At 40.4% G+C, this 144179-nt stretch overlaps 9 protein-coding genes across 15 annotated transcripts in view; 5 read left to right on the top strand and 4 right to left on the bottom strand.

Annotated features, from left to right (window-relative positions):
- Nucleotides 1-10326: 10326 nt before the first annotated feature.
- Nucleotides 10327-31134, bottom strand: LOC148336850 (SMAD family member 6-like). Its single transcript, XM_088296182.1, has 4 exons — nt 29852-31134; nt 28555-28608; nt 27783-27842; nt 10327-11236 (listed from the first exon to the last, which is right to left on the bottom strand). Exons 1-4 carry the CDS (start codon nt 30504-30506, stop codon nt 10617-10619), a joined length of 1389 nt encoding a protein of 462 aa, XP_088152308.1. The 5' UTR covers nt 30507-31134; the 3' UTR covers nt 10327-10616.
- A 13512-nt stretch (nt 31135-44646) lies between these two features.
- Nucleotides 44647-46687, bottom strand: tmem208 (transmembrane protein 208). Its single transcript, XM_088296648.1, has 6 exons — nt 46501-46687; nt 46017-46112; nt 45803-45862; nt 45593-45729; nt 45222-45306; nt 44647-45086 (listed from the first exon to the last, which is right to left on the bottom strand). Exons 1-6 carry the CDS (start codon nt 46504-46506, stop codon nt 44949-44951), a joined length of 522 nt encoding a protein of 173 aa, XP_088152774.1. The 5' UTR covers nt 46507-46687; the 3' UTR covers nt 44647-44948.
- Nucleotides 46688-47009: 322 nt separating this feature from the next.
- On the top strand, nt 47010-53248 carry slc39a1 (solute carrier family 39 member 1). The gene is made up of 4 exons (XM_088297216.1): nt 47010-47290; nt 47834-47964; nt 48290-48589; nt 52040-53248. The coding sequence occupies exons 1-4, from the start codon at nt 47176-47178 to the stop codon at nt 52391-52393; spliced, it is 900 nt and encodes a 299-aa protein (XP_088153342.1). The 5' UTR covers nt 47010-47175; the 3' UTR covers nt 52394-53248.
- Nucleotides 53249-55006: 1758 nt separating this feature from the next.
- On the top strand, nt 55007-63692 carry LOC148336847 (retinaldehyde-binding protein 1-like). The gene is made up of 9 exons (XM_088296273.1): nt 55007-55096; nt 57631-57793; nt 57930-57968; nt 59120-59248; nt 59314-59518; nt 62389-62567; nt 62697-62855; nt 62932-63042; nt 63125-63692. The coding sequence occupies exons 3-9, from the start codon at nt 57960-57962 to the stop codon at nt 63269-63271; spliced, it is 939 nt and encodes a 312-aa protein (XP_088152399.1). The 5' UTR covers nt 55007-55096; nt 57631-57793; nt 57930-57959; the 3' UTR covers nt 63272-63692.
- A 137-nt stretch (nt 63693-63829) lies between these two features.
- On the bottom strand, nt 63830-76928 carry LOC148336846 (monoacylglycerol lipase ABHD2). Its single transcript, XM_088296272.1, has 11 exons — nt 76698-76928; nt 75706-75788; nt 74683-74898; nt 73091-73266; nt 72158-72325; nt 71890-72073; nt 71198-71290; nt 70795-70896; nt 70047-70116; nt 69891-69975; nt 63830-66656 (listed from the first exon to the last, which is right to left on the bottom strand). The coding sequence occupies exons 3-11, from the start codon at nt 74889-74891 to the stop codon at nt 66448-66450; spliced, it is 1296 nt and encodes a 431-aa protein (XP_088152398.1). The 5' UTR covers nt 74892-74898; nt 75706-75788; nt 76698-76928; the 3' UTR covers nt 63830-66447.
- Nucleotides 76929-78285: 1357 nt separating this feature from the next.
- Nucleotides 78286-87636, top strand: LOC148336845 (lactadherin-like). Of its 2 annotated transcripts, none has more exons than XM_088297095.1 (10): nt 78286-78526; nt 80992-81117; nt 81195-81326; nt 83439-83552; nt 84154-84335; nt 84433-84588; nt 84684-84828; nt 86127-86311; nt 86396-86551; nt 86635-87636. In XM_088297095.1, exons 1-10 carry the CDS (start codon nt 78451-78453, stop codon nt 86776-86778), a joined length of 1416 nt encoding a protein of 471 aa, XP_088153221.1. In that variant the 5' UTR covers nt 78286-78450; the 3' UTR covers nt 86779-87636. The 2 variants fall into 2 exon arrangements, with proteins under 2 accessions (XP_088153221.1, XP_088153220.1); XM_088297094.1 differs by having other exon boundaries at nt 78291-78526; nt 86109-86311.
- Nucleotides 87637-88723: 1087 nt separating this feature from the next.
- LOC148336844 (nucleobindin-2-like) lies at nt 88724-95622 on the top strand. 2 transcript variants are annotated; one of them, XM_088295884.1, is made up of 13 exons: nt 88724-88871; nt 89159-89299; nt 90322-90429; nt 90789-90921; nt 91000-91103; nt 91442-91627; nt 92060-92150; nt 92218-92276; nt 92342-92434; nt 92582-92671; nt 92749-92919; nt 94182-94242; nt 94327-95622. In XM_088295884.1, the coding sequence occupies exons 1-13, from the start codon at nt 88776-88778 to the stop codon at nt 94542-94544; spliced, it is 1551 nt and encodes a 516-aa protein (XP_088152010.1). In that variant the 5' UTR covers nt 88724-88775; the 3' UTR covers nt 94545-95622. The 2 variants fall into 2 exon arrangements, with proteins under 2 accessions (XP_088152010.1, XP_088152011.1); XM_088295885.1 differs by having other exon boundaries at nt 88776-89059.
- Nucleotides 95623-95748: 126 nt separating this feature from the next.
- On the bottom strand, nt 95749-106328 carry LOC148336843 (caprin-1-like). 5 transcript variants are annotated; one of them, XM_088295882.1, is made up of 17 exons: nt 106117-106328; nt 105259-105393; nt 104608-104670; nt 104423-104509; nt 103030-103271; nt 102815-102897; nt 102295-102453; nt 102173-102225; nt 101992-102075; nt 101743-101904; nt 101343-101451; nt 100889-100950; nt 97389-97493; nt 97009-97162; nt 96718-96924; nt 96405-96514; nt 95749-96295 (listed from the first exon to the last, which is right to left on the bottom strand). In XM_088295882.1, exons 2-17 carry the CDS (start codon nt 105391-105393, stop codon nt 96209-96211), a joined length of 1902 nt encoding a protein of 633 aa, XP_088152008.1. In that variant the 5' UTR covers nt 106117-106328; the 3' UTR covers nt 95749-96208. The 5 variants fall into 5 exon arrangements, with proteins under 5 accessions (XP_088152008.1, XP_088152006.1, XP_088152004.1 ...); XM_088295880.1 differs by having other exon boundaries at nt 96718-96906; nt 106117-106260; XM_088295878.1 differs by having other exon boundaries at nt 102173-102222; nt 106117-106260.
- A 31437-nt stretch (nt 106329-137765) lies between these two features.
- The window catches only part of LOC148336842 (homeobox protein aristaless-like 4), an 18739-nt gene continuing 12325 nt past the window's right edge, over nt 137766-144179 (top strand). Inside the window, exon 1 of the mRNA XM_088296419.1 lies at nt 137766-138230. Within this exon, the coding sequence (XP_088152545.1) occupies nt 137888-138230 (343 nt within the window). The 5' untranslated portion in view covers nt 137766-137887. The remainder of the gene's footprint in view (nt 138231-144179) is intronic.

Genomic DNA, 144179 nt, shown 5'->3' with positions numbered 1-144179 from the left:
CTCTCTGTGTAATTGCCTCTTACTCAGCTCAGCAGCAGCTTGCATAAATGTACCTCACACATCAAGTCGGGAGTAATTAATTGACACAAGAATAGCTCGAAAAGGGGCACTGGATCACGTTCAGATTTTTATTTTATATTTATTTATGATCTTTCACTTGTATATCGCCTTTCCAGCTATTAAGGCCCTCAAAGCGCTTCACACTGCTGTCACAATCACCTTCTGATGACATACATATCACGAGCATGTAAATCTTGGTGTCGAATGAGTGCAGTTTTTAGATATCATCAGTAATGTTCGTTGAGTGATTCGTACAAATAGAGTCCAGTTCCTCTGGTGACGTCACACCAAATTATGTGGATGAGGGAGGTGGGAGTGTCCGTATAAGACAGCAAAATGAGGCGTCCAGCAGTATTGATAACATTGAAAATACAAATTAGATTAATTTTCCTGATCAAAAAATGCATAATAACAGTTTTTGAGTGGGAAAAATGGGTCGCTGTGGCCACAAGGGTATCCTGGTCACTCTGTTGTTGCATAGTAACAAGACAGCAGCCGAGTCATAACCCTTGTTGCCCGTGGGTTCTGTCTGTGTGACTCTGCTGATGTGGGTGGAGCAAACACAAACATGTGAGTCATAGCGCAGGTAAGTCACCATGCTTCACTTACTCTCACTTGAGTGGTGACTCACGTGGAACAACAATCCTTGTGATAACCTCTTTTCCAGACTGTGACTTACTCTGAAATCGTAGCTTATCCTGTATTTAGCTTTGGGACATCACCACCATGACTTAACTCGTGAATCACCCAAAAATGACTGCTGGTAATGCCCTGTGAGAGCAAATTTCCTGTTGTTAGCATACGTGCCTAATCTCATTGATAGCAGACAGGATATTGAGTTGAAGTCACTGAGTTGGAGATGTAAAGGGAAGCTGCATGGAGGTCGGTGTCTCATGTGAGACATCATTTTATATCATTTGACAAATGCACATGCTCCATTGCAGCATTCAAATCCACTGGGGGGTGATGACTCACGTGGGATTTCCAAATCCGATGAGCATCGTAGCATTTTGCAATAATCATGTGCAGATGTGCATGATCGAGTTTGGCTGATCATTCAAGAGATGGCAGAGCTCAAAACAAGCACAGGCCATGTTTCATGCAGCAAGCAAAATCAAGCAAAATACACATTTTGTTGATGTTAAGCTTGTCGGGCTGACACCAGACAAAACTTTATACCAAAGCACTAATCTAATGCTAGGAGTTTAACCAACAATCGTCCCTTAACTAAAATATGAACTGAATAAAAAGTGCCAAGGCTTTTTGTCGAATAACGCAAAAACAATGTGAATTGAGCAGCTCACCGGACAATAAAAAAATGCAGTACGATGGCGACAGGCGAGTTGTCGTTCTGTGAGTGCCGAACAAATGCATTTTCATTGTTAGGGCGTTGCTTCAGTTCTAATTGACTCTCGGACGTTTGTGTAAAAAAAAACAAAAAAAAAACTACCCTGAGTATACTTAAAATTGATTTAAATTTTACAGGGTGAGACGAAATATGGTGATTTAAAAATTGTGATGCATGAGATAATTATAGATTACGATACATTCTCAATACGAGATCAAATATGGATTTTGCCACTGATGTCAAATTTTAAAGAAAATGTGAACTTTTTAAAAATGTTCATTTTCCCAGTTATTCTTATTAAAATGGTTCTTTTTAAAACATGGAATTGCACATTTTATTTATTCATTTAGCTATTTTAGAAGAAAGTTATGTGCGACTCTTTCACCAGTTACATATAAACGGTTATATACACATTTTTGTGTAATCACTGTATTGTAGTTCTGCTATTATTACTACTACCACTAGAATCTTAATAGTATTGTGATTTAAGATGCCGTTATTGGCTCCAAGTGGCGTTGTCATTACGCAAGTCACGTGCATGTGTACCTAACGTGCCGAGCGAGTTTATTCCGCTGTAATTACAGAAAGGTCGCCTTCGGTTCCAGTGAAAAACATGCAGAGAGTGGACTACCCTCTGGTGGGAAAAGCTCTGTACTGCAAGCCATGGAATTGCAACGTGATGAAGCTGCCATTCATTGGCCATATAAAGGGGTCTGAACACTATTAAATCATTATTACAATTTGCAGTCTGACAGGATGACAACTTCTGCGTCTTTGCAGGAATCAACAGATCACTAGTAGTTCTTATATCCTACCATAGAACTGCATACAAACCTTGCACATCAGTCTGTTTGCATTAGTCGCACTGAAAGAGACTCTAGTCTGGTTCACAGGCCATTGTTCTCCTGTGTTTCGGATACAATTCATTATCCCGCCAAGCTTTTCACATCCATCCTTGACATTATGCAAATACGGTCCATGGGTATCTTTTGTGCTGCTCCTGTGGGAGAAACACTATTGTTACTGCAATGGTTAACAAATTGCAGGTGTCAGCGAGAGTGACTGGAGATGATCAGAAGGTAGAAACGTGGACAAAGCAATAATGTTAGTGAATATTTAATTTGATAGAGCCACTGTAGCTTTGAAGCTAAATGCTAAAAAACTCAACTTTTTAATGGCTGCCTGGCTTTTAACTGTTCTAAATTACTGATACTTGTGAAACTTGATAGATATGATAAACTTCGATAACTCATAGCCCAGGGAAGTGTGGATCAGATGTCAGCCGTGTACATTTGCCAAAATCAAACATATGTATTACGTCTTGGGCTGTTTGCTTACTGAGTGATTTTGCAACTTAAAATCACACTGTTCAAAAGTGTTTTGTTTATTGTTAAATAGATAACTTGTTCAAATTCATTTAATCACTACTTATTACACACTGTTCACAGTAAGCACAGGTGAAAAATGTAACAGAAAGTGTAACTATCATCCTCTGTCTCCATGGTCAGTGGGAGATTATGACTTGCACGCAGAGAGATACCACAATTCCAGTTATATAGAATAGTTTCAAGCGTTCCCACCACTGAAATATTTATATTATTACATTTATGACAATGCATCTGGAGTCTAAGCAGTAAACGGCATAAAAAATAAAGACATGAATACTGAAAGATGTCCTATGAGGACACTCCACACCTGAACATTATTAAAATATGATATATATGTTTAATTCTGGCAACTTTTTTTTTCTAAATGCCATATGCTTTATAATGACAATATAATTGACTAGATTATATTGTGATTTACAATTATATTGTCTTGTCACCAAAACAATTGCCCCCAAAACAACTCTAGGTAGTAGTCTTGAACTAAAAAAAAAGGTGTTGAATTTATTCAATTTTATTTCATCAAGTGGTTGAACAAAATAAAAGCTTTCCAAATATATTTTTAATTGATATGCTAATCTGAAACTGTTCTGCAAAAAAGGCTTTCTGTACATTGGATTGTATAAGGTTTGTATAAGAGCTGTCAAAACACGAGCAGTTGTTTTTGTCAACAGAGGGCAGCAGGAATCCACCAGTGCAAAGAACACATTTTCATCTGTCCGTCATTGCAAGAATGTGTAATGTTTATAAACATATAAATTTAATTAGAATCAAATTGAAAGGGGTCATTTAAATGAAAGCATCCCAAATATTCAACATAAGAAATAAAATCTCTCATTGTTTGAAAGTGTTTTGACATGTCACGCCATCGACATTTATTTAAAAAGAAATAGAAATAGAAAATTCAACCCAGTGTTTGTTGAATATATCGTTTCCATTCCATGCTCATGCTGTAACTCTGTGACATAATGATAATGCAAATATGTATCTGGGGACAAAAAATACTGTTGATTTTTTTTTTATTTTATTTTTACTCAGCAATGTAGGTAAATTACTATAATTTAAATAATTTAAATAATTATAAATTACATATATATATATATATATAAAATTTAAATTAATTTATTTAATTTATAATTTGTCACTTAATAACAATGATGTGCTTCACTATGTAAAATAATAAATCATTAACAATAACAATCATCGTATTCAAGCATCATCCAGACTGATGCTTTACTCAAGATAAGACACATCTGAGACTCAAACACACCCAAATACTCTAAAATACAAATTACTGCAGAACTACAAGGCGTGCGCTGAATGCATTAATCGCTGGATCTTCGGCAATCATAATGTTGCCTTCAGGGCCCAGGCTAGTTCTGGCAATGCCAACATTGACGGGCAGACACAACATTTCTCACCTCTGCTTTGCTGACAGATTGATACAAAAGATTCCATGAGTGTCTTTGAAAACATACGAACATGTTAGCTACAGTAGAACATCAAATCAAAACTATTTTCAGAGTCCTATTAAACCATCTTCCTTTTTATAAGGGACCATGTTCTATTTTGGTTGTAATTAAACAATTTGCTTATTTTTGTATTGTCCCTCATCCGATGACCAAGCTGCTTCTAATGTTGTGACTGGTAAAAGTATATTCACTACAAAACATAACTTTCTCCTTTGGAACTACATTTTCTCCTTTGGAACTACAAACATAAAAACTGGGAACTACAAACATAAAAACTGGAATTAAATCTCCAAATCACAAATCAATTTGAACTGTGGAATAACATCAGTGTGGAATGATGAAATAAAAAGTGATAAAGAAGGCGCTGTGAGTCATTCAAGCAGTGAGCTCAGGTTGTCAGATTATAAATCGGCTTGGCCCTTTTTCATGGAAATAATTAGCTATCAAGGATGTAAGCCCAAAAGGCTTTATTTGTGGTCTCTGATTATATATGGTTTGTGTTTTATTTGAAGAGAGCAAAACGATAACCCATTAAAAAGTCTTCAGCGAAAAAAACATTGCACATATTTGTGCGGGTATTTTTACAGTCGCATAGCACAACCCACTGTTCTTAAACTGTATTTTGATTAAAGCCTGCAAAATGTTTTTCCTAATTTTCACCATGCCATAAGTGCAAGTGAGCTCTACGTGTGCCTACAGGTCTCCAAAGCAACATGCATAAGCTATTCTCAGTATGACCCAAACAGAATCAAATCAGCTCATTTCATTTGGAGAACCAAGCGAGGGTGGAGACTGCTATGGTCTCTCTACCAACAGTAGGAAACCTGAGCTGGGTCGGTGCTGCGCTGGAATTTACTGCCCTGGCATCTGCTGCAGCCAAAACCTCATTCTGGAAGTTTGGAAAGCAGAGTGGGGTGACAGCATTTCCTGCATCCATTTAGAGTCCCACAATATGGAAAACATTTAAACCTCCCCAAGAAGAAAAATCAGACGTCCTTTGGTTGCCTTTCCTGCTGAATGCAAGTCTACAAAGGCAACCTTTTTTATCTGTCAACAATAACAAATTGAAAACCCATCGGGGGTGTTATACGTGATCTGAGCATATTGTGAGCTGAATTACATGTATTTGTCTTATACTGTATCCAACGTACCTCAGATTTTATTATTTGAGTTTTCCAAAAAAAAAAAAAAACTCATGGATTTTGGAATCACCCAAAGATACTGAGCAGTGCCCCTTGACAATGATATACGCGTATGTTGGTTCTGACATGACGTGCGAAAAAGTCTCATGGATCCATGCCTGAATTTGGAGAGGAACTTAACTATTTTGGTTTGAAGTGAATTCCAGAGCCCCTCCTAGCAAAACTCCGACAATGGAATTCGCCCCAATGAGCCTGAATCGGAACCAGGAACTATGGAGACAATGGGAGATGGCATCTAATGTGGGTGGAGCATGCTGTGAAGTTTGATGATCAAGGGGGAACGAGTGCTCATTCATCACTTCTTGCAGTTTTAATTATTGTTGTGGTTCCAGTTCAAAGTGGTGGACAACTGCTGTTTCTTATATTTCTGCTGTTATTTCCCATGTGCTGTACATGTCTGACAATACTCATTTGTCCCCACAATTGAATACTCAAGATAACCCTCACATATTTTCTTAGATTCTAATGCCAAGTCAAATGTTGTAGCCTCCAATCTGAATTACACGAACAAACGACTAATCACGTATTTGTGTTTTTACATAAACCACACTTTTCACACTCATCTGTCTGCAGCACATCCTCTCCGAGGCCTCTCCTTGGCACAACGTCTGTTACATGTCACGCACAATGTCTCTTTGATAAAACCTTCGCCTCATGTTGTCAAACACATACAAGACAACATTTTTTGTCTTTGGCAAAAGCAAATGATGATTAGTGCATATACAGTCAAGTGGATCACGTATTCTCACGACATTCATAGAACTAGCACACCCCTGTACCTTTATAATGTCCCAATGGGACTTAATGAAACCTCATTTTTGGATTTATATTATATTTTACTTATGACTGGAATTAGTTGTTGATGCTCAACTGAATAGCAGTGCATCCAAAACGTACTGAGTGTACTGGACCTAATCTAACCAATTAAGAAGTGAAAAGGTTCCATTCTAAAGAAAATGTATTCTCTTGGAATGCCATGTCAGGTATATGCCAAGTATTCTTTAAAACATGGCAGAGCTAATCCAGCTATCTACCAGCACTGTTGCAGGTACCCTGCATGTGCAGAAGATCTTCAGGCGTTCTAAAGGGGTTAAAAAGGACTTGAGGAGTCTCTTGGCTGTTCTTCAAAAGCTGCTCCAGGCAGTATACTGGTCATGGCTGAAAGAGAAGAAGGCTGTCTCGAGCAATCGCCCCCCCCGCCCCTTCCTGTGTCTCTGTCTCCATATAATTACACTATGACTGACAGACATAGTGCTTAAAATTACAAAACAAAGACAGGCAGGAAAATAAACAGCACCCCAGCCACTTATTGGAAGGATGAGCATGCTCTGTTAATGTGGCAACCTTTGATGGTTAGCGCAGGTGAGGTTCAGTTTAAAGTCAAAACCATACAGATGACAATCGTTTTTATTTTCTTACATGGATGCATCGAGACAACTGCAAGCATCACAAGAACTGTTGGGCTTTTATTTTCCAGTGAGCATTCTTTCTTTCAGCTAATTGCCCTTTTCGGGTGATGTCATGCTTTTAATTGCACTTATAAAACTCACACTCAAGTCACACACTTTGAAATTGGATCAAGTGGCTCACTCTTTCCATTGGCTGGAGAATGCCTTAAATTTAAATAACACATTTAAACAATAATTCAATCAAACTTCTGACTTGATAGTAGAATAGATATAATAAAAAAAAGAAAGTGCTTACACAAGACAGAACAATTGGAACACCCCCCCCCATGTTTGCAATTCACCAAGTGTCGGTCACAGTTGTGCCATTTTCTGGAGGCTATGTCATGAGGCCGTTTGAATGTGTATACTTTTTATTGACGAAACTTTTTTTTTTATTCATTTAAATTTGGTTTTATTTGTGTCATTGTTGTAATGATGTTGATGTTATTAGAATGCATAAATCACCCAACTTTTGGATTTGATATTTTCAACATGATAGAAAGCCATAGGTAACGTCAACAGAGTTTTGTTATGTAATACACTTGTTTCTCTTTCTACATTTTCAAATTTGGAATTCACCCTTTATGGGAACACAAATCTCAGATTGTCGATGAGCTCAGAGAGAAGTTGTCTTCTCAGCAGATGGTTGTGAAAATTGTCTTCTGGGGTTAAACTCTATTCAGAGGCGCCAACATCCAACTGCAGTTATTTTTAAGTGAGCGCTGCCTTTTTTTTTGTGCTTCAAACTGAATGGCAACTCAAGTTGACACAGTAAACGTTTAAACTCACACATCATGGTTGTCAAGACATTTATTTCCTTGAGTGATTTTTGAAGACAGTATGCAGTCGTCTTAATTTTTGACTGTCATTTGATGTAATTGGAGGCTCTCCACGCCCCTTTGCTAAATGTGCGGCTAATAATTTATTTACAAAGTTGTGCGGTGTTTAACCAATGCATTTTTTTCGACCACATCAGGGCTTCACTATACACCACACAACATAGTTGTGTACATTCGGAATGACGTTTAAAATTGCGACGTATTATAGGATAAACATATTGCAAACTTGTAAATACTCAGTCTGCATCTCGCTGGGCAGTAAAACCCAAAATGCCTTTTATTGCCCATGTTGCATTCATTATCGCAGAGACAACAACATCATAGCCTGGACAGGAAAAAACGAGTTCTTGTCAAACTTGATCTCAACGACGTAACAATGGACTCAAGTCTGTTTTCATCCTCCTACAGTCTGCAGCTAGGAGATGAAAAATAAAACGCCATCATGTTATGATGCTTTATATTTACCGTGACACCAATAAAGGAAAAGAACGAAGTCATGACCTGTGATTGTGACCAAGAAGAAAGAAGACATCACATATTAAAGGGATGAGGCAAAAAGAAAAGTGAGTTCCACGGTAGATGAAACGTGGAATGCTTTGTACACCTCCTCTGAATCCTTCCATTGTATCCTAACCACTAATTGTAACCTTTGAGAAGACACTTGCCTCAAATATGCTTTGGAATGTTTTGGAAGAGCAGTTATACTTGGTTCTTCTGGGCATATACAAAAGCTATTATTACAGTATATACTATAAGATATAATACATGAATTAGAGTTTAAAATGACCGCCATAATGTAGTTTTTAAAGTCAATGTTCAATCTTACTGTAATGTGAGTCTATTTTTCTGACGGGGGAGCTCTGGATGATTTGTGGATCCTTCCTCACACTTCAGCTAAAAGTTAATCACAGCTTTGAGCAAGAAGCTTGCCGAGTGGCTCCAGAAAGTTTCTTTTTTACATCTTACATGGCATTTTCTTTGCCTTGCTCTTTGCTTTTCCCCGCTTACCTTAATGTACTAAATAATTGTATTGTTGAAAGACTAAAAAAGAATGCCGTAAACAGAACTCTCTCCCACCAAAATCAATTTGGGCCCCAAGTGCCCAACTGCGGTTTGTTGCGCAATCGCTCCGTAATGTGCTTTATTTTCTTACCACTGGCACTTTGACGCCTTTTCTTCTTTCCATTGCTGCTCCTTCCATTTGATGCCACGGAAATAGTTTGACTTCATTTGTGATTCATACAGATGTAATGACATTTTCAAAGGATTTAAAATGTGTCTCTGCAGTCAGTATTGTGAGATCTGTTGACGTGTTACAGCGCTGTGTCAGTAGTCGTAAGAGTCGTAACCTCAAAACAACAATCAATGTTATTTCATTATTAAGTTCTGTCCTATTATCATTCCCACTACAAGTCGGGAGCAAAGCGCTGTAAGTCTGTGCACATGAGTGGGGGTTTCTTTCTTTTGATATTTTGCATGACTTTGCACAGATAGAATTGTGCCTAATGGAGCATTTACACCGTTGTGAAACTTAGCAAGCCCCACCAATTGTAGCGGCATCCCTCAAGGCTTCTTGACATTGCGGAAATGAAAAATAGACTCACTAGGGTCCCTGCATGACATTGGCTGGTAAACTGCAAGATCTACCTTGCGGAAGATGTCGTCGACCACAGATGTGACATGAGCAATTGGAAACTGCATTGTACTCACGACTCATCCACCCCAATTCCCCCAAACCACCCCCAGTAGTCGTGCCGTATACAGTTATGGCAGTGCTATTAAGATGATTATGATTATAATTTGTTCAATTTCTACTATGATTCAGAGGGATTGCCCCACAATTTATTTTTTCATTTTATGAAGCTGGACTTTTTGTCGGCGTTCTAGAACTATATCGCACTACAGTTGGAGCCAGTGAGAAAACTTTTTTTCTGGAACAAAATACGCCAAAGTCTATCAGTGTCAATGGTGTTTTATAACGGTATTGAATCAACTATTTTTAATTTGTAAAGAAACAACAAATAGCAGAGCCACCCCAATTAAAAAGGTGGAGAACCTGCCTGCCTCACAATTGTGAGGTTCAGGCTTCCAATTTGGCTGCAGTATTCCTGTGTGACGTTTGCATGTTCTCCGCATCCTTGCGGGGGGGTTTGCTCCTGATGGTGCAGCTTCCTCCCACATTCACAAAGCATGCATGCCAGGATAATAGAACATTTTGAATTGGAATCAATATGAGTGTGAATGGTTGTTTTTCTACAGTTGTTGTACCGAACGATTCCATACACAAAGGGTACATAAACCCATGAGCACAACTTCTAGTCTGCCTACTAGTAGTGGTGACATACAAGTGAAATCCCATATACTGTATGAGGTTGTGCTAATGGGTTTACATACCCTGGTGACCAGTGCAGAGTGTACCCACGAGTCGGACAAACTCTAATTATAGTAAACAGTATGAGAAATGGCTGGATTTCGGAAGTGCTGTATGCCAATAAACCATTCTCTTGTGCTAATAATGCATCAAGCCCTTTCAGAAGAGGAGACCACAGATTATTTAATTTAATACAAATGCTTTATTGACGTGTGTATGGCATATTTTGAAATAGGGAAATTATGAAAACATAAAAACTGGATATCTTTACATTGGCAAAATGACGCTGAGAAATTCTGTAATGCATATATAAAGAATGAAAAGTGCATAGTCTTGATCCTTTTTGTTTTGTCCATATACACAAGACACTATACATAAATAGTTGCATTGTAAAATGACAAAATGGAGTATTTACATGATAATATATTTTATAAAATATAGAGGCTTTATATTAAATCTTGGTGGTTTACTGTTCGGATCCAGGATGGGTGCTATCTCTGGGTGTTAAGTAGCACCTCAAGCCAGCACGGGCAGGAAGTGATAAACTGTCTCGAGTAGCAGGGGCCCCACCCTTTAGCAAAACTAATACGAACACTATGGGGGTCCCAGGGCCCCTCCTGGCTTTCAGGCTTCACGCCATGCTCAGCCATCCAGTTGGAGCTCTCATAGTCAAATATCTTGAGGGAGAAGCCCGGCATCACCCTCTTGACGCTCAGCCCTCGAGCGCTAAGAAGGTCCAGAGTGGGCGAGTGGACGAACACCGGGTGCTGGCTGCGGTTGTACACCCACACGCCGTCCGGCTCACGGCTCAGCACAATGCCGTGGCCAATTTTACTGCGGATATGTTGGACGCTGCTGCTGTTCCCTCCATGGCTGGGATAGGCCGGAAGTACGGATGTGCCACGACGTCTGTGGTTGGCGTTGGTGTGGAGCTGGCTGAGGCAGAGGCCCGTGCCCTGAGGTAGGTCATAGAAGATGCTGAGCGTGGCTTCATAGGCTGGGTACAGGCGGCCCACACGTGTGCGTTGTTCCCAGTAAGCAACACTGCACCAGTGAGAACGATGTCCGCTGGAGGTCGAGGAGCCCAGGGAGCCCAGGGAGGTACAGGTCTCTGAGGGTGAGAAAAGAAGAACAAGAATTTATGTTACTGCATTATACAATTGTCAATGCAAATAGTATGTTCTCCCTGGAAATTGAGATCATTATTCACGGCGGCACTGGCTGACAGGGTCAGCATTCAGCTCACTTCCAGGACTCTCATGTTAATAAGCGGGCCGGATAATGGATGGATGGATCGGTACAGAAAGTGTGATTGGCCAAAAGGGTCAAAAAGGTTCGAAGGATCCAGGGAGACGCATTGAGGTAAATAACCACTAGAGGGAGATTTGGCATATTGTGGACTTGGAGAGCAAGCTGCACAGCCATTTTGCGCTGGGAGTCCCTGGCCATCTCTTTAATTCACTTGCAGTGAGCAAACTGTTATTTAGGCTCCAATAAACAAATCTATTCAGTCTATTTTGTGAGGTCTAAACATTTCACACTGAAGGCCCTTCTGCAAGTTCGGTCGCTATTATGCTATATGTGATCATATGCAATATTAATGATGACTAGATCGCTTCCTCTCTATATGAGAGGAAACATGCCCAAGGATTGTTTTGACACGTTGTGCTTTATGGTCTTCTGTATTCTTTGCTTTAAACCTTGTTCAGGAATGTTATGTATTGTCTTGATGTATAACCTAGACAGGATCTGATGTTACAGTTAAGGAAAAATAATTTCAAAAGAATGACACAAGGCGACATAACATCAGATGAGATACTTTATCTAACATGTTAGCATTTTTAGAATGCTTTGTAGTCTACTATCATCATATCACTAAAATTGGTAATCATTGATGGCAATATTTGGTGTACATTTGGCTATACTGTATTTGCCATACTTAGATTTTTTTCTTTTATTTGCCACCTTTGGTGTGTATTGAAAGACAGTCCACTTCCTCCATGGATGTCCTCCAACATCCCCCCTCCCCCTTCTCATCACTCCTTCACATCCTGCATTTGAGTGAAGGTGCAGGGCAGCAATGATGAGACGGGTGGGAAGCATTCAGCTCTCTGTCAACCTTGTGCAAGCCTGTGAACCCTTGAACCCCCCCCAAGCCCTCATGCTATCAGCTCACATTAACTCCCTCACAGAGTGATGCCATTATTTTTCTCCAGAGACTCAACTGACACAGAGGATTTAAAGACCCATGTGCCCACGGCCCCATTCCTGTCATATTCCACTGGAGCGCCTCCTCTTCTACCACCAGAAAGGCGACCCTTTTTTTTATATCAAAAGGATGCTTTTGGTTGAAACTAGCATTGAGATTAGGTGTCTATGTATGCAGCGGCCATATTAATTTGGGGGGCAGTGAGATGATAATGTGGCAGGGGAGGAGGAGGGAAATGTAGGAGAAGATATAAGCGTGTTTGTTTGTGCAAAATAAGCGCAAAATACAAGTGCACGCTACGTGATGAGGCAGCACCTCGCATATGCATGTGAAAATTAGGCTTAGTCATTCCAAACATAAACTATTATCACGCAAATATACACACTCACATACACACAAACACACAAAATTGCACATCTCATTTGAGCCCCACGTGTGTCATTAGTGAATTCCAGGCTGGCAACTCCTGCGGTCTGGAGTTTTTACAGCTCTCCAATCACACTCACGCACGCAAGGCATGCACACACAGACACACGTACGCACACATGACCCCCCCCCACACGCCCCCCCCCCACACACACACACAACACATGCTCACACCTGTCATAAGGTACCACAAACATGTCTGCGGAAACACGGCTTTACTTTATGAGCTCACAAGCATATTCTTTCCAAAAGGAGACATGAAGCAAACTTAGTACATCATGCGATGGGCTCAACTTTTTAACAGTTCAAGTTAGAGGGCACGGAAAAAGTCTGACTCTGAAGACATTTCTTTCTTTGGCAAGCCACAGGTTGTCAGGTCAAGTCCAGTTCTAGAAGTAAGGGAGACTGGGGCTTGTTGTCACATGGGTAAGTTGTCACATTGCAATTATCTTCTCCAGCTGAGGGCACATCTAAAAAGTGGAATACTAGTTTGCTTTCTTTAAAAGGTCAGGGTTCGTATTGTGACTGAGAACACATTGTACGTACAAATCCTAGCAATGATGCATGTGGACTTGTTATAGGAGAGATACAGTCGTCGTCAAATTTAAAGCTAACATTAAATTCGAGCTTCAGTTATTTTTGAATACGGTTTTTTAGCCCCAAAAATAGTTTTAGCCATAATGCACCACACAACCTGCAAATTATTTATTAGCAAACATGGTTGTTTGATGAAAAATGCCTCAGTCATTTCGGAGTGAGCAGTCATGTGACATAGGCAAAGAATTGGCCAATGAAAAAGGTGCCCCTGGCAAATCGTGTCACGGATGCCAGAATCACCATTTGGACAATGAGGCTGACTACTGGGGACATTTTTTGTTTGAGTGTTAATGAATCGATCTTCCAGTTGTTGCTGGAACATTTCAGGACCATTATATGTTTCTTCATGCTTTCGACCCGCGAGCCATGTGAACCACCCGCAGCGTCACTCGACCTCTGCTTCTTTCGCTTGTTCAAGAATGAAGCGTCATCGTTTGATGCACAGCAACTCGAGTGCTGACAACTTGCTTGGATGTGGATGATTTTATTTATTTATTTTTTGGTGAAAAGCTATCCTGTAGGGTTAATTGTTTCGTTTTGTCTATCGCTACTACTACTACTATACTCTCTCTGCTCTCACCAAGCTACTCCATAACGCCCACTACGACAAGTTCTCATTCTCTTCTTCTTCAACATGACTTGCTGCCACCTGCTTTCAGTCAGAAGCTGCGTGAGACCCTCCTGTACACCCTTGCATAAAAACAGAACGTAAGACGTATAATTACGTCTTCGGTAGGCGGGGAATACATTTCTGAAGACATATGTACATGCTTTCTGGATTAAATGAGTTAAATTAAAAAAGTTTAACATCAAGCCCTGGTCTCCCCTACATCGTTGTACTTAAGCGGTTCAATGGTTTGTCAGTATGCTGGTAGCCTCAAAGATGTTTTTTAATTGCGTGAAACATGCATGCACTCATACATTTTAGGCCCTGTAAAATGTGCACACGGATAACTTTGAAACCTATCATTTGCCCTATGGAGTATGTATTCATTGCCATTTGCACCACTTTCATCTAAAACCATGCAAATGCCGTTCTGGTCCTTCATTTCTACGAGAATGGGTCTCAGAGTAATTGTTAGTCTAAACACTTGACATGATCATTTGTGAGTGGAGGACATGCGTTCTGTGTAGGCATGTGTGAGTCCGTCCCAGCCCTATTGGACAAATAGCTGGCGTGAATGCGTGGATTGTTTCTCGCGACTTTGCCAGCTATTGGCCTGGCATGTGTTCTGCATCAGCCATTTTTCTAAATTGAGTTCTCAAAAACACAAAGAAGAACCATGTTTGCCTTTTATTTAAATGTACCCTAAAATAATGTCGTCACATTAATTTTCTGTCATTGAAAACGACACTTTTCTGTTGCTTGCAGTAGACTTCCTCATGAGATAAATAAATCAGCCACGGAAAATAAGAGAACAAATCAGTTCAACATGTAATGAAATACCACTTCACAAACAAAAAAAGAGCACACACTATCTCCAACTCACCACACCAGTGTGTTTAGAAGAGTCTTGAGTTGCTGTCATCCAAAAGTGTGTATTGTATGTTAAAATGTCGCAGTGTATAATAGGAAGTGAGATTTTTTTGGCAAAGGTTTGCACTCTGTAATTACTGCCGGGTTATTTCTTGATGGCGGATTCTTGTACGTCACTCACAAAAATGATCAAGTTATTGTCTTTTTCTTACCTCTTGCCTAATGGCAGGTAATTATGTCCATAAAAATAAGGAGAGTTTGGAAACAGAACACAGGCGCGCAATTATATTTAAAATAAACCGATGTCTCCACTTATTCTGTGACGCCAAAAGCAAAACACAAACAGGATCAATCATGAATGTGTAGGGCGGCATGTCGTGTTTAATGTTTCTGGCGAGATTCTTAGTGTCATCAGGCACAACTTGGCTTCTTAACAACTGAAGGTATCATGAACTTGTGTGAGAGTGCAGCAGCAGTGGGGAGTGTGTGGGAAACCAAGTTGTTCAATGGAATGTTTAAGACAGGTTAAAATGGGAGGTTATCAGTATGTTTATGTTTGGGCTGAGGAAGTGTGTATCTGGGAGATTGTGCGTGCCTGTGCGCATTCATCTGGATGCAAGGGCTGGCAGCAATTACAGAGTCCTGCAAGCATTTAAGCCAGCCAATCTTTAACTGCACTGTTTACCAATTAGATAAGTAACCTTTGTTGTGTCATTTCAAAAGCACTGTCTCTTAGTGCCAATCTCACTGTAAAACATTCACCGTCATGAGGTGTTTTTAAACAGTTTTTTTTAGCTTCCTCCCCAGAACCTGGGGCTTCTCACATATCTGGGAATATGTTACATGGTCAATGCATTCTACCTCATCATTTTGTTATAGCGCAGCGCCAGTATTTGCACAATGTTTTGATGTAGAGGCAGACAATTCAAAGCTACAGACAGAAGACTGATATCTTCATCAGACATCACAAATACATCTGGATCTCTTTAGAAATAATCAAATTTGCCTAACCACCACACGCAATTAGCACATTTTATAATTAATTTGGACTGCCTCTCGTCATCTCGCCGGCAAGTGTGTGCCTAACAGTGGGCCGGGTCTGCCGGGAGGATTGGCTTTCATGCTCTCTCCAGTGCGGCCAGCTGCTTGCTTCTACTCGTGGAAGTAGAGCCTCAGGTGTGGAAAAAAGTGAGCGCCCGTAAAGGCAATTAAATATTTTGAACTCCAGCGAATGGATGGCGACCAGTCCTGGGTGCACCCATGCCTTCCCGTGACCTTAGTGAGGATTAGCTGTGTAGAAAATGGGTGCATTTTTAACTCATGAATGCAACAGTTAACTGTGTGTATGTTGCAACATGGACATATCACCAAGCAAATACTGGTCAACCCTGTCAAGTTAAAGTTGGGCACAAGTGCAGTGTTTGTTCACTGAAACATTTTAAAACAATTAGTTCTTTATTTATTAATTAATTAATTAATAAAAATGAAAACAATTACTTGGTCCTTTAATATTATACTTGATAAACAGGCAGGCACTTATTTTCCATTATGTGTCCCCTATGAAGGATAGCGTTGTAGTCGTAGTTCAATAATACATTGTCTCATGTTCATTAAATCTGACTAAATATCATGTGTCGTCCCCTCCCTCATAGCAGCGCTCGGGCTACTGTGATGAATTTAAAAGTATAATAATGATAATGATAATAATAATAGTAATGTGTTGAATTATTCAATGATTCGGTGGATTTAATGCTTGCTCTTGTGCTATATATATGAATAAAATGAGATGACATCCATTTACACGTATGGGGAGTTAAAAAAAAATCTGTTTGACTGCGCTCCGAACAAATGAACCAGCGGTCAACCGACTGCGCTCAACTTAGACATGGTCCAAGCAGGCGTATAGTTTAGACGGCTTTGTGCCATGAAATTGTCAGATGTGACACGCGCATGTCAAAGACACACAAGCGCATCAAGGTTTTCGCCTGCATGGAAATCAGGACACGACACCATTCCCACATATTTCCCCAGATCTGAAACATTGTCTCCTTTAAATTCACAAGTTTCCCAGTCACAGCAAAGCAGACTTCCTGTAGCCAACCTCAACCTGCAGGAGAGCAGGAATACAGTTGGGACAAATTGGGGAAGTCGAAGGGTGAAGAACAAAAAAAAATGAGTGAAAAAGGGAACTGGAAAATAAAACAGAGAGAACCTGCCAAGCATAACCAGCATCCACGGGAAAAAATGAAGAGAGAAAGACTGTGAGAAACAGTGAGAATGAGGGAGACCCGTGTCTTTCATCCACTGCCAAGGATTAGATTCCCCTCCAGTTATTAGACTCTTCCACTGTGTTGAAAGAAGTGGATGGCTTTAGTCAGGGTGGGGGTGGAGTTTGCACAGGGGGAAAAAGATGAGAACTCGGCTACTATTGTCATTCACCGCTTGCATGTTTTGTTTCAACAGCCTCAGATTCCCCGAAAATCAGTGAATAAAAGAAAATTCAGAGAAGCGCAAGCATGTTTGCCCGGCTGGCAACGATTGCCGTTTTCTTTGTTTGGGACAACAAAAATTAAGCAGCGACTTCAACTCCAACACACCACAAATTCCGCTGGCGTCTCGACTATCTTTTCCATCAGTGGACTGTGTTATCACCAGACATTGGCTTCACAGTCGACCACAACGGGGCTGTTGCTAACAAACACGCGCACACACACTGCTCCCTCTCAGGTTTTCAATAGTGTGATCTTTTGATATTGCACTGTAAAAAAACCATGCTTCTTGTTTAACAACAGAACGCGTAATTATTTTTGTTTTAATCTTATTCCATTACTCCAGAGCTGCCCAACTTCTTAGAATCTGTGTATGCCAGTAGAATTCCACCGATGTGTGACTCTAGAAGAATTCTTCCAGAGGAAGAGAGAAAGTGACCAGTTTCCTGTATTTCTCTAAGTCGGGCCAAGGAATTTTTCAGGTATGACATACATCATTCATCCTGGTCGACTGGATGTCCAAACATTACATCATCCACCAAGAAGCTTTGGCTTAACAGTTGACAAAATCTACCGGTAATGTTGGACCAAGTTTCTGAGCCTTTATAGGGCACTCACTGAAGTATTTATTGTAATTTTGTTTTGGAATAAAACATTGCAGTTACTCCAAATTTCCTGACTTCTTTTCAGCCACTCAACTTTTTTTGTATTATGACATTATATATTCATATTTGGTCCATGTGAAGCGCTACATGTAGCCCTTAACACTTCATCAATTCCGACTGGGCAATATTTCTGTGACCGGTGTAAATCCTGCGCGGAGGCGGTTTCGAACTGACAGTTATTTCACAAGAGAGTGCAGAACGGCAGATCTGCAAAAGGGAGGACCATACAACTGTGGGAGTGGTCACAGTCGACTTAAAGACTTCAAGAGTCTGAGAAGTGGACACTCAGACCGCCACCATCCCCCATCATTTGCCCAGTGTGATAATTTAATATAAAATGATCATTCAGAGGGTTTGATGCTCACTGTTGATATATTTTTTTTCTAAATACATTGCCTTAGAGCAGCTGTCTACCCTCTGCCAGAGATGGTCTGAGCAGACGTAAGGTTTATGATGATGGGGAAATAGAGCACTTAGAGATGAAGTTAACAAAAATGGTTCTTTGCCCTCAAAGGACTAAATCAGATCGGCATATCAAAATAAACTGGATGAATGCCACAAATTAAGCGTGTTTAAATATATAACAAAGGTTGCGGTAATCTGTTTTATGTGTGCATATTAGACAAGTTCTCAGTTGACTTTGTTGCATTTTCCTTCAATAGTGTTTAATGTAATCACAGTTAATGTGTTATTAAACAGTAATAAAGCCTGAATAACCCCCATGAATCTGGTTAGATGTTTAAGGAAAACGCTCAGATGAAGCTTTGTAGCCAAATACATAAATTGATAAAGAGATATAAATTTGATAATGGGTAAAGTAGTCCATCTCATTGATTGATTATTTGAACAGAAATACAATGTGGCAGAGAGCAAAAGAGAAATAAGCTGGGGGCAGTCTTGATAGTTGCCTTGCCTCCATTCCAACACATTCCTGGACAGGCCCTCTTCCTTGACACTTCCTCCCCCGCTCAGCCAGTCATAGAGGTCAAGTTGACAAGTGTCTTATTGAGTGTCACATAGGCCGTCTATAGGGCCTTCACTCCTCACAACGTAATTACACACATTTGTGATGGAACACATCCACTTGTGCCACTGTGAGGAAGAAATTACGACTAATGTTTAATTAGGGGGAATTATCTGAGTATGAAATTCCAGCAGTGGATACTGTGGTCCGTAAACAGAATACACTGCATGCACAGAAAAGTCAAGAATTGTGAGCTTTGTATGACAAGTGAAATAACAACAGTGTCACGAAAAGCCTTGGGCCTTTATGACTGATCTCCAATGTAATGATGCCGATGTCAAAACGAAAGCTTGTTGTAAAGACATGTTGAAAGCACAACTTCTGAATATTGGACAAAAATGAACCGACTCAAGGTTGTGTCTCTCATGTGGCCTTCATGAAAATGAGACGATTCCGTGATGAATGCGTAAATATTGCTGACACACAAAAAAGGCCGCCACAGCTTGTGAAAACACGTTTTCAGTCAGTCCACATTGCGTCCACAGTCACAGCACTGGGTACACTGTCCTACATTTCATCAAGTCAGTGCCTTTCAACATCTGCAAAGAATCTTTAAGTTCAGCAGCATGGCAGGATTCCATTAAAAGCCAAATTGCGAGTTGGCAGAAACTCTGAGGGAACAAAGGAAAGCCACAGCCAGTCCTGTAATTTAAACCTTATTTTAAATTGTGAAGGTCTGACAACATGGACTAAGGCAGCGCATTGGAAAGACACAGAAAATGGTAGGACAAGCGAAACTCAATGGAATTACGAGTGTGTTCGAAAAAAACAAAAGGCAAGAAAAGACATACAATCGGTAGGTGGAGCTAACAAAAAGGAAGGCATAAAACGCATGAGGTAGTAAAATTGGAGGACACGTGATCGGATCTACTTTGTGATCTGACACAGTAAGGATGAGGACGAATCTTTCATTAGTCCTGCACTGAGTACATTTTGAATAATGACACAGCATCGGGAGTTGGAAAATGATTTCCCATTTTCAGTCACTTCACGTTCAAAAAGCTCCTGAACCTCTGACTAATTAATGAGAAAATGGAAAGCGGGTGCCAGTGATGCCGTTTTCGATTGTTGAGCTTGACTTGATAACTCAACATTTGTTGTGAAAGTCTGGAAATACACAGTAGTCTAAATTTCATTTTTAATTTCGGTCACACTGAGTTGCAGTGACAGCTCACGAGGATAAAATATTTTGAATAAACCAACCAAACACAGCACTGTGAGGACTTACAAAATATGATATCAATGATTGGATGTGTTTATCTTTATAAAGATAAGAAGGACTGACACTGTCTGAGTTATTGTACTGATAAAGAATATTTGGATTCTGATTCTTAAAAACAGCTCTCAGTATGATGCAGTCAAAATATCGCTTTGTAAAGGCAAAATTTTCTATTGTCTTGTGTTTGTGATCAGTAAACTTTGCAAGTGGTCATTATATTGTATTATATTATATTTAGGTCTTGTTTTTATGATGGATTTTTTTTGTCAATCCTACATGATCTTATTGCTGCTTTCAGGTCAAATTTCACCAACGCGCTGCAATCTAGATGTGAAAAATAGCAGAATCCCAATTGCATTGGCAAAACAAATAGCCTGCAAATGCGCGGGTTGGTGTCCTTAGAAGGTAGCGGTGAAAAAAGGGCCGTGATGGAAAATATTTGAGGAAATGGCAAACGGTTAATGAGCCAACCCTTGATGTAGAATTCCATAGCCTAATGTGCCTCAGTCAGTCAAAAGAGCGTGCCAACAAACAAGACGACTAAGACAACCCGTCCAAGCTTAGGCAGACACATTCAAGCTGGTCACAGCCGGGCTTATTATAGCTTTGGAATTTTAATTAGAGTTGGTTTTTATTTAACTTTGAGTTTTGTTTTTTCAATTGACTTAGTTTTAATTAGTTTTCAGGGCAGGTTTGTGAGTTTTTATTTGTTTAAATCTTTTCAAAAACACGTAGTTTTAGTTTTAGTTTTTATTTTAAAAATTGTTCAAGATTTAAAAAGAAAGACCATGCTATTGTGCAATAAAAATCCAACAAAAATATCTGAAATAAATGTTAACAGTCCACAGAATTTGAATTATGACAAGTGTCGTGCAAAGCGCTTCTAAGGTTCGATGCAGGCATGCAGGCATGCGCCCTTATTAGAATAAAGCCAGGATGCCTGGTTTGCCAAGTTGCCAACTTTTCAAGTTGATTTGTGGGATAATCCCTGTTGAGAAGTTTTTTATTCTATACTGTATTTTTTTTCATGTATGAAGCACAACATCAAGGCACTTTTCACAGAGCTTTGCATTTCGGGCTGAGATAAATGTCAAGAGCAGGGGAGCCAAAGCCACACCAAACTTTTTAGCTGACCCTTTTTATTGACCGCTTCTGCGACAAATATTAAGAGGACTACAACTCCCAAATGACTGTTTGACTTCTTCCTCTTCTGGGAAACGGTCGTGCCGTTAGTATCGAAAGAAATGCTTTTAAAATCAACCCCAAAAGCTTCCATTCTAAATAAATTGAGATGAAATTGAAGCACTTTTCTTTTCTACAATAGTTAGTTTCAGTTAGTATTTGTTTTTTAAAATCATTTTAATCTTTATTTTATTTCATTAATAAAACTTTTTTTTTTCAATTTTAGTTTTAGTTTTTTGTCTAGTAAAATAACCTCAGTCACTGCACAGTTTGGATGTCTATAATATAGTTGCACTATTTTTGCATCTGTCCTAATAATATCTCAGGAATTGATTTTTCCTGGATTTTGCAGTAGAATCTCATTTAATATTCATGTTCACTGTCTGATGTGGACTAGAGAATAACTGAGACCCCACAGAACGCTAACCAACGCTTGTCAAACAGTGTCGACTAACGTAGAACACTTTATTGTGTAAGCCCACTTCAACAGCACTCTCTTAAAACTGTCTCCCAAACTTCCAAGAATGTCGGCTCCTCTCTGTGTGTCTTAACTATCAACGGTGATATGTTCAAACATGTATCAAATGTCACTCTCCAGAGTCAGTCAGACCCCACCGGCCCCCCCTCCCGCCTCTTTTGCAGCGAGACCCTACTCCCCCTCACCTTTGCAACTTCCCAACATTCCTGGGCTTTGCCCCATCAGTCAAAGAGCCAATTCATGGGGTTTATGCTGCAGTGAGTGCAGACAGGGCTTAGAGACGTGATTGTTTGGCTGATACCTTGCTCAGCTTGCAAAAAGAAACCACCAAAATATGATGGTGGGGGGGTTGGAGAGGTGTGCTTTTTCTCTTTCTATAGTGCCACATGAGACCCGCCGGCCGCCTAGTTGTAGTCCCCAAATGGTTATTGCTTCACTGTATGGGTCCGATTTCCATTCCCAGTGCAATTCTAGTCTAACTGTGTTCAGGGGTGGAGTTTTCTTTCTTTGGGGATTTTGCTCGACTTTCACAGATATAAAATGCTATAACGCATCGTAGCAGCAGCCCTCATTGTGGTCGGGCAACACTTCGCCCAAGTACGCCGGCCTTGACATTGCGGAAGCAGAAATTGACTTGCTGGGGTCCGAGCATGACATTGGCAGGTAAATTGCAAGATTTCCCCTTGCAGACGATGCAGTCGGCCGTGCATGTGACGTGGGCAATTGGAACACCCAGCGTGGCATTGTGCACTAAATTCACTTGCCCTGGTACGAAAATGGAAATGTGCCTGGTTTTATCTACTTTCTGCGACCAAATGTGTTTGGGCCACCGCAACGCCCAGTGAAGCGCAACACGGAGCCAAACATGCGAGACTAGACTTGCCGTGGTAAGCCAAGCGTAATATGTTTTGGTTGGGTCAGCACAAGGATATCGTGACTCTGTACCAATGATACACAGACAGCCCGTTTAAAAATCCCCCAAAGTCATTCATTGTTCGGGAAAATATTCTCATCTCATCGTTTCGGTTCCTTAATCATCTATTTTGTGTTCATTTGTGTATTCATCATTTGAGTGGTCCAACCCAGATGGCTTGTGCATGGGCAGTGACGCCACAATGGAAACAGAGGGCCGACATCAGTCGGTGAATATAGTGTGTATACCAGGGTCAATGATAAAGTAAGTAGTGCCAAAGAAAATAGCGCCGCGTAGCGCACTGAACAGGCGCTTTTCCGTTAGCCTTCCTCCACACCGAGACAGCCTTCGGATATTCGTTTTCCCAATAGACTTTTTTGGAGCGACCTTTTCAGAACCATCTTGGATGTTCAGCTGGGGCCAAGCGAGGCCGTGTCGTCACTGTTATCTGATAAGCCAAAAGCAAAGCAGCAAGTAACTCCACCGCACATGACAATTTCCTGGTTTTAGACAAACCGAGTCACAAAAATACATAAGTACTGTTTGACAACAACGTTGAAGCATATTTACAATTTTGTTTGTACTAATTGATGCATTTTGGATGATTAATGGTAAAAAAAAAATTAAATAGCCAACGACGCATCGCTTACTTCGCTTGAACCGATCCATGGTACATATGAAATTGTACCTAAGGTTGTAAGGCACAAAATATGCTTGCTCTATACGTTGCATTTTTGTCTTGATGACAGATGGCTGTCTCGCTGTCTTAAACCCGGAACTTGATTATTCATCTTAATATGAAAGCCATTGATTGAATTTGTATTGTTATGCCTTGATGGGCATTTGTGCTGGACAGAATGCCTTTTTAATTTGTAGGGGGACAGTGACATAACAGCGAATGCTACTAATTAAAGTAAAACAATACATTGTCAGTTAATGTGCAAAGAAGAAAGCCAGTAGTAGTGCCATATAATGCCCGTGGACAGTGTAGTACAAGTACTAATGTTGGCAACTAACTAACAATTTGTAATAGACAAGATGGACACTGCAATATAAAAAGGGTACTGACTAAAGACTGACAACAGGAAAGAAATCAAGTAAGTGATCATCTATCCATTCATTTTCTATTCCGCATATCCTCACTTGCGTTGCAGGTGAGCTGGAGCCGATCCCAACTGACTTCAGGCGAGACACTCGCATTCACACCTACAGACAATGCAGCCCTCAATTAACCTGTGTAACATGTTTTGGAATGTGCGAGAAAGGCACAGTATCCACAAAAGACCCACACAAGCATGCCAACTCCCAATTTCTTAACACGGAAACTCCACACAAGGATGACACATTCTAACCTTTTGCTGTAAGACATTAGTGTGAAACATCCGTATAACAACTGACTAAATTCAAGTCAACTATATTTGTATAAATTTCCAATACCGTTTTGTATTGAAAGTCAGGCAACAACCAACTTCCATTTAACTCGTGCACGCATGTGCGTGAGTGCACGTCTGTTTGTCCTCCTAGACCGACTATTTGAACACACCGAAAAGATCTTATCACCAAGTCATGGCAGAAATTCCTTTCTGTCTCTCCCTGTCTCACGCACACACACACACACACACACACGCAAACGTGCACACACACAGGGACAATAAGAGCTGAATGATAAAAAATGATGGCGTCACATGAGGGATACAAGTTTATTAAAGTTTCCTTTTTAGATTTGTGCTGCGTGCTGTGGTTTAAAGGGAACATTAACTGATTGAATGATAAAAGAGGCCGGGACAAAGGTATGTAAGGACCACACCCTGCTGCTGCTTTTTAGTTCCAAACCTCAAGTAAATCACTGGTTTAAAGAAGATGCTGAAGCACATTTGTTGTGTAGAAAACATCGCAGGCTATTTCGTGAAAGACTCACAATAGATTCAAAGGAGACATCAAATGTTTTTTTTAAGTCGGCCTCTTCATTGAAAACATAACGTGTTCAGTTTCCTATGATCCAACCACCTGTATCGCCACGGGAGCATCTCATGAAGTGCCCAACAAAGCCGTCAACGAGAACAATATGCAGATCTGTTTGTTTCTTGTGTGTACTGCATAAGAGTTCCAGCTCTGGGCTCCACTAGGAGCGCTAGTGTCGTGCGGGGTGGGAGGCAGGGGGGCTGAGACCACACACAGGCGTGCTCTCACACAAACATGACACGCAGCATGTCTGTAAGGAAACTAATCTAGTTCTGCTCATGTCGCCAGGCACAATCAGTGGTGCCTCCTGTTGCGGTTCACCTTGAAAACAATGACCAAATCGCCACCTAAAGTCAGACTCACTCGCAACCGTTTCATTAAACTTCCTTCAAAAACATTGCTGTGTTTTGGTGTTTGTAATTCGGATCAGACATTAGGATTTTAGAATTTGAATCACTAAAGGTGAGGAGCAAAATGAGGAAAGCAATTGTGGTGTTGATTTTAGTTTGAAACATGCATGCTGACTTTTTACACAACTTAAACAGAAGAGTCACTTCTTAGTAGATGAATGACTAACCTCTAAAAATTCACACAGTTTAAATGATCAATAAAGTCTTTAAACACTCATAGTGGAGGATAGTGATTTACTAAAACCATCGTTCAAAATTCAAAACATGCTCCGCAAGAACATTAGAACCCAGACCTACAAGGCCACCGCTAATTTGGAAGATCAAATCAAAGCATCACAGATATTCCTGATGCTCTCAATTTCAGTGAACTATTGACATAAGACCATTTTGAACAACAATGAGCCATTCCAAACAGTGCTCATCTTTTTTATAGTTATTAAAAAAAGCATATCTATATATAGAAATAAAATCTGCGGGAAAAAATAGCAAAAATTTCAGAGAAAAAAAACATTCTCTGCAAATAAAACAAGATTAACATTGAATGTGAAAAGAGAACTATAAACATCTTGACTATGAAGAAATAATCCGTAATGAAGAACATCTCATATTTTGGGGGATTTTTTTTCACATTCATATACGATAGAGCGACTCGCACCCAACATGATTCACTATTTATGTTGACGTCTGCAAATAAATCCCAAACTGATTAATATCTTTTGCACTTTTCAAAAAAAAACACATTGTAGTCCAATAGATACAAATCAAATTCAAAATGGTAAGTGAGCACACTTATTTACATATTGAAGTGTAAAGTACAGCGACAGGCACTTGCTACCAACCAGCATAATGATCGCTGATGGCTAAACGTGTTTAACTCCTAAAACCTCCGAAAGTTTTTTTATTATTTGTTTAAAATGACTTACTCTAACCAGGATCCCACTACGCATTGTGGCCTAAGGAAGAATTCAGATTGATTATTGCGCAAATTGGTGTTGTACATAATAAATCCTTGATGCTAGGGATTAGCCGCATAGCAAAGCTAGCTAGTTAGCTGGGGAGACGGTCTTTTTGTTTGTTGCCACATGTGACGACAGAAGTGTTGATACACTGCTGAGATAGGCGCAATTGATTGATTGACATTTAATTAAAGATCATGAGTTGGATAACTAACTAACTCTTAGTGTTAAAATTATGAATTGTTGTTCATTTTTCCCACATATTTGAATCACCATGCAAACCACCACCAGTTCGTGGATATCCCTGACATATAACAATAATAATTGTGTTTTGGAATTGAAAACATGATTTTTGTTCAACAGCTTCACCATAATGATGTATTAACCATAACAGAAACCTCAAAATTATTTTGGTAATCAACTACACTGTTTATTTGGGGAGGTTGTGGGATAAACCTTGTATTGTTTGAGTGGGCACGCATCAAATGTGCCAGGTTTTACATTACATAGTCATCTATTTACGTACTCTGCAAATGTTTTTTTTTTTGTTTTATTTTTTTCAAAAGTTATGGAAACAGGGCTATATACGTAAAACATTGGGCAGTTCCCACTTATGTAGTCTACCATGACACCATAAGACATATATCGTGTTCAAAACCCCATAAAACCAGCGAGCTATGCAAGGGGTGGGAGTCTGACTTGATGATTTGAGGATCCCTCACAGCCCAGCAACAGGCGGCCTCCAACACTCGTGACAAGACAAGACAGTGATGAGTACATCAGCTGTACATCGGACATGTCTGGGATGCCGTGACGACATGACGCGCAGACTTCATAGGTGCCCATTCATCTTTCAGCACTTTTCACAACTAAGTCCAGACAGGCGTGATCGAGTGGTTTGTGGGATTTTTTTTTTAATACAACACGGACCTCTCTGGCTGTCCTCAACACTTAAACAAATAAAGCTCCAGTTTCATCATCTAGAGGGGGCTGTTTCCTGGCCAAGCGCAACCCTAAGCTGCCCCTTTCTACATATATGCACACAAATTCTACACCTAAGCCAGATCACAACCGCTAGGCTCCCCCGCCCCCAAAATACAAGTCTCTTTCCACTGCTCGATGGCTGAGAGGAATGGAGGGATTTGAGGGAAGAAAGAGGGGGATGGGTACTAGGAGAGGCAAAGGGGATTGGGTGTATGCGCCGGGATCTTATTGCAACTTCATCCCAGTGAAATATTTGGCTGTGGTGGAGAGGAAAAGAGAGATGGGGAAAGGGGGAGTGGAAGGCTACTTTTGCAGCATCAGGGTGGTGAGAGTCCCCAGACCCCCACAAAGTCCCCCATGCCTAACTGACAATAGATGCTTTATATTGCTGGCTTTGAGGTTATCTTAACAGCCTTCAAAAATAGGAAGGAGGGCACAACATTGCAACACCGTCATAACTTATCACTCCATGCAGATGTTCTGATAGGGGGGGGTGCGGCGGAACTGCATTTGCACATATACATCTCATACAAAAACACACAAATGCTCCTTACCGAGGATGCTTTCAAACTCGTTTACATGAGAGGTATACGCAAACACATTCAAGCTCACAGCTATGACAGGAACATGAATACTTGCAATTAAAACAACTGCAATGTACTCCACCTGTGTAGTCGGTCGGTGTGATCGGTGGCGGCGAAGTTTCAGTGTAAGACAGTATAGAGTCTGGAAAATGTTGAAACAAGGAAAGCATGTTACAAACTTGTGTAACTATTTGGATTAATAACAACAACTTCCCATTAAGTTTGTATTAATTAAACATTTTTTTAAGAAATAAGCACAGAACGTTCTGTGAAGTTACGCGCACTTGCAATACATTCAAAGTGTCTACACAGTATGAGTTCTGACTTGCTGACAAAGTTAAGGCAGGTCTTACTATTTATGTAACTCCTACTGACAAGGGTTAATTGAGATTGTTACGCAATTTGATGCACATTATAATTTCCACTCATCATTAAAGTTAATAGTTTGTCATTTCTTTTACAAAGTACATTGCACTGAAAGCAGGCGCTAATATTGTCTGAAATAAGCTGTCACTGTCGTAAATAATTTTTAACGACAATTTCCATCACTTCCAACTAAGCATTAGTTTAACATTGGACTAATATGAATCTTTTGGTTCACAACAAAAACAGAAAATCAGTTTTTTTTTAATCAATTCATCCACACAAGGGTCACTAGTTAAAGTTAGTAGTTTTGTACCTAGATTGTAGTTTCATACGCGTTTTAAAAACTCAGTGGAAACATCAAATTTGATATTTCAACCTGTAATTTAACTCGCAACCCATGATGTCAACCACAGAAGAGAATGTGTAAGGCTGCAAGACGACCATGCCTGTCATTTGGTGCTTTGCCGTGTGTCTGCTGCCAAACTCACCCAGTGGCTTGTGTTCATCCGAATGGGACACCGAATATGGGGGAGGAGGTGACTCTGGAACAAAACGCACCAACATTTAGAAAGTTGAAATGATCACTTGAAATACAAGTTGAGTTTTTTACTTCATGTGACAGTCAGCTTTGATCACCATACGCATATATGATATATATTATATAAAAGATTTTATCGGCTCTCTCAATTCACCGCACAGCTGACATGGAGTGTGCGGCCCCTTTAAGAGCGCAGGCAGTAATTGCCGAGTCCTCTGTCAGATACCCAGCGAGTCAGTCTGGCGCCAGCTCTATGCAAACTGTATATTATCGGCACTCCTTCACCTAAATAACAAGAGGACCTCCTTGTCAGAGGTAGACAGAAAGGGGGAGGAAAAAAAACAGAACCTCGTTGCAACTTGAGAACGACCTTCAATCGGATCATGTTGGCTGCAAGTTTTTGGGAGTCAATTTAAACAGTCTGTTACCGTTGTGTTTGCACGTCTGAAGGAATAAAATAATTAATGAAAGAGTTATAAAAAAATGTTGGAAAATTGTTGGCTGTGCTTGTTTCCTATGTCGCGTTAATGATTGATGGTGCATTCTGAAACATTGTCTTGGGACATTAAGAGGAAACAAAAACGGAGATACTAACAATATACATACAGCAATAGCAAAATGCTAGGAAATGAGGATTGAGCATTTATTCAGTAGCCTTGATATCCATCTTAAGATCTATGTACTGTGTGCATTTTGCGTTAACTAGTAAACAAACTCAGTTCAGTAGTAGACCAACTGAAACTTGTAATGCTTTTTATGCTACTTTTAATTTAATACTTAAATATAGACTTTTGGTTCTACAAGTAGAGTGCATAAGGCTCAAGTGGATCGCATGCCTTTTAGTTGGGCCTGCAGCATACTAGGGTTTTTTTGCGTATCAACAGGCCCAGTCAGACACTATTACATTTGTCTTAAATTGGATATCAAAGATATCGACTAAATGCTCAAACGGCTTTCCATAAGGGCGTGACGTCTAATGTCAAAATCTACTCCCATTGATGGCATACATCATTACATTTAGCTGTGAGGCTGACTTCAAGGTCCACCAACTGGGGTCTCAAAGGCACACCTCCCCAAAGTACTTGATGTTAGATAGATAGATAGAGAGAGAGAGAGAGGGGGGGGGAGATAGATAGATAGATAGATAGATAGATAGATAGATAGATAGATAGATAGATAGATAGATAGATAGATAGATAGATAGATAGATAGATAGATAGATAGATAGATGGTGGATGGATATTCACCTGGCCCACACAACCGGCTGTAGTGGTAAGGGTTGCAGCACACTTTTGCACCGTCTCCCCCAGCAAAACTTTGGCAGTGGTGCAGTACTTTGAGCCGGGCCGAGGGCGGCAGGTCGCTCCATCTGTACATCCGACCCAGGAGGTACTGAGGCGAGACGTGATGAGCCCCCAACCGCAGCTCAGTGCCGGGCATCATGACGCACTCGCTCGGCACCCCTCCTTTGGACTCCACAGCCTTCAGCAACGGATCCAGACTTCGCTCCGGCAGTCTTTTGAGAAATGCGTAGGCAATATTCACGAGGCCACACTCACAGGGGGGGCTGTTGTCTTTTTGGTGGACTGTATGGGGGTTCAGAGGTCCGAGATCCCACTTTCCAAACAAACAACAGGTCACCGTCCTGTCCGCCTCCTGTCCACTGCGCGAGCCTGTGCGGCCCGAGGCACCCCGGTCGTCGTCAGTCTGCTCCCCCTCCTCCCTCTCCCCGACCTCCACTGCGAGGTCCCCCCCGGCGCGTGTCACCGGACCCTGTTCCTTTGTGGGCAACCCGGAGCCGCACGGACATCGCCCCTCAGCTCGACCACTTCCATCGCTCTGGGTGAGCGCACGGCTTCTCCACAGTCGCCGTACGAGCCCGGAGCGTCTCGACCGGAACATACGACAACCTAGACCGTCCCGGATGAGTCACGTCGGTCCCGTCCGGCTCTCGGAGGGTGCCACATGGGTTTTTTGTTTTGTTTTGTTTTTTTAGATTCGGCGGCCGAGACGTGCGGATGGTGCACGGTGCGCCCAACGTGCGCAGCCCGGGGTGGACGTCCTCGGGCTCTCACGCAGCATTTGGAAGAGAGAGCCTTCACTTCGACATCACAGCTCCACGTGAAACACGTACACGTTGAACATTTAGCGACGAAACTCAATCGAACCTAAACTCAACCTCACATCCCGCACACAGTCCTCGAAACATAGTTCCAGGTCCACTATCACTATCAATCGACAGCATCTAAACAGCAACATGTGCAAGATTACGTCCAAGAGGCTGCCAGGAGTTTGCCTCCCGCTTTGGAAACTTCGCCATCCATATAAAAGCAACCGTCCATTCCGATGTAAATTCCGAGTAGACAGAGATCCCTTAACAATCCTGCTCCAAAAATCGAAGATAATGCAAAGCAGCACGCTGTTGTCCTTTTTTATTTTAGAATAGCCTCTGTTCTTTGAAACTGAGTTACAATCGTCACTCTCCAGCCCCCAGCAAGCAAGTCCTCCTCCAGCACACACACGCTCTCAAAACACACACATGCACTGGAGACACGCAGCGTCAAATCAGCCATAGCAACCGGAGTTTTGTTCCGGTTGTTTTTTCAGAATAAAAGTTACAACCTCCAAGGTGTCTTCAGGAAAAAATGACATGGAGCCCTTATTTCTGTCACATTATAATTCCCTTTGAGAGATTATAAAAATAAAAGAAAAAAAAGATCAGACTGGTGCTGATTTACTTAACATTCTTAATGTGCAAGGACCCCAAAAAGTCTCTATAGCCTACCTGACTCAGGGTGACAAATACTTTACATTTCGTAAAATAATTAGGTCTTAAACTAGTAATACGTGTGTAAAAGGTTTAGAAAAAATAAAATAAACAACCCTTGGCAAACTTCAGATTTTATGAGCCTTATTTTCATACCCAGCTAAAGTCTTGCAAAAGTGTGGTCAAACTGTGAGTATGGGTGGAGTTTTCTTCGGATATAGTCATAGAAGTACGCAGGTATGAATGGCGTTTGCGCTTATTTCCCGACCAATAGAAGCGTTTCCCTCCTCCCTTAAATTTAGTTTCCATCTTAGGTCTACATGGAGGAAACAGTCTCGCTGGAGCCCATGCAGGACGTTAGTGTGCCTAAAGTACATTTAAATTGAAGCTCTCCACTTGCGGATGATGTAAAGTGAAGTGTGAAGTGGCTACTTCAAGACCACTTTGACCCCCATTTGTGTGTCAGTGTGGGACCATCACCCCACTCAGCCACAGTTGTTGTTAGGTGGATATTTTTTAAATATATAATTACAATAATTCAGAGGGATCGAAGCATGCAGTTGCCATATTTCTGAATGAAACATGAAGACATTCACCGGACATTCACTCAGAATGTCTGCCTGAAGAATCGCATTACCACCACCTGCACCACAACTTAGCCCTGCATTTATCTGATCTACTTTCTTTTATCAAATTGTCAGGCTCGCCAGCACATCTATTAGAAAACTCCCTGGTTCGCCGGAATGCTCTGAAAGATGAAACATGGTCTGCCAAATTTCAAAACATGGTAAATTAGACTTGTCCCGGCATGAAAATTAAGTCAGTTTTTATGACATATTCGTAATCAATATTACAAAAATGAACATAAATAAATAAATAATAAACAAATGAATAAAAAAATGCTAGAGTAGTGGCTGCAGGTCCTCCAGCAGGTATTTCAGTTATACCTTAATTGGGCCAGATACTGGTGTCTAAATCTGTAAATGTGTGACAATACTGACAAACAAATCAACAAATAGAGTGAGTAAAACATTTCTGTCAATATATTCCTTTCATTTGACTCAAATTAATTTGTAAATCAGAATGCAGTGCCAAGCTAACGCAGTAACAAAACCATAATTATAGAAAATATTTGTATCTAAAGCACTAATAGGATATTAAAAATAATCAAATGGAAACAAACTAAAGTTAAGTTGTTACAACGTCGGGAATTTATGTGTTCCTGTCGAAACAGCATAGACTACATAATGTCGGTATTTTATTTTGTTGTCTCTCTCTCTCTCTCTCTCTCTCTCTCTCTCTCTCTCTCTCTCTCTCTCTCTCTCTCTCTCTCTCATTCCGTGGAGCTGTGGAGCCATTGGCTGATTCCCGTCATCTTGTGCCAGTCTAGACCCTTTGGCGGCGGGGAGACGCAGTGACCGGTTTCAAATTTCTCCACTCTTTAAAAGTCTTAATATCCGGCTTTGCTGGAAGGGGAAATAACATGGTGGTAATTGCAAGAACCAATTCAACAATGACCAAAGAGAAAATGTTGTTAAAATGTGGCAAACTCGTGACCAAAATATTAGAAACAACTTTGAGAAGACTATATGGTATAATATGCTGAGGGATTGTACATCAGCACTAAAACCAAAATACACACTTGTAAATTAAAGACAATTGTTAGATTGTGCAGGGGCACCTATACTGAACTGATTGAAGTGTTTATTATGTTTGATATGTTTCTGCACACTTGACACACATGGCTACAGCATATCTATAGCGTTAACCTTAAAAGAATTAAGCTTTTGTTTCCCGCCAATACTATCAAATAGATTATTAAAGTCCCTTTATTGTACGTCAAAATAGTCTGCTTCTCGTAATTAGACACACGGGGACCGATGACAGTTTACAATGGATAAGGCTTCTCGTCGTGCTTTTCTTCTGCGTGCGTGCCCTCGAATATGGCACCCGTAAACTCAGCATTGTGGGTAAAATGACATTAGTGAAAAAGCGTCAATAAAGAATTGACGGACAGGTATTGCCTCACAGAACCACAGAATGCATTAAAACAAAAAAATAAATAATTAAAACCTATCAAAATAGCAAGTGTATATGTCAATGAACACTTGTATATCAGTGAGTACTGACTTGGAGACACTGTGCCGAGGTTTTAGCCGTAGCATGATCGCTAATAAAAACCTATCGCAATGGCGTTGTCACTGTGTGTTGACAGTAGGTTTTATTACTATGATCTATGGGAAGGAGAGGGGAATTGGAATTCTGTGAGCCGTGAGCCAGTGAAGGCTTTTGGCAGCTGTCTTGGTGAGTTAAGTGTTCTAACTAGCTACAAGCCAAGTGGCTAATGTAAAGCAGCCATGTTAGCGCAATAAACATGTTCAATGGTGCAAAGTTTGGGATACCAATGTGATGTGTGATTATTGTGATGTGTTATTCAGGTATTTCACAAATCTTCTTGTTTTGTGTACATTTGAAATGAACGGGGACAGAATGGGAGGGTAAATGACAAGCTATTCGATTTCCCTATCAAATTAATGATATTTGATCAGTCTGGTAACATAACATAACATAACTTTCAATTTGACGTGGATGCCAGGAGAAGAAGAACAATTACATTTCCCAGTATTTTAAAGATAAAGATAAATATGTCCTTTATTAGTCCCACAATGGGGAAATTTTATTTTATTTTATTATTTTGGGGCCCAAGCCATAGTAATTTTTTTTTTCATTTTTTTTTTCTTAAAACAGGATACATGCATAGTTATAAGATCCATTGTAATTCTCATTCAGTGATTTATTTTGCATGTACCACAAGGGAGAGCCCGCGAATCACTCTCATTGACATTCACCAGTCTTATTTTTCCCCACAATTGGTCAGAACCAGTCCAAGGAGTACCCTGCCTCCAGAGGCGGTAAAAGTACTAATTTTCTGGACTTATCTCCTTTACTTCAAGTAAAGTACAATAGTGCTGGCTGTTAAACAAATAGTGTATATTGAATAGATTGGGATGCTGTAGACATGACATGAACTAGTGGTGAGAGGCATCCCCATTGGCATTATGCCAAAGGGTTCCTCTCTGCGTCACCATGGCTGATCCATTTATCTGCCTTTTATCTGTATTTTTTTCCGTAGGAAACATATTTAGAGTACTGTTGTTGTGCCCAGTCTGGCACAAAGTGCTGTCTGAATCTGCGCAGGGGCAGGCTAAACGATGGTATTTTTTGAGACTTGTGTATGCTTTGTGGTATGGGACATATAAAAAAGAGGGTTTTGCACCGTTGTGGGTGTGAACACAGCCAACTTAATTTGCCTCTAATTGAAGCAGCTCCTCTCAATCCATTTAAATGCTGCGAACACAATGTGCACATTCCTTGACAGATAGAGAAGTCTGTTCTACGGGGTCTAAAGCATAATGCCAAAGGGCCTATTAGAGAGCATAAAATTCCACATTATTCTGCCATTTATTTATTTATTAGTCAGTCTTATCTTTGCGGCATCCACAGACGAATCAGAGGCTCCGTCGGATAATCTATTTGTTAAAATTGAGGAAATGCATACATTTGAGAGCTGATCTGTTTGTCACTGTTGAAAAATGAGTTGAGCATCTCGATCAGGTTCGATTGGCATATGTTAAAGAAATACCTTTGGTACGAGCACTTCGGTTGTCGTTGTTAAATGCCCGATCATTGACGTATATCCTGAGGGAGTTTTTCCTTTCCAGCGACCTGGATTTCTTCCGTCCAACGGAGACTTGGACAGGTATTGGTGAGTGTAATGCTTTCATTGAATTGTTGGCACTTGACTGTGCCTTCTTGGACTCCCCAACAACTTCAGTTCATGGTGGAGAACAGTGAGTATTTAAAAAAAACAATTTTAAATGTAAACAGTGTATATTCTCCACATTAATCACAAGCTTCAAAGTCACTTTCTTCGAAGTAGGCTGGGCGTCCTTGGTCCTATTCGATGTCATTTACAAACCTCCAAAATACAACAAAGAATTTTTGAATGACTTTTCTAATCTTCTTGCTGAAATTAGGCTCAAGTATGGTCACATTTTCCTCATGGGGGATTTTAATATTTATGTTTGTTGTCCAGAAAAAAAAACATTGGCAAAAGACTCTTTAAGCTTAGACGACACTACGGCCTCACAGTGCAGAGGTCATGGGATATTTACAATGATTTTGAATGGACAAATTTTGATCCGTCCCTGTTGTGGAGGGGGTTATTGGGCATGGCCATGTGCCTTATTTCCAGGGGTCGTTTTTCAAAACAATATAATGATATAATAGAAAATACAAGCTAATGATTTTTGTGATTGAAAAATAAAATAAAACAAGTTGAGCTTGTTATTGAAAAACGGACCCTCCCGACTGGATGGTCCCTTTAATGTTGCTGGTCAGCAACCTTGTCATATTGCTGTGGCATGTTGGGTAGTGTGTGTGTGGGTGTGTGTGTGTCCGCGTGTCCTTTCGCCAGCAGACTCCAAATTTGCTCGAAGACGTGGGAGTCGTGTTGCAGTGACTGACAGACCGTATCATTGAAGGAGCAAGAAAGGGCAGTAGCGGGCTTTGCTGGGCACCTGTCCAAAATGTGTTTCCATCTGTAACTCAATCATATGTTGAGGGAGAGAGTAGTAAGGAGTGGTAAGGAAGTAAATTCATGTGTCATAACACTGTAAGTCCAGTATATATATTATATATATATATATATATATATATATATATATTTCCTTTATGCACTTCCACAAAGAATATGGAATAAAACAATCAAGATGTGACTGATGTATAAACTTCAAAGTGTGTGAATTGTGAGGCGTAACGGATTTGACTTAAAATTAATCTTCAGCCTCCTTGCAAATGACATACTATTAGCTAATCATATTTATGTCTGTTTATAATCCAATATTTGGATCCTTAGCAACAGAAAGAAGAAACAGATCTGAAGTCTTCAATCTTTGACTTGCGCCTTTGGCAAGTGGAACAAAGTAAATGTTCTGTGTTTACACTTTTCTGTTTCACACCAGATCTCGTGTTAACTTGTGCTAGTTTTCTCAGTGTTTGATTGTATCAGGCTGCAAATTAAGTGAAGCACCTGTCTGAAAATATTTATTGTCTTTATTTAGATGAGGAACAGAAACACTATCGTTAATTCAAAATTCTTAAAGGTGAAACAACGGTATTAGTCAATGGGCAAATCAGTGGACTGTTGGCAACCTAACAGAGGATGTTAGTTTTTCACTTAATGAAGACAAACAAAAAATATCTATGCTGGCAACATGATTTATAGGTTAAAAAGCGCTGTTATTTGACTAGTATGCTCCACCAATTTATTTCTTAGAAAACTGCCGCTGCCATAAACAATGCGTCTCTTCTGCATATGTTATGGCTGAGTTGCTTGATTTGTGTCCACTTTTCGTGAACCGACCCTTTAACGGAATCTTTCTCATTCCAGTCGCCCAACGAAAACATTGTTGCGTGAGTGGTAGTGATAAGGTGTGTGTGCGCGTGCGTGTGCGTGTGCGTGCGTGTGTGTGTGTGTTGAGTGTGGGAAGAGATGGGTGGGGTGTATAGAGGCTAGCAGGAGTGTAGACAGGGTGTCCAGCACCAAACCGCCTCCCAAAATAAACGCCGTCCTTGCGTCTCCATGTCTGTCCGGGGGCAGACCTGCAGGCTCCCCAGCACCCCAACGGCAGCAACGAGGAGTCTGGGCGCCACAGGAAGAGCATGTCATCATCTTCATCACTCCCCTAATGGCCCTCCTCAAGACCAGAGACATGACAGACTGTGTTGCTCCACCAAGGCGGCAGTTGACCCACACACGTACATATTATGCATACATAAACATGCACACACAAACACGCCCCGCCTCTTATAGGCGGGACTGGAAAGACTCAGAGGCCCTCTGAGGAAAACATGGAGGGGTGCTGGAGATAATGTCTTGCTAAAACTCTGGAGCTATGCAAGTCTGCCCTCTACAAAGGTTTCTAACAATGGGCAGATATTTAGCCTTGAATAGCCTCATTTTGAAAAATAGTTTTTGGACATTACCTTTAGTGGTCAGTGAGGGCAAGCGATGCCTTCTCTTCTCACCTAAACAATCAAAAGCACTGACCTACATGTACAACCTAATAGTTTTTTCATGACACTTCTCCCAACAGTCTATTCTCTTCATTTTGTGGAATTTTTCAAAATATTTCTTAATATAAAACTGAACCAAAACTTACAGAATGAATGGGTGGATTTATTGAAGTCAAGAAGAATAGTCGGATATTTGGTTGAAGCGTTTGTGGCGTTTTTGTCGCCCCCATGCGGCCGGATAATGTCAAACGTCAGTTTATGCACTCACCCGACACACTGCCAAAGTAAGCTTTTCATATGTATATATATTTGTGCTGTCAAGCGATTACATTTTTTAAGATAATTAGTCACAAAATAAATCCGTAGTTAATAGTGATTAATCACATTTTTCTACTACTATTTTTTGTTAAGCTTTTAACTGGTATTTACTTGTATAATATCTTGTAGTTAATGTAAAATGACCAAATCTGACGTGTATTTTGAATCAAATACTGTTCTGAAAGCTTTCTTTGATCCTTGAATACGATCTGAATGGAGACATCTTTACAGTAATTTTTCTTGGAAACAATTCTCAAAATGTATACAGTTGTAAGCACCACACTCTCTCTCTCTCTCTCTCTGTCTCGCTCTCTCTCTCTCTCTCTCTCTCTCTCTCTCTCTCTCTCTATATATATATATATATATATAAATATATATATATATATATATATAAATATATATATATATATATATATATATATATATATATATATATATATATATATATATATATATATAAATATATATATATATATATATATATATATATATATATATATATATATATATATATATATATACATACACACACACACACACACACACACACAATAAGACTCAAAATAATATCCCTGATTTGATATAATGTGAGTATAATTTGGAGTGCCGCCTCGCACGAGTGTGGTTGATTTATTGGTTGATTTATTTTCACTTCAGATTAAGCAAGCAGGTCAAGAAGACAAAGAACCCAACCTTTTTTTCCCCTCAACCTTTCCTTGTCAGGAGCTCTCAGTTGAGCACACGCCCATCTTCACTCGCTGGACTTGTGGCACCAGGGAGTATGCAATCTAGAGACTCACTCTGCACTCTCGCAGTTCAACTCCAATGCTCCACCAACACTTTCAACCTTCACTTAGACACCCTTTCAATGAATTTGCATGCATGCTTTTGAAAACCTCCATATTTATTTTTCTTCCTCCATCTTTGTGGATCTGACTCTCACGCTCACTGCATGGGGGCAAGGCGAGACGCTGGCTGCAGCAGTTTATTATTCCTTTCCTGGAAATTAAGTGTGGATGGAAGACTTTCATTACCATATTTGTCTAGTCCACGGTGGAAATCATTCTGATGATGTGTGACAATATGTGACAACGTGTCAAATAATGATACTAATGGACTAAATACAGATTACTGTTGAAAAACTGGTATGTCCTGAGAATTGTTGGACATGTTAGGTTTTAGTCTGCAATTGGAACACAAGTATGGTATAATTACTACGGTGCTTAAATAGGTCCTTGATGTGTTGTTAAGTTTCTATTCAAGGGTGAAAAGTAATCGCCTTTTTGAAATACATTATCTATTATTAATTATCATTATTTTCTTTTTTATGAGAAATGAGATGAAGCATTTCACACTTAAGATGGGTATTATTATTTAATTTAAAATTGGATACAGGCAACATGGTTTTTGACCATCTTGTGCATTTCATCGGAAACTCTTGTGAGATGCAAGACTTATAATTATTATTTAGCCCTTCAAGTTATTTTAAAGATTAAAGGCACTTGTTATTTTTATCAACCCCAGAGAAAAAGGTCATAGGGTGTTAAATTGGACCACGCCGTCCCATCCATCTGCGTGGAGGTGGGCATCTAGCCAGTCATGAAAAAAAGTCATAAAAAGTGGAAGGTGTTCCATCTTGCATGAAAATCAAATCAGAATTCATCTTGACCAGGTAAAAGTACTGTGGTCTACCTTTCTCCATTCATTTGTATAAAGAGAAAGAAAATCTCTGCATGACATTTATGCACTAACGTGGAACACATCGACATTTGCTGTTGTACCTACAAAGGCGCGGGACTTGAGACAGGAATTGTTATTTTGTAGCTGCCTGCGTCAAGATAATGAAAGAAGTTTGAATTTCAATCGACTATAAATCACTGTGATCCTCCTAAATACTGAACCACAAGGTCCGGTGTGTAAAGGTCATCATATTTGGATATGTAGTATGTTCACTTTCACAGTATTGTTTTTTGTTTGGAGTTCCATGTGGGGGAACAGTATCTAAGAAAACGAGGAAGGAAGCAGGATGAAAACAAAGGAAGAGGAAGGGAACCATGGTGTGATGGAGCCGGCCCCTCTAACAGATCTCAGGCAGCCTGGAGTCATGTGGACAGTCGCGCCACTGCCGCGAGTAATGGCTGTGGTCGCTCACGGGTGACCTTTTATTTATTTATTTGACTAAAAGACCAACAGTCAAGGGAATTTAAATGCTTAACCGTTTTGGGGGGGGGGATGAGGTGTCCTATGAACGAGTTGCTATGGCAACTTAACATCACTATGTCAACATCAGAAACGTGTTGAGCAGGTGCAACTCCCACTTATTTGCCTCTTCAGGAGTCAACAATAACACAATATTTTGTGCGTGTTAATTTGTCCTTCAATATATGGACAACCATTGCCACTCAAACCTAAAGTCAATTTAAGGCTATTATGAATTTCTACGCAATTTGAGAAGTACCGTTAATTGTCACTTCTGTCTCTATGAAATGGTATCTTTTGCACAGCAAAATTGCATTTTTGGTAAATGCTTATTGTACATATTGAAGTTACCTCCACACACAAATACAGGCCGAGTTGTTCACATCTTCCTTTTAAGGCGATGATGAGCAAACTGTGTGTGCTGCCAAGTCAGAAACTCTGAAGCTGCAGGAAGCAAGATTATCTGATTAAACTGGGAAGTAAACTGTGTCTTGATGTCATATTTTTTTTTTTCTTTAACGTATTACTCCAATCGTTCCGTGAAGAGTGTTTGGGTCAATGTGCTCCAGTGTGAAAACAAGGTTAAACTAGAGTAGGGCTTGCTTGATGAACTTGAAGAAGCCAACACCCACACACACAGCCAAACATCTCAGCTCTGATTCTGTTTACATAGAGGGGGCGAAATGTTGAAGGGAACACACTCTGCACAGCTTGTAATTGCTTGTGATTCTCTCCCCCCACTTCAAAGACAAGAATCGCAGCAGTTAATCGCAGCAGTTCAAAGGTCGAAGGCTCCAGCGTTGCCCGAATGCCCCCCAATTTCCTGTTATGTCTGCTGTGCCAGGTCTAAAGGGATCTCAAATGTGAAGGTCACTTTCTTTTAGGTTCAACAAGACAAAAGGCTCAGCTTAGTCAAGTACAGCGTTATTTCACATTATACGTTGAGGACCAACTGCAATAATAAACATATTGATAAACTGAGTCAAACTGACTAGATGGCAAAATATGAGACGCTCCTCCCTTCAGCTTATATATCTTATATACATACATACATATATATATATATATATATATATATATATATATATATGTATATATATATATATATATATATATATATATATATATATAGAGAGAGAGAGAGAGAGAGAGAGAGAGCAACAACTATAAAAACACTAGACAAATATATATATACTCAGTTAACTCAGTTTTATTTACTTCAAAAATAATTTGCATATCTTATAAAACCAAATTCAAGTGTGGTGCTTGTGGGCATTTTACATTAATTACAATATATTGTTCCATAAATACCTGTAAACTTCACAAAAAAATAATACTTGATAAATGTGATTAATTGCAATTAATTATGGAATTTATTGCGTTTAATTAGTTTAAAATGTAATTGTTTGATGGTACTAATATATATATATATATATATATATATATATATATATATATATATATATATATATATATATGTCGGTGATTTTAGTGGGGGCTGGGTAAACATGCGTGTGAGTTACCCAGGGCATAATTATACAGAAACCTGGTCCCTTTCACAGGCCACATGTGGGATTGGCCCTGACAACTGGATGCAGTGCTGCGCTCATTTTGGTTACTTTGTTTACAACCCTATAATAGAGAGCGTATAAGACCACAAGCCGGACACGAACAAAGCAAAAGGAGGCACCCTGGAAAATACACAATAGAAGAATAACATTTGCTAAAATTAGCTTATTCGAATGAGTATATGAAATAGATTAACTTGAGTTTTTGTCATTGTTGGTCCTTTTATTTTCTTGCAACGATTGACTTTCCAACCAAGTGGAAGGACTGTAACTGTAGGTAGTAGTTTGTTGAGTTAAACGGCTACATATGTAATTACAAGAGAAATCTGTAATTATATTGCGGATGGATCTGAGTTTCACCAGCCTACTGCCTCTGTTTGCATTAAGAGCGCAATCATGGACACACAAAGACACATTTAACAGGCTCTCAACTTACAAGCGTTGTCATCACCTCCACACAAATACATACGCATGCACAAGAGAGCGAGTGCACAGACAGTGTCGCCCTTGAGTTGTTCGGGGTTTTGTTTCCTTGCTCAACATCAACTCGAGAGTGGATGGAGTCAATTTGGTATCTGACTTTCGCTTCTTTCATGGTTCAAAGCGGGTCTCAAACAGACTCAACTATTGTCATGTCTCAAATGACTTCATGGTGTTGTCTTTAATTAGTCAAAAAAAAAAATTCACCCAGTAAAAATAAATTTCTCTCTCTCTCTCGCTCTCTCTATATATATCCATCCATCCATCCATCATCTGTACCGCTTCTCCTCACTAGGGTCACGGGGGGTGCTGAGCCTATCCCAGCTATCTTCGGGCAGTAGGCGGGGGACACCCTGAACTGGTTGCCAGCCAATTGCAGGGCACACAGAGACGAACAACCATCCGCACTCACGCTCATACCTAGGGGCAATTTAGAGTGTTCAATCGGCCTGCTATGCATGTTTTTCGAATGTGGGAGGAAACCGGAGAACCCGGAGGAAACCCACACAAGCACGGGGAGAACATGCAAACTCCACACAGGATGGCCGGAGCCGGGATTGAACCCACGCCCGATGCTGTCTCTCACTGTGAGGCCATCGTGCTAACCAGTCGGCCACCGTACTGCCTGCCTCTCTCTCTCTCTCTCTCTCTCTCTCTCTCTCTCTCTCACTCTCTCTCTCTCTCTCTCTCTCTCTCTCTCTCTCTCTCTCTCTCTCTCTCTCTCTCTCTCTCTCTCTCTCTCTCTCTCTCTCTCTCTCTCTCTCTCTCTCTCTCTCTCTCTCTCTCTCTCTCTCTCTCTCTCTCTTTCTCTCTCTCTCTCTCTCTCTCTCTCTCTCTCCTCTCTCTCTCTCTCTCTTCTCTCTCTCTCTATATATATATATATATATATATATATATACTGTACATGCAATCGAGCCAAAAAAAAATTATTCATACCCTGGCCAGATTTTGAAACATACAAGAAAAGTAGCCAAAAATATTTTTCATTATTTATATACATTTTGACCATCATGTTCAAAATGACTCATATCTACTCTCAATACACACACACATACACGGACAAAATTGTTGAAAGCCCACATTGGTCACAGAAAGAAATTGAATATAACAAAAGTAATCCATCCATCCATTATCTGAGCCGCCTCTCCTCACTCGGGTCGCGGGGGGTGCTGGAGCCTATCCCAGCTATCTTCGGGCAGTAGGCGGGGGACACCCTGAACTGGATGCCAGCCAATTGCACGGCACACAAAGATGAACAACCCCACGTGCTCACACTCACACCTAGGGCCAATTTAGAGTGTTCAATCAACCTAACATGCATGTTTTTGGAATGTGGGAGAAAACTGGAGTACCCGAAGAAAACACACATGGGCACGGGGAGATCACAAAGGAAGGCCGGCGCCGCAATTGAACCCTGCACTTATGAACTGTGAGACGGATGTGCTAAGCAGTCACCTACCATGCTGCTATCAAAAACAATGAAAAATAACAACACAATTATTTTAACAAAAAACTCATAAAACGGGCCTGGACAAAAATGAGTCGACAAAATAATTTGACCATAGGGACATGTTCAACCAAGTTGTGACCTCTAATTAGCATCACAGTCTTCAAACTTAACATAATCAGTCAGTCAGCCTATTTAAAGGGTGACAAGAAGTCACTGTTCTGTTCGGTGAAATGGTGTGGACCACTCTACACATGAACAAGAGGAAGCGAAGGAGGTTTGTTGTATGTTAGAGGTAAAGATTATAACCCCACCATTAGTCTGAAGTAGGGTTATTTTATCAAATTAAAATAAAATAACCAAAACTATAATTGAAAAAAACTAAAATAATAATATAAATAAATAAATAAAATAAAAAATAAAATAATTTCGAAAAACTAAAACTAACTGAGACTACATTTTACATTTACAAAACTAAGTTGTAGAGAAAAATTGCTTCGTTTTCATCTTAGGCAATTAATTTGATACACAAGCTTTTAGGGTTGATTGAAAACATTTCTTTCGATATTAACTGCACGACCATTTACCGGAAGAGCAGTAGGTCGAACACTCATGGGTGGTGTATATGGGTTGATATTTGTGCCACTAGAAACTGAATCTAAATACGTATTGTTGATTTTAATGTGAATTGCTCAACTAGAATATTTGAGTTGAAAACTGAATTATTGAATTGAAAAAGTACATTTGAATTATACAAATTGTATATTGTGTCATTAAAAATTACATTTTTCCATCAGATTTTCTTTGCTAGGAACTGTATCCCAATAAACTTGAAAATGAATTTAAGACTGTAAATTGCTTTTTTAATTCCTCAAAGAAAAGTGCACCTTAACTAAAATTTCAATATTGCATTCAATTCGCCGAGTAAAAATTCAAACCTCAGGACCTCCTCTAGGATGAGCAATGGAGTCCAGGTACACTTTGGCCAATCAGCACCTTAGTTTTGAAGGCAGTGAACTGCATCATTAGGTTTGCATTAGTATATAACCTAATGTCACTTGGATTGATGCTGGAACTTAACCAGCTGAGCTGAGGCAGGTACACCCTGGACTTTCGCAGGATATTAAAAAAAAACAAACAAAAAAAACCCATAAAAATTATGGATAGAATCACATTACAACAGCATGAGAATTGTCATATTTTTAATTAAAAAGAGAATCAATCATCCGTGCAACATAATATGACTTTAAACTTCGTCTGTATGCGTAGGATGTTTAAGTGCCACACATCATAATGATGCGCAGGTGCCAACTAGCCACTGACGCCCGTAAATGAGGTGTGATTGCATGCGGGAACAAAACAAACATGGAAATAACATGATAACAAGATCAGATTTGCGTTGAACAACAAAACGTCTTCCATGTAATAATTTAGGATTACAACAGATCCTGTGTATAAAAAAGTACTGCTTTGCTTGTTCTGCAGCATCAGAATCTCTTCATCTGTCGACGATCTTGTCTTCTTTGCCTCTTCTCATTCACTTCCTCCGGGGCTGATTGGCTCTCTGCAGAAAACCAGGGGCCCAGAATGTTCACCCAAAGCAGATGAGCGGCACGAGCCGGGGCCTGGCAAATAAACAACACGCCATTACGTTTCTTTTTAAAAGAAGAAATTGAATAAATGTGCATGGGATGACAGCAAAAATCTGAATTTTTTTTTTTTTTTTTATCTGAAGCCATTTTTATTACAGAAACTCTTACCAGCAACCACAGATACCAAAAATATGAAGAGATGCAGCTGAGCACTTGGACGAACACTGTGAGCAGGATAACGTCCTTCAGATGCCTGGTAGACAAAAAAAATAAAATAACACAAAAATACTTGATTGTCAGTAAAAAACAAAAATTATATTTATTACATTTGTGAGACCTTTTAAAAAATAGTATGCATGAATAAATTGTTTGGTGCCATCATGTCAAAACTGAGTGTAATTTCTTTGTCTTCATATTATTAACAGTGGGTGACTAATTTTAATGTATGACAAAATAGAATGATAACATACATCAAACATTGCCAGTACAGTTAATAAATGCTTTATGATTAGACAGTTTAATGTAGTGTGATCACTTACTCCGCCATTCCCTGCTCCATGTTTAAATCTATTCCTCCGTCAAGGAGACTTCCATCATCAGCAAACACTGGCTTGGCCATCGTAGACATGGAGCGGTAACTCCCAACATACACAGCAAGCGCAAATGCTAATAACATCTGTATGAAGAAACATACAGGTCAGACAGTAGTTTTCCCACAAATACACAGAACACTTAAATATAATACTCACCCATGTCCAAAATGTTGATGAATTGTAGAAGATCAAAAGATTTACAGCAACATATATGGCCTGTACAAGATTATTTACAGTTAGAAATTGGAGTTACACAATTGACAACAAAAGCTTGAAAAAGCTCATCATTACACTATGCATTCCACTGACATTTGACTATGAATGGACATCTTGCCACTTAATGTCACACAAAAACAAGACTCATGCTTACATTAGCTCCCAGAATGACTCTTGTATAGAACCTGAGAGTTGACTCATTCTCCTCGAAAATTTGCTTCTTTCCCTTCGTACCAACTTTTCCTTTGGGCTGTAAGAAAAGTGGGGGGGGGGGGATATCGGTTTCATTAATAACTTCATACAAGCATGTCATGTCATGAAATGAATCAGTGGTTTCAAATCACTTGGGTTTTACTTTTGACCTTTATTATATATTCCATTCATGTATGGAAGTCTTTTCAGTCATTGTTGAATTTTTGCAAAAAAGTCCTCATTTTCTACACAATATCACGTTAAGGTAAGATTTTAATCCACGATTAGAGTTATTTAAATATATAATGATATAATAACAACAATAGAGAACATAATTTGCGGACTCAATGCCAAAGTAAATTAACTTAAAAAATATTTGTGACATTTCACTTCGTGGTCATGAGTTTGTGGACGCCACAAAAAAGTGCATGCATGTGAAACCTCACCGCCATTAGATCTCAGAGAAATACTTGTGGTCGCTTCTACTACGTTTGTTACAACACGTTGTCCTCGAATCCACCTCCGCGACGGTTAAGGTCCTGCATCGAAAACTTGGAGACAAAATCGCTCCGTTGTTAATTCTTGTAACACATCAGCGTTCAATGCGTCTGACAGTACATTTCCGGCGCGTAAAATAAACGTCATCGCAGTTTTTTAAATCTCAAATTTGATGGAAGTGTACCCTCTGGTGGCCGTTTTACAATGGTTCTATGGTACAGTCGTGCCAACGGCGAACTTTTAAAACTAACTGTAATCACCATTTGGCGTATTATACATTATTACACACATATGTTTCCACCACTTTCCAAAGTTAGTTCATTACACGCAAGTGTAGATGACGTGGCAAAGTGGGAAATTCCACATTCAAAATGGCGCGGGCGTGCCGTATCTTGGCACTGGGTCAAAATGGTCAATGCGAACTTTATGAACTGTATATCTGTCTGTGGGGTTTTTTTTCTTTGGGGATGATTTTCGACCTTTGTCAGCCACCGTAGAAGGAGCGAGGTATCCACTGCTCATTTGTGTTTGTGTTGTCGAACAAGCCTTATGTAGGTCCACAACTTACTCGGTACTAGTTCTGTAGGTAGCGAGCCATTGTCTGACACTTAGACAGACACACGATGGAGTTTTTGCTTCAAGTGAAAATAGGGGCTCTGTTCGGTTTGTTGCTGCTCACTCTTTTTTTCGGCTTCATCCCCGCGCGAGTCACATGGTTCAGAAACACTAACGGGACAGGTAAGTGCCCTTATGGAATTCGAATTAAAAGTCCTGTTTATTTTCTTATGAATAGAGAATTACGTTGACCGAATTATATAATACCATAATTGCAATTAGAACTGTTTTGACAGACGGATAAAATGGGCGGAATTGCATTATTATTTTTATTAGTTTTTTTAAACCGGTGAAAAGTCACGTGTTCACGTCAGATTAATCGTCAGTGATTTTATCAACCGTGAACAAAGCATATTTGTGCTGGAAATTTGATGAGATTACTTTTAACACTGATTAATTAATAGCAGGGAACATAAAACTACGACTCTTTTCCTTTTTAAGATGAATGTTGAATTCAATACAATGGTATTAATGTGAATATAAATTCAATACAATGCTGCATATGCTGTAGCCCAAAGGGATACTATATGTCCACATATGCATAATGCAGCCCAAGGTGGGCACGACCCCCGCGATTAAAGGGACGGACAAAATCCCTCTGCTTTCCGCCCTTTTTAAAAACCTAGAATTGAGAGTTTTTTTTTATTTTTATCTTTGCATTCTTAGAGACTCATCGCACAGTTTTGAGTCTGATAAGCTGCTTTGCTGGTGGAGTCTTTCTGGCGGCATGTTTGCTGGATATCATCCCAGATTATCTGGAGGACATCAATACAGCCCTGCAATCCAACATGATTGAGGTAAATCTACCTGGTGCGGCAACTTTTCTCTAGCTCGCATTATTGTGATCAGTTAAGAGAATTACATATTTGATGGAGATTGGACTGTATGCTCTAATACTACTGTGGTTGTGCATTGATGTAATTCTCACAGCAGAATCATTTATTTCATATTACCGAATTAAAGTGAATTGAAGATTTGAAATTAGTCCAATAATTCATTAATTGTCCATAGGTGTGCATGTGATACAAAGGATTGGCTCATTTTGGTAGCAGTGATTTTCTTTTTTCCAACAAAATGTTGTGATATACCAGTGATTGATATCATCTTTTATGTGTCACACAGGTCAATTTCCCACTTCCTGAATTCATCATGGCTGCCGGTTTCTTCATGGTCCTCATATTGGAAAGGATTGTTCTGAACTGTCGAGAGATGGGTGGGACTGTGGATGAGAGGGCCCCACTTATACAGGACAACAGGAATGGCCACGGCCACGTGAGTCCAGATCTGGAGAGCAGCGGCCACCATGTCCATGTCGACTTTCAGGCGCACTCGCCATTTCGCTCTTTCATGCTCTTCCTCTCGTTGTCGCTCCACTCAGTTTTTGAGGGGCTCGCTATCGGCCTGCAGAACACTGACTCAAAGGTATGTAAAGAAGAATGCCATTAGTTGACATTGAGTTATCTCGAGGTTACAGATAGTACTGAATATTGAGCAAGATTAACTCAGATTTTGCTGTCTTGACTAACACTTATACTTGCATAGTACATAAGTGCCAGTGCTGTATTACAACGTATTGTCATACTGAGAAACAAACCATTAATATATTCACAGAAATTTGATAGATCTTTTGTGTATCATGAATTGGGACTAGTAAGTAGATATACCTTAAAGGGGAATTTCCAGCTTCTGGTCGGGTGCTTTGACAAGAAAGTAATATTGCGGTTATGAGACTTAAATCATGTCATGTGATCATGGGACCCTCAGTGCAGCCTCAACATTCTTTGGGTGTAGCTTCAAGACTTTTCACCTATAACCTTCATTGTTGTCATCATGGGCTCATGAGCAGAAATACATGTTTAGAGGAGATAGCTAGTGCTTGTTCTTTGCAACTTAAAACTGTTCCTGCCTTAGGATCAACATTTTTAGTGCACTCTGTTTCTTGTCTTGCTGATATCAGTTCATTTTGAGGCAGAGGCCATGTGTGATGCAAATGCACGACTGCATACATTTGTATACTGCGAGGTAGGGTTGTTTGACAACATTTCAATTACAAACCAATGACGGATAATTTTTAAGAAATACCTTTTAATTCCGACCTTAGGGAAAACAGTCACTCTGCAATAAAGATTTAAAGAAAATAAAGCACAAACAACTCACAAACAACTCTGAGTTCAGTTAAGTTGGAGTTAACTTTAATAAACAAACAAAAGTGAAAAATAAAATATAGGACTAAGAAAATAATACAATAAAATACATTTGCATTTATATAGCGCTTTTATATGGATACAGGTTCAACTATTAATCGTGAAGCATGACACTATAAAGTTGGAAATATGGCTGTTCATATGACGAAAAAATATTACAATATAACGGTTTCATATCAGCTGGTATTGATAAATACAGAATTCTTTTACCTATTCAAAATAAGAAAACTATGACATGGAACCATCCAGATGAAAAATGAAAAATTCCGTTCAAATCGCAATATGCAGTAACGTATTTTGCGGACTACCAGCGTCTACTTTTTTTTTTTTTACCAAACTTTGAACCCTGCGGCTTTTATTTATGGATTTTTACTGACGAGCGTCAAGCCATCAATAGATATTGTGTCCATTCTTGTCACATATAACCAATGAACTCTTCACAGTGTGTCACAGTCGTACGGTCTGTGAGGGGGAAGGGAAAGTGCCTGAGACTTGCTAAACACCTCCCCCAAGTTGTGATATTCAGGGGGAACCAAAGCAAGATCAGGGGGAGAAACAGGGCTAGAAGGATAGGATGTTGGAGATGCCGAACGCAAACAGTGTGCATGACAGAAAGTGCTCCAGCTAACTATGGATGAGGAAGTCCAGTCTATGTGCGGGTTATGAAGTTTTAACCAGGGTAGTCCAAGAAGAAGAAGGAGAAGAAATGATCAAAAACCTAATGAGCTCTTGATGGTTACCCGAAATGGTAAGAGAGAGTGAAACAGTCTGGTGTGTAACAGTACCTAGGTGGCTTCCATCGATGGCACTGATTGGCCATGGCGAGTCTAACGGGGACATGGAGAATTTAGCATTCGTAACAAATTCTTTGTCAATAAAATTTTCATCTGCCCCTGAATCAACCATCACTTTAAGTGAGACAGAGTAGTTGGGGGAGGAGACAGTGGCATGCAAGTTAATGCGACGAGGAGGTTCATTTGAGGTTCTAGTGTCACTCACCCTAAGGCGGCGTTCTGGGGTATCAAGAGGACCCCTGGGTACGAGTGAGCACTGATTGATGAAGTGCCCAGGCTTTCCACAGTAGAGACAAAGACCCTGCGCAAACCGCCGGGCGCGTTCCTCCTGGGAGAGGCGAGTTCTGCCGAGTTGCATTGGTTCTTCCCCGGCAGAAGCAGGCATCAAGGTGCTTGTGAAAGCTGGGTGATCCGTCGTGGACTTGCCGTGTGAGGGGAGTTAGGGTGGGCAGGTCTGGCACTCCGACGGCGTTCTCTGATGCGGTTGTCAATCAGAATCACTAAGGAGATTAATTGCTCGAGGGACTCAGGCTCATCCCGTGTAGACAGTTCGTCTTGAAGCTCTTCGGACAGTCCGCAAACGAAGGCTGTTCTCTGTCCTGCCTCATTCCATCCTGTTTCAGAGGCTAAAATCCTGAACTCTATGGCATATTCTGCAGCTGACTGCGAGCCCTGACGTAATGCCCATAGTCGTTTGCCTGAAGACTCATTACGGAAGGGCTGATCAAAGACTCTGCGCATCTACTCAGAAAAAGCAGAAAATGATCTCAATGTTTCTGACTTTGACTCCCACAAGGAATTGGCCCACTTCCCTGCTTTTCCCTGAAGCAAGTTAATGACATAGGCCAGCTTGGCGCGATCATCCAAAAAAGCGCTATGTTGTTGCTCAAAAACCAAGGAACAGTTTACTAGGAATTGGCCACAGGCTCCTACCTCTCCAGAATAATGTTCAGGTGGCGGAATGTTGGGTTCACGGTGAAAAGGCACCGCAGGAGTGGGTGATGACGGTAATGGTGGAGGCGCTGGACGTCATCTGGATGGTCAATGAGTTGACGGTGGTGGAGAGGTTCTGAATAGACTCCATAACCTCCCTCAGGATTTGGTCGTGTCGGCCGAGCTGTGCCCTCATGGTGGATTGGGTCCTCTGGGTCTGCTGGGTCCATGATGGTCAGTACGTGCTGTCACGTGAGGAGTGGGGTTTGGACCCAAAAGCAGACAGGAGACGGAGGTGGCGACGTAATAGACTTTATATACAAAATTCTAAGTAATAACAAGCAGGCCTGGATTCAGAACACATGGAAAATGGCTGACATCCTCACACGAAGAAAGCTTGACGTACTGACGATGTGTCTCTGAATAACTTGCTCTTAAATTCTCAAGGAATCAAGCCTATATGACATCATAAAAGACCAGAGCATAAAAGGACCTTAGCAACTGTGTAGCAACGGACACATTAAGGCATATCACAACACAGTGGACCAATCAAAGTGTACAAGTCTGTCCACGTATTGAATGCTTATCATTGTTTGCGTTTGCAACAACATGATTTACATCTGTGGGAGGAGCCAGCTTCCTTAAAGAGAGAAAGAGGGAGTGAGAGAGAGCATGACTCGAAGGTGACAAACAACGCTGAAGCGATGCATTTGAAGAAGCAGTTGGGAGCCAAAATAAGCATCTTTAATTGCGTTTAATTTGACCAAAGGGATAGAGTGTAATAAATACTGCCATTTTGCCTGGAAGTATGTTTTTCATTTAATTTCTTTTTTGTAATGACTATGAAAATAAATCTGTTATTTCGTTTAGTAAAATATGATGGAGGCTGGGAAAAATGCAATCAGTTTAAATGACTGAAAAACAAACATTTCACCCGCCAGGTGTTGGAAATCTGCATTGCCATACTGGTCCACAAGAGCATCATTGTGTTCAGCCTGTCGGTGAAGCTGGTCCAGAGCGCCGTTCGTCCCGCGTGGGTGGCGGCTTACATCGGGGTGTTTGCCGTTATGTCGCCTTTGGGCATCGCCATTGGCATCAGCGTGATTGAGGCCCAGCTGACGGCCGGAGCGCTCATCCAATGCATCCTGGAGGGCCTGGCGGCGGGGACCTTCATCTACATCACCTTCCTCGAGATCCTCCCGCATGAGCTCAACTCCCCCGGAAAGCAGCTACTCAAAGTGCTCTTCATCCTGCTGGGCTTCACCGTCATGGCCGCACTCACATTTTTGGGCTGAGAGCACGAGACGTTGAAGATTTTGGCTTTGTGTTTAGATTCGTTTTCTGTTCTAATTGTGCATTCACATTTATCTTCACGTTTCCGCTGCAGGTCCTTGACTTTTCATATCCGCCACTGGTGCATTTTTACGGGACCACATTAACAATGCTTGGTGTTTTAGACCTTTCAGTATACTTTTAATAATGTTTCATGAATGATTTGTAAATATAAGTTATTTTAGTTAAGAGTTTTATGTGAGCAGGGCCTGTTTAATTTCAAGTAAGTCAAGAGTGATTGAGGCGTTTCCAAACTGTCACTTATCACTGGAAAATATTTGGAACATGACTGACGAAACCACTGGAGATGTTTACCGTTTGTGTTTCATCCAATCATGTCAACTACATTTGTTTCTGTTTACGTTTTCTTCACTTGATTCAAACGAGAAGTTTGTTTCTCTACAAGTGCCTCCACTTTTGCACATGTACTGTACTCATTTTACAGGATTTTTTCCCTTTTGTTTGTCTTTGCTTCGTGTAGCATGCCACTGACCTCATGACATTTGATTTGTACTGATGTTTTACTGCACGGCCTTTAGCCCATTTGTGGTTTCTTTAGTATTTCGTTGCTCATATGATTGATAGCATGATTTGTTTTGTGAGCTTGCTTAAATGTAGGCACTCCTCCTGATGCCTTAAATATTGTAACCAAAAAAAGAGAAAACACAATCAAGTGAAAACGTGGGATTCTTTTTAATTTGTACTTATTTTCCCCCAATAAAGCCTCAGGATCAGAGGAAGACTAATGTACTAAACTAAATTGAACATGATATTTATAATCATATTGACTAAACTGTCATTTAATGAGTTTTAACATTGTCAAAAAATGAGAGCAAACAGCTTGTCCAATCATTAATAGTAATTAAAGGACAATCCTTTTTTCATTGGGAGCTACTACAAATTGCAACTTTTTATGATCAAATAAATTGTAACATATAACAAAGTTTAATTATTAAGCTTTTGTGATAGGAAATGTCCCCGTTCGCGTTGTGTTAAGTTCAACTCCTTTTGCAATTGAGGAACCTGCATTTCCATGAACTGGTTGTGTTTATTCCCTCATTCTGGATCTCATGTGACCAAGAACTGTGCCTGTCCAAGATTGTGAAATCCAACAAATGCATCGTGCTGCGGCCTGCAGTAAGTTCCTCATCTCGCCGTAAAGTCCTCTTGCCTCTCATAAATGATGTCAAATGTTATACAGCGCACTGTTGTTTAAAGAGTGTTTATAGTAGGTGCTTTTCTTTCACTTTTATCTCAGAGTGTGACCAACCACTTCTCTGTACACCCTCTGTAAGCAACATTGTGGCCTTTATATTGTGAAGTCATATAAATTGATTAATTACTATGTGTAATTATTAATCATTCTGTCTTCACTCTGACATCAGTTGACAATAAGAGACAAATGCTGGTTACTACGTCATTGTGCTTAAAAAAAGTTTATCGACAATAAAATCAATATTTCTTATGTGCCGCCATCTTGTGGATGTTCTTGTATATTACAAAGAGTGTATGAAAGTGCTATTTAGTCAATAACGTTTGTAAAGGATAGTTATAAAAATGTTAAATATTAAAATGTGTTCGTAATGTCGACTTACATTTTTAAAAAGTCCAGTTTTACGGACACTGGCTGGTATGTTCTGTATCTGTTCATTCTAATAATTGTGTTTATTACGTGGCCAGAGACATGGTATTGAGAGCCACACAAGCAACATACAGAATGTTTCATTTCAGTATGACAATTCCATACTACCTAACATTCAAGCATTCATCCATTCATGAATATTTCCTTTGCTCAAACTGTGGGCCATTGAGAATCACAAATGATTCCACATAAAAAAACAACAACAATTCCAATCAACTGTGATGTGTAAAACGTAAATCAAAAAAGAGCACAATGATTTTCAAATTATGTGGTATATTTTATTGTTGATGTGTGGGCCTGGCTCAGCTTCCCTCCGGACAGGTCGAGCGCAGATGTGGTTGCTCTTTGAAATGGCCTTTTGCTACTATCACCTCGAGTGCTCCACACCTAAATACTGGTCAAGCCTTTTGTCCTCCTGGGCAGTATCTCGTTTACATTGGAATTTCCAACACAAAGACTGGTCACTTCTTTCGTCTCCAATTCCCTCATAGTTATTTCAGAGAATTACTAAAATGTTCATAATAGTGGATATAAAAATACACTACACAGACAAGATATTTAATGTTAAAACGGATTAATTTGATGTTTTTGTTTGTTTGTTTGTTTTTGCAAATATTATTTCTGTAATATTAAAATGATTCCTGAAACACGTTCCCCAAATGGGGCCAGGAGAAAGAAAATGCTGGTAAAGTTGAGGAAAGCTAAAAAAAAAAAAAAAAAAATGACAGCTGTTTGGAGCATTCTACTGGTGAACAGGTGTCTTGATTGTATATAAAGGGAGCATCCCTCACAGCACAGGTGTCAACCTCCAGTCCTGGAGGGCCACTTTCCTGCATATTTTCCATCTCTCCGGTTGCAACACACCTGATTCAAATGAGCAGGATACTTATCAGGCTTCTCCAGAGCTTGCTGATGAGCTGATCATTTGCAGTGTTGCAGCCGCAAGCAATTGAAAGCATGCAGGAAAGCGGCCCTCCAGGACTGGAGTTTGACACCTGTGCCCTAAAGGTTCAGTAGTTCACACGTAAGGATGGGTGAGAACATTTGTCATAGTGCAGTTGGGAGGAATTTAGAAATTCCATCATCTATGGCCTGTAATACCATCGAGCGATTCAAGAAATCTATACTTGTAGGCAGCTAGGCTGAATAATTTTTTTTGAATACATGTAATCTTTATATCCTCGGTTGTCACTGCATTAAAACCCGAATTATTGTGTAAATAATATTGCCACATGGGCTCTGTAATGATTCAGAAAGTTGCGGTTAACACAGTCCGTCGTTACATCTATAAATTCAAGTTAAAACTCTTCCATGCAAAGTGGAAGCAATAAATTAACACCGGGAACCCGCACTGGTGCGATGGCTTCAAATTCAAAATCGGTGAATATCTGGGGGAAAGAAAATGCAACATGTTTGTAACTTTTAAGCTTCAATGGCGTGTATTCAGTTGAATATAATAGGTTTATAATGCATTTATTGGAACTGGGGTTTATAGACTCATCATGAAGACTTTGTATCGCCTTGCAAAAGGACATACCCTCAAAACTCTTGCCTGATGTTCTAAAGGCATTAATAACAGGCAAAAGGGGCTTATTCATGAGGATCTGCGAGTGAGAGGTTCTGTTGGAGAACAAAAGCCCAGAGTACAGTAAGTCGGCCAGCACAGAGGCCTCAGTGTGTGTGAAGGAGCCAGTGAAGCATCAAGCTCCGGTGCGAGATGGTGAGCGCTTCAAACAACTCATTAAGCTGCTCTCACACATCTTGGGACAGTCACGTTGTTTCCACGAAAGCATCACTCACATGCCTGAAACACCCCTGAACCAGTTTGCTTCTAACTCGTGTGTACATATGACATCACAGCATGTCAAAAAGCTTCCAAATGTTCAAAATTAGTGGACTGACTCATCATTATCCATTTCTAATTACAAAAGAATATTTTCTGCTGAAAGATGGATACAAGACAATTACGTAAGCGCATAACAAGCATTTAAACACAGTAACCTTTGTTTTATACTCTGCATGCTCTTTGTTTTGAAATTGATTGTTGTGAACAGTTATTAAGCAATTAAATGGCCATAGTGGATCAGTTATGGCTAATATGTGGTGGGCAACAACAACAAAAAAGTGCTCGCCACCAAAGGAATGTACAGAGAGGAATGTGCTATATCAAGTCGAGTGTGGTCTTTTCTCAGTCATACAAATAGGAGATCAAACCCCACATTCCACGTCACGCGATTTGCTCACGCTTGTATCCAGGTTCTTGTTCTTTCGGTCATGACCCACAGCTCGTGACCATCATCAGAAGGGGTCTCTTGAGCCATGCTTTGTCTGGACTCTCACTTAGCACCTGTTTGCCCGGGTGAGTCTGCCAGGGGCATAAATACCCTGGAAGACTTGGCTCCAAGATCATCGGGATGATGATGTCACTGCGACACGCATGTCGTTTCCACCACAGGGAGTTGACGAGCAAATACTAGCCACCCATCCATCCATTTTCTGTACCGCTTCTCCTCACTAGGGTTGCGGGAGGGTGTTGTAGCCTATCCCAGCTGTCTTTGGCCAGTAGGCAGGGTACATCCTGGACAGGTCGCCAGCCAATCGCAGGGCACATAAAAATGAACAACCACTCACGCTCACAAACACACCTGGGGCCAATTTAGAGTGTTCCAACAACCTGCCATCCATGTCATTGGAATGTGGAAGGTAACTGGAGGACCCAGAGAAAACGTAAACAGGCACGGGGAGAACATGCAAACGCCACTCAGGCCCCGAGCCAGAATTGAACCGTGGACCTCTGTGCTAACCAACCATCCACCTGTGCCGCCCTTACTAACAAATTATATAACCAATATAAATCAAGAAATAATTTACTTGTTGCATTAAATGTCAGTTGAATTTGTTTTCAAGTACTCTTTGATTTTTATGGAACAAATGATCAGATTTGACAGCTTAAACCTGTCCTTCTCAAATAGTATAGGGCCCCCTTGGGATCGTGCGTGTGACCCTGGGGAACCTCCTTATTGCCATACTATAATAATGCACAACCACGACGGTAGGCGACAGTGGCCATTACGTTTTTGTTAGTTTTTTGTTCTTTTTTCAGACAAATTGATATGTTTCGATTCTTTGCTGTTCCTGACTTGAAAAAATAATAGTAATAAAGTTATGCCTTGCTGTAACTTGTTCTATATTTCTTTCTTTTTTTGTTTTCTTTCATTTTAATAGGGATACGCAGAGGTCCACATTTGACAATTTTCGACAAATTTTACTTGATTTATTTATTTATTTTTTTTTATTTTCTAGGGTCGCGTAACAGAAAACATTTGGGAAACACTGGTTTAAATGCAAATTCAAAATGAACCATGCACGCTTCAACGCAAGGCAATCGAACCAGAAGACTTCTCTCGGCCAATTACTGGAGAAATGTATTAATGGGGAAAAAAACAATCTATGTCAATACAGTGAACATGCAATCATATCATTATTAAACTGGACTGTATAAGAAACGCTATGGTATAATTTAAAATGTTAATTAGATTGTTTTTCTCCCTGCCACAGAGTGACACTTGTCATCCAAGCTCCACCTTCATTTTGCACGATGCAAACGAGCCAAATGGTTGATGCCAAATGAGTGACGCCTCCTCCCCTTCGAGTCCACTTTCATCCAGTGGTCTTCTCATCTACAGTACCCCTCATATTCACCACACTCCACCTGCTGAAGGTAAGACTCACGTTGCTCACTAGATCTTAGTGCACACCTCTGAGATGAATTTTTTTTCACAATTGAATGATCTGTTTTTGTAGCATGTGAGACATCAACAGAACATAGCTAAAACACTCCTTTCCGTTCTCCACAGTGACACTTCTGTGAGATACCGCAAGCAAACATGGCCGCTGTAAGTACGATAAAAATACTGTGATATGTTTAAAGTGTTATTGTGACTGCTCTGGGATGGACCCTTAAGTTTTATTTTTAAGATGTGGCTTTGCAGGTCTTTTTTCTATAATCATGTGAAGCAGCTTAACCAGTCACTTAGTGTGCTTCGCTTGGGGTCCCCACGGGTTCACAAGCAAGCCTCGTACTTAAAGGGGAAGTCAAATCAAACATTTTCTTCAAAATAATGTGTTCTATGGCCCCTCCTAGTCTAAACACTACATTCTGATTAGTATTGCGTTGGTGGAATTTAAATTAAGCAGAGAAATCCGCCCATGTATTGGCTTCATCTCAGGGGGTTGCCGTTTAACCTTGTACTACTTGCTGTTCTCTGAAAAGTATATCACAGTGTTTAAGGGATCAATTAACAACCAATCCCGGCGCAAACCAACAAAACAGCCCAACTGTGATTGGTTGTTTTCTGAGCCCCAACTGAACCGCAACTCTGATGTCATTTTCAGTCGACAGCAAGAGTCAAAATGGCCGCCCCCTGAGATGAATAAAAATGAGTTTTCCGCTTACATCATATTCCACAAACGCAACATTAATCGCAATGCCGTGTTTAGACTAGTGGGGGCACATCGAACGTATTTTTTTTTTTAATTGTCCCCTTTAAGGTCGTTGTCTTAATGTTTTAATTACACAAAATGTGTGGCTACCATTATCTGCAAGACATAAGTAAAAATAAGTGTCAAGTCTTGACCTTCAAGTTTCAAGCAAGGCCAAAGCTTACTGCGGCAAAAATCCAGCAAGACCAGTCGAGTCTCTACTAGATTTCAGGAAAGTCATGCCAAGTTATTTGGTTTAAGCAAGTTAGTCAAGTTGTGAAATCTTTCTCAGTCACAATTTCCATAACGGTATTAACACATGTGCCACTTTGCACTCAGCATCAGCACTCCGGTTTGATAACTGGACAATTAATTTAGGTCACAATTACATCAGCATAAGTCAAATACCGCATCCAATAATGTTTCTTTCCAAACCAAAAATAACATCAATTGCAGATTTTCAAATGGAAACCGAAGTCATGTAGTTCAAGTCTAAGTCAAATTGAGTCTCATGGAGTATTGGAAGCTATTATTCATCAACGGAGCTGTCCGGTCTGTCACGCAGACTGGATCCTTCCGTGTGGTGTCAGAGGACGAGCAGGCCATGAGATCCAAGCTGGAGCATCTGACTGTGAAGGATCACGGTCCCGTCTTTGGGCCATGTCACAAAATGCCAGGACACACTGCTCAGAAGGTAATTAGCCAATGGGGAAGGGCACCTGACGTGGTGACTGTAAATCTTGTGCTACCACTGTTCAGGCTAAGGACGAGCTGAATGAGACCGAGGAGAGGCGAGCGTTGTCCCTCAAGCAACTGCGTGCCGTGATGAAGGAGAGGGCCGCCGAGGGAGATGACTTGGCCAATCTGGTGCTGGAGCGTTTCGGGGACAAGCCCGACGCACTGCTCTTGCGCTTCCTCCGAGCCCGCAAGTTTGGTGTGGTCAGGGCCCATGAACTCATGAAGGGTAACCAGCTTCAGCCTTGTCACGTATCATTATTTTAGCATTTGTCCACATTCCGTCGATATTTACTGATAGCTTCAATAATTGAGGGGGGATGCCTCTTTTGTGCTCCGGTTTAGCATGAATACTGCCCATCACTGAGAAAGGGAGCCGTGTGTTTGTTAATTGGAGGCTCCGGTGAGGCCCTGACAAAGACCTCCTTTGTGTCCAACTGGGACAGCAAGTTTATTTTACTTGTGAACTCATCGTGTACCGGTGGGAACTTCACAGCAGAGCACCATGAGCTACACTGGTTGTCTTGGTCAGTTTGACGTTATATGTAATCAATTTATTGATTGGTTGGTTGATGTGAGCAATACAGTGGATATAAAAAGTCTAACACACGTGTTAGAAATGCTCTTGTTCATGACAAGAACATGATGGATAATTTCAGAACTTTTGTTCCCTTTAACGTAAACTATAACTTTATTCGGGGAAAATGAACTGAAACCATTTTCGGGGAACAGTAAAATTAAATATATACAAATTAATGGCAAACACTGACTGTGTGACGAATATAGCCAACAAGCCTTCAAGAAATTTGACCTCAGCCAAAAATATTTATAACTGCCTGGATTGTGTTCAAATTGAACATAAACCACGCATTCCAAAACAGTTTCATATTATTCAAACACATTTTACAATATTACTCTTAAAATTAAATCCATCATCCATTATGTGTTCCGCTTCTCCTCACGAGGCTGCTGGAGCCTATCCCTGCTATCTTCGGGCAGTCGGCGGCGTACACACTGAACTGGTTGCCAGCCAATCGTGTGGCACACAAAGACAGACTCGCACTCATACCTCGGGGCAATTTAGAATGTCCACTCAACCTGCTATGCATGTTTTTGGAATGTGGGAGGAAACCGGAGTACCCGGAGGAAACCCATGCAGGCACGGGGGGAACATGCAAACTCCACACAGGAAGGCCAGAGCTGGAATCCAACCCACGACCTCAGCACTGTGAGGCCATCGTGCTAACCCGTCATACACCGTGCTGCCTTAAAATGAAATGTCTTAGTTTATTAAGTTTTTTAAAATAACACACGCAAAATTTATACATACGACAAAGACTCTCAGACAGTGACAACCCAGACTCAACTTAGCCCCTCCATGACATACAAATCTGGGCTTTCAGTCGATCACTTCAACATGCGGTACTTTCCTATTTAGACAAGGCTTTAGTGCCAACTAGTGGCCTCTCAAGAAACAGCACCAAAAACGCAAATAGGGGAATTTGTTAATTGTGAACGCCAAATGTGTGTACAGGATTACCGTGTTCGTTACGTCTGTGCTGCAAGGGCGGGGTGGAAAGACACACAGTAATAGTCTCATATTAGGAATCACTGCAGTGGACAGCAAAAAAGAAAAAAAAAGCCCCCACCCCCTGTTTTGTCTGGTGCTTGATCATGTGAGACTCAGTTGGTTTCTTTTAAACATGAGAAGCGTTCTAGACCAGAGTTATAATAATATAGGATATTCCATTCTAGTTAGTTTTTAGTGTGTCTTGACTTTAAATTAGTTTTGGACCGTGTCGGTTAGTTCTTATTTTTTCAAAAATGCTTTGTTTTAGTTGAGCTTTAATGTTAGTTTTGCAGGGTCAATAATATCGCAACTCAACTCATCTTTTTCGTAGTGCTTTCACAACAGGGAATGTTTGCCCAGTGCAAAATGAAAAAAAAAAGGTCAAGTAACATATGTACGATTCCCACATTAGTGTTTGAGCTTCCTCCTTATTGTAATATCAAAATAAATGGATTTTAAATAGATGCCAAAAATCTCATGTCTGAAACTAAGTGGCAAAGGCGAAAACGACAATCATAGTTAGTTTAATGAATGTGAAATGTCGTTAATTGTCGTTTCTCGGGCAGCTATTTTACAGCATTTTGACCTTGACCAACAGATATTGTGGTCGATAATTATACATGCACCAAACTACCAAATGAAAGAATAGATTCTCTCAAAAAAGTTTGATTCTGCCTTTTTTCATTCTTTTGTTATTTGGAGTAGAAAAAAGGTAGGGTGCGCAAAATGCAGCCATTTCTCCCAGTGGGTACACAAAGTGTAAGATGTATCTAAAACGGGGCCTCAATGCCATCTACTGGTAGTTGTACATCAGTAAAGTTATTGCAAAGTTAGAAATTTTCAGTGAAGGAGCATCAGACGTTCCCCCTCCCATCTATGTTGAAGAAAAGATAATAGACAAGTAAACTCGTCAATGATTTTTAAAAATTGTGTATTTTATTTCTTTGACGGAAATTTTTTTTTTTTTTTTTAGTTGTAGAAATTTTGTTAGTTTTTGTTAACTATAATACCCTTGCTTTAGAGCTGCTCCATATGAGTATGTTGAGTGAGATGCGTGTTGATTTGCCTTTCCTTGAAAAGAAACACAAGCTCGGCTAATTTCCTGAAAACGTTGTCTTCCAAATTGGCAGGAGTTTCCCTTTTGAGCATGACAATAACCCAAAGCACATCAACATAAAAGTAGTTCTATTTCTCTCACACATGTACAGTATATATTGTACAATAAAACATAAACGTAGACCAAGTTCCATTTCTCGCACATATGAGGAGGGAAAGCGTTAGTTTTTGTGTGCAAATGGAATGTGAACTTTTTCCAAGGGGTCAATGAGTGAAAAACAAATACCGGTACATGCGCACACACAACCTTAATTGGGGTCTTGCTATGAAAAACATTATACATGCTATGGTGAAACAGAGGTGTCATTGTGTGTGACGCGCCTTCTCACACACACACACACACACGCACTCCAATGACAGTTTATGACCCACGATGAAGATAATGCATTGTCGTGGCCCGTGGGTGTTTGTAGGTTACGTACGCTTCAGGAAGGAGTACCCTGAGTTATTTGAGAACCTGACGCCTGAGGCGGTCCGCAGCACCATTGAGGCGGGCTACCCCGTGGTTCTGCCCAGCAGGGACAAATACGGCCATGTCGTCCTCCTCTTCAACATCGAGAACTGGGACCTGGAGGAGATCACCTTTGACGAGGTTGGCAAAACATCTTTGGTAGCTTTGACATATCCCTGCGAAATACTAAATCCATCCACACGTCACAGGCCAGCATCGGTCTCGTAGGTGTCGTCTTAATGCTACCGCTCCTCTTTGTGTGTGTGTTAGATTCTAAGAGCGTACTGTGTGATCCTGGAGAAGTTGCTTGAGAATGAAGAGACCCAGATCAATGGTTTTGTCCTGATAGAGAATTTCAAGGGCTTCACCATGCAGCACGCCTCTGGCATTAAGCCGGCCGAGCTCAAGAAGATGGTGGACATGCTGCAGGTCGGTCAGCTAGCCTATGTCGTTAATAACTCAACAAGGTGAGCATTTTTTGATTGTTGTTTTGTTCGCTGTGCAGGATTCGTTCCCTGCCCGTTTCAAGGCGGTCCACGTCACCCACCAGCCGTGGTACTTCACCACTACATATAATGTGGTTAAGCCTTTCATGAAAAGCAAGTTGCTGGAGAGGGTATGTAGAAAGGGGCGGGGCTTATGCACTTCTCTTTCCGCATCACTTTTAGTCTCATTGCCATTAATACCTTTGACCTCAGGTGTTTGTTCACGGGGACGAGCTGGACAACTACTTGAAAGAATTTGATGCCGACATCCTGCCTGCAGATTTTGATGGGAAAGCTTGTGTGGCGGACTACCAGGCCATCGCCACCAGGCTCTTTGGCTCTGAGGACACGGCTCTCTGAACCAGGTCGTCCTTCATCCCAGATAGGCTGATTTGAAGCTATCGTGAAAACGTAACTTTTTTTTTTTTTCAATCTGTGAGGCAGTGCTGAACAGAAAATTGTTTAGATTTAGTAGAATGTGGTTTAAGGTGATAATTGAAATGGATGCTTAGATTTTGCAGTTGTTCGGGATGTGCAACTTTTTTTGATTTATCGTTCTCACGGAGGTGGTGCATTTGGTGTTTGCCTTTACAACTTGCAGAATTTGTGCCTGCAAACCTGCCGAATGAATGCTAACAGAAAATGAAGTGGTTATAATGCAGGATAACTTCAGAGTAAAAAACGAGTGTCTAAGTAAACATGCATGGTATTAATATGTTCTGTCTCTGTGACTTTGTTATATAATTAAATTGTAACAATGAATTGCCTAATGCACTGCAAATACCATTTGTGGATTTTTAACTACATTTAAAAAAAAAAATTGAGGGGCTGTAATATAATTTGCCAGGAAATTGCAAACCCATTATTGTCATTAAAATCATAACAGTGTTTTTGGGTGGAAAAACAACAGGAAATGTGTTTTTGTTGGACAAATTTTATTTGAACCATAAATCCTTTCTTGAAAAAGAAAACAAGGAAATAAAAAAAAATACCCAGTGTTGAAAATGAGAAAAGATTATGTGCGCCTTTCTTGTCATCTTCACACCCCTCAATGGCATTTCAGCATACACAACAAAACAACAACATTAAAGCTGCATATTTTCTGTGGCTTTTTTTTGTTATTATGGGCTCTCAACCAGATGCTGAAGAAAGTTGACTCCAACCTGATGAGTTTTGAATTCTAGTATTGAATTATTCATTTCCCACATAAAAAGCATGAGCCCAAAATACTGAAACGAAGAGAAGAGCAAATTTGAGATGCACTGGGCGCCATAATTTTTCTTTCACAACATAAAACATAACATCAAAGGTCACCCACCATGGTGTCATATTTACACATTTTCATTAATCTCTTCTGATTGCTTATTGCCTTTAGTCCCTTTTACCTTTTGCCCTATCCCTGGGCTTTTAAATATTTCAAAATAAATACAATTTCAAATATTTCTTAAACTCTTTCATTTGTTAAAGTTTTCATTTTGGTTGTTGACTGATGTGATGGTATGGCAAAGTCTGTATGTCGTACTAACCAACACACAAAGACGTACAAATATTTGGAAAACAAGAATTATTCACGCAAAAAAAAAATTAACATCTATAAAGCTGGAGAAGGCGAATCAAACAAAAAATAAAACATTCATGAAGGTTGAATTGGAAACAAATCAACCAATGGCGTCACTTTGGGTGAGATGATTGGCGTCTCTGACAGCAGGTGGTAGCAGTGATTTTCTTATAAAGGCTATGCTGGCAAGAAGAAATACAGTAGTACAGATTTTTAATCTTTCCCCCAAATTCAGCAAACAAGATCCCGCCACTTTGTATCATGTTGAACGATGGTCACATTAGACTGAAAAATAACTGGAAAGAAGAGAAAGGAAATTGGGAGAAAAGCAAAAGCCTGCCTGACTGAGAAAAGGAATTTGGTCGTATAGAGCATCTAGTAGTTTGTTGGTTGGTGAAGAAGCTGGACACGATCAACCAGCTCTATACTAACAAACAAGGATGCATTTGGAGGATTCACAATTTCTCACTTCTGTGACAAGCAATTGTGTAAATTGTGCCTTCCATATTGTAATTTTTTTTTGTTGTAACAAAAAATGTAAAAATTACGTGAGATCTCAATCAGGTTTCATCTGAGACAGGTGCTGGTTCTTTCAACATACAAAGTTGTTAGTGAGTTGTTTGTGATGCACCATCATCAGTAAACTCGTCTCGTCACAATGTTTATATTAAAGATTGACTGCGTTACTTTGCAATTAGAGCTCTAATAACTGAAATTTTAATAATTAAATCAAGACGCTTTCAATGAATTTACTGCTTTTTTTGCCCAAGTAGCTGCACTCCAGCAGTGAAAACCAAATATTTTGACTCTCACAAGAAAAAAAAAATGTGGAGGAAAAAAAAAACAACAACCCTCCCTTACATACAGTATCTGCCACTCAAACATGCACTGTTCACTGGCTGATAACGTCACATTACAATCACCAGTACAATATTTGCTTCATCGTCTAGTAACTTGGCCCTTCAACTAGTCCTACCTCACAGCTGAGATGATTTTAACCAAGTTAGTATGTATGCCTGCCGATGCCCAATTGTCCCTTCAACGGAACAGTGAACGAGGGCTGGCTCTGGCCTCCGAGCCCGGGCAGTAGGTTAGCGTCTTGACTAATGCTGCAGCCGGTCAAAGGCGAACGGAAGAGAAATAGGTCGCGATGACACCAGCAAGAGACAACACGAGGAAAATCAGAAGTAACTCACACGTTATCACACACCCAACGTTGTCTTCTCACTTGCAGAGAGCAAAACAATAAAACATAATGAGATGGGTGGAGCTATAAAGTGCAAAGAATCTGAGTCATGTTATGTGACTGGGAATGTGCATGGATCCCATTTGGGGGTGATCCCTGCTCACGAGAAAATATGCGTTCTTCCCTCTTCAAGTGTCATGCAAACAGTAAGTGCCGTGGGGTGATTCGGATGGGCGTCGGTTGATGTGACGCAAACAGAAATCCTGCCAACATTTTTTTTTTTAATAGCTAATTTTATACGACTTGGATCAGGCTTGCCAATCGTAATGTTACGCACGGACCTCAGTCTTTACCTCTCCAAAAAGACGCAGTAGCTATATTTAAGAATGACATGGATACTAAAAGGGCGCTGCATGGAAGCAGACAGCATATGAGCCAATAAAGGCGGTGATTAGAGGTGATCAGTAATGGGCACCAAGCGCAGCACTAAACTATGCTGATGGCCTCATTTTGATGGTCCGCATCTTCTCAGATTAAGTCAATGCCTTTATGATCAAAGGTCACCGTTGAGCACGTCAAAAAAAGATGTGCTCCTGCTCTGAACTTCACAGAAGCAGATGGTTGTTCCTGCGACTGTGCTGAAGTCATGGGGAGGTATAGCGGGCGCAGCACCAAAGAAGAAGGCAAAAAAGTAGAGAGGGAGCACTTTCACATGTCTCCTCAGTGCCGGGACAGTGGAGTCTTGTGTGGTTTACGGTGAGAGAGTGAGGAAAAAAGACGGAGAGACAGGTTTTAGGCTTTTTCCTTTGTGCAGGAACTCTCACTCTTGTGGTCACTTTGGCATGGCGGTTTCTGCTTCTGCCACTGGCATATGGCGTTGGCGTAGCCCACAATGACTTTGTCCATCCAGGTGAGGGGTTTAGGGAAGAGCACGGCGCCCTTGAAGAAGCCGAGGTGGCCGCCGTGTAGCGTCAAGGCGAAGATGACATTGGGCTTCTTCTCTACGGAGTGACAAAGCAGAGAGCCGTTAGACTTTTGGACTATGAACATGATAACAGAGAGTCGCCTGGAATGTGATACCAGCAGATAAAAGCATGACTCAGTGGTTCGATAGCAGTTCGTTAGACAACCGCAGACTGTCGTTACAGTAAAATAAAGCAGAAAAAAAAGTCAGTCAGTCAATGGCAACAGTCAATGGCTTTGGACACATTTATTCGGATTAAAAGCCTGAGCGGAATAAAAATGCTTCATGTACACAACCCGATTAAAACTATTTTTACCATCGAAATGTAGCCACTAACCCAGCAAGATCACTTCAAAGACACAAACTATTGTCAAATTTGTCAGTAGATGTGTCCTGGTTGTCATAATTATTACAGAATGGGGGCTCCATGGCAACACTGTCACGTTGCTACGGCAAAGGCCTCATGGTAAATTTTAAATCTGTCTTAACACAGCATTCAGTATCATTGACCTTTGCTAATGCAGAAGTAAAATCAGATTTACAGCAAATATTTGTATAAAAAAAGTACTTGTAGGCCATAAATCAGATGTAGGCTAGGAAATGAACATCCTTTTTGAGCCGTGAGATGATACATGCTACAGGGTTCATAAACCTTTTTAAACCTGCGAAGGGCTACTCATTTGAAATACACTATTATGTTATTTGGCGGTTTGACGATCCGATATTGATGTCGGAGATCTGTACGTTAACAGACAAAATAACAGTATCGGATAATATTGGTCTATATTCAAAATCTCACATACAAGCAGTCCATTCCAGACTCTGGAATGGACTGAATATATAAAAAAAAAATCTAATGTTGACTTATTTAGGGTTAATTGTCAGAGAGCTTTAATTTATTTTGTATTAATTTTATTCAAGTGCCGTACATTTTCACCTTTGAGGTTGAATTTACGTGACCCAAATGTTTGGAATAAAGGGGTCATATTTTCTCCTGCCCCCTGACTATTTTTCTTTGTATGACTTGTATCACTTGATCAAGTCTCTTCTAACATTTCAAAGAAAACAATTTTAATAAAAGCATGCATCATTCCTGCGGATATCGACTTGGACAATATTGGATCTTATTGGAAGTGTTAAATAGTATCGGGACACCCTCAGTGTTATTATTAACAATTAATGCTATTCATTTTTGTAAAGACATGAATCATAATTTCTCCTGCAAGCTACTCATGAAAACCTTGGCGTCCCCCGAGCACCACATTGGTGACCCCTGACATACTGTATTCTTATGCCGCTATGCAAACAAGTTGATGGCGTGCCATTGTGACTCCAAAACCTTGCATGTTGGGAACGTAATCTGGGGAGCCCTTTTTGTTATTCTTGTTCAATATCACAATTAACACACATTATTTACACACTTAACCTCCACTTACATTTTAAAATAAAGCACACGAAGATGTAGCTGTTGACACCAAAGTATCTGACAGAAGTAGACAAAGCCAAAGGAGGAGTGTGAGCGAAAAATGGAATTTGTCAAATTACAGTGAGCCAAGCTGGGACAGCGGCTGCGAATTGGCAACACAAGCTGAAGGTTTGAGTCCCGTGACGTGCATCAGGCACCCAATCGGCAACTACTGTGGTTCTACCCGGCAGACAACCTCCAGGAGTCAGGAGATCCCTCACTGTGAGGACTAGAGGTTGAGGATGTCAAATTTTGTGTCCATCTTTAAGCAATCGTGCCGTTATGGGCCTTGACACCTGACAGTTTGTTGAAATGGAGTATGCTTTTCCGGATTTCAAAAGCGTTGTGCAAATCCAATACTCTGTGATTGTGGATTAAACTGCACATTATCCGTAGATCTGACTTAATAAAAAAATAAAGTGTACAAATCTAGGTCACCTCCCTGAGGTCGATAAATCATTCATCTTTATCGGATGGCAACGTGAACTTGCAAAGGGTGATTGCAGCTGTGCCCCGAGCGGCGTGGTCAGCGATAAAGGATTGGCCTGGATCTCTTTATTTTGTCCCTCTTATCTGGGTTAGTGGGAGACACTGATTCAGTTCAGTAGTGATTAACATCTCACGGGGCTTTCAACTGTGTGCACCATGCGTGGAAGCTGTCTTGAGTGCTTGTCCACACCCGACAACACTGTTTCACCAGGCACAGAATGATGGCAATATAGGCAAGTTTAAGTTAGCATTAAAATCATAAAAATAGGTATAGTGGGTGTACGCTGTGTTAAGGTTTGGAGCGCAAGAGTGGCAGCATGGACAGCGGATGTCTGTCATGACCTTTCCTGGTATGACTGTGACTGCATTGTATTTTAAAACCAACAGCTGGTCACGGGGTTTCTTAAAAGTCAGAGTATATGTATGCACACACGCAAAGTCGAACACATGTGGGACTTTTCCTTTCTCAAATAGCTTCTGAGTTTGTATATAGGGCAGTATTAAGTAGGAGGGAGCCCAAGTGCCAGAGGCTGGATTATGCTGGACGGGTTCAATGACACAACCTGGATTTTTTTTTTTTTTGTTGCTGTCAAATGGCACAATTGTAATGATTTTAACTGAAATGATATGAATGAACGAAGTGCAAAGAATCAAGAAATCTGTTCTCCAATAGTTTCAGATCAAAATCATTATATTTGCCTTATTTATGTATACATTTATGTATTGTCGAGTCAGTCGAGTGTAGCACTACAATATCAGTGACTCTGTGTGTGCGCGCGTTATAAAGAAATAAATTAACATAGTTGCAACTTCCTCTCCAAATAGAAATGAAGCACTTTGGATTAGACAGAAAGTACTTGCAAAATGTTATACCGTAGACAATGCCAAAATCTGTGAAGGGTGTGGAATTGAACAAAATACTATACAAGTTGGACACTCCTACAAACCAGTCCTTGAACACTCACAATGACTTTGACATTTGGCCATTTAGAAGGGGATCTTTTTCTTTCTCCAGTGTCAAGTATGTTTGACAAAGCTTTTTTATCACGACTTCCTCAAATTGTCGAGCATGACAACACTATTCCTTATAGCTCCTCAAGATGTGTCGGCAACTTAGCAAGAAACATCTGCAGACTGCCTTTAAATGGAAGCCACAATTTTTTTTAGATTTTGTCTGCAAGCAACACCTATCTTATAATGAGCCTTTTGGTTCTAAATAAACATTGATGAAACCAATCCAATAATAATTTGCGGAACCAAAGTTTAAAGATGTTGTCGTATCACAGAGGGTGGTTGCCACGACCAATTGTTGCTTACCTGCTAACGTGCGGGGGATTTTGAGCAGAGAATCATGAACCAGAGGATCATCTGCAGCATTCACAAGCAGCAGTGGTACATTAACCTACAAAATAACAATTACAGTTCATCAGACAAACACCACAGAAACAATGTAAACGTGTGTGTTTTTCTTACATTGTGAATATAATGTACACAGCTTTCTTTCTCATAATACTCTTTGAGAGAGTCGTGTCCATGGAATTTCCTGTTGAAAGAATAACACAATCGATTCATTTTAAGAAATCTCCTCTACAATCAATTTTACAAGAGCTTCTCATACGTTCAGAATCACACTTGCAGATATAAACTTGGCAAGGATACAAATAAAACAAACGAGTGGCAGGTAAAACAAGATCATTTCATATCACATGAAATGCGTTTTCAGCAGAATTTGTAAGGGAAAAAAATGGGAGTTTCTAACATGATATGCAAAACCCAGCAGCAACATCAAGTCAAGTTTGTGATTTATTGGAGTTTAATTCATTTTTTTATGAATTTAATTATTGTTCTAAAAAAATAAATGGAGAAAGAAATCTGAGACTATTAATGTAATGTAATTTTAAGGAAAAAAATACATCATTATCATGATACATTGTTAACGGGATATAAAATTGTGTCCATATCGCACAATGCTGAATGTCTTTTTCCTCATATCACATTATGGTGCATGATAATAATGACCTCAATATTACATATCATTTGTAACATTTCATTTTCTCACCCAAATGAGAATTGAATCGAGAAGGAATAAAAGTGATAAGCATTTATTGATCATTGGAATTATGAAATTCTGATCAATTGCCATCCCTACCCGTGACACATACATTTCTATTCAAGAATTACACCACCATGCTACTTTTCTGTCTGAGATTTGTGTGATTACCTCATGATGTTGTCATCGATCTGCATGAGGGACGTTGCTGTGTATAGCCGACCGAGATCGGCCGCTATCATTTTAACAGAGTTTCCCACAAATAGACTGTGCCTGGAGCATTCAAAAAGGAGAGGGAACACATGAAGAGACAACAGTTACCTTTCTGTAACTTTATGAACAATAAACATCTATTCACAGTAAATCTTTCTCTTGCAATGCAATGAAAATGAGTTTTATCTTAAGTAGTGCATTTGAAATCCTATGAAACTAAAAGGACATCCAGGATGCAAAAAAAAGAGAAGTAAAACATCATAAACTAGTTCTGCCTGATGGACTTCTGTCAGTGGTAAATTAATTTTCCTCATTAAGGTTTCACAGAGAAAGCAACTAGGCACCGGGCGACAAGTGTTACCTGTGTGAGAGGATTATTTTCTTCATGTTGTCAGCCATGAGGAAATTATAGAAGCGCCTGAACTGATCCCACTGTAGGAATGTTTCCTGGGCCCTGAGAGACAAGCAGACAGGAAGTCAGCTTCGTGCTCAGAGTGCTACTCAGCATTCCGAACAGCACAATGTCATATGTAATCCACTGGACAAAGAGTCATGCTATGAAAAGGAAGGACAGTGTCAGGCACTGACCGAGACAATGACACCCAAAACTAAGAATCCAAATGGTTTATGAACCGATGATATAAATTTAGCTTTCTAGAAAAAAATGACAGTTGTGAATGTAGGTTTCCACACGGAAAGAACTGCTGCTGCTTATGTCTTGACTCTGAGTTTTTATTGTTTGCTAGGAGTTGTTGGCACACGCATGCACGAGCACTCAAGGTTCAACATTAGCTGTCCTCTGTAATACCTCATCGATGTGTCACAATCGAAATTGTTTTATGAACATGTCAGAACGGCGGTTTAGGTGATTGCGTGTGCACCAATGCCTTCTGCTTTACATCTACAGCAAGTGCCAGTTGCAGTATGTGATAAGAAAGTCAGGAGGAAAAAATAGAAAGCATTACATACATCAGGTAGATGTAATTACATAACAAATGAGACAAATCTATTATCATACAACGATTGAACTCAAGCGATGAGACATCCACCCACCTAAGAGCACTGTAACCTTGACAGACGCTGACACAGCACAGCACTCGCTCCTGGTTGGCCATGTTCTCACCCAGAAACTTGCAGACAATGTTGCCACCCAGACTGAAGCCCACCACTATCAACTGGGTCTGAGGATATGCCCGCTTAATGTACCCAACCATGGCGGCAAACTCCCATGTGCACCCTGTGAGGAGAGGATTCATTTACTGAGTTAGCCATCAATACAGGATGCATTTTTCTTGTTCTTGATAAACATTTCACGATTTACCGTAAGTAAACATGCGTGGCGACGTGAGCTCGATGTTGGGCAGCGCTCCGAGGTGGTTCAGCACAGCACAGCGGTAGCCGTCCTTTTGGGCGTAATCCACAAAGGTTCGGATATAATGCTTCTCACTGTGGTTTCCGATACCGGGGCATATCACCATGGTGATGTCATCTGGTCAAACAGACAACGACATTTGACCAGTCAGAGATTATGGATTATGTTTCTGCTTTAAATCAGATCAAAATTGATCATTTCCAAATGTCAAAGTTTCATTTGTTGAATTGAACACTTTTACTTTCAATTACAGCATTGCATTTTTTGACCTGACAATTTAAAAGCAGTACAATTTCGCATCACCGTTCACATCACTCTACAGAGTTCCAACTCGATTTAGACCTGGTCTCTGTCACGCCACTGAACAATGTCAATTTTCTCATGGTAAGCTAATATTTTTACAGATTAGCTGCACGCTCGGGGGCATTTTTAAAGTGAAAGGTGCCAATCCTCTTCAATTTAGGCATTCTAGCAGACAGCCGAGGGGTTATGGTAAACAACTGGCGCTGTATTTGCAAGTGGGATCATGGAGTTGACAAAAATCACCGTTCCGACTAAAGAAATGGAACCCCAAAGCGTGATGCTGCCACCATCTGCCTTAATTAAGAGGAAAAATGTTCAGGACTGGAAAAATTGGGTATTGCCAAAAAAAGGTCAGGTGTCTCACATGCCTATGGAATTTCACTCAGGATTAAAAACTGAGTTCAGCTATCAGTGGAGAATTAGCGTCATGGTCTGACTAAACCAATTTTTATGTTTTGGTCATATTATCTGAACTCATTATAATATGGTCCAAAATTTTAAAACAAAACGTCCTTTCTATAGCCAAACCTGTAACATAGCTCATATACTTTTCATCTTCATATCTATGAGTTGCATCACCTCCTGTTCGATGGTCCCCCACTGGTTCAAAGAGGTCAAAGGTCGCAGTGGCCCCATCAGGCATGGGCAAATACTTCCTGATCCCACTCGGATGAGGTGCGCTCACCCGACCAAGTTTGCCATATAAGGCCGTCTGGAGGTGACCGCTCTTGCCCCACAGTAATGGCGGAATGTACCTGTGTAGAAAACATTACATCAACAACTTCCTCTCAAAACAGAAAAGAGTTTTTATCCTTTTAGACAAGAGCATGAGGCTGAGTTTACAGCATAAGTAACAGCACATAAAAGATACTGATTTTCATCGGTGGTTTATGATAGGAAAAGATTTGGGTTGGGCCATACAGTAGTTTTTAAGGTGCAGCTCTTGAAAGATTACACAATGATGAGTGAAGTGCCATCAATGTGTAACAGTTCAGCTCGTGTTGCAAGTTCCTCAAAGGGCGTGTTTGCATTCCAGTGACACTTTTGATGAACTGAAGTACTTAGTTTTCAAATATGCTGCTGAGATTGCAGCATGTCACTCAGATAATATTACCAAGGTTCAGTATCACAAAAAGGTCATTTCAATACCACATTACACCACTAGTTTACGCAAACTTGTTGCCTGGTTGGGGTTTTAGGTGGAGAGACAAGCACAAAATATTCCAACGGACACATTAGCCATGATTTCTTCAATTACAATGAAGGCCATTAAAACACTTGGGACACAATGATTACATTCTCTGCGTAGCTTCAAGAAATCAAGGACATGGTTCTGTGTCCACAGTTCATAGTGATGTCACATGTTACACAACCCCTTTAACCTTGCCCCTGTGTTTTCTCATCTCTTCAACGTTTACTGCACCTTGAATACACAGTTACATAAGAGCACAGGCAGCGACTTCAATTTGGTAATGTGATCACTGTGTCGTTTGTTGAAAGCATAAGTGGAGCTTCACAGCACGTTTCTGGAAGGGGCACAGTAGCTTTAATTCAATAGAAGAGGTGGATCACCTCACTGACGCCCATAAAAAGCTCAACAAACACATAGCATCAAGGCGCACTTGAAATTATTTCTTGATCGTGCAACAGTCCAAATTGTGTGCATATTCCCAGGGTGCCATTGTGGATAAATAATAGGACTTCTTAAAATACAATTGTGAAGTTGAACAACAGCCATCTACTGACACATTAGATTAACTCTAATGAACAGTCGGCAGGGTGAAAGTTGACGGAATCCATAAGGGATCTAAGATCTAAGATTTCCTCGGGAACAAGAGAGGAAGATGTTGACTCTCAAAAGTTCCTTTTTTTTCCCCCCCTCACAAATACAGGCCGTGAAGCTGACAAGAGTTTTATCAACAAAAACCTTAAGAGTGCGCACTAATTTTCAACATATTTAAATGTCCTTTACGTTTTCTCTGCATTTGTTAAACATGAATTCTACTGTATCGCCTGGTTTAATTAATGTTCCACGACAAAACCAGACAGAGACGTGTGGCACACAAAGGACCAGTGACGACAGATGGGATCATCATCAGACAGAGAGTTACATTTGCTGCAGACCAGCATCTACAATTCCACAGCAACACCATCAATGATAGAAAACTCACTCTTTGGTCAGCTGAGAACAGGACTTGAGCAGGAAATGGTTGAGGGGTGTGTCTTGATAGGTGAGGTCTGGGGGCGCGGTGGGGCTCTTTAGGTTTAGGCAGCGTACAATGACATATAGGACCGTCGCCACGGCCGCCAACTTCATGCCATCAAACATCGCTGGCAGCTCCGGAGAGATGGTGTGCACATCTGATTCGTGTGTGTTCATGGTTGCTCTAGAATAACAATGACAATTTTTTTTTATAGTTAAACATCATTAAAGACATTCATTAAGTGATTGGGTAGAGCAAGAGAAACTTCTGAGATAATGTTTAGGAATTGTCACTTGGACTTTGATATTACACAAAAACAGGAACTGCAAGGTGCACAGAAAAGCCAAAATATTTGTCATAATCATGGGAAAGTACAGTGCATGAGTTCACACAGCATTGTGCAACAGTCTGATGGCACCACTTGTTTTCTTGACCCTTTGTCAGAGAAGGTACAGGATTTAGCAATGACGTTAATAAAAGACCCATTCTCTATACGTTTGTGTTCTTGATGCTCAATGTTGTTGTGCAAATGGTACTTATGCCCGTATCCCACTGAGGGGGGAACGTTTGTGAAGGTAGCAAATGTTGCGCTCTCATCGGGTCAAACGTCTGGAGAACATTGGGCGAATGTTTGGGATATTGAACGAACCTTAACGAAAATGTAACCTTCGCCACTCAGTGGAATACGGGCTTAAGGAGGTAACTCACTGAGCGGTGAAAGTTAAATATTGCAAAGATGTTCTCTTGTTTTGCCTTGTTGCAAACAGTTTTTCTTGTCGCAAGGAAATTTGGAGCATGATCAAAATTTCTTTGTGACAAGAAAAGCTGATTGCAACCTGACAAAAAAAAACATTCACTCCGAGCTGTTGTAGGTATTGTGACACACGCAGGTACAACTTTTAACACTGCAACAAAATTGTTATGCAATGGAAAGACACTAAATAAATAAAAATTATCTGTCTTTAGTGTACATTAAAAAATATTACTTACTAGTTTGCGTGATGGCTGCAATGAACAATTATTTCCAAAACTGGGAAAATGTAATGGGTGCAGTCACAGTGATGCGGTCCGACCTAAAGAGCAAAGCAACGAGACACATTAAAAATATTCTTAGTACAATAAAAAACAGAACACACCAAGCTGGGTTGTGCATAAAATTTAGTCATGGGAATCGTTCTAACATTCAATATCATCAATAAATAGATAATAATCTCTTAGTTTTGCTTAACGTTAAATTTGAACGTCATAGTTTGCAATACCTAGCTAACAACTTATGACACTGAATCACTTGAGATATATGACAGCTACACAGTAGTATTCCCAGACGAAGAACGTGTCAACTCAAGTCGCAGCGTCTCTCTGAGTCTGAATCCACACCCACGTTAATAAGCTTGTCCGATTTCCGTATACTACCATCGAAACACAAACAAAGACAATGCCCGCGGTGTCTACCTAATTGCCACAAGAAAACAACCTTAATTTTTGGACGACACTTGGTCAGTAAATGAACGTTGAGAGTTGACAAGGGAGCGTGCTAATGTTGCCTGTGCTAGCGTTCTTTGTCACGACTAGCTGGCACAGAGGAGCTCACCAACACAAGGACACACGCTGTACTTTACAGTGCTGACATTACTGTGTGATAGAAAAGCGAAAATGAAACATTTGTTTAAAAAAAACGTTAGACATGTATGGTGGACGGGCAAAATAACAGCCCATCATTTGCATTTCACTGTCTCCTCTGTGCTAGAAAATGAGCAATCGTTTTAGGTATTTTCTTTTCTTTTTTTTTTAGATTCGTGCCACGCAAGTCGATCCAGTTTTTGTTTGACATCAGCAAATCCCTGCATTTAATTTCATTTAGTCCAGGCTAGTCACATTGTACATTATCTTCGGGCTCGTACGTTAATTATGTCATATACGTAAAGCAAAGGAAGACTTGCCCACTGGTCGCAGCAGAGCATCTTTAGCATAGCGTTACTTACCAGCGACGAGGGAAAGAATTTGCTGCCTATTGCCTCCAAACGTCCAACCCTTATTTATGCCCACGAGAGTTCATTTGTGTGGTGCCGTCGTGTTAAGTCATATCTGTCTAATGTGTAACGCTGTCGCATTGAAAGATGAGAACAAGCGAAACACATCTGCTAAAATACTGTAGCAGCCGCCACACTGACAGCTCAATTCCGCTTCCGAGAGGTTTCTGCAATTTGCATACGGCCGCTGTCATTGGTTGATAATTCCATGATGTCACAAAACACTGACTCATATCGTGTTATGGGGCAAACTACCGAGCAGTATTTCATTTGCGCTTTATCTGAATGTTATTTAAACGAATTAATAAAAAAATTAAATAGCAGAACTGTACTTTACTTAACTGTCCTCAAACTAAAGCAAAATTATTTTTCCTATTATCAATGACAAAGAGCACTTATCTAAGTTACAAGTACATTTTCAGTACAGGTATATGGAATAATATATTTGTTCGAATCCAATGTTTTCATTATAATTATATTTATGATTACAAAGTAATATATTTGTTAATGGTATCATAAATAATCAGATTATTTGTATTTTTGCATTTACTCTAGATATACAAACCTGATGAAATATTAAATATAATATAACTTTAGAACTTTTCCACCCCCTCTAGACCACGACCACCCAATTGTCCGAGTACTGAATGTTTATCAATGTTTTCGGGAGAATTATTGAGGTTTACTTGCTATAATTTCTTTCTCAACGGTACACGTAAATGTGGGCTAAAATAGCAGCGTCGACTGAACAGTTAATAAACAAGAGGTTTAAATCAATTGTCTCACTGATTGGTGATCGGCTCCAAAATCCTGATCAAGTAAAGCCTACCATCGACGACATCAGTCGGGGTTTTGGGGACATTGCATCTTATTAATGTTTCCTACTTAGTAAAATCATTTATTATTTTGAAATATGATTAACATAATTAGTGTCTTCACATATATAAATATAATTCATTATTAATAAAAACACAATTCAAGTTGATTTGAGCCATTTTATTTCAGAAGTATACATCAAACTGGTAGCCTTTCCCATAATTTAGTACCCAAAAAGCAGCTATTAGTTTCAAAATGGTTGGTGAGCCTGCATTAATGTGACAATGAGTACGAGGCTGAATGGTTGTCATGGTGTGTTCTGGACATCGCCACACAGAATCGATCTTACCTGCAACCCTGGAGTTGACAGTAGTATCGTTGCATGGCTGATGAATGGCGAAAAGGCGATGGACATAGATTGTTGTAAATTTTCCATGATCAGGTGTGTCCACCTGAGGGCGATATAGTTTGCCAAATGTTTACTGAAGCGTCTCATGTCTTGGTGGCGGGGAACGACGGTGATTGTATTGCATTTTAAAAATTAAGACTTGTTACCAACACCATATTACCTGTCAGCAAAGTTTTTTACGTTTTGACAGGGTATCTAACATAAACATGTATTTTGAAAGGTACCTGAAGATTCGCTGATAATGGTTCACTCTTATGATAACTTAGACCGCACCTTAGTACCTCATTACGGTTCAGTTTAGAAGCAACGGTCTCCGCCCCCTCAATGACATCACACTCCTTTGGGTTTTACTGCTTGGATTTCCTCTCGCTCCCTGCCACAGAATTCCTACTTTTAACAGTGCACTTGAATGTAGCTACAACTAGAATCTGTGCTTCATTCCGAACCACCTTGATTTAATACTGCAGAGAGTAAACAAATATGACATCGTCCAGAAATGGAAGAGAAGTAAACTTGGCAGCGATTACACTTCTTCTTTGCCTGTCGTCGGTCATTGGTAAGTTTATTTTTCTCTCTTTATATGTAATGGGCTTTACGACGACTTTAAATTACAACGTTGGAGTGATTAATTTAGTGTTTGCTCTTCACGAACACACACGCGCACACGCACACACACTAAAATGAAACTAGTACCTTGGCCTTTGTTTTATGGCTTGAGTCATTTGAACTAATGATGAGTCAATGAAAGAATGAAACTTGATTGATGACATGATGGGGTCCTGCATGTGCGCAATTCTCTAAAGATATTCCTATTCCACTTCCCATTTGTATTCCAACTTTTGAAGCGCAACTTTTAAGTATAATTCCGGAGTGCCTTTAGTTGTGAATTTCAACATTCCCCCAACCACGACTGATATTATATTGTAAGAAGTGTCCTTGGAGAAAGACTGTCGCAGGCAAGTTTTTTTTCTCTCTGGTTATATTGCATAGACATAGTGATGAGACTTCTTTTTAACCTTCAGTGAAAACCTTCTGTATGTACAATTGTGGTCATCTTTGTTTATTTACAACATTGTTTCATTTTCATTTCATTGGACATCCTAGCGGTTAAACTCTATGAGGTGGTACAGATGGAGAGAAAAATAGCGCCATATGTGCTCGTGTCTAGTGCCAACATGAAGCAGCTGTCTGTTCACCTAACCTTAGATCAACCTGGAAATGTCCTGCCAATTTCCCGCACCTGCACACACATCGTCTGCCTAAAATAGTAAACAAACATGTCTGGGCTGTTTAGAGTGCCATTGGCTGGTGCTTGTCCACTGTCATGACGTGTATACATCACCTGTTGCGCTCACAGCACAGATCACCTGTCAGTCTGGATGGTAGGTCAATGGTAGCGAGCATCCTGAGCGTTTTGCCAGTGCACTGTCATGTTGTATAACTGCTCATTCCTGGCAGACCAAGTCCGGCATGCTTCTCTTCCATCTGGCTAATCCTACAATCTCTTAATCCCAGCCACACACGGACACGTTTTGTTGTCAGTGCTGTCAGACTAAAATGGTACTGGTAATGTCCGTTTTGTTCTAGCATACTCATGAATACTTGATAAATTATTTCTGCAGCTTCTAGTTGTAAAGTCTCCACTACTCTCTGCTTTGTTGTTAAATAAAAATCGGATATACTTTTGTTATATTGTTCACTATTGCAAACTAATTTAACGAGGTATAGGAAAGGTTTTTGTCACTTGTGTGGTGCAGTTTTGCACTATTTAGTATAACAGTCAAAGACCCGCAGTTTGAAAGGGTGGTGGGTCAGAAGATGTCTCCCATCTTTTGGAGACTCCAAATACCAGACCTGAGCTCTATCTACTGGAACTATGACTTTAACGAAAACAATCGTATTTTGTAAATAATCCATAGGTTAGTTTGCAAAACCAGGCTAACTGTTGGTGTACTAAATGGTGTATCCAACAAGGCCCAGACAGAAGCTGCACAGTAGTGAACCATTCACATATCTCTCCATGTCATGGTGTGGATTCACCTTACAAATGGATGTCAAACTCATTCACCTAGTTTGACGTGAAAGCTGCCAGTTGTTGCTCAGGGGATGAATAGCAACCCTGAATAACATCATATGAGTAAACAAACACCCAGATTATGACTCACAAATCTGTGCCATGCCACTCCCACTCTGCTTTTCTGCCTGATTTGCTAGAGTTGTCCAAGAAATATGACTCAGTTTTCTAGCACTCTATATTCCCCTTCAAAACCACACTTCAAACATATTCCAACATTTCTGTCTTCACTCTTATGTCTTTTTGAAATTTGTAACTCTATACGTAGATTATTCAGGTTAAGAGAAAAAATAAGTGAACATGTGTGGTGTTTGCAAAATGTGTAAATGATTTGATTTCTCTGTTGTTGTCCTACATTTTTTTTTAATTCATTTGCAAATTCCAGAGAATGTTCAGATCAGCTATGGTTTAAACTTGTAAACAGCTAGCCCACACACTACACCACAACACTCTTGGGTCCAAAGTAACCCATATTGGGTGAAATAGTTAATCCAGCGCTGGGTCCAAAAGGGACTGAGTAAAAGATGGGTTATTTAGACTCAGTGCTTTGAGTTGAGGATTTGACCCAGCATACTAAATTTCTAACCAATATTTTAAAAGAAAAAGCAAATATCCTCTGTCTGTGGTCGCCACAGCATATGTTTAGGACAGTTTTTGCACCAGATGACTTTCCAGTTCTCCTGGCTGAAAGTAATTAATGCAACCTTGGGTAAAAGTAACCCAATCTGCTCAAAATCCATAGCTACTGAGTGAGTGGGTTCCGAAAACAACCTAGCCTCTATTAGTGCGAACAAGTTAAAAAAAAAAAAGAATATTCACGAAATAAAAGTAAAAGTCAAGTCGAGCTACAAATACGCGACAGTTGAGCCCTTCGAATGAGGTTAAAATTGATTGACATATTATTATGATTCATTTCAACACCTTTTTTCCTCTTTAAAATTTCCTAGGTGACTATTGTGAAGTGAATAATTGCCATAATGGAGCAACATGCGTGACAGGGGTTGGAGAGGAGCCCTTCATCTGTATTTGTGCCGATGGATTTGCTGGAGACACGTGCAACCTTACAGAGACAGGTAGGACCAACAGGCTATCCTTTGACTCCAAATGATAGCGAAACTTGTACTGACATGATCGATCTTGTTTCACTCAGGACCTTGCAGTCCCAACCCTTGTAAGAATGATGCGTCTTGCCAGGTCATCGCTCCCACCAGAAGGGGAGATGTATTCAACGAGTACATCTGCAACTGCAGGGCAGGCTTTGAGGGTGCTCATTGCCAGACCAGTAAGTTGCTTCATTATCAAATCCTGCACAATCACTTTTTGACCCTCTGATGTTCACTAAGCGCGTGTGAGCTACTGTTTGACAGCGATAGAAAATATACTTTGTGTGATTGAGGTCGACGCTGTCGTAGAATCCCAGTAGATGGGACGTGTACTAGCCTCTGCAATGGTCTCATGAAAGAGACTCATTCACAGAGTTGTGTTGTTATTCTGCTTGGCTAATTAGTAAGAAAAGCCCTCTCCAAGTCTCTTAGTATGCAGATGTCACCCACACAGGTTCTCACAGACCAAAAGAGCTCACATATTTTACTCAATCCCCTTAAATACTCTTATTAATAATCAATAGCTTGTAGCCATTCTAGAGGTTCTTAAAATGATTTGATTCCTCACTTATTTGTAATTCTATTACTATAAATCGCATGTGTTTGAAAATGTGGAAGGTGAAAAGGTCGGATATGTAGAGTTACAGAAAGTTTACACTCACACTTTAATGATATTACTAAAGAGCTCATCCCCTCCCATAGCCCACAAGCTGACCACCAATTGTAGTGTTTGTGCAGTCTACTCCCTGCACCACTTCTATTTCTGGGTCAGACGTCATTGGCAGAAATGGTCTAGTGGTTTGGGGTGGAACCAATTCATATAGTTAGAAGGCTTTAGTTATACTATCTTAAACTAATGATCTGGCCATTTCTGACAAATGTGCATATTTTTGTTTAACGCTTGTAAGAGTTCATGTTGTATGAATATTTAGGTTTGGCCGCATACTGCCGTGCTGGATTAAGAGCAAATCAGTTTCAAATTTTGCATCCTTCCAGAGAGGGATTAAGTGTTTCTCAGTTGTTGTATTTGTGTTGTCACAGCCATTCTGGCATTTGTTTCTAAGTTTTGACCAATCCTCTTAGTGGCGCAAGAATTGCACCGATCCATGTGGCATTACGTCAACCAGTCGTATGCTTGAGCAGTCTTTTAGGCCATGTGATCATACAAGGTAGCACAACACGTTGTTTATCAGTGTTTAGGGGAATTGTTTCAATGACACAGATTATAATAATAATGAAAAAATCAAGTCACTTAGATACTTCCATGAATTGGGAACTTATTTTTTGCCATTGAATGACAGTTGTGTAATGATTAACAACATGAACCCATAGCTAAGTATGCGTTTCTCAATAATACAGTTGTACAAATACAGTAGGCTAGTTAGCATCAATTATAAATGGGCGAGATTTTTCCTTGGAGAAAAAGATCATTGGAGGAGGGGATTATAGATTTGGGAATGACAGATTGGTGTAAAATGATCAAAGGCTCTTTAATAAGTAATGAATCAGTATATAATGTGTAAAAAAAAAAATGCTCTCATTTTTGGTTCCTTAGGGTCTCAGTTATCTCTGTTGAGAATGCAGTTCAATTTTTTGGGCTTGTGAAAATCCAGAGAGACTTTGTACAATAATTGTCCTCATGCAGTGTTTTTTTCCTGTATAAATTCAAGTGAACATCCCTTAAAAAGGCGAAACGTAATAAAGATACCCATGTTGCTGACATGGTGTACTTTTCATTGTGAATTCCTTTAGGAAATTTTAAACGAAAGTACTGTACATTGAACATTCTCAATCAAAGTAATTCACTGAACTCTGTCCCACTTCAAATCAATTTAATCTTGAATAAACAGTCATTATGATTATTCATATTCGGACTCGGGCTTTATGATTTATTAAGAGAGGTAGATATGTACATGGAACTTAAATTGTTGATGCAAGTATATTATTTTTGGATCAATAATCTGTAATGCGCTTGCACATTAAGTCATACAAGGAGGGACAAAAAAAGAGTTTCAGGTCAATGAAAGATATACATTTGGAAGGTAGAAGTCATGAACATTTTTTTTTCATTCACATAGAAACAATCTCGAGAGTCCCCGCCGAGGGCATTTTATGCTTCAAATTGGCCATGTGATGTTTAGCGTTTGTCTTTGTATGCCACCTTGTGGTGGTTTGACTTCACAACATACACTTTGTGTAAAGGGAACAATTTGTCATTGTCAAAGCTTCTTCTGTTTTGTATTTTGGGCTATGGTGATTTTAAATGAGTTTAATGGTGTCTTTATTTCCAGATGTGAATGACTGCGACAACCGACCATGTAAAAATGGAGGCGTGTGCAAAGATCTCGATGGCGATTACTCATGTCAGTGCCCATCACCATATGTTGGGAAGCAGTGCCATCTACGTACGTGCGCTCAGTAAAATGTTGGCTCATTCATTCTCATGCATTTATTTGATTCATTCTTCATTTATAATTCATGTATGTCATATGTGATGTTTATCGGATGGTATTTCAAGTAAAGAGGGCCTTTCGGGAAATACCATCTCACAATAAGGAGGAGCAATGTGGTTTTAATCTGGGAGTCCATCCAATCCGTCTACATGTGCTTTGTGGACAAGGGGAAGGCATTTTGCAATGTCCCTCAGGGAGTCCTGTCACAGGGTGCTCGACCCCTAATACAGGCCGTTCGGTCGCTGTACAACCGTATTCAGATTTTGGTTTGCATTGCTGGCAGGAACAAATAAAAGTAAAGTTTAATTTCCGGTGACCAACTTTCCTGGACAGAATTTGTACGCACGACTGGTGGGTGTGACTTTTCATTGTCTTTGATCAGTTATGATTAAGACATAAAAACTCTTCCGGTGGCTAATTTAATGTGCGTTGTGGTTTAATTTGCCAGTTGCTGTTGAAAGACAATTTTACGAATGGTATGCAGCCTACGTGAGTGGTTGGTGCTTTGCTATTTTTTAAATGTTAAAATATGATTTTTTTTTTTTTGTTTCAGGCTGTATTTCTCTCCTGGGAATGGAGGGAGGAGCAATCGCAGAGTCGCAGATTTCAGCTTCTTCTGTGCACTATGGTATTCTTGGTCTTCAGCGTTGGGGCCCGGAGTTGGCTCGGCTCAATAATCAAGGTATCGTCAATGCCTGGACATCAGCTGCCCATGACAAGAATCCTTGGATTGAGGTGAGCGAAGTCATTGTTCACCCGCAGAGATCCAGTCGCAAATCAAAAAGTGCTTCAACAATGATCACCAAACACATCACCACTTCTTGACGCCAAGATCAACATGCAGAAGAAGATGCGTCTAACAGGAATAATAACTCAAGGCGCCAGTCGCATGGGCACTGCAGAATACATCAAGGCCTTTAAGATTTCCAGCAGCTTTGATGGAAAAACGTATACCACATACAGAATGGATGGACAACGGAGAGACAAGGTGAGAGCTTATCATGCATGTTTCAAAGCCCTACACACAAGAACTTAGTGCAATATGTACAGTTTATACATATTATTTTAAAACTTTGCATTCAGATTTTGGTGGGCAACACAGATAACGACAGCACAAAGACCAATCTTTTCGATCCACCCATCGTGGCCCAGTACATCCGCATAATTCCTGTGGTTTGCCGAAAGGCATGCACGCTGCGCATGGAGTTGGTGGGATGCGAACTCAATGGTAAACACACCAAAAACATCCAGTTGCAACTTCCAGTTTGGCTGTGTTTTGTCGCCTTTTTTTCTGCTGAAAGTTGAAAATGTTCCAGCGAGGACGCAACGACTTGTGGCGCAGCTATCGTTAAATGTTGTCACAGATCATTGTAATATATATAATTGATGGTACAGTGTTGCTGGAACCGCATTCATTACAACGGAGCGTAAACCAACATAAAAAAAATGAATAAGTTGTCTCATGACACTATTAAAAAAAAGAGAAAAATAGGGAAATGTCAACGTTGTTCAGACTGCTTCCAGTGACGAATGTTTGTTTTTTTTGGCAGAGACGCAAATGTCCCTGACAGAAACAAAATGTTCCGAGCAATATTTAGAATGTTTCTGAGAGGTCACCTGTGCGTGATAGCAATATGCATTAGCTGTTTTTACCTCATTTTTGGGTGCGGAATCCAAGACTGATCTCAGGTTTTCTCTATTACATTAATTTTTTGAGCTACAGAGCCAAATTCAAAAACGAAATAGAACTTACTATGGTATGCCCATGGTTACAAGGTAAAGAGAAAAGCCAGCACTGATCTTCATAATTGCAACTATGCTAGCTTTCTGTTTACAGATATTGATAGTACTGAGCTATTGGGAGCTGCACACACCTCTCACCGCACTTTCTCAATTGTGATTGCACAAACGAGTTGCCGATGCCACGTAGCTGTAGATGAGTCCAATCGTAATTAGCTTTCCTCACTACAGCCTTACAAGTACTAATTGGTGGAATTTTGCTTATCTGGAAGGTAAACTGTGGAGAAAAAACAAAATGATTGCAATATCGGAATCAGCATGCCAATTTTATTTTCAGCATAAAATCTGACTAAACATTTATTTTTTTGTAATTGTTGCCTTGTGTTATACTATTATTTACTTGAAAAATATTCATAGATAAAGTCAGGCAGACATAATTTAAGCTTTTTAAAAATGTGACTCCATATGAAAACGTCAGCGAAAATGTTTGCAGCGAAGCACAGCACATGGCATTTTGTTGTACTGTGCAATTTCTTGCATGCACGCCACTATTCCTTCTGCCTTATTCTGTGCCCACTCTGGTATTGCTTTGAATTGGAAATTATTTGGCTCAGTCACAATGTTTCTTACTGATTTTTTTTATTTATTTATTTTTTTTTTGGTGGAGGGCTTTGATTAGTTTCTTCTTCGGGTTAATTTATGCAACTCTTCTGCTTTTCTTCTCTTGAGTTTCTCCTTCCTCCCTTCTGTCTGCTTCTTCATTCACAGTTTATTCAAACGCAACAGGGTGCTCCGAGCCAATGGGAATGAAGTCTCGGCTGATCTCAGATGGCCAACTTTCAGCCTCCAGTTCCTTTCGCACATGGGGCATTGATTCGTTCACTTGGCTCCCTCAGTTTGCTCGCCTGGATAAGCAGGGGAAGACGAATGCGTGGTCTCCTGCACAAAACAACCGATCAGAGTGGATCCAGGTGATGTACAGTGCACGTGGGTAATAACTACACTGTAATGACGCAAATCTTCAAAGGTACTAATTGTAAAGGTCTGTTGTTTAGGTGGATCTGGAGAAGACTAAGCGACTGACGGGTATTATCACTCAGGGTGCCAAGGATTTTGGGGTGGTGCAGTTTGTGTCTGTGTACAAAGTGGCTTACAGTAATGATGAAGAGTCTTGGAGTATGGTGAAAGACATTAACACAGACAGCGATAAGGTCAGTAATATACATACAAACAGTTCTCTTATCTTGCTAACATTTATGCATTTGATCATCCAGAATGTTCATGTTTCTTGCAGCTTTTCCAAGGCAATATTGACAACAACAGTCATATGAAGAATGTATTTGAGCCACCATTCTATGCCCGATTTGTTCGAGTGGTTCCCTGGGAGTGGCACGAGCGCATCACTCTACGCATGGAGTTGCTGGGCTGCGATGACTAGAGATTTGACTTCCTTTCGCTCGTCTACATCGACATTTCACTTCCTCATCTCCTTCTCTGACAGAGTTTACATCATACTATAAGTCTCTGGATGAAGATCTTGATGGCGAAATAGCTGGGACTTAAACATTCTTTGTGTTTTTTCTTAAAATGATTTGTCATTGCACATTTCTGCTGTGTCTCCAAGCTCTAAATTAGTGGTCCCCAACGACCGGTCCGCGGGCCACTTTGGACCAGGTCACGACGGGCCGCACAGATGAAAAAAAAAAAAAAAAAAAACTTGCAGTACTTCCGGCTAATTTATTATTCGATGCTGAACAATGACCATTACATCCATCTATGATAGACTCTTGACGCAATTCAATTTGCTTATTGTCTCGGTCGCATTAAGCTAAAGTCATACCTACACGTTAGCAAAATGAGTAAAAAAAAAGGTCTGGAATTGCTGCTCTAAACTTTATCATATTTTTTAAAATTTTCCACTTTCTTTGCTTGACATGTACAAGCTTCCATGCTAATGCTCTTGCTGTTGGGTTGAAACAATTTTCTTTCGTATTAATAATAATGGTATTTAAGAAAAGAAACATCCAAAAAAAAAACTTTCAAGGCCAACTTTTATTTCACAAGTGGAGCACAAAGTAGCATGATGAACCATGATTAGTGCAATATGGATTTTGGTACGCTGTGAGTCCTGTAGATAATTTACTTTTTTGTTAACACATTTCAGATGCATTTTTATTTGTGTTTTTAAAATGTTATTTTGATGTAACAGTTTTACAGCACATAATGTGTAGAAAGATGAATATGAAACAATTTAAAAAAATGTATTAATGAATGGTCATTAAAGATCAATACGTAATCTTGTTTTATGTCATGCTTGGTCAGGGTTTAGTATTGCATTACTGTACATACACAAAGGTATTTTACAGTGAGTTTGTTTCCCAACAGTTTTCTCACTGGTCAGTGGGTCTTGGTGCTTGTTTTTATGTCTGTGCAGACTTGTCAGAGAAGTCATGTGTAGAAAAAGTCATCTCTGACTGGGGATGGGCGAGAGGCAATCTAAGGGAAAGACTCCCAATGAAGGTGTCTCTTATCACTGTCAAAAGCTAACACCAGGACACCTCTACAAATGCTGGTTTGATTGAAAGAAAAATATTTAATGAACAGAGAAAGGCACACAGTTTAGCCTAGTGATATTCAAAATGAACACAAGAGCTTGAAGAAGTGACAAGATGCTTTTAGTTTCCTTTTTACATGCTGGTATCTGATATTTGGCCTTCTGTTTACAAGAATAATTACACCCTCTAAGATCCTCTTCTAATGATGCTCAAGGTCTTGGTATGTTTATATAACATATAAACATTAATAATAAAAAAAGAGGAGGAAAGTGCATATGATTTTAGTGGCAATTAATCACAGTTTCAGACACTAGGTGACAACAGAACATAACAAACCAAGCCGGGAAACAACATGTATTACGCTGCTTGCCTCCCAGCTATAATTCTAGTCAGTCTGAGATGGAAAAAAATCTAACTATGCCCAAAAGGGGGCGTAGTCATCACAAAACGACCTAGACCCAGACCTAGAGTATGATATAAATGCCAGTATTCAGCCTAATCAAGTGTCGCTTTAATTCAGAAATATTATTAAATATATTCTTGGATTTTTTTTAAATTCAACATTACGTTACGCATCCAGGTAAGAACGGATTCTTATTTGCAATGCCGACTTGGCAGAAGACAACCGTGTAAAACAAAGTAAAATCAAATAAAATAAAAAATACACGGACAACAAATTGCACAGCGTGTTATTTGGGTAGTGTTAGGTTTTGTAACTGATGTTTCACTGTTTCACTCTTGTCTGCACATGCGCAGTATCGATTGACAATGAACGTTTCGTCATCTCGCCACGTACTATTCGATGCAACCTATCTTCCAATTGCTTTGACAGACATGTAAACTGACCAATGAAATTTTAGTGCTACGCCTCGGACCTCCCATGAGTGAACTAACAAGCTACTTGCCGACAGAGCTCCAGTTTGAGAGAAGGCGATCGCGAATTAATCAAGAAATTATGTTTTACAGCCACAGTAACGTGAGTATACAATAAAGACTAATTGAGTCTTTTTTGTGATACATGTTACACCACGGCTTTATTGTTGACGTGAACAAAATCAGTTACGAATAAGGTTACTTAGTTGCCTGGGTGTTCGGCAGCTAAAACTGTCATTGCCAGTGCAAAGGCTAACGTCAACAGTTTCCGTTGGACCGCAAGCAGACAAGGTTTGATGAAGTGACGTTGCCATACCAGGCCAAAATGATATTAATGGTTCTGAAAGTTTGATATGAGTTGTTGTTAAAATTATTTTTATATCTCAAAAGATGTGGTGGAGTCGTGTCCTGCTAATCAACTGGCTTCTGGTGCTGCACCAGCTGCTCACTTTGGAAGCAGTTCCCATCAATAAGGACAAGACCAAAATTAAACAGCCTGACGTCAAAATTGAAGATGCTCCTGCTAGTGTGGTAAGTTTTTCCCTACCTTTTATCTCGTATTCAGATTTTATTCTATACTTTTGCCTCGATACACCAGTACAATGCATCTAGCAATATAACCTTAAATTTGTAATAGAAGCGTAGACCAGGGGTGTCAAACTTATTTTAATTGTTAGGATAACAGCTTTTCAAAAAGGAAAGACCCCGGACATTTCCGCAAGGAGGCAGGTGATGTGCAAGGGGCCCTCAGAAGAGATGTGGTTAAAAGAAAAATTATAAGTTAGAGAGAACAAAATGCTTGTAATATAAGTGATGAAGAATTGCAAATTTCTTTTTTTTCCCCTGCTAAAATGAACAGAGCAAATTCATTTAGCAAGCCAAATTTCATTACCTATATTTGGCTCCAAAATGATGTGGCAGACCTGGGCTACATTCACACTGCAGTGTTTAATGCCCAATTCGGATTTTCGGATAAATACAATTTTTTTAATGCACTTGGATCTCATTACAAAAACGTGTCGCTTCTAATGTGAACAGCATGTTTGTGATGTGACAAGCATGCAAACAAAACACAACGCTGAGTGACATTCACCAGAAAACCATTGTGTGGTGCAGTGTTTACCTAAGTAAATATGGTCATACGTGTAGGAGCTCATCCTTTTATCAGCTCATATAAACAGAATGCAAGGCGGGGGGAGGTAGAAAGATTTCGGGGCTATTAAGTAACGCTCCTTTAATCTCCTCATTTCTTGGAGATGTTAACTAAAGACGTGGTGTCATTTCCGCGCGTAATCAATGAACCTTCTGCGTGGCTGAATTACTATTATCACTGCAAATGTCCAATTTATACTTTGCGTTTCAAGTGCGATTAAATTAAATTCAAATGTAAAGACAACAACTGTTACTCATCTTTGCAGGCAGTCTCCCGAGCACACTTCCCCCAACCTGATTGTTTTGTGTAATACTGTACCACTGTATTATATTATCTCAATCGCATGCCATCCCTTTTGTTGATTTTTTTTTTAACATTTTATTTTTTTCTTCTGCTCAAGGACACTGGGCTCCACTATGACCGCTACCTTCGAGAAGTCATTGATTTTCTGGAAAAAGATGAACATTTCAGAGAGAAACTCCATAATACTGACATGGAAGATATCAAGGTAAGGAAAACCGATTCAAGTCACTCGCTTTGCCTCCTTTAACAAAGAGAATTTCATGGACAAACTCAAACATGAGATCTGTCACGCCGACGCTACGGTGTCTTAATCTTCAACGCTGAAAGCTTCAAGTTACTTTCAGACCCATTTAATGAATGCTTTTTTTGTTGTTGTTTTTTTAAACGCCATTCCCATCAAAGGGCATAACAGAAACAAAATTTAGATAGTGTCCAAAATTAAACCCTTTACATCACTCTACTGTACTAGCTATGGAATGTATCTAAATAATTGTATGCAGTGGTATTTTGGTGTTAAGTATATTTTTGTTACAACACGTAATGTTGAATAGTGTTTACCTCCAGCAAGGTAAACTCGCCAAAGAGCTGGACTTTGTCAGTCACCATGTCAGAACTAAACTGGATGAGTTGAAGAGGCAGGAGGTAAATCGACTCAGGACCCTCATCAAGGCTCGTCATGACCTTGAAGGTGGAAATGGTAGGTTAAGTGAGGGGGGGGGGCATGATTGAATCTAAAATTATGCTACATAAAAAGCTGTAACTGTCACCTCATTAGATATTGCGGTGGACCATCAGACGCTGCTCAAGCAGTTTGAATACTTGAACCACATGAACCCACATACGTTTGAAGTGGATGACCTGGATCGCCTGATAAAATCGGTAAATCGAACGGCAAGCAGAAGTATTTGCATGCTCACTCCTTAATTTTTAAGACTTTGCTTTGCAAATGATTTGTTGCCACACTGTTCAGACAACTGTGAGGAATATCTCAAGAGAGCAATGCTTGTAAACAGACAAAACAACGTAGGCATTAGTTGTTAAAAGGTTGACGAAAAGAGTTCATCTGGGATCAACGACAACAGTTGCAGATTTGCTTTTCCCCTTGTGTCCAAAGTCAAAGTATTGAAAGACTTTCCACACTGTATCTTGAAAGCCATTTTATTACTCACCGAATTGTACAATTAAGCCAAGACTGAGTATGTTGTTTGTGTGTGAAGGCCACAAACGATCTGGAGAACTTTGACAAAGAGAGACATGAAGAGTTCAAGCGTTATGAAATGATGAAGGAGCACGACCGGCGGGAACACCTGAAGACGCTAGATGAAGACGAGCGAAAGCAAGAGGAGGAGCACTACGAGGGGCTGAGAAAAAAACATGCCGACCACCCCAAAATCAACCACCCGGTAAGTCTAACTCGGACTGTAGTCACACTCACTTGTTGTGTTTGGTTCAGTTAGAACAATCTTTGGTGTGAGCAATGAATATCCAATGATGTCCATTCCGTCCCTGGGACGAATGCTAATTTTTTATTTTATTTATTTTTATTTATTTATTTTTTAGTTAAGCTCTGTCTTAGAGAGAGAGAGAGAAATAAGCATCTTGCAGCAGCGTTTAATTTGAGCTTTGAGGGCTATTATATTCATGAATAAGGACGAAAGGGTGCCCAGGATGCGGGATAGATTCACGAAATAGGGTAAAGTGCCCGTCTATTTTAATATCCCTAACCTCCCTTTGTGAATAGCATTTGTACGCGGTGGAATGGTGATCATTGTGAGAAATTTAGCATCGTTTGTAGAGTACAGTAAAAATATTGTAATGAGGTGTTCTTTTTGCAGGGTAGCCAGAATCAACTCAAGGAAGTTTGGGAAGATACTGATGGCTTAGACCCGGAGGATTTTGATCCCAAAACGTTCTTCAATTTGCACGGTAATTCATTCTTTCAATGGGACTCGTTCTCTTCAGGCATCACATCTTTGCTTTCTTTCTGATGCAGACACCAATGGAGATGGCTTCTTTGATGAACAAGAACTGGAATCTCTGTTCACCAAGGAGGTGAGATGTCATGTTATATTTGTTTTTGCAAAATTTTCCTTGACTGTTGCATGCTGACATTCCAGCTGGAAAAACTCTACGATCCCACCAATGAGGAAGATGATATGGTGGAAATGGAAGAGGAAAGGTTACGCATGAGGGAGCATGTGATGAATGAGGTATAGTACAACTGTTGAATTATAAACTTCACCAGCCACAACATTTATGCAGTACGGTTATTTGTAGCCTGTCCTCACATATTGCAATTGCTTCATGAACTAATCGTCATTTCATGCGTCCCGTTTCTTGACACAAAACTAATGCAGGTGGATTCGAACAAAGACAGACTGGTGTCTTTAGATGAGTTCATGACTGCTACAAATAAAAGAGAATTCTTGGAGCCAGATAGCTGGGAGGTAAGACAAAAAAACACAAGCATAGTCATGTCAACAAATTCAAGGACTGTAAAACTGATATCATGTGATGGTTGTAGACTTTGGAGCAGAACCAGGCCTACACGGATGAGGAGATGAGGGAGTTTGAGGAGCACCTTGCTCGCCAGGAGCAAGAGCTGCACCAGAAATCTGCTGACCTTCAGAAACAGAAAGATGAGCTGCAGAGGCAACAGGAGCAGCTCAATGCGCAGAAAGTTGAGTTGCAACAGGTAATGGCACTTGTGTTAAATACACGCACGCACACACGCAGACAGACAAAATTGTTGGTACCCCTTTGTTAATGAAAGGAAAAAATTCACAGTGCCCAAAGCAAGAAAATGTTTTCAGGAATCATGGGATGGGCGTCAACTTTACCTTTAATCACAGGATTGGGATAGTACAGGATAAAAAGTTCATTGGAGCGGAGAATCCATGAGGAAGAGAGGGGCGATAAACTTTTTTTTTTTTAATGGGGCTGTCATGCAGGACGGGGTGGGAGTTGTTTTTACCGGTGTGGGTACGAGATTGTATCGGGGTCCTTCGGTGGCCTCCTGATGATGTCACGCTTTATAATATATTTTTGTAATACAGTATATTTATTTGCCTTTCCCTAGCTGTTGTGTTTGTATGTTCTGAGTTACTAAATAAAAGAAAGTATATTTAGTGCTACATTAGCGAGGATCATGCTTTGGTGTCCTGCGTTGTTACCAAAGACGTCAATTTTCTGTGGGTATCAGATTGTGATTAATGGTTATTCTTTGGGAAAACATGAACAATTTTTTTGCAGAAATATTTCACATTATATTCATACAATCTTGCAGCCCTAGTCAACCACAACATTGTTACAAGTTCGGCAGGAGAAACGCAAACATTCCGCTGCTGCTGTTTCATAAGACGGCCAGTGGCTTCTTCTTGAGGCATAAGTGGAAGTGACGTAGGAGCTACCTCGCCAATGTGGCGGTAATGCATTTTAATAATGTTATTTACTAAATCAGAATATGCAAATAAAACAGCCAGAGGTAACAAAAAGAGAGGCAAAGTAAAAATACAGTACTTCACACTCATGCGATTAACATGGCACGTTATCTGCTGGGGCGCAGGCCACCAAAGGACCCCGACACAATCTTGCAGCCCAATCACATCTGGTGCCCAGGCCGGGCGGGATGGGACATTACAACACAACAAATATTAAAGGAATAGAGGCATCACAATGCAAGACCATAGTCAGATGTTATTTATTTCAATTTTCTTTAATCAGTCTTATGATTGGGCAAAATAGTTTGTGAGCCGACAAATATATTTCTCTGTGGACTGAGATATTATCAGACTAACGCTATACTGCATATTGGGAAAAGGTCCCATTTAGAATTGGTCTTATGAAAACTATTTCAAAGTTTCATTAGTTTACGGTATGTTATGTTAGTTTCACCTTGTGAATCGAATGACTGAAATAAATGCACTTTTCACATGCGATTGTGTCTGTTTTTTCCAGGCTGTTGATCATATGGAACGACTCAGGGCTGAGAAACTGGAAACCCCTCCCGAGGTCCATGGTAGGTTCAGGTTTATTTTTTTCCCCAATGGTTATAGCACACAAGGCTGTTGTCTGACAATGCTGATTGGCGTCTTCGTCGCAGTCGAAGGAAACGCCATCCCGGAGAACCACGCAGTTGACAATCAACAAGAAAATCACCAGGAGGTCCTCATCGAAGAGCATCAACCTGCAGATCAGATTCATCAGGATGCGTCTCAGGATCATAGTCAACACCAGAATCAGCAGGTGGGCGAACAGGCACACCAGAATCTGCCTCCAGGCCACCAAGAGAGCCCCCACATTGAGAACCACCTGCCATAGGGCCTTCACAGCCGCACTTTTACAACAAGTCTAATCTAAGAGTGTCTGGCCTTTTCCCACCATGGTGACTGGTTGGTGCTTTGGGACACACTCAGGATGGACAAGATCACCAGATGAACAGAACATGTTTTGGGTGCCTAAGAATTAGGATTTTCAGGAGCATTTTTGTCAACGTACAGTAATGACAGCAAAAGGACAAAGGGAGTAACAATACATTTACTTTCAAGGCCTGTGGAAAAAGTCACTTTAAACGGAACACCAGTGTACTATTATGAGAAATAATATTTAAAAAATTTAGTTTTTTTTTTCTTTTATAACTTGACCATCATTCATTCTTTGACTAAAAAATCAATAATTAAGAACCCAATTGGTTTTCGGGACCTTCAACTATGCATTAAGTGAAGACAAGCAATTATTCTCCGCTAAAATGATAAATTATAGCACTGATCTGCCAAAACTGAAAAAAGAATTGTTGGAATTAAATTTGGCATAGGAATTCCTCTTTTGGAAAACTGTGGAACACCAGTAATTTGATTGGTGCTTATGTCAGTCTGTTTACATTTTGAAGGTCGTTTCTTGGTCATGACGCATTTTATTTGATCAGAATTGGCAATTTTTAACAAAAAGACAGCTATTGGTAAGATACATAAAAAACAAATTGCAATACATTAACATGTGGTGGTTTTGTTGCAATTGATCTTTTTGACTACTGAATTTGAAAAAGGGCAAAAAAAAAATCGGCCATCCAAGTGGAATCTTGCCTTAATGCTCGAACACTTTGCATTCAGCTTACATCTGTGATATGACGTATCTGAAGGATTTAAGTCTTTGGTCTGTTGTAATTTCTGTTGACATGCCATGCAGTGTTCATCTTTTCTTTGCATCTACAAAACAGCATGTTTTCTTTTCGGTTTTTGCCAGCTATTATTTCTCTGTGCCAAGTGGTTTTCTTGGTGAAAATACTGCATAATGGTTTGCACAATAAGTACAAGTGTTTCTGTTATTGCTTGCTGCTGGATTCATCAGTGTATGTTGCTACTGTATGCCTCAGTTCAAGACATTAAAATGATCACATCCATTCAGCTGGTGCAAGTGAGCATACATCAAAAGTGACATGTACATTTCGTAAATAGCCAACTGAGGTTCTCATATTTACAGAACTGCACAGCCACATTGTCTTCCTTCAGAATAGCACAAGCAAATGCCTTGTCAGAACACATCTTTATTGAAACAGTCTTGACTGATATACAAAGAGGTGATGATGATAGATTAAAAAATAATTTGTCATGTCTACAAGATGAGAAGAAAAAGTTACCAAAAAGCACATGCCAGAGGAAAAGCTCCTGGGAATCATTTTTGACAATGGGAGGGTATTTTTTGCATTTATTTTGTACAAAAAATAAATTAATGAAATCTTTCAAGTTTACAGGAATATGTAATTGTTCAATTCCGCATGTACTTGCTGATAATCCTACATGAAATTGGGAAATTCAGCATTTTGTGTTAACATTTAGATAAAATGGGCAGACAAAAGCAGACTGAATCAGATAAACAGGCTAGGAATTAAAAACAAAAGATTGTTAATGACGAAACATTACAAAAGTGAGTTTGAGTGAGCACATCCAAAAATCCTGAATGTTCAACGTGGAGCGACGAGCCGGTCATTAGGATCGCATTGCCTGAGCATTACCTCGAGACAATCCTCGAGGCCCCTGGGAAGCTCCCCGCTTGTAACCTTGTTGGTAGCCCTCCTGCAACAGACCATCTAAAGTTCATACCTGAACTGCACAAGTAAATGCTCCTCCCCAATGAAAACTTTTTTTTTTCTAATTTAATTGCAAAATGTTAAGATAACCTTACCCTCTGGTAGTTGTTACTTGAATAGTCCCGGGCCCCAGTGTTGAATTGGCTTTGACCATAACCACTGCTTGGGGGGTTAGAAAATGGAGGACGGTAACCTTCATATCCCCCTGATGACGAAAAGAACATCCATTGTTCTACCCTTGTGTCTTTTTTTTTTGGGTCCAGCATCACTCCCATACAATACCTTAAAACACCCTCCGCCTTATTGTATGTCACTCATCACTTACTGAATCGTGGCAGGGCTCGGTTTCTATCCCTAACTACAAAAGAGGCCCAATGATATATCTGAGTTCTGATTAGGACTGCGTACCTCTAAATCCATTTGAGGAGCCTCGATAGCCATTCATGGCGCCTCTGCTGTTCCTTGCGCCGCCCCGGGGCATGGCCCTGCTGCTGTACAAGGACTGGCCCGACTGTCCGAAGCCTGCACTGGGCGACGAGTCTTCATGCACCACTGAAGAAGGCATGACCTGGGCTTGGGGCTGGAACCCGGCAACAACTGGAGGGCCACGCATGACTTAATACGTTTAAATTATACACATTTGTTTAATGCAGTATTGAAGAAAAAAAAAATAAGTTAATTCAGTCATTGGTCATTCACCAGATTGCAATGTCTCCTGTGGGATGTCAGGCTGGTCCGCAGCAGGCTCTGATTGACCACTAAAACTCTGCACATAGCCCCCAGGAAACTGGGATGGTTTTCGAGGGTCTGCTTGGCTGCCCGCCGGTGGTGCAGGTGGGCTCATACTAAATACCTAAAAGACAGACATTACAGGCCAATTAAAAAGTATATATCCCACTCATCGTATCCATAGATGATCAAAATTGAGGTCGTGAGATGGAGAGCCACATGTCAGGACTCGGGAGGAAAGAAAGGAAATGACAACTGGGACCGGGGGGAACGTGAGGACATATGCACACATTGGCTGTACTTCATTTCAGTGAAGTGCTTCAAGACTGGACACGGCTACGAAGCATTACCGCTTGCACTGACTGGAAGGGCGCAGCATTGACATTGATGCCTCCAGTGTGGCTGGGTTTGGAGGAAGGTGGGAAGGCAGAGGACAGGGAACAAGAGCCAGACGACTGCTCAGAAGACAGAGACATTGCAGATTGGAGGGTTTGGAAAGGGGGGGGCAGGAGGAGAGAAAAAACAGGATTGGGGAGAGGTGAATGGAAAAGAAATTAGAGTTAAGCACCCTTGAAGTGACAATATGTAGTACTTGTAGCAATTGACTTTTTATAATACTGCAAAAAAGTGCCAATGTGCACCAGGTAGCCATCAAAGGACCATACAAGTAGCTCACTGGCCTGTTCTAAAAATAAATAACCAGTGATGGGACATTCAAAATCTGAACATTGGCTGAGATTCATAGAAAAATGTTGCACATTGCTATTCATCTGGCTGGGCGATATATCTTCGAGACGAACATTCAAGATATTAACACTGAAATGAGGACGATCAACAGTAACATTAAAATAATTCACTAGAGCATCATTTAACCCCAGGAAAGCTACTGGACCCGACGGAATACCAGGCAAGGTCCTCAGAGCATGTGCCCACCAACTGGCACATGTTTTCTGCAGGATCTTCAACCGCTCCCTGGCTCAAGCAGTCATCCCCTCCTGCTTGAAAACTTCCACCATTATTCCTGTCCCCAAAAAGTCACCAGCCGTCCACCTGAATGACTACCGTCCTGTTGCTCTCACGCCAGTCATAATAGTAATAATAATAATAATATTCCCTTTATTAGTCCCACAATGGGGAAATTCGAGTTTCGAACCCAGGCCTCCTGGGGAGACTGGGTCCTGAACGCGGCGCCTTAGACCACTCGGCCATCCTGGCAGCCATCATGAAGTGCTTCGAGAGGCTGGTTCTCCAGCACATCAGGGACTGCCTTCCTCCCACTCTGGACCCCTACCAGTTTGCATACCGGGCTAACAGATCCACTGAGGACGCCATCGACACTGCTCTGCATGTTGTGCTGGGCCATCTGGAACAACAACAGAGCTATTATGCAAGGATGCTCTTTGTGGACTACAGCTCGGCATTCAACACGATCATCCCAGACATCCTCGTCGCCAAACTGGACATTCTCGGCCTCCCTGCCCTCACACGCATCTGGATTAAGGACTTTCTGACCAACAGACCCCAGACTGTGTTGCTCGGCCCCTACACGTCCTCCACCCGCATGCTGAGCACCGGTTCCCCTCAAGGATGCGTGCTGAGCCCTCTCCTGTACGCCCTCTGCACCTACGACTGCAGCCCGGCTCACGGCAACAACACCATCGTCAAGTTTGCTGACGACACGACAGTGGTCGGTCTGATCTCGGAAGGTGACGAGACAGCCTACAGAGAGGAGGTAAAGAGACTGACAGCTTGGTGCAAGGACAACAGACTGCACCTTAACACTGCAAAAACAAAGGAGATTGTCATCGACTTCAGGAGGAACAAGACGGTGCCGCCCCCCCTCTGCATCGAAGGCGTGTGTGTGGAGAGGGTCCACACGTTCAAGTTCCTGGGAGTACAGATCTCCGACGACCTTTCTTGGACTGACAACACCACAGCAGTGGTAAAGAAGGTCCGCCAGCGTCTGCACTTCCTGAGAGTCCTCAGGAAATTCAACCTGGACAGGAAGCTGCTGCTAGCCTTCTACCACTCGTCCATTGAGAGCCTGTTGACGTACTGTGTCTCCACCTGGTACAGCGGCTGCACTGAGGCGGACAGAGTGAGGCTCCAGAGGACAGTCAAAACAGCGCAAAGGATTATTGGCTGCCCTCTCCCCTCGCTGTCGGACATCTACACCGCCCGGTGCCTCAGAAGGGCTCTCAACATCGTCAAAGACAATACCCACCCAAACTCACCCCTGTTCGACCTGTTGCCCTCTGGCAGGCGCTACAGATGCATCAAATCGAGGACCAATAGACTGAGAAACAGTTTCTTTCCGAGAGCCATCTCCATTCTGAACTCTCACACACACACACGAGAACACCCTTACCTTGCAGAACAGCATTGTGATGTGTTTTTATATACCCTATTCAGTACTGAATTCCTTTGCCCTCTCTTATTTATTTATCTAATTTATATATTTGTCTGTATTATTGTTGTTTTGCACTGGAGAGGGGAGCCCTCTAATCTCGTTGCACACTTGAGTACAATGACAATAAAGGGATTTCTAATTTATCCATTATCAACTGCTAGCCCTTTGCATCAATCAGTAGCCATGAAGTAGCTCTCAGTTTCAAAAAGGTTGATGAACTTCGAGCTACAGTATGCATGGTTATTATCTATTTATCATAACATTTCGTTACTGTCAGTCATGAACATGAAAAAAAATAACATCAAATTAGTTATTGATCGTTGTCTTGTCTAAGCTAAGTTTCACGATCGCTCGGCCAATCATAGTCGGAGAGGGATCGAAATTCCCTTCCAGGACAATTTTGTCGGAATTTCCATATTTTAACCTTTGGGAAGAACATTATAACGGGTACCCGTTACCACAGTATATTTTGTAATTTATTACATTTAATAAGTAAAATATGCAAGATGTTGAATTATACAACATAATCATTACTCTACTGAATAATGATAATTTCTTATTTTCATGCATTTATTGTTACAACCATAGAAAAAGCACATCAAATTAAAAATAAACTTGTTTTTCCCTTCACAGGGAATTTTTGCGCTCCAACTGCAATTCAATGCAAATGATTCAAAATGTCACCCACCAATAACTACACTTCACTGAGCCGTGGCCCTTTTGGGCATTCCAGTTCGGGTGAGCCTCAAGTTGTGACCTTTCAGCTAACTTCGGACTTGTTTGCGCGCTTCCGCAGAAACTAATTACATCACCATTGGAAGAGGTGTGTTGTCAAACATACAAAGTACATCGGAATTATATAGCGGGTATGTTTGCTAGTTTTCAGCTCTTGACCCATTTCTTGCTTGGGTTCCAGGTTGTTTTGCCAAACTGGGTTAAAACATGGAATCAAACCCACAGGAATCACTTTCGCTAAATCTACTACCACCAGTTCATTTTGTCACAGCGTGGATCCAGTTATTACTGGGCAGTCAACACCAAAGTGCTAACTGCTATGTCGGCCTAGCGCGATACAAAGCAGCATACTTCCTTACCCAAACAAGCTGCTCCATCCATGTAACTTCTGCACTTTATGCGCAGACAAATATTGATTGTTTTACACAAGATTGGAGAGTTACAATAATGCGTCATCATTAGAATAGTTGAAGAGTGCCTACAGATACTGGACATCGTGTATTTGTGTGCTTAGCTGAAAGCCAATCCAAGTCACTATAGAGGGCAATACATAGAAGAAATGGAGTGATTACAAATACATGCAAAGAGTCATTGGTTTGGTTTCTTCAGTTTTATCCACATTGATCATTATATTAATGACTACATTGTGTTAACCATGACATGTGCCACTGTTGCGTTTTCGACTGTTCTCTTTCCGTAACTTACTTGTGATGGTTCCTTTGGTCCTGTCACCGCACTCATCGGAGGAGGTCTGGACTCCGAGTGAGCTATTGGGAGACAAATTTTAATAGCATGGTCACGCACGACATCGGTGTACCCCAATATTTGTGATAATATTTCAGTCTCAGTTTGCGCTTATTGTTTGGCGTAGGTCGGACATTTTATTTTCCAGTTCGAAACCCTACAGGTGAACTTTACCTGATGAATATTTTAAGAATTCAGTAAGTTGCACTCATCCCCGGAAAGGAGAAACCCATTAGAAATAACTGATTTTATTTTGACACAAACTGAACCATATGCATTTGGCTTTGTCATAAACCAAGTAATACTTTGCAAAAGTTAAACAACTTTTACATCTGTCACCAAATGACCACACATACTAAGTAACTGTAATTGACCACTTGAAGAAGCCAGTGAGGCCACAACGCAATGTACTCACATGCGACACATGCTAACTGCTGGAGGTCCACAGTCTGTACAGGCTTCATGGGCTGGGCTGACACAATGGCCGGGTCGAGGGCTTGGCCATCAAAATCCAACACGGAGTCCTTGTGGGACAAAAATAGTACTAAATCATGGTGTGGATGCACTGTGCTTTAAATGAGGATTGTCCACGTATGGGGATCATAGTTTCAGGCTGTTGAGATATATACAGGCATGACATTATTTATCAGAGACTAACATAGACCGCAATGGCGTTTAAGCCTTCTTGGGTTTCCATGACTTGCCTCACATGGGCAAACACTGTCAATTCTCTGTTGGATTACTGCAAAACGTAGACAACGCCAACATTACACATAAAACACACACACACACAAACAAAATGTGGTTCCTGTCACCTGCATGAAGTTATAGGTCCCTTGCATCTGGGCCATGAGGTCTTGAACCGCCTGCTTTCTGATCACCGGGTCAGTCGACGGAGATGGACTGACACGATTAACACTAACGCTCGGTTCTGGAGGCAGCTGGGCAGGGGGTTGGTGCTGGAGGGAATTCACCAGCTTGGTGTACAAAATAATACATGTTAACAAAACTTCTTGGACTTGGACAAACTGTGTGCACATCGTGGAGATCGAAGCACAGCATACCTGCCTTTCCACTGACCACCCCTCCACATGTTCTGCGTCTGTACCACTGTAAGTGCTTTCCGGGATAAACTGTCTATTTACAAACTACAGGAAAAAAAAACAAAACAATATAAATTAGCCACAAAAAAGAAAACAAATTTCAGAGCTCTTTGAGACAATACAATGGGCATGGAAATTTCACCTCTGTGGTTTCCAATTGCACTGGCTGAGGAGGATTTTCAGTCACAGTTGCTTCTTAAAAAGAAATAAAAAGCTTTCAGTTTCCGACTGCACATTTGAACATCTTATGGTGTTAAAACCGACCAGGTTCAGATGTTTGCTCCGACATATTAGAATCAGCCACCACCGTTGGCTTCTCCTCTTCCTCTTGCTCCTCTTCACATGTTCCATTGCGACCACTTTGTGGTCTATCAAAGTAGCCGTTCTGTAGAATCTTGTCCATGATGTCCTTCAGAGACTTGTCTGGAACAAGATTGTTGAGTAAATTCAAGGGCAAACGGAATTCTGTCATGTCACATCACATCAGCATAACGAACGTAAAAACGGGAGGTGAAGTGTCATTTAAATTTCAAAATGCCTTCCAGCATTGTGTCGAGCTGCAGATGGGTCGTGCGCAAACATTATTCGCCAAGTCAGCACAATATATTAGGCGTACAAAAATATAAACATTACTAAGCTTTTGACTAATAATGTGTCAACTGATTGACATGAGTGAAACTCCCAAAAAGCAAATACACACAAAAAAAAAAAAAAGTAGTTAGAAAAACAATTTCATTATCCTGATGCAACTCATAACGGTTGAGTAAGGAATGGAAACGCTTACATGACGCTCCTGCCACGGCCTTGTCCCTGCCCTCGAACAATTCCCACAAGTGCAGTGAGGCCTCTTCATATTGTTCAGTCAACCTGGAAGTCAACGAATAAACAAGGTACACAATACATTCAGTGTATTGCTAAATGATGGATTACATATTCCTACCACATGACTACATCTTGTGTTTTATGAGGCACGAATAACCGAGTAGGCACCACACACACCGTACGTCACAGTTCCGATCAGGTCCGACGAGTTTGTAGAACTCGTCCAGCGATGCGAGATCAGCATCAGTGAGCAAGGAAGAGCCAGAAGCATCAGGCCGTGTCAGATCCCGCCTGACGCTGTCATCCCCCAACTGGTCCAATAAAAATTGCAGCTCCAAAACCGTCTTTAGTCGCCGTTGCTCCATTTCCTCTCGCTGCAGCTGTTGGCGTCTTGCAGTTTTCTTCAAAGTCTTCTGAATCTAAACACACACCTTTACTGTTTTAGCTCAAATCTTGAAGAAAAAAAACAAAACAGCACCAACAAGTGTTTACACCGTGTTCCCAGTAGCCATATTTTAGGCCACAGTGGACAAAACAGGATGGATGCAAGACAACTCAGGGTGATGGGATGGCAAACGTGGCATGCCATGATTATCGTGGATGCCCGAAAGTGTCAAAAAATGTTCCATGGCAGTCACTGTGTAGATGACAAACCTACGTAATGAGCCAAAATAAAACAGGGTGATAGTAATTAAACCTGACACCATGTAAAGAGGAGTATCAAAACATGATGGTGGTACGCCGTGGAACGAGAAACCCATGTACTCCTCGCATCTCATACTTAACACCAACTCTTGTAAAGCCAAGCCGTGCTTGAATTTAACTATGAGACCTACTGTTGCATACGTGTTCTTAACGCTTAATTTGAATGTGTGTGCGAGGGAATGTGAGAGAGAGAGCACTGAGCAGAGTGTATGTGAATAACAGACTCTTTTGCATGTTTGGGTAACAAATGGATTTGGGCATTAGTTGATGACAGGAAAATAATGTGATCTGATCCAGGAGCCTCGAGTTTGACACCTGTGATCCAAACTATCAATCATACTGTTGTTTTGATCACCGAGTGCTGTTTCAACCAAGCACTAGTTTAAGTTTGGCTCAGAATTTACATTTTGTATTGCATTTCTATAGTCAAAATTTTTACATTTTTCCCAAGTGTGTAGATCTTGACGCAGTAAATGAGTAGACAGGGAACCACATAGCAGTTTTTTTTAAGACAAATCTTGTGATTGATACAATTCTTGTGAAAAAGAGCCACAAACTATAAAAAAAGAATGAAAGGTTGTTTTTCTTCCATTAATGATGGGTGTTTACAATGTCACATTTATTCTCTTTGTTACACTACTGCGCTGATGTGATGTCATCAGATCAAGCAAGGCACTGCTTTCACTATCCAACCTACACACCTTGTAGAAGAAATTTGGACCAGATCTTGTTTTATTCACAAAGCTTGGTGAGCTGAACTGACTAGTCGACATGTGACTTTATAAAGACATTATCTATCGAACAAAAAAAAAAAAAGAAATGATGCACAGCAAATTTGGAACAAAATCAATTTATTTGAACTCACCTCATGGCCAAGCGTCAGGAAGTTCTTCTGCAGCTCTCGAGCAAACTCAATATTGGTGAGGATCTCCTGGTACTTTGACAAGGCTTCCTTCAGACACATAATGGAAGAGTGAATTGGACTTGGATGAATAAAACAGGCGTTATGCATCTATGTATGTATGCATTAACCAAACACTGTGTACATACCAGTTGATCCTGATTCAGGCTTTCACCTTTGGTCTTCTTAGCTTTATAGTCATCCAATTTGGACTGAAAGAAACAGGTGGCAGTTATGTAGGTGGCTAAAATTTTTTAAATGACAGATAGTCCGGGATAAATGAACACATGCTTAACAGAGAGGTATGACTCACAAAGAGACACTTTTTATTCCAAAAATGGGTTCAAATATGAAAATAGATGTAGTGAGAAAGAGTCATCACTGACAGTATTTGTATAGCCATGAAGCTCACAAAGTAGCTCACAAATACATTTCCAGCACACATACACTGACTTGACATCTAGTGGGTGAAATGCATTTTAGAAGTTGTCTTGGTTAAAAGTTAATCACAATCATTATTTGTAATTCATTTTCCACTGTGAAAAATAAAAACTGGCATGCTAAGAAACCCAAGGCACGTTCCCTAAATACTCAGTAGTCTTATTTAACCACGGGAAAGATATTAAAACAGTTCTCAGTATGATCCAGTGCCAGTGCCACACCAGTGACGATGTTAATCAAAACTAAGAAATTTGGGGGCGTTTTTTTTTTCTTTAACAAAGTTTGTTTTGATTGCTTAAGTGTTGACATGTGCTGCGTACTGTGCTGTGTAGAAAAACCGATGGTGCTCTTACTGATACCTTTTTTTTCTCCATGTTGCGAAGCTTCTTGTCGAGCACACCAAGAACCTGCTTCATGGCCTCAGACTTACTCCCGTTTCCAACCTCTGGAATGGCAGACTGGGCAGCATTGTTTCCAACCATCGCTGAAGGCATCTAAATTGAATTGAATGAGTTTGAGTTTGTTCAAACTATTTAATACATTTTGCTGGGAAACAAGTCAATACAAGTAAAGCAGGTCCGAATGTCCAACTACCACTATTAGAACGTGAGAAACCCTCCCATTGTGTGGGAGTAAGCCACAGTGGAACACTGACTTTTTTTTTTGGCTTCACGTTTACATTTGTCGTGCGCATAAAAATGTGGATGTTCAGCACAGAAAAAGACGACAAATACAACAATTGCGGGATATCTTTTTTAAAAAAAAATACATATTTAAAAGTGAAAACAGTGAGGCGACTGTGGTTACTTTTAAGAGTCTCAAAATGTTACGTAACGAAAGCTAATTGAACAAGCGGAACACTTTGACCTTACTCTTAGTGTTCGTGAGTTGCTGCAGTTTACGGGTGAAACGACACCAAACTCGATCACGTTCAACTCAACCAAAAAATTATTAGGGATCAACGTAGCTCTCGGTCAATGTCCCATTGTTAGCTTGGAAGCTAACCCCGCATAGATGCTATGCGCCTATTTACCCGGTTTCTCCACTGACATTTCGCTAATACATCGAATATGTCATTTTTTTTCACGTTTCCAAACGGATTTTCAACATGATCGGTGGATGCCGCAACAGCTCGTCGTGTGAAGTCATCTCGACTGAACATGACAAAAGACGATTTTGTACTTACTATCATTCCGATTGTTGTACAAAATTCATACCTTTATACTCTTTGTCTTCAAAGAGATTTGTGTCGACTGGATTAACAACAATTGTGCAGGTGACCTAGGAAGCTTTCCCTTTCTGTGGTATTTGTCCAGAAAAGATGCTCGGGGTGACACACAAAGCGGCCGAGGAAGGAACTGCTGCTCGATAGCTGCTCTTTCGCTGCTCCTGATGCTCAGCCAGACACGGCTGTAAGGACCCCTCCCTGGTGCCCTCTACGTTGCCTGATTGAAGTGGGGGGAAAGAAAATGAAAATAATATCACCATACTGTACATAACACTTGACTCCACAATTAAACTCGAAAAAATTTTTAATCGGTAAAAAGAACCGATCCACGCCTTCAAAGGCCCATAATTAGCTATACTTGATTTTAGGGTACTCGTTTGTTGCTAATACACGCACATACTAAATATACAGTAATATTACACACGACAACTTGGGTGGATTTACACAAAATTCCAAAAAGGTCTGATTGGGACACTGAATATAATTTGGTTTTAATAAAAGTAACAAAAAAAACCGGCAAACTATCATACATACAATTTATTTAAAGGTGTGGTGGAGGGGGGATTATTTGACGAAAAACTGAATAAAAAACAACAAGAAAGTTATAAAACAAATAAAATTACTTAAATATCTGTCATAAACCTTTTTAAAGAATACAAAAAACTTTCATGAAATTTCAAGCAAATATTAAAATAATTATTTAATATACCATCTGTAATGTGAAAAAACATCTATTGAATAATAATTTTGCTAAAGTAAAGCATATTCATGTTCATATGTTTTATTTAAGCAACATAGTCTGAACAAACTCAATTTATCTAAACATTTATTTCGTGTCACTCTGTTCAAATCTAAAACACACGCACGCACACACACACACACACGCACACCCCAACAAACAAACAAACAAACAAACAAGCAAGCAAAGACCCTAATGAGGATAAGCAATACATGTAAAATGGATGGCTGGTTGCATTGGTCAATTCCACATTACACTACTGTTGATCGCTTATTGCTCTGGATGCAAGGTTATTGTGTTAATAAAAACTAAAAAATAACTAAAACTAAAATTAAAAAAATGCTAACAAACTAAAATAATCGTTATTTTTATGAAAACTAACTGAAACTGCATTTTACAATAATAAAAGTGACTAAATATAACTATTTACCTTATGGTAAAAATGTCCTTTGTTTTCATCTTTTTCAATATCATAAATAGGCTTTAGAGTTTCAACTTTAATGTATTTATTATTTCACTATTGCTGTACATCCATAACTACAGAAGAAGGAAAGTCAGTTGTTCATTTAATTAGACAATATTCAGTGACCTTTGTTTTTTCTTTATCTTGACCTCAACGAATACTATATGAAAATAAATAAAACTACCGAAACCAATAAAAACTAAACTAAAACAAAGCCTTTTCAAAGAAACTAAACCTTATTAAACCATACTTGCTCTACAAATTCATTAAACCTAACTTAATGAAAAAAAAAACAAAAGCCAAAATGAACTAAAAACTAACCCCAAAGTGATATAGCCCTGCATGGAGATCGTCTATGGTCGCGAAACCCTATTACCATGTGCTAAATTCATTTATGCCTTGGGCCAGCTTTTGTGTATGAAAAAGCGCCAGTGTATTTTAAACACATAAAAACTATGGATGTGCATCTCCCCACAAAAGGCGATTCGATACGGTTTTGGATATGAGCGGTGTGAAACGCTCTAAGGGCGGTTCAATCTGAAAGTGGAATTATTCAATTTGGTTTGACTCAGTGGGATTGCAATTAGTTTGGATATGGTCTGCGTCAATTTGAGAAGGTGTGAAGCAATGAATATTTTGTTGCCATTTTACATTCGTTTGAATTCATTTATTAGTATGGTAAATGTGCCATTGCCTTTTAGGATCCATCTCTCCAATAAAACACGATTCGATACGTATCTCGATATTTTCAGAGTAGAATCATTCGGTTTTGTTTGATTCGATGCACTCACGTGTTAAATAAAAAAAAAAAATCCTTTTCAAATTGTTTTTTGTTTCATACCAAATAAGACCACATTTTTCAAAACAAAAGTACATATCTTTTTTATCCAGATGAAAAGTTTACTATATGGGTCATTCCAGAGTGCTATACCAACATGTTAACAAATGGGCCTACACGGAATAAATGCCAACAAAATCATATACCAAAAGATGTTTTACGGTTTCTGACAACTATTGTGATCAATTAATATACGTTAGTTATCAAAAGGCATAGATAAGAAAGTTATTTGGTATTTTGAATACCGTTAGGAATCATTTCTGCTGCAGTTACACTTACATTTCGTTTCACGACAGGTCTAATTTCTGCCCAAATATATTCTTCTGCATTTATGCAAAGGTTAATTCACCTTTTGTGGGGACAGAATATAATAGATAGATAGAAATCCCTTTATTGTCATTGTACTCAAGTGTGCAACGAGATTAGAGGGCTCCCCTCTCCAGTGCAATACAACAATAATACAGACAAATATATAAATTAGATAAATAAAGAAGACAGTGCAATGGAATTCAGTACTGAATAGGGCATATAGAAACACATCACAATGCCGTTTTGCGAGGTTAGGGTGGTCTCGTGTGTGTGTGAGAGTTCAGTATGGAGATGGCTCTCGGAAAGAAACTGTTTCTCAGTCTATTGGTCCTTGATTTGATGCATCTGTAGCGCCTGCCAGAGGGCAACAGGTCGAACAGGTGTGAGTTTGGGTGGGTATTGTCATTGACGATGTTGAGAGCCCTTCTGAGGCACCGGGCGGTGTAGATGTCCGACAGTGGGGGGAGAGGGCAGCCAATAATCCTTTGCGCTGTTTTGACTGTCCTCTGGTATCGGGTGCCGTGGGTATGAAAATGGTGAGGTGTAAGGGAAGTCGGCAAGTTGAAAAGGCATTGAGAAGGGATCAACTCTGGGATTAGTTGGCCAGGCAGTGCTTGGTCAACGCCTAGCAGCCGATTCAGTCCCGTATGCGCCGTAGTCACCTATGAGGGAATATTGAAACCAATCAGTCCTGAATGGACAAGTGTACAGTGGAGTTGGAGGCGTGTGGGTGAGTCAGTAAGTTGGTCCGGGTCCTCGGAAACGGATCAGCTCTGGTACTGTTGGCTAGGCGGGGGCCTTGGTCAATAACCAGCAGCTGACTAATTGCTCTACGTGTCACCCAACTACACAGGGAATAAAACATGTGAAGGTCAGGTGAGGCCGGAGTAGACGGTGGGGGGGAAGTCGGTAGGTTGATCCGGGTCCTTGGAAACGGATTGGCTCTAGGTCTGTTGACCGGGCGGGGGGCCTGGTTAGGGCCGAGCAGCCGACTTAGTCTCCTCAAACACCAAACCGGTGTCACAGGGAATATTGTAACTAATGGTATCGTAATGGCCTATGTAGGTTGGAATAGACGGTGTGGGGGGAGTTGGCAGGTTGGTCCGGGTCCTTGGAAACGGATCGGCTCTAGGGTCGGTGGAGCGGGTGGGGGCCTTCTTCAACGCCTAGCAGCTGGCTTTATCTCCTAGAACACCTCCAACTACTACACCTCGATGATTAAAACTCTAGTCGCAGTAGACAGGGTGCGTTGGCCGGTTACCTCCTGGTTACGCCGACGTCTGGATTGGCTGTGGTGGAGGATGCAACTGGGTGGAGGTTGCGTAAGGTATGGGTGGCTCCGGCCCGGTCGACGGTGATTGAAGCGGACCCTGGCCAGGGGATGTGGAGGCACTGGAGGGTGGGTCGGGGTCAGGGAGAGGTATTCAGCCCTAGAGCCGCGGTGGCTCAAAAAGTGATCCACAGTGGGGATCTCGTGAGCGAAGGATGGCCGGGTCCCGACCCCCTCCTCGACGGGGGGTTGGGAGATCTTCCGTCTCATGTACAGCACTAGATGACCACTTACTCGATGGCCGAGGATAAGCACACCATAAAGCGGCACAAGGGTTGCATCAGGGGGACCTGCGGAGCCGTCACGACCTCATATTCCAAGAATAACCCATATACCTTTTGTGATATTTTTGTTGAGTGTGTCATGAGAATTATAATGCAAAACATGTGCCTCCAATCAATAATCCGCGTAGTACTATACTGTTAACGGATTTTGATGTAATTAAAAAAAAACAGAAGAGGGCGCTAATGTCAAATATATATATTGGAATCGCCTGAAGGCGAAGCATCACAATGTTCTTTTACGTAAAAAAAGATTGGCTTTTAATCACGTTACGGTACCATAAATAATTTTCTAGTAGCAGATGAGCCCCCCATGAGTTCTACTGGTTGTTAAAACTTCCACTTAATTTTTGTTATTTTTAAATCTAAAGCATTAATTCATAAGAAGAAATAGCCAGTTTGCATAGTGCATTGACAGATTTTATTTAAAAAAATTCTTTGACCAATAGCACTTTAAAATGACCAATTAACGTCACTCGCAAGTTGCAAGGTTAACACACAGATTCAATTTCAGTTGACTGATTATTATATTCATCATACTCAAGTTAACATGTGAAATAAGTCTCTCATTGCTATCATAATTTTAACAATACTGTTTTATTTATATAAAGTTGTATGTGAAATGCGCTTTATAAATAAAGTTGTATTGTATTTTATTGTAAAGATAATCAATCCTGTAATTGTGTTTTAATACAATGTAAATACATAACTACACAGTGATAACCCTATATGATTTTTAAAGTGCAAAACAGACTATTTAAAATATGAGAATTTGACTTTTATGCGCAAATATTATACCCTTTATCAAATATGATATTTCAGAAATAGAAAATATAACACATTGCACATCATCAATTTATATCCTGATTTGTTTTTTGTCATTTCTTCTTTTTACATGCATTTCTTTCAAGATTCTATCTGTAAAATGAATTGTGCAATCACATATTATGATTTGTAATATAATGTATTGATAACTAAAAAGCATAGAGAGAACACAATATGTCAAAGTTCAGGTATTTAGTTTTTCATATGCCGTACATATCAAAAAGAGTGCCTTTTTTTTCAGAATTTAGAGATTTTCCAAATTTGTGACTCTGTGCAAAGAGTTGAGAGTGTTTGTACAAGATCTGTTGCTGCTCACTGTGATGTCATTTTTTGAATAATAGCCATACATCCCTCACTTCTTCGAGACTGCGCCACATTGGAATGGATTAAATATGTTCTGCTGATTTATTGGCAAAAACCCACAAGCGCCCCGCAAACACTTGAACCTCAGACCATTTGTAGTGTGGCTGAGTCAAGCTGAAGAATCCATCTGCAACCCCTTTGGTGCCCCCCCTCCTTTTCCAAACTCTCCCTTTCACACTCTGCATCCTTACATTCTGTCATTCACCAGCTTTTCCTTAGAGTCTTCAGTGTCTCAAGTCTAACACACCAATGAAAACAAGTTTCCCAAACTCCTTGTTTGGTCCCATGTCTGGCCATTTTGAAATTAGTTGGAAACATTGATCATTCATGAAACACATGCGTGACAGACAGAATCCAAGCATCTGCATTTGAAACGTGATTGTTGTCTTTCTTGCAGAGTTTTATTCACTGTCAGGCAAAGACCGAGGTTTATTTGTGGAAGGTGATCTAAGCTCTTTTCGTAAACTATGATAATTCCCATTTTATTCCCGTAAATGCAGAATTTCTCGCATCATTGCATTTGCACACATTTTGACAATCCCCCTGATGGCATGTTCAAAGACTGATTTATTATGTGTTGTACCACAAAGCGGCTGAAAAACGGCACCGCATTCATTACCACATTCATTGAGGGTATGGACAGAGTGAAAGTGGTTGTTCGATGATGCCTGAGAGCTGGCTTGTGCATTCGGTATTTTGTCTTTACACTAAACACTAAGCTGATCAAGATGGTCCTGAAGGTATTGACAAGCGCTACAAATCCAACCATGTGCACTGGCATGCGTTCTCTTGTTACTTGGCCTCTCATTCACTCCAAGAAAGCTTTGCACTATCATTTTCGCCTTTCACTTTTCCGTCATTATTGCAGTTTATGTTTCTTGTTTAGCTAATTGACATTTGTTTTTATTAGATTTTATTTTGCACAGTTTTTTTTTAATTTGTATTATTTAGCTTTTTGACATGTAATTGCATAACAGATTTAGAAAGGAAACTGACATTTCCTAGCAACCGCAATGGCAGTTTCTTATGAATGATCCACCTTGGGCCGAAACAACCATTCACACTTCAGGCCTCTATACACTAATCAGCAGTCAGAAAGTCGGTACACATTGTCTGTTTGACGTAGTACGCAACGTTGTAAAGTCAGTGCCGTTGTTGTGGAATCTGGGGGGGGGGGGGGGTTTCGGCTGTTTCAACAGGTAGAATGGGGCGGGGCTCTCATAAAGACCCATGCAAGCATAGGAAGAACCTTTAGGGCCCTATTTTGGTAGACAAGCATGTTTAGGGCCGTGTTGTGCCTCTCTGGGAGTTTTGGTAATCTGAGTTGCCCCTCCCCCCTTTGACTCATCTGACAATTTTCTAACAGAAACTATTCTGCGTTCGCCGGAAAATTGGGCGCAACATCCTTTTCTTGCTGGGATAATCGTCTCGTTCAACATGTGCCTGAATTTGGTAGGCAACCTAGACCTTACTGGGTGTTCCTGCTGCCCTTTTGGCATATTTGCAAATTTAGTAACAAAAAGTCAAATCTAGTCAGATTTCAGACTCGTAAAAAGCAGGTGCCGAACTTGTGGCATCGGTGCCATATTTGATGATTCATAAATATGACTCCTGCATGAATCACTACAGAAATCAATTAATTGTGAGGATAAGCGGCTCAGATAATAGATGGATGTTAATTACAATCATTATCATCTTGAAAATATTTTTTTAATCAGGGGGCCCAGGCTAAAACCCACAAGTGAGGAAGCTGTGAGGCAGATGTGCTACACTTTGCTGCCAGTACAGTGCTCATATAGAAGAAGATCACATTAACACATTTTTGTTTAATTTTGTTGTAATAAATATGGTTACTTTAAACATACTTTAAGTTTATCCCAGCTAACCCCTTCAAGAAAATTGTCATCTGCCATCCGGTGGATAAAGAGGGGTAAGCAGTGTGCCTTCATCCCTTTGTAGATATTGGATTCCCGACTATTCCCTACTAGCGGAGAATGAGGATAGAGCAATGTTGCAAATGGCAAAAATCTGTGAGTAATTGACGCCCAGCAAAAAAGGTGCCAAATATAGCGCAAAGATATATATTTTTCTCGTACACAAGGATAGCATAAAAACTATAAATAGCTGAATAATGGAAGGGAGTTTCACCCCCAAAAATGTGCAAAAAGGCAAATGGTGAAATATAAGAGTTGACTGTAGTTGGGCATGGAGTTATGCTGAACCCAACTCCAGCGTGTTAGTGTGGAGAAAACGTTGAAGACTTCTTCGATTTCACTTACATGTCCTCCAGAGAGGAAACAAAGTATGGGGAGTCTGTGGTGGGCTTTCAAGTCTCTCATGAGTGGTCTTGATTTCACCTCAGAATCCAATCTTCTGGACAGTCTTGGAATTTTCTGTTATCGTTTAGTTGTAATATGAAATTTATCATGGCTTGTCAGGAAAATTCTGTTTCAATAATATGGTTACATAATTTGTAGAAGAATTAAAAACAACAAATTTGCCTTGGGGCGGCACGGTGGGCGACTGGTTAGCACGATGGCCTCACAGTGAGAGACATCATCGGGCGTGGGTTCGATCTCCGGCCATCCTGTGGGGAGTTTGCATGTTCTCCCCGTGCTTGCGTGGGTTTCCTCCGGGTACTCCGGTTTCCTCCCACATTCCAAAAACATGCATGGCAGGCCGATTGAACACTCGAAATTGCCCCTAGGTATGAGTGTGAGCGCGGATGGTTGTTTGTCTTTGTGTGCCCTGCGATTGGCTGGCAACCAGTTCAGGGTGTCCCCGGCCTACTGCCCGAGGATAGCTGGGATGTGCTCCAGCACCCCCCGCGACCCTAGTGAGGAGAAGCGGTACAGAAGATGGATGGATGGATGGAAATTTACCTTGATTTGAGAGTAGTTTCATTGAAAAGTCTAGGTCTTGTCTCGGTCTCGACCTCCAAAAGTCTTGGTCTTGTCTCAATACTCTGTAATCTTGATCATGTCTTGCTGTCGGTTGGTGTGGTCTTGACTACGACACAGTCTCTGAAGTTATAGTTGCCTTGGTGGTTAAAAAGCTCCCTCCAAGTCCATCGGGAAGTTGAACCTCAGATTCAGGAGGAGCAGTGAGGTTTTTGTTAGCGCCGTAGAAAACCAGACCGGGTCAATAGCCTCTGCACGGTCCTGGCAGGAGCAGGCTGTTAGACCAACCACTGGACTTGGAGAAGGGTTTCAATTGAGTCCCTTGTGGACTCCCAAGGGGGCTTATCTGCACGTAAGGTGTACCAGACCCCTGCTACTGGCCACTTGGTCGCTGTACAACCACTGTCAGGGTTTGGTCTGCATTGCCAGCAGTAGGTCTGATTTGTTTCCAGTGAGGAATGGACTCTGGTAAGGTTGCCCCTTGTCACCCATTTTCTTTATAAAATCAGTGTTGTGTTTCCGTTTTTTTGTAAATGATGTTGTTCTGTTGGCTGTAACAAGGAGCAGTGTGTAACTCTCGCTGGAAACCTTTGCAAGTGAGTGTGAAGCGGTCGGGATGAGAATTAGCACTGCCAAAGTTTTGGGGTCTTGTTCACAAGTGAAGGAAAATTAGACAAGTTGAACATATCTGCAGTCATGCAAACTCTGCATCGGTCTTTCATGGGGGAGCTCACCCATGGTGAGGGGGCGACATGAGGTGTGTTTCAGTGACTGAAAGAACGAGATCCAGATATAAGGGTCCAAAATGGGTTTTCTCCGCAGGGTGTCCAGGATCTTGCTTCAAGATAGAGTGATAGCTTGGTCATTCGGGAATGGATCAGAGTAGAGGAGCCGGGCGAGGTGACTTGGGCATCTGGTTGTAATGCCTCCCGAACGCCTCCCTGTTGAGCTGCTCTGGGCATGTCTCAAGCTAGAGGAGCTATGTTTCTTGACTAGTCTGGGAATGCCTGGGATCACTGCTTAGGCTGCTACCACCATAAGCCGATCACAGATAAGGAGAAGATGCATGGATGGATGCTATTTTTTTTTTAAGATCAGGCAAACGCATTCAATCAAATTATGTCAAATAGATTAATGTTCTTCATTAATCACCTGTGGAAGGTGTTGCAGAAATGTGATGTCATTATGTAATTTATAATTAATTCTGCGCTTGTTTGTGACCAAAATCATTCTTAGTCAAGTCGCAATACCATTCACATTGTTGATTTTATTTTTGGATTTATGTACAGATATATATACTGTGCGTATAGAGTGAGTGACGGAAGAATCTGGTGAACTTCAAAGCCATAGCGTGACAATTAATGTGACTGCTTCATCTAACCCAGGGATGGCGAAACTTTTTGATTAGCGGGCCACAATGGGTTCTAAAATTTGACAGAGGGGCCGGACTAGGAGCAGATGGATGGAGTGTTTTGGTAACCTCGCCTCATGGGAGAAAAAAAAATGTAAATTAAATTTTAAATGAAAGTGAACAAAAGCATTACAACTATATATATATATATATATATATATATATATATATATATATATATATATATATATAATTTTTCTTTTGAAAAACCACAGTATTTAGAGAATAAAACATTAACAAGGTTTATTCGTTACATTTTTTTCAAGTTCGGCGGGCCGGATTAAAACGTTTAACGGGCTGCATGTGGCCCCCGGGCCGTAGCTTGCCCACGCCTGGTCTAACCAGGATTCAAACACTGGAACTAATGTTATCCCTGTGAGAGCTGTGTGAGATCTGATGCAGGAATGTCACTTCTGAGGAGACTTCAAGGTTTGGCAAAAATGTCTCAAACCTGAAATGGAATAACATGCATGTTAACATTAAATTAAGCCGAAATTGATGGTTTTTGTGAATGTGAATTATTGTTTATCTATTCTGGTTTTAGTCATTACTTTGCACTTCGATCCAAGTAATTTTGGATGAGAGCAGGAGTGTATCGTGTTGTTTTGCTTCGTTTTGAAAAATCCAAAATAAAAGGGGACCTGAGGATCGCGTTTCATGCAAAAAGTCCAACAAGAAACACATTTGAATGTATACTTCCCGTGAAGGAACTGTGTAGGACCACAAAAATGTCTCATCCCTCAAAATATCTTCTGCTATCACATGAGTTTGCTGTCAAAAGTTGCAGCAGAACAGCTTTTAGAGTTGAATGGATGCTCCGACAACATGTGACCAAACACTTATCTTAACTTTATTGTGAATTTCACATTCAGCACACGTTAATTCCGACTGAAACTAACGTGTGGAGACATGGACAGTGACAAATTCAAGACATTTTTAAATGAGTGTGCACTGACATATGCATGATTGTAGCCTTCATGCCAAATCCGGACACACAAGCAGTTGACATCTGGTTAACATCCTTGAAGAAAGTCTCTGTCATGACTTCGCTGTATCCCACAATTCCCAAACTTCTGCTAAGATGTTTTCACAGAAACAGCGAGTGCCTGGACCCTGTCACCATTTTGCCAAATACTTCAAATTATACAGACGACCTTAATTAAATCTACTTTGACTGCCATTTCAAATGACCGGAATAACATGGAGCTGTGTATGTCTTCCCCACCCATCTCTCTGTCTTATTGCTGTTGAATTGCTATGTACATTTTGTTGTGCGGCAGGTTGCACGTCTGGATGTGGTGAGCGACTGAGGTAGTCTGCAGAATGTCTGGGGCCAGTCTCTCGATTGAGTCTGAAGAGTCTTTAAAGCAAATGCTGGTCCCTGACATTGTGTATGTACCGGGCTTGTAGGCGCAAACGCCACCCAGACCTATTCACATACGCACATTCACGCGGAGTGACATCCAGTCAAGAGGCCCCCCAAGTTTAAACCAGTATGACCCGAGCTGTGGTTTAACATCCAGAGGTCCACGACAGATCTGTGTGTGTGCGTGTGTGTTTGGGGGGGGGGGCTGTTTGCTCCTTTAGTGTCTTTGCATGTGTGTATATGTGTAATCTACTGCATTACCTCAGGCCCATTTTACAATCCTTTTTGCAATATAGCTCTGTTTTATATTAAAAAAATAGATATGTAATGGCAGATGATTGTTTCAAAATTGAAAATATTTGAGGTTTCTCTGACGAAAAAAACCCCAAAGTGTTTAAATAATGAAGAAAAAGCAACTATCCCGTAGTTATATCACATAAAAAAATGGGCCATATAAATTTGTCAATAATTTTAAACTGCATGACTACTAGACTGAGAATCAATTGAACCTTAAGAAAGGTTTTGCGGGGCAAGAAAGAACGTGTGTGCTTCACATTTGAGGCATTTCAGTAAATGATGCTGGCAGATCAAGTGGTCCTGGAGGTTGTGTGACCGTGCATTCATTATGAAGCAACATTATGTTATTTGGAGAAGTCAACAACGGAATGATGAAAGAACAACTTGGCTCTTTTCCCTGGTTACATTCTTCAGTGCAGATCAAAATTGCGCACACGCAAACGCATATGCGCACACACACCACAGGGTGGCATGGTGACTGAAAATCAAGCTAAATGAAAACTCATCAGTCATTCGGAGGTCTAAGTAAGAGTAAAAACAGCAAAACTATCACAATGAGTCACATGTAAAGCAAAGGATGGTTCAATAGCGCAAGAAGCACAATAACTGTCCCAGATGCGTTCGCTCATCCGTGCTGAGATGTACAATGTCGACGTACGTAACTAGAGGTAGGTTTTCTACACACAAAAAAAGTGCGTAACATGTTATGTGTGTAAAAAGGGTTGGGCCTAACACCAGGTACCATTATACTTTAAAAATCCTTTTTTTTTTAATGACTTCTTAAACCATTTGGTTGAAGAAGACAGATATCCACCGGTGTAAAGGTTTCCCTGTATAACCTCAGGATAGGAATCGAGCTGCACCTCTTCTTTTCGAGTCTTTATTTCCTCCTGTCAGAGATGAGAGCATAAAAGTTTACGCTCTTCACACAAAGACACCCAGAAGTGCATCCACATCCCCAATTTGGCTTGACAAGGTGGAACCATGGAAAACCTCTATAAAATGCCCGAAAAAATTTTCCAATGAGAAATGTCAACTAATCAAGCAGAACTTAACGTAATGTAGCTAATGTTAGTGTGCGTAAGCACATTTGGCCAAAACGAAATATCATTTATAATTTAAGTCGACATAATTGTGTTTCAGTGCACTCCAGGACGAAAAGCCCACAGGACCCAATAATTAGAATGACCTTGCAGATGCAATCAAGAGCTCCGTGTCCTCCAGCAGTTCACTTGCCTTTGTTCCACAAGACCATCTTAAGCTTTTGTCTTTGCAGCCAGTTTGACAAACCAAACAAAGAAAAGCAACGTTGGAGCAGTGATTAGATAAATCAACAAATCTTCAGCAAGACATGAGCACATGAGCCTCCGGACCTCCTGGCCTCACATAAGTTTCTTTGGAAAGGATGAGTCAAAAAGGTTTGACGAATCAGAGTGAATGTTAGATCAGGAATATGTTGACCAGAGGTGTTTGATCTGCCATCTTAAAGATCGGCCTCTCTCAGTGACTTGATCACATCTGTCTCATGGCAATATCACCTGTTTCTTTTTTTTAATTACAGGGCCACTCTCTGTGCACTTAGGCCAAACAAGTTTTGGGTGTAAAGTCAACAGATCCGCTGTTTGAGAATATTTAAATGAAGGGGGCAAATTATTCATAATCATTGACTGAAGTAGAAAGTAGCAATGTTTGTCTTAACTCATTCAATCCATACGTTTTGAAAGTTGTTGTCCTCGCCTCCCAAAGACGTATTTATACGTCTTTGTCTTTTGCGGAAGAGCTCCATGTTTCTATATCTTTAGAACACAATATTATGTAGGCCTAAATCAGTCAAATTCCAGAAGAAAAAAAAAACGTGATCGAGGTGTTTCCTCTCAGCTGAGATTCAATGAGTTAATGATGAGGAGCAGGTGACCGTTGGAATCAGACACATTAGGGATGTGTTTTGCCAACACTGAGCAACATGATAAAAAGCAACTCCCGATGCCATACAACAGTGGTGGCCAACCACTGAGCCGCAGAGATAAAAGAAAAAAAACCTTGCAGTTTTTTTCCGGTTCATTTATTAATGCAGGTGTGGGCAAACTATGGCCTGGGGGCCGCATGCGGCCCATTAAACGTTTTAATCCGGCCCCTTGAACTGAATTTTTAAATTCTTTACTTTCTAAATACTGTGGTTTTTCAGAGACATGTATGTTGTCATACTTTTGTTCACTTTCATTTAAAATTAAATGTATTTATTTTCTCCGATGAGATGAGGTTAACAAAAAGCTCCATCCATTTGCTCCTGTTCCGGCCCCTTTGTCAAATTTCAGAACCCATTGTGGCTCGCCAATCAAAAGGTTTGCCCAACCCTGTATTAATGGAAGCTGAAAATTATTTTATTTTGAAAAATTATTATTATTATTATATATTATTATTATTATTTCTGTTACATTGGACTTCTGACGCATGCTAATTGTCTTGGTTGCGTTATGCTAATATTCAGAGCTGGGCAGTCCGTCTGCACAACATGTATATACTATACTATACTATACTATACTACTCATTCCAATCGTGTATATTAAACAGAGACAAAGCAAACAATGCAATTTCATGAACAAATGAACAATTGGTTTCTCTTGGCTGAAGATGCTTTGTTTCATCTTAGACAAAGTTTTGAATTATGAAAATAGACCGCAGAGTATTTATTTTTTCCAAACATATCATTGAGTGCCTAAAAGAACAGCTGGTTCTCACATTAAAATCAAAAGTAGAAATGAATAAATGTATTATATTACTTAACCCAAAAGTGAAAATGGGTTTATGATAATGATTTTATTACCTAATTTCCCGTACTCATACCTCACATGACATGGTAATACATTATTACAAAGTCATGTTTTTTTTCTCGGTGCAAAGCTTAAAAAAGCTCCATCAGCCAGCTTCTGTAATGTTGCCCATTTCAAAATGTGAGCCATGTTTCCTTGTCTCTATTCATTTGAAGCGGACGGGTGACGGATGCATAAGTGCGATTGCTCGGCACACCCGTACATGCCTCCGCCTAATTGTCCTTCCCTTCCCACACGTTGCGTGCATCAGCTCAGATCAGACCACGTGTGCAGCGCAGACACACTGAGACTTTACACATATGTGTGAACCACTTTCAGATCTGTTTAAAGTTTCACTGTGAACTGCTTAAAGATGTGTGTAACTGTACAGATGGCGTTGAGGCTGAATGGAGGCGGCACTCGCATATCAAAAGAGAGTCACCATGATCATAGCAGCGTATTAGTCGCCAAGCAAATGGTGCTTGAAGTTTTCAAGGTAACATTACAGTTGTTAAATTGTGGTGACAGGCTTTCAAGGATTGTTTTGAATGATATTCCCTCTAGGCCCTTAAACCCTCCAAAGCGAGACGAATATGTACCGAGGTGTTCATTCGAAGGGAGCAATTTATTTGATAAATCGAAAAGCAAACGTTCCACCAGTGTTTTAAGAGAAATCAATACAATTTTCAAGGCAAATAGAGCAATTACATGCAACTGATATGCTCTGGGGCCTACTTGCCAAAATGAAAATGGTACAGGAGTCCTTGAATTAGGCTCCAAGCAAAATACTGTACGTGGAAAAAAAAGAGCATGGCCCTCTAATTTTGAAAATAACGAGAAGAGCTGCAAATTGTCTAATATGAAAAACAAATCACACAGACTTACCTTCTGAGAGAATCAAAGCGACATTTTGGAGATAATTCTGGTCATTTGCAGTAGACCGTGGCAATTTCCAGCCTGCTTTTGCAAAAGAGCCAGACACTCCATGCAGCCATTTTCTGTCTGGGCTTAGTTTGAAATGTAACTGCAATCAACCACAACAAGATTTCTGAGGCCTAGCATTCATCCTTCCGAAATCCCACCAAACGTGAGTAGCTTTAGGAATTCCGGAGCACCATGCCAACTGTGAAGCCTCCTCTTCTCTCACAAGCACCGCGCGGAGGGCAATTTTCCTCCATTTGAACTTTGCAAAGCTGCCTCACCTGGAACCAATCAGTAACACAATCGAAGGGTCCTGACTTGAAAGCAGATTTCTTCTCTTTGATAGTCTCTTCTTTTTGCTCGCCTACATGGAGCTGGAAAAAGGCCTTTTGTAATCTGCACATATGAGAGAACCAGGGATTGAGACAAGTCTTTTGCCATCAAAGTGAATTATGCAAATAATAGGGAAACAAAGATCAGATACACTGTTTGCTTTGGCTTTCCTTTTCTGGGATGAGCATGGAAAATGGGCTGATGTTTGGAAATTGTAACTGCCGGTGCCACCGTGCCACGCACAACTTTCCGATGAGTGCTCATTACGCTTATATTTTCTCTTGATGTCACAACATCCGAGGTCATCTGAAACAATTTGGTGACTCTGTCATTGTACTCTCCGAACAGGTGGAATTGCCCATTGAAACCCTCGCTTTCCCACTCGAGCTCATGTTTATGCTACTCAATGGTCTCAAAGGAATAAAAGTGGCAAGCGAAGCAATTCATATTTAAAAGTTAATGTATTCTTTGATAAAATGCTAAATAATACTTTCCTGCCTTGACTGGCAGTTTCGTTCAATGTAGTCAAGTAGAAAATTTTTCTGTTGTATTATCAACTTGCATGTGTTCATTTTCGATTGTGTTTTCTCTCTTTAGGGTCACTTCACGTGCACAAACATTCACACTTCTGGACAATTTAGAGTAGAAATCACCAGAAAGGTGCATCAGGCAGAGATGGGCCCTTGACCATTTTTTACCGGTCGGTCTCCCTCGACCTTGACCCTCTGGCTTTATTCATAAAACTTCGGCCTTCGACCCCATTCCCACCCCCCAAAAAAAGTGGCCGTGCTTGACGCGGCCACGGGAGAGATGCTAACGGCAGTGGGTTTACTATGCACATCTGCTTACCTTATTTTGGGATTCATATGGTCTTCCTCGTCTCCTTCTTATTCTTCTCCTTATTCATCTTATTCTTCGTCTTTCTTCTTCTTCACGAATGAGCCCAATACAAGTAAGTACGCACAGTTGGTGTTATAGGGATTGTGGTATTATTTATATATTTTTGTCGTTTGCCCATTTTGCGAGTTGGTTCATCACACACACGAGGGTCGATTCATGGGCAGGACGAAAATCAACCGACCTTTGTTAATCAAACCTTGTTTTTTTTTTTTTTTAAATTCACCCCCAACCTCTTCTCCAAAAATGGGCGCCGGAGGGCCGGACCGTTCCGCCCCGGGACGAACTGCCCAGCTCTGGTATCAGGTATCCTCCGATCATATGCACGTATGTAGCCTGCGGGCCTGTTGGAAAAATAACTTACCAGTGATGGACATGGTGATTTTCTAAATTTGTTTTAGATGTGATAATTTGAGAATGTAAACACACTATGAACTGGTCGCCATTTTACCATGAAGCAGATTTGACAACATACATCGAAACTGTGAGGAAGACATGCTGACTACTTCAATACGACAATCATTTCTTCAGTTGTGAAAAAAACATCACACTCTGCAATTTTTTAATGTCATTGTATTGGAGTACCGAACTCAGTGGTTCAGAATCCTTGGGGTTTAAAGAGTTGTTGTCCATGAGCCAAAGTGAAAGGCGGTATTACAAAGTTGTATAACAAACTAGTAAATATGACTAGCTGAATCTTTTTATAGAACAAGAAAAAAAGTGAGTCAATACACATTTTGTTGTCACATTCTCAAAAGAAGAAGTGTTTTTGTGCATGCAGTTCTTAGACTAGATTATTTGCTTGAGCATGTCCATGTGATTTCAATTGATCAATTAGCAGCAATTAGATTAGCAGTCGATGAGCAGAGGCTGAATATTTTGTGTGAAATGAAAAGGGGCATTTGTTGTTGGAGCTGATCCGCAACAGTTGATGACACACAGCAAAACCTGCCTCATCCCGCTTTAGATTACATAGTCTCAAATATATATACATAACTATATATATAACTATATATATATATATATATATATATATATGTGGAAAGAGAGAGCGAGAGAGCGATTCTCCCACTCATCAAAACATCAAAACACAGCCTTCGGATTAATAAACAGCATATTCCACCCGTTTTTATCCGTGCCAGTGAGCAGCCATTTTGTCACATCTGTCAACTGAAAATGACATCACAGTTGCTCAGGTCTCAGATAGCAACCAATCACGGCACAGCTTCAAAAAACAAGTGAGTCGTGATTGGTCGTTACCGGAGACCTGAGCAACTTTGATGTCCTTTTCAGTGGACAGAAAGTAAGAAAATGACCGCCCCCTACGATTGCTAAAAACGGGTGCATTTTGCTTCTTAACTCATATTCCGAATTTTTTTTTAGACTACTAAAGGCACATAGAACATTTTATTGGAACAATTTGGGGGGTTTACTTCCCTTTTAAGTATCCATCCATCCATCTTCTGTACCGCTTCTCCTCACTAGGGTCACGGGGGGTGCTGGAACCTATCCCAGCTATCTTCGGGCAGTAGGCGGGGGACACCCTGAACTGGATGCCAGCCAATCGCAGGGCACACAGAGACAAACAACCATCCGCGCACACACTCACACCTAGGGGCAATTTCGAGTGTTCAATCGGCCTGCCATGCATGTTTTTGGAATGTGGGAGGAAACCGGAGTACCCGCAGGAAACCCACGCAGGCACGGGGAGAACATGCAAACTCCACACAGGAAGGCCGGGATCGAACCCACGCCCGATGCTGTCTCTCACTGTGAGGCCATTGTGCTAACCAGCCGTCCACCGTGCCGCCCCCCTTTTAAGTAAACTAATGAAATTAATATTACAGAGAACCACATTCCATTTTGGCAGGTCTGAATACAAAGCGCACTCATTCAATCAATTTGAAGGTGCACACTGTTTTCATGCTCACATATGAATTTAAATGTCAAACACTTTAGTGCCGATCATTTGGGACATTTGGGCCTTCGTGACAGAATGGCACCATTGACGGGTGCTGCATCTGGAAACCTGCTCATTTTTTGTTTTGGGGATGTTCAGTGTCTGTCAATCCTGTCCTTAGGGGGCACTCGATGATTTGACAAAATTATACAATCGCCCATCCTTTTTTTTTTTTTTTTAGCTATTTGCCAAGTTCTCATTAAATCTGTTTTGGGTACAATCTGGTATGAGAAACCATTCAATTTTTGTCAGTATTCTGGTTAACGTGATGAAGGATGTTCTCTCATCCTGAAGATCAAACTCCTTTGCGACATAGAAAAGAATACATACAGATCTAATTGAAATCATTTGGTCTTCTGAATGTTGATGAAAGGACCATTTGTTGACACACACATAAAAGTAAGACATACACACGCACGCATGTTCACACACACTTAAAAATTCGATTAAATGCTTCGCTGACAGGGTCATTCACACAGCACACACACACACACATCGGGACTGATTTTTTTATTACAGCTATTTTGCATTTTATGCATAAAGTATCATAAAAGTGACTAATTAACTGCCTTATATTTCAATTCTTATGTATGGCCGTATGGACCGTAGGAGGGAGGAAGGAAGGATTTGATCTCGCAGTCATAATATCAGACAGAATTAGTCAATTCTCTTGTGATTCCTCAAGTCTATGAATTGACGTCACACAAAAGGTCATCAGTGTGAATGTCTTCTCAAATTAAATAAAGAACATGACTCTGATTAAGAGCCTTTAAAGGGCCTTTTTTCCCCCTTCCGTGCAGTTTCCGGAACATTCCAAGATATTAGACTAGTGAGGGATTGCTCTGTTTTCCTCTGCCACTGACCTATGCGAGAAGGTCACGTTGCTGGTCGTTGACACCCTGTCAGGCTGCTCAGTGTCTTTGCAGCTCATCACTCTATCGCCAAATAGCCTTGTCACTGACGTGTCGATCATTTCCAATGACCTAATAGTGCTGAAAACATTGTGTCGGCTGAGTTAATTCACTCTCTTGAGAACCGAATGTTCCTTTTATTTACAGCGACCACTGTGTAATAAATAAAAAACAAAGTAAATCTTTTGTTATTATTATGATTATATATTTGTATCAATCGCTCTCTGTATTGCTTTGCCTCAGGGCTCTCTGTAAGGCTTCTGTAAATAGTTATCCTAGCCAACTTAGTTGGGACAGCTCTATCACTTGAAAAACTCCTCTCAGTTCATTTTGAAGACTCAATCCCTCAGAGACGCTATGGTTTATCAGTCGGCTTCTTCCCAGCTCGCCATACTACTGCTCTTCATTACAAACAAAGTGATTTGTGGTGGTTTTGAATCTTTGAATGCAGCGTTGTCTCAAAAGTGCAGCCAATCATCAGCCTGTAGAAAAGATCTCTTGAGTAAATGCAAGTCATCCCCTGAACTAACATGATTATGCCACTGTGTTGGCTGCATGTTTGAGTTCTGACTTCAAGGATTACACCACTGTGAATATTTCTTGACATCTGTGCACATGTTCAGAAGCAGCCCTGCCCTTTGACCCCCCGCCTGATCATCCCACATGTTGCTGTGTCCTGTTCCATGGGGTCCCCATGATGTCCAGCCGCCCGGGTTCGTAGGTCACAGTGATGACAACAAGCACATTGTTGCGGGACTCTGCCCACCCAAATAAACAGGAGGATCGGATCCAACCCTCCCACTGTCCAATATGTCCCCCCCCTGACCGACACGGATTAAATACAATGGGCGTGAGTTGAAGAAACACATCAGTGGCTTTTTGTTGTAGTTGTTAATATATATCAAAGAGACATAGAGAGAATGTGGCTCGGAGGGAGACACATTTATAGAAAGTGGACTGGCCAACACATTAGGCCATATAACTGTTCATGTTCATAACCTAGGTGCAGAAATTATGCAGACAAAACAGCCACTATGATGTAAAATTTATAATTACAGGTCTAAGCACTGTATTTGTATTTTCTAATCAGGTTCTGCATCCCCGCTGTCTCTATTTACTTCTTCTGGATTTGCGCAATGTAGCATATTGGTGATATTGCAGTTGGAAAATCATGCAAAGCCATGCCAGATACATTATGGTTTCATATTTGCTTTCATTTTGGTGTATTATGGTAGGCAATTGAAATGCTAGTAACCAGATCGAGGCAAATATGAGGTGCTGATGATCTTGATAATATCTCACTGTCGCACAAAAGAGCACACAGTGTTTGTAAATGAAAGAGAGCAGCCTGATTGGCTGCCAGTGAATATCAATCTTATTCTGAAAGAATGACTAGACCTTCAACTCTTGGCAGGAATATCCCTTCAGTGGCTTACCAGACCTTCACAGAACACATTCCAAATGACAGTCACTTGCACACAACTTCACACAACTGTCAGCCTCGTAGACACCAGACTATCTTCGAAGTCTCACAGTTCTTTACGTTACTGGCAACAGGTCATGGGTGTACCCTGTCTCTCACCCAAAGTTCCTGGCAAACTCTCCAGCTCACCAGTGTCCCGGCAAAGGATACGCGACAGGAATGGGATGTCTCTCCAAACTCTTTACGAGTGCAAATCATCACTTCAGTATGCTTTGTCAGGGTCGGCAGCACATTGTAGACTAATTCAGAATTCAGAATGCCCTTTGTTGACATGACACAGATTAGAGAGCTCCCCTCTTCAGCGCAACTATAAATAATAAAAAATAGATTAATAACAAATATGTTTTTGGAATGTGGGAGGAAACCGGAGTCAGAACATGCAAACTCCACACAGGAAGGCCTGAGCTGGAATTGAACCCACGACCTCTGCACTGTGAGGCCTAACTAGTACTCCACCATGCCGCCACTTTGTATTTTCTTTCTCCAAAATGTTGTTGTCATACAAACAGCTAAATAGAATGTAACAATGTATTTTCCACTCTGACCCATCAAATGATAATGCCCTACCAGATGACATTGATTGCCTTTCTTTGCACAGAAAAAAAAGAAAAGAGTACACAATAAGATCTTAGAAGATATTTTTTGGCTGTTTGTTTTTTTTCATTGTATTTTGGACCAATGCGAACATTTTCACGATTACTTATGTCTAAAAAATTTATACAGTAATAGAGCTTGGTTTGAGTTACCATGGAAACATCTGGACCTTTACAAATACAGGGTGGTAGGGAGGGAGACAACAAATTACTGGACTTTTGTGTAATTTATTCCAAATACACTACCCTCGAGATTGCAGCCTGCAACCTATTTGCACTCTTAGAAGTGGTCGGAGCTGGCTGAGCTGCCAGTGGCTCTGGAGTCTTTTCATAGCGCCGTGCACAGTGCAATAATATCCCACACTACTTTGCTTACCACACAGGGAACCTTAAACATGTAAACATCTCCGTTTTATTGACGGTGCAAATGATTTGACTTCAGAAGGACTTTGAGCAGTTCACGTAAAGGGAAATACTCTGGGCAGAAACGCTTCTACTCACATGCTTAGATAAAACTATTTAATAGAAATGGAATTAATTATGGCTCAGTGACTTTCATGTCACTCACCGGCAGTGTGAATGTCATTGTTAGCGTTTGCGGCTGTCTGTACCTTTCAGGACATTCAAACTGTAAATCTCTCGCTCATCCACTCGCGACGTGATGTGTTTTTATATATCCTATTCAGTATTATTTTCCATTGCGCTAACTATTCTCTTGTTTATCTAATTTATATATTTATCTGAATTATTGTTGTATTGCACTGGAGAGGGGAGCTCTCTAATCTCGTTGCACACTTGAGGACAATGACAATAAAGGGATTTCTGATTCTAATTCTGATTCTGATTCTGATTTCTGACATGGATGACTGTATGGCAAGCCATTGAAAATTTTTTCCATATCCTGCTTGGGTGCTGAATTGTCCAAGTTCTGGTACGTTTTTTGTCCTCACGCGTAAGACATTTCAGTGCACTAAAAGAATGAGTATGTTTTCTTTTTTTTTTTCACGACAGCCTTCCACTTTTTTGATGTGGTTGACTGGTGTGCTAATAGTAGTAATTATTAATAATTCTGCTATTAAAATGGAGGGATGCGAATTAATGAAATTTTTTGACAATACAATTTAATGTACGTAATTCTGAGGTAATAGTGGTTCAACTCGCAGGGAGTGTAGTTTTAGTTTGCAGGTGACGATGTGCAAGTGAGTAAATAGTTGTTTGTATGTGCCCAGTGAATAATTATTTAAAGGTGACCAGCCCATGTTGCAGTCTGCTTTTCACCCAAAGAATGCCGGGATCAACTCCAGCTCCCTGAACAGGATAAACTGTGTCGAAATTTTGGGGATAGAGGCTCTATTTAAAGGCATACCGTATTTAAGCCTCCCCCTACCACCACCACCACCACCAAAAAATCTAAATAACTAAATAACAACTCTTTTTTTTAATGTATGTAATTGCAAGAAAACATATTTAATGTAGCCAGCAAATATTTTTACGTACTTTTAACTAGGATGCTTTGACATTGGATCTTGTTAGCTACAAGTGGGACAAATGTTCCCTACTTTACAGCATTCTGGACTGCAAAATAATGAAGGAATTTGTCATCATGAAAATATGCCCTCTAGGGGCTGTTAGCTGCATTGGGATGACATCAGAAGATTCTCACTTAGATGCTTTGAAAGTGCTATGATCTTCAGGCGAGGTCGACAACGGTGATCTCCACTGCTTTTCCGTGCATGATCTCATCGGTGATCTTTGTAGTGGAAAAAGTCCAATATTTCAGAATCAATAAGTCATGGGAGTTAGACAAATAAAATCTCTCTGAACAAGCCACACATTTTGTTCTTTTGCAAATCCAAACCCATGTTTTTTTTTTCTTTTTTGGTAGTCGAATAAAATGGCTGAAAAATGTTACTCTCTTACCATGCACGACTGCATAGTGCTTACAACCAAGTATTAGTTGCTTAAACGGCCCTTTTTATAATATAATGGCCCTTTTTGTAATTATATACACCATCTTTCCAAGGCCGTAGAACTCTCAGCGAGTGATTAAGGCGGGGTCAGACGATGATGACTGCTTCATTTTGGGTGGCGTACAAGCTATGACGTGCTGTGAATATGATGAAGAAGCAGAATGCTTTCAACTGATCATATCAGCAAAGGAGTAATCCCGCCGTCACCCGCAGCCCACAGACTAAAGATGGTCACATATGGGAAGCATTTTTCAAATCTTAATAAACTTTCATCTTTGAAACTGTACACTGAGAGGTGGGACGGGCTTGGCCCTGACGCTTCCAGGATTTCTGCTCTGTGTGACTTGAGAGTAGTAAAGGGGACAACAAAGGCGGATGAGAATAACCCTGAACTATTGTAGTTTTCTGAAGGCACTCTTGCATGAAGTTAGAATCGTGTAGTCTCAGTCTAATGCGCTTGTGTGCTTCGTTTGAAAGTAAAGCCAAGTATGGTGAGGTCTTCCTCAGCACATGTATGACTCAGTGGTTGCGAGTACAAAGATGGTACACTGGTCCAATGTTGCTCCCCAGTACACACCAGGCAAAACTCAGGAAGCAAGGAAGGAAGTCAGAAATGGATGATTTATTTTCTTTTTCTTTGGATTTTTAATTAAACTCATGAAGAGTCTCTTTTTCTGTCCCCTCTTTGTTCACATAATTAGATCAAACACTTTGCTGACGCACTTGTCTGGCACTCATGTGAAACGAATTTCACCGCCATACAGAAATCTGTGGTATTTCAAAAAGCCAGCGAGTGGACTCACATGCTCTTGGATGATCTTCACTGAGGTGTATGACATAGACGGGACACAAAGAGGAGAAGACGTGTAGGCTGTTTAGCACTCCCCAATCAAATCACAGTCAGAGTTGGGCACATGACCCTTTTTTTGCCCATCAGTCCCCGCCCTATGGGCGCGATCTGGCTAGCCTTCCAGCATCGACCTTATTCATAAAAATTGTCTGCATTTTTTTTTTTTTACTCACGCCCTCGTCGCACCTGATAGTTTGGTGGCTGAAAATAGACGAAACATTAGACAAGTGGAAAGCAGGTCTTAGTTGTGACATATGTGGTGTAATGTAATTTTGCTGGTTTTGATCGACATGCAGGCAGAAAAGATTCAAAGACGTGTGTGGTGGATGTCGTGGTATTTCATTCATAAATATGACAACAGTAGGCATTGGGTAGCCGTTCAGCCAATATCCAGCACTTTGGCGCCGACGTCAACACCTGTTTCAATCCATGCCTCCAGCGCCAATCAGGGAGTGAGCCTCTCACCGGCTGCTGCTTTGTTTTTTGACCAGGAACCCTAACATTCCGTCACCCGAATTTATTATGGGGTGGTAGGAGCTTTTGGCCAATTAGTGTTAAACTGTTCCTTTGTCTTTGAGCAGCAACCTAGCTTGTTTTTGGTTGATTGCACGAAGTTGGCCCATGTTATCAACTTGCTTCAGGGAATAGCAAGGCGGTGTATCCCTTTTGGGAATAAAAGTCTGAGACATTAGAATCATTTGCTTCTTTTTCTACCGACTTGTAGTCTTTCATCAGCCCTTTATTAATCAGTCCTCTTGGGATGAGCCCCTGTCTCCTGGGCAGTTAATTTCCTTAGTGATTTAGTTTGACAATCGCTCAGAAGGTGAGCTGCGAGGGTCTTTGGACTTTTTGTAGAAACAAACGGTATTTCATCAAGAGGTGCCCAGTCCGACTCAAGAGTCCCCGCGCGACCTCAGGAGCCAGTCTCCAGACCCGCTCCGAGCCAAACGTTTCATTGAGAGAAGCCCCATGGAGACTGTGATGCACTAGACTAGACTATTTCCCTTTTCCTCAACACTTCCTGTTCTGGCGGTGCTCGACTTGCGCTCGCAACCCCTTCTGGTCCCAGTGGCTCACATATGGAGGCCGTCACGTGTTCCTGTTCCGGTGCATACCCTGCGGCCGCCACCTGTTCTTGTTCCGGTCCACGTCCTGCGGCTGCCACTTATTCCTGTTCCGTCGCAAATCTTGCGGCTGCCACTCATTCCTGCTCCAGTGGCATACATCATGCGGCCACCACCGAACTCTGCTTCCAAGGCCGCAACACGATCCTGTTCTGGCGGGGCAAGCCCTAAAGCTGCCCTACGACCCTGCGCCGGCGGAACAAGCTATGCTGCCACCCTCGCTCAAATGCGTCCTCCCGACTAGCTATTTTAACGACTCGAGTTGTCGCCGCTTGGGCCACCCGAGGGATGTGTTCTCCGTTATCATGTCTCCCTTCTGAAGCTGGTCTACTCCAGCACCCTCAGCCCTCCTTATGAACAGCCTCTGAGGAATGTTGGTCAGATTGATGTTGACAATATGCATGGGAGGATGTGTATGGACAAACTGATGTTGATGTTAAGGCCTCTATTTTTCTCCGCAAGTGGTGGCGTCTACCTGATTTTTATGCAGCTGCACCTGTTTGTCGATTTGGCAGGCCACTCTGCGCCATGCTGGGTATACCAGCGCAACGAGTTTGTGTCATTTGGCAAGCGCCTGTCATGGCTGACAATTCGGTGGTCTGTTTAACCTAACGCGTGCTGAGACCACGTCCAGCCCAGTATGTGGGGTGCTAGTCCAACACACTTTTAGGTCATTTGATTGGGGCACATTCAGAATCTGAGCCTGTCAGACATGTATGTGGAAGTAATTCAATTTAATTCTTCAATATGACAACAGAAACCAGTTGTAGTAATCAATACAGTGAACGTATCCTTATAGGTGTCCATAACATAATGTCTGAGGATAGATTGAAGTCGCCCACAGTTATAGCCAGCTCATTGTGGGTATCCTCTTGCGTTGTCTGTTGTCATACCAGTGAAGAACAGTGACAATTCTCCAGTCACTCTTAGAACACTGCGTCCTGTTCTGCACAGAGTTGTCTTCATGCGAGATGTGAGTGTGCCACATTTAAAGGGAGTGAGATGATCTTCTTTGTTTGGGTTATTATAGTTTGGGATTTCTCAATTTAGTTTAGTTTATGTTTTGTTTTTCTGTTAGTTTTTAGAAAATATTTGTTAGTGTGTATTAGTTTTAGTTTTTGGGAAAATGCTTCGCTTTAGTGAAGTTTTTTTTTGTTTTAGTTTTTTGTAACCTTGTGTATTTATCAGGTGCAATTTTTTTTAACTGTAACAAGTATTGCTCATTAAAAACTCACAGATAACATTTGTGTCACTTATACTTATGTAGAACAAGTCCTCAAAAAGTGATGCTTCAAAAGTCAAAATGCAGATATAACATACAACATACTGTGAATGTTGCCAAACTTAGTAGTGAGCGAGAGAGAGAGCGAGATGGCAGTTTTATTTTTTTGTGTTTTCATTGAACAATGATACGAAGGATAGGTTTGATTTCTTGACAAGAGGAAATATGCAAAAGAATTGCTGACTTTCGTACATCATGACATCGAGCTACAGTGTGACAAGATGCGACAGGAGTTTTATAGATGCCAGAAATACAGCAGATGCATGCTTTTGGTGGCCATCAAACACCGCAGTTGAGCCCATTACAATTGGGAAATATTTACGGATTTTTTCCCTGTTGTAGTAATTTCTTGGCATTTTCATGTTTTTACTTCACAAAACCGTGCTGCACACCCAACCACTGATGCCGAGCTTGCAGAGAAAGGGTGTTCTTGTCACTAAGAACTTTATTTTTAATGATTATTTTGGGGGCCGGGCGATGCTGAAATAACATTAGTTTTATGGACTTTGCTTCTTCCTCTTCCGCTTTCCATTTCTGAACAAAAGCCATCTGGTCACAGTGTATTCATGCCCATCAAAGGCCTTAATCAGCTTGCTTTGCCACAGGCCAAAGTCAAAATGGAGGCTAAAGTTTATTGTTGTCAGTTTAGTGAGGATGTGGGTTGGCGACTGTATATCAGTATCCTTGTGTTTTCTTTTGGACGCCCTCATTCACAAATATCTTGCAAATTTGGCTGGAAGACAAATGTGAATAGAATACGCATTAAAAGGTCACATCAAGGCCACCGGCTATGCCAACAGGCTCACTCATTGTGCCCTTAGGACAAAGACTTATATATTTCTATGCAAAGGCCGGAACATTTCACCAACTAAAAAGTAATGACACTGGACATCCTAAAACATTGGTCACGGATGTGTGTTAATAGAGTACAGATAAGATGTGTTTGGCAATGAAAAAATAAATACTTGAAAACATATAGTCTATGAAAGCCTGCATTCACATAACCACAACCGTTTGCCTATTTTGTTAAATGTCAGACTTATTTTTATGTGTGCCAAAAATAAATAAGAAAACAAGGGATTATGACACGGTGGCCGACTGGTTAGCATGATGGCCGCACAGTGCAGAGGTGTACGTTTCAGTTCTGGCTCCGAACTTCCCGTGTTGAGTTTGCATGTTCTCCCCATGCCCGTGTGGGTTTTCTCCAGGTACTCCCACATTCCAAAGACGTGCATGGTAGGTTGATTGAAACTCTAAATTGTCCCTAGGAGTGATTGTTAGGGGTTGTTTGGTAGGCAACCAGTTCACGATGTACCCTGCCAAAAATGACTCTTCACTCATCACGGGTCTACTGTCATTTTATTAGAACATTTGGCTCATTTGATGGCAGAAAGTAAACCTAATGAGGAGAAGTTGTAGAGAATACGGATGCATGAGGAGGGCCCGAGTTGCAATGTCTTTTGTCACGTGATAAGAACTGCTTCAAAATTATTTGAATGGCATTGTGAAGGAGAGTGTTTGACTACAGCAGCAATGGGCAACTTAAATGCTGGAGGGGGCCACAATTTTTCATCAGTGGTACTTGGGGATCACAGAGAACCACGAGCTTCCTAAGCAGATGTATGACCAAAAAATTAAATATTAAATATGTACAGTATGACGCAGTACAAGATCTTAATTTATTTAATTTTATTTAATCATTTTTCTATATATATGTAAAATATCCAGCCTTTAATGATAAAGATTTTAAGCAAACAATAAAATAATCACATGATATGATTTTTTTTCCCAGTGCAAAGCGCTCTCTTGCATCACCTATTGAAAGGCAAACAAACATTAAGTTTTTTGCATTCATTTTGTGCATTTCTTCATGAAAATCTCAGAAATGTAACATTATTGAGGTACTATGTTTTGTCCAGCATATCATTGCAAATCTGCAATAAATAAATAGGTCTACTCATGTTTTATTCCAGGGCAGAATAAGACCCGCGTAGTGTAAGTACAACCCAGCCATGTCTGCCATCTAGTTGGAAATGGTTATATTACAACTTAAAACTATAATCGATAAATATTTACACTTCAGTACCTGTAATTTTGTGTATGCTCTTATCCCCCCCACATTTATTCAATGTATTCATGGAAAAAAGTTCATATTTATCAATATTATTTGAAGCGTGTTTGGGGGTTTGGAAAAAAAATGTGTGCGTGCGTGGGTGTGCAGGGGTGCGGGGGTGTGTGTGTGTGTGTGTGTCGGGGGTGTGTGTGTGTGTGTGAGGGTGCATGCATGTGCGAGTGTGCGTGTTGGGGGTAATTAATCAAGGGGCCACTCAGATTGTGGCCACGGGTCGCCAGTTTCCCATCCCTGCAAGACAGCACACTGAAACTCAAAGGTCGGCCGAACATTATTTTCTTTTGGAATACCCAAAGTGGCGGAAAAACAGTTTTTGGTTGAACAACAAATTGCATAAATTGATGTTACACTTTACTTTAGTGTCACATAAACATGTATACAGTTGACAGTGCACCTAAGACACCTTGTTGTTATATGAGCTAGCGCATGTTTGCAGTGTTTTGACAGGCCTCTTGCCCAAAGTCAGCGGGGATTTACATTCTCCTACTGGACTCCAAAATAAAACATTTAAAATGAGTTGCTTGGAAGATTAGGGACAATAATTCCCAAAGCACCCATTGATTGAAAATATAAAACACATTCTGTCTTTTTTAAAAGTTGGAGATGCTGGACATATTACACAACATTAAGGGTCATCATGTGCTTTTTTTTTTTTTTTTTTTTTTTTTTTGCTTTGAGTCATGCTGCTGACATGTGCAGGGTAATTCAATATCCGTTTGACTGTAATAAGTGCAACATACTCTATGTTGTAAAGCCTACGTTTTTAAAGACATTTCAGTGGGACTTGAAGCTATTTTTTTGGGGGGGGTCTGCACCATTTTGTCATTGTCAGAACCTTATAGTATGTGGAAAAGGGAATGGAGATCCCATTATAAAAGTTTTTTTACACTCCATTTTTGATGATATAATTGAACTTTTAACTTTTTGTTGATATATTATAATACTATGTTGTATAACATATATAACAATAAATTAGCATGTTAATGTTTCATGTTGTGGAATTGATTATAGCAGCAGACCTTATTTGGGCAAGCAAATTATCATACTATGTCTGGCTGGCGTTATTCTGGATGCATGAGCCACCTCTAATGTTATTTTGTTCTCTTACTGAAATATGCATTTATCCATTTCACGTATATTGTTCAATGTTGCAGGAAAATGCTTCTGATTCCAGATGACGAAAGGTAAAGGCATATCCAAAGGCTCATGATGTTGTTGTTGATGAAAATCGGGCTACCCGTGTGAGACATGCGCCTCACCCCAAATGGTGATGGATTTCTAACTTACATATCATTGTATGGTTTTCAACATGTCACTTTAGATATTAGGTTCTTGTTAAATAATTTCACCTTGGATGAATGTTTGAGGTCAAGTGGGGTTGGGCAAAAAATGTAAAACCAACACCCAGCAACCAGAAGTTGCTGGTTATTGTAGGCGTGTTGATTTGTTGTGGTCTGTGATAACCGGGGCTTGAACATAACGCTTAAGTACTCACTATTGTTGTAATATTGTTGTAAACCTCTGACCACAATTATGAAGGAATGATGTGTGAAAATTTGTATGACACAATTAAGTTAACCATCTCTGCAGGTGGTTAGGATCACTGCATTGAAAAATGAGTCAATATACAGATTGGCACATGGAGTACAGCAAATAACATTATGTGCCAATGGAAAATAATCATGTGGTCACTACAGCTGACTATGGGCAAGAGGTGGGCTATGTCCTAAATTGGTAGCCAGGTAGTCACAGTGCACAACTATTCCCATCACAATTTCCAGTATTTAATTAACTTACTAAAATTAAAATGATATAAAATTAATTAAATATGTTGAAGCAGGAGCACCTGGAAAAAAGAAAGAAAGAAAAAAAGAAAGAAAGAAAGAAAAAAGAAAGAAAGAAAGATAGAAAGAAAGAAAGACAGAAAGAAACAAAGAAAGAAAGCAGGAAACAAAGCAAGCAGGAGAAGAATATACAAATTCATAATTGGAAGGCTCTGGTGTATGATATGTCTAAAAAAACATTGTCCTATTTATTTTTGAATCAGAGATGCAAGTCAATTTATGATTAGATGATTAAATTCCAAATATGTCCTCATTTCTTCTCTGGCACGACGGGTTTTTATACTAACACATTATTATTATTATTATTGTTATTATTATTATTATTATTATTAATAATAATAATAATAATAATAATAATAATAATAATAATAATAATAATAATAATAATAATAATAATAATAATAATAATAATAATAATATGCACTATAGTATAGTCAGTAATGTTTACTAATTAAGGGTTAGGTTCAATAACGGGTGGATTTTTTTCTGAAACGCCATAGCAGGCTTTTATAGGTAAAACTAAAAAAAAAAAAATACTTAAAAAACCTGATGCTCGAGAAGACTTTTTTTAATCAGCATCAAAAATACTTTTAAGAAAACATAAAGCAATCCCAGAATAAAATATTCTGTTTATCCGTGTAATTATACATAAGTCATCTTTTATCTCATATTGCCTTTACAAACAGTGCCCAGTTTGTTGTCCCCAAAGAGGAATGAAATTAGCAATATGTTTATTATAGTTGTCGTAGTTTGAGCTGCACATTTTGTCCCATTATAATGCTACAGTGTACATTCCAGAAAAACACATCTTTTGTAATAACTAACTTTTTTTTTCAAAACTGCAGGCTTTTGCAAGAACTTGTGAATAATAATCAGTATCACATACATTACAGTGGACAAACTGACCTCGGTGTCAAAATAGTACCGAAATAGACCTCCCGAGAAGATGCCCTTGAATCAAAATGATAACGAATGAAGTTATTGAATCCTCGTGGTGCAGATATTTGTGGGGCCCCTTGACGAGGAGCCGGTTCACGAAGCATTGCGGATGAACCATGAAATCGTGTTCCTCCCGCCATCACTCACAGGACGCGTTTGTCTCGCCACTCAATGGATGTCACGTGTCACGCCCTTTTGACAACCCCCCCCCCCCCCCACACACACACACACCCAACCCTCCGCCAATAATTTCCCCACTAATAAGGGGCCCAGCTCGTCCTTGTCACCGGCACTTGGCATACTTGGCGGGAGGTCATCCTCATCGAGTCCTTCTCTTCTCCTCCTCATCCTCAGACCTAAGGGGGGTGTTTGCTCAACGACAGTGTTCCTGGAAAAGTTCTCAATGGTTTTATAACCAAAGCCAGCTGCTGTAGGCCCATGCGTGGATGTGTGCGTGCATGCGAGCTATAGAGGAGGGGTGCGTGTGAGTGTGTGCACGCACGTGTGTACGCGTGTATGTGCAGCTTCCTTTTCCAAAGAGAGAGAGAGAGAGAGAGCGAGCGAGCGAGTTTTTCACCTTTTTTTTAGGCATGAGCGCAGAGACCTGCAGTGCATACAGCGACATGACCTCCATGGATGCATTTTATAGCCCTTCTGCAGCACAAACTCAGGACCAGCAAACGGAGCACTTCAGGACGTTCCCATCCCCCGACACCAAATACAGCCCCACTGCGTTCGTGCAGGCCCACAAAGGTCACGGGTACGGAGACAAGCCGCGGAGTCCATTCCAGCAGGAGGGCCACTCATTGGACGCCGTCTCAGCAGCCGCTCACGCTGCTTTCAGCAAATTCCACCTCTTCCACAGGTCTTCCTGTAAAACACCTCCAGAGGAAGGTGAGGGCGGACACGGCGCAGAACTCATCCCCTGCTATGGTGAGTGGGCCCCGGCTTTCTATCAAAGCAAAGCGCGCTCCCCTCGAAATGTTGGAACGCAGAGGATACTGCGGCGCGTCTCTTGAATTCGTGAAAAGTTACTTTCAAAATGCTTGCAAAATGTTTCTTCGTCGTCGTTAAACCCAGAAGATCAAATTGCCTTCATCGAATAAGCGCTCATTAAATTATTTAATCTGCATCAGTTTCAATATGTTTATGGACCCGTGATCGCAAAATTCAATTATCGCGTTTTCGGGTATTTTCGTACTTTCGTGGTGTTGCTGTCTGCCCGATTGGCCCCACTTAGATTTAATTACACCGAAATGGGCCTCGGATGAAGGGGGGAATAAAACTTTGACCTTCGTTTGAGGATGAACAGCGAGGAGCAACAGTAAAGCGACGAATCGTGGTACCAGGTAGAAAAACATCAAATATAAAAGTGACAATCAGATCGGGGGGAAGCCGTCATTATTTTATTGGTGGTAATTAAAATTGATGCTCATTTTAAAAATGATAAGAGCCGCAGATATTCTCGATAAGGAAGCAAAAAAAAATGTTTTTGTACACCCCGTTGTTAATTTACATATTTCTGAGTGTAATTTAGTTGCACAGATTGAACAAATTTGATATAAATTGATGGGATACCCTTATTTCACTCTTGCGTAAAAATGACACCTCTTCTTTCACTTTTATTGTGTGCAGTTAAATATGAGACCAAAGGGTTATTTTTTTCCAAGATCAAACCAGACGTCAGTTAACTAAACTCATAAATAAATGGACGTTTAGAAAAAGTCCACAATTTAAACATATCAATCAATATATATTTTTTTACAATTCTTAATTAATAACGGCCACAATATCATAATTTATTTGTCTTTGTGAACCTGTTTAATAGCTAATTATTAATCTGCTTTACCAGCCCTCAATCACCTGAGGCCTTTTCATTCTGAAAGAAAATCAGCTTGGTAATTGTATTTTATAATTCTAAAGATTTGCACTCACCACGTAACTTTTAATTCCAGGTTAAAATAACTTATATATATTATTATTATTATTATTATTATTATTATTATTATTATTATTATATTAAATTATTACGTCATTTTTATTAGATAAATCAACAAATCATTTATAAAGTCAACTTTTGGTGAATCGCCTGATTGCAAACATTTATAATTACTTAAAGTTCATTGTTAATTAAATTAGCTTTGCCATTGATTTTAGTCAGCCTTTTCCAGATGTTATTTCATTTTAATTATTCATTAATGTAATACTGGAGAGGGGAGCCCTCTAATGTCGTTGCACACTTGAGTACAATGACAATAAAGGGATTTCTAATTTCTAATTCTAATTCTAATGTACAGGGCCTCTTTAAGCATTAACAACCCCTGTTGAAATTGTTAAACTTAACCTTTAAAAATCACATTTAAGACCCCATCATTGCAAAATTTACAACAGGAAAACCAATAAAAACAATAAATTGTTCAACATGTTTTTTCTGTAAAATGTTCGCTTTCCCTCTGGCTTATCATTCTTTATAATACGCTTTCAAGGAAGGAAAAAAATATACTTCAACGAAATGCCCATAAAAATACTTTTTTCCAATGCCACTTTAGCTGTCATTACCAGCATCACATCCACTGAGGAAAAATGATCAGGCAAACACTAGTCTGTGTGTGTACAATTAAACTTACACTCTGGGTGCATGAGCATGTGTGCAGCAATAAAGAATGGTCAAAGTCATGCATGGAAAAGTCTCAGGGGAAGATTCCCTGTGTGCCCCGTCCCGTCTTTGTGATTCTCCAGAGACAACACGTTTCTTCGTTTGATGTGTCGGTGTCTCCCCTCTGTGTGTGACCTTTAGCTTCCTGTCTCATCTGTTTGGGGTCGCGGGCCGCTTCCCCCGCACACACACGCCAGAGAAAATCCGTTCGAGGCCCTGTAATGTCATCGCGCAGATCTTTGCAACACTTGGGCTCCAGTTTGTTATAAACATTTAACCGCAACCATATTTTCTTTAGCATTGTCAGCCATATGTAAATATGCAGAAGATCACTGTCACAGTAGTTATACTGTATTGAAAAAAATTTGAAATGAGACTTGATCATGAAAATGACTTCATTCTGTTAAATTTGAGTTTAATTTTGTTTTGAAGTTATGCATACAAAAAAAACTAATATAGTTCCATATAATCAAAAAATATTATTTTAAGGTAGAACATTTTACACCATCCGTAGGCTCATTAACTCATTCACGACCAGCCTAGTAAAAAAAAAAAAAAAGATTTTGACGTATTTATCCGTCAATGGTATTGAATGAGTTAATATGTTTAATTACTTTGAATGGTTGGATTCATCGTGTACATTTATTGATGTATACTCGACGCTTTAGAGATAAAGTTTCTCCTCGGACCTCAATTTTGGCCAATGTGGCCCTTCGCCATCTTTCAGCTGGTGCAAGCGGTCCGTTTTGCTGTCCCGTAACGGCCGTCCAAGCTGGTTGGTTGGAGCAGGCGGTAATGGGAACCAGCCACATGGCCCAGACAACTGAGACACACTTTAGTATGTCCGTGACATGAGTGGAGGTGACAAGGACTCGGGATCGTTTTACCTTTTAGTTTCAACATTGGCAGGCCAATTTGCATGAGGGCCCGCTTTGCATGGCAGGACAAGAAGCAGTCCTCAAGTCCAGACTTTTCTGTCACTTTCACAGCTGAAGATCACGTTGAGTAAAAAAAAAAAAAAACTGAAAAAAAAACTTCTAACCTGTGAATTATCATAGCCAATTTAAATGCCTTAAATGTGTTTCCATTTTTTACTTAGAGTATAGGATATGAGGTTGTTTGAGGTCTTCCTGGTGTAATTTCGTCTACAATGAAAACATTCTGAAATTGAAATAATATGAGTGAAACATTGTGCCTTACTGAACAAAATCAAAAATTTAATTGAATATTTTTAACAACTTCAGCCCATGGCATTCTAATTTTAACCAGCTCTCAGGCGTGTGCTAAAAGTGAGGGTCAGGAGAATTTTGTAATAAACGTTATAATTTGTAGGATTTTTTCTCATACTCTACTTTTTCACTTTTATAGGCCAGCTGCAAAAGAATAAACTAAAACAGTGTAAGCATGCAATAAAGTACGAGAGCACAATTTGTCCAATATAGTAAAATACAATTCATTATTAAAATACAGTATAAGGAAGCCATGGTTTCAAATAATCCCAAAACATTCTTGAATTAAAAAAACAAACAGTTTGCATCTAAAGTTGCCGAGGTTGTGGAGCGTGTCGCTGCAAGATGTGCCAGTATGAGGGTGCAGTGACACGTATGAATGTGCGTTTAACAGTAGCTCATGGGACATTGTCAGCTTGGAACATACCTTAATGTGGAACTTTTCACATGATTTCTCAGGCAATTCTCACAGGAACGCCGTACAGTCAGTCATTAATCTGCACAGTTAAGCGCCCAGCTGCAATAATAATAATTAAAATACATTTCAAACAGATACGAGCTCAGCCGTAGATGATGTAATTCGAGTTTGGTGGTGAATGAGCACCAAACACTCCCACCCTTGAAAATTGATACTCAAAGTCAAAAATGTTTGAAAGAATATCAGAGAAGATTGTTTTGTTCTTGTGACCTCCCCTCTCAGATGGAATGTTCTCTCCCCAATCAAACCACAAAAAAAAAAAAAAAAAAAAACAAGATGAAGGATGTTCATCGTTGCATGAGCCGGCGAGGGAAACATTTGGAAGAGAGACAAGGGTGAGGGTGGGTGTGCGGCAAAGAAAAAGTGTTTGAGATGTGATTTATCAGTCTTGGACTTGGTGGATTCTTTTCACAGTCTATAAACGTTACACAGCCCGCTGAGATAGATCATCTGTGCTCAGTCAGCAGAGCTGCATTTCAAAGCCAACGTCTCTCGCATGAGGAGGAGGGGGGTGAGCATTATGCTGATGTTTGCTGTCTGTGAGACATTGTGACTATTTCCGGATTTCAAGGCGGCTGCAAATTTACACCTCTTATGAAGGGGAGTGTGCACCTCATTATCCCAATATGTTTTGCATCACACTATATACACTGCTAGCCGTATTTGTCTATCTGTGCTTTCACAAAAATCAGAGAAAGTACAATGATGTATTTGGGGTACAACAGTGGTCCTAATAAAGAGTCAGGGAGACTGGCGTCCGACCTGTCGCTGAGTCCTTTAAGCAACGTGGCGCAGCTTGATGCCTTCGTGCGTATATCAATACTGTATGTCCTCTCGTAGCAAAGCAGGACATCAACGGGAGCTCTGTCTTGCCTCACAATCCTTCTTTTTCAGAATGTAAAACAAGCCCACAAAAGACAAACAAATGCTTTACTGTCCTGGAGGTCGGTCTACTTGTGGTTGTCGTTCCAATTCTGGTGTCCATTTGTTTTTGTTGTTGTTGTTTCAGTGTTTCAAATATAATAAATGATATTAATAATAAAATATTGTCCATCAGCCACAATAATGACTTAGTTGATCCATGCTGTTGTTGTTAGGGAGATCTTGGGAGGCCCAGTCATTTGCGTACACACTCTAGTCGCGGCACGCTAACTTAGCTACAAGCTTTTCCTTGGCAGGGGGCTCTGTCAATTAAACAAGCATTGGAAATATTAGTGGGCACAGCTCCATTTGCACCCAATGAAAAAAAAAAGTTCCCGTAATGCTTGTGGATTAGTGAACATTTATATGTACTATACACATTTTTGTTTGCTAATTCAATTATTAAATAACTCTCACTGCCATTCAGGTACGCAATGTGTAAGTCGGATCACATTTTCGGGTCTCACTTTCACCAAACTTCTCGCGCACCAAAGGGAAACACATTTGATTTCTGGATGAATATTGCCAGTCGAAATGTGCATTTCAATGAAGTGAGTCATCGTTTCGGGCTGTGTTGATCAGAGCCGAAGTTGGGATCCAACATGGTAATACTTTGGCACAACACGTGCTGCCTTCAAGACAATTGTTTGGAAGTCACATTTTAAGGGACGGCCCATTTTCAGCTATTGATGAAGAAACTGAGAAATATTGAAAAGTTTGGGAACTCTTTGGGCTTCCCATCTTTTTGTCTAGTCTTCTATTTGCCTGCAGTCTCCCTGGTTAATTGTAAATGCAAGGCGCCACGATACGGCTTTTGGGTGCTGGTCGGATTTTAGATTTCAAAAGTGTTGCTTGTAAATTCTCTGTTTAAGCATGATTCAGCGGAATAATCCTTGATAACTACCAATTTGTGTCATGTACGCAAGTTATGCAGCCACTTTGCCGCGATCAATTTACATTCTGTATTTTCATGTTTAGGCGCGCAAAATTAGTGTTTATCCTTGTTTTTTTTTCACATTTAGTTTAGACAGCCCTACATTTTGCATTCCGCCATGATAGCTTTTTCATAGACCAGAATCCCGATATTGATCCAGATTTGCCTTTCAACAACGCCTGCAGGCCAAGTAGGAGCAAGTATGAATGCGTGCTTTAGCTGCCATGGCATCTTGGGCAGATAGGTCCCGGAAGCTAATAAAAGTTTGCTTTCAAACAACGAGTGTAACCGAAAAGCCTTTGGATGCAATTCATTTTTTCTCCTGACAACCAGAGGTACCCTCTCCCGTAAACAAGATAAAGCCTGTCAACTATCTTGGAATTGTTGTAATAGTATATTGTCAATGGCGTAAAAAATAAATAAAATAAATGATGATGTGTGGCACAAATATTCACATAGTCTTCTCAGAGCTACTGGAACATGTGCTCTTGTACAGCTGTGAGTCAAATCATTATTTTATGGCTGTACTGGTTGGACTCGTCATGTGTTGCTACACACAGACGCGCAGGTGTAGGCTGAAGATGAACTGATGGCCTCGTAATAATTTAGAGGGAGGACCGGGTTTGTTGTACTCTGAGACATGATAAAAGTTTCCATGTGCCGC

The sequence above is a fragment of the Idiotropiscis lumnitzeri genome, chromosome 5 (assembly GCF_059441095.1).
Source record: "Idiotropiscis lumnitzeri isolate Australia: NSW breed Sydney's pygmy pipehorse chromosome 5, RoL_Ilum_1.0, whole genome shotgun sequence".
Taxonomy (NCBI): domain Eukaryota; kingdom Metazoa; phylum Chordata; class Actinopteri; order Syngnathiformes; family Syngnathidae; genus Idiotropiscis; species Idiotropiscis lumnitzeri.
This window is presented reverse-complemented; position numbering and strand designations above follow the sequence as displayed.

What these genes read in the sequence shown, in the direction of transcription:
- LOC148336850 (XM_088296182.1), bottom strand. Translation starts at nt 30,506, where the DNA reads ATGTTCCGGTCGAGACGCTCCGGGCTCGTACGGCGACTGTGGAGAAGC. An exon ending in GGATGAACACAAGCCACTGG is followed by an intron (nt 27,843 to 28,554) that starts GTGAGTTTGGCA and finishes AACATTTTCCAG; the next exon opens with ACTCTATACTGTCTTACACT. An exon ending in CACACCGACCGACTACACAG is followed by an intron (nt 11,237 to 27,782) that starts GTGGAGTACATT and finishes TCTCACCCTCAG; the next exon opens with AGACCTGTACCTCCCTGGGC.
- tmem208 (XM_088296648.1), bottom strand. An exon ending in GAGTCATTCTGGGAGCTAAT is followed by an intron (nt 45,863 to 46,016) that starts GTAAGCATGAGT and finishes AATCTTGTACAG; the next exon opens with GCCATATATGTTGCTGTAAA. An exon ending in ATGGAGCAGGGAATGGCGGA is followed by an intron (nt 45,307 to 45,592) that starts GTAAGTGATCAC and finishes TTTGTCTACCAG; the next exon opens with GCATCTGAAGGACGTTATCC.
- slc39a1 (XM_088297216.1), top strand. Translation starts at nt 47,176, where the DNA reads ATGGAGTTTTTGCTTCAAGTGAAAATAGGGGCTCTGTTCGGTTTGTTG. An exon ending in CAGAAACACTAACGGGACAG is followed by an intron (nt 47,291 to 47,833) that starts GTAAGTGCCCTT and finishes TTGCATTCTTAG; the next exon opens with AGACTCATCGCACAGTTTTG. An exon ending in TGCAGAACACTGACTCAAAG is followed by an intron (nt 48,590 to 52,039) that starts GTATGTAAAGAA and finishes TTCACCCGCCAG; the next exon opens with GTGTTGGAAATCTGCATTGC.
- LOC148336847 (XM_088296273.1), top strand. An exon ending in AGGAGATCACCTTTGACGAG is followed by an intron (nt 62,568 to 62,696) that starts GTTGGCAAAACA and finishes TGTGTGTGTTAG; the next exon opens with ATTCTAAGAGCGTACTGTGT. An exon ending in AAAGCAAGTTGCTGGAGAGG is followed by an intron (nt 63,043 to 63,124) that starts GTATGTAGAAAG and finishes CTTTGACCTCAG; the next exon opens with GTGTTTGTTCACGGGGACGA.
- LOC148336846 (XM_088296272.1), bottom strand. Translation starts at nt 74,891, where the DNA reads ATGAACACACACGAATCAGATGTGCACACCATCTCTCCGGAGCTGCCA. An exon ending in GCCACGCATGTTTACTTACG is followed by an intron (nt 72,074 to 72,157) that starts GTAAATCGTGAA and finishes CTCTCCTCACAG; the next exon opens with GGTGCACATGGGAGTTTGCC. An exon ending in ATCGATGACAACATCATGAG is followed by an intron (nt 70,117 to 70,794) that starts GTAATCACACAA and finishes TTCTTTCAACAG; the next exon opens with GAAATTCCATGGACACGACT.
- LOC148336845 (XM_088297094.1), top strand. Translation starts at nt 78,451, where the DNA reads ATGACATCGTCCAGAAATGGAAGAGAAGTAAACTTGGCAGCGATTACA. An exon ending in TTGCCTGTCGTCGGTCATTG is followed by an intron (nt 78,527 to 80,991) that starts GTAAGTTTATTT and finishes AAAATTTCCTAG; the next exon opens with GTGACTATTGTGAAGTGAAT. An exon ending in GGTGGGATGCGAACTCAATG is followed by an intron (nt 84,829 to 86,108) that starts GTAAACACACCA and finishes CTTCATTCACAG; the next exon opens with TTTATTCAAACGCAACAGGG.
- LOC148336844 (XM_088295884.1), top strand. Translation starts at nt 88,776, where the DNA reads ATGAGTGAACTAACAAGCTACTTGCCGACAGAGCTCCAGTTTGAGAGA. An exon ending in TGACCTTGAAGGTGGAAATG is followed by an intron (nt 90,922 to 90,999) that starts GTAGGTTAAGTG and finishes TCACCTCATTAG; the next exon opens with ATATTGCGGTGGACCATCAG. An exon ending in TGGAGCCAGATAGCTGGGAG is followed by an intron (nt 92,672 to 92,748) that starts GTAAGACAAAAA and finishes TGATGGTTGTAG; the next exon opens with ACTTTGGAGCAGAACCAGGC.
- LOC148336843 (XM_088295882.1), bottom strand. Translation starts at nt 105,393, where the DNA reads ATGCCTTCAGCGATGGTTGGAAACAATGCTGCCCAGTCTGCCATTCCA. An exon ending in GCAACATGGAGAAAAAAAAG is followed by an intron (nt 104,671 to 105,258) that starts GTATCAGTAAGA and finishes TGTTTCTTTCAG; the next exon opens with TCCAAATTGGATGACTATAA. An exon ending in GGCCGTGGCAGGAGCGTCAT is followed by an intron (nt 102,454 to 102,814) that starts GTAAGCGTTTCC and finishes ATCTTGTTCCAG; the next exon opens with ACAAGTCTCTGAAGGACATC.